At 55.4% G+C, this 135,350-nt stretch overlaps 3 protein-coding genes and 2 long non-coding RNA genes across 8 annotated transcripts; 3 read left to right on the top strand and 2 right to left on the bottom strand.

Annotated features, from left to right (window-relative positions):
• The first annotated feature begins 15,141 nt into the window (after positions 1–15,141).
• LOC138986400 (uncharacterized) lies at positions 15,142–20,865 on the top strand. Its single transcript, XR_011463249.1, has 3 exons — positions 15,142–15,555; positions 16,549–16,785; positions 20,728–20,865. It is a non-coding gene; the product is annotated as an uncharacterized lncRNA (long non-coding RNA).
• Positions 20,866–20,892: 27 nt separating this feature from the next.
• Positions 20,893–29,816, top strand: PLCXD1 (phosphatidylinositol specific phospholipase C X domain containing 1). The gene is made up of 7 exons (XM_070366043.1): positions 20,893–21,026; positions 23,321–23,457; positions 26,041–26,169; positions 27,395–27,550; positions 28,259–28,442; positions 29,347–29,586; positions 29,683–29,816. Exons 1-6 carry the CDS (start codon positions 20,897–20,899, stop codon positions 29,583–29,585), a joined length of 975 nt encoding a protein of 324 aa, XP_070222144.1. The 5' UTR covers positions 20,893–20,896; the 3' UTR covers position 29,586; positions 29,683–29,816.
• Positions 22,596–42,029, bottom strand: GTPBP6 (GTP binding protein 6 (putative)). 3 transcript variants are annotated; one of them, XR_011463246.1, is made up of 11 exons: positions 41,639–42,029; positions 39,997–40,134; positions 39,521–39,591; positions 39,304–39,434; positions 38,728–38,798; positions 37,819–37,977; positions 36,796–37,004; positions 35,292–35,440; positions 34,898–35,050; positions 34,047–34,235; positions 22,596–23,058 (listed from the first exon to the last, which is right to left on the bottom strand). XR_011463246.1 is itself a non-coding variant. In XM_070366042.1 (10 exons), the coding sequence occupies exons 1-10, from the start codon at positions 42,000–42,002 to the stop codon at positions 34,112–34,114; spliced, it is 1,569 nt and encodes a 522-aa protein (XP_070222143.1). In that variant the 5' UTR covers positions 42,003–42,029; the 3' UTR covers positions 33,682–34,111. The 3 variants fall into 3 exon arrangements, 1 of the variants encoding a protein (XP_070222143.1); XR_011463247.1 differs by lacking the exon at positions 22,596–23,058 and adding an exon at positions 26,064–26,203; XM_070366042.1 differs by lacking the exon at positions 22,596–23,058 and having other exon boundaries at positions 33,682–34,235.
• Positions 42,030–46,643: 4,614 nt separating this feature from the next.
• Positions 46,644–87,638, bottom strand: PPP2R3B (protein phosphatase 2 regulatory subunit B''beta). Of its 2 annotated transcripts, none has more exons than XM_070366040.1 (13): positions 86,608–87,638; positions 72,187–72,372; positions 57,292–57,395; positions 56,920–57,022; positions 55,900–55,974; positions 54,530–54,616; positions 53,951–54,107; positions 50,250–50,298; positions 49,550–49,639; positions 49,045–49,220; positions 48,186–48,304; positions 47,977–48,083; positions 46,644–47,305 (listed from the first exon to the last, which is right to left on the bottom strand). In XM_070366040.1, exons 1-13 carry the CDS (start codon positions 86,944–86,946, stop codon positions 47,155–47,157), a joined length of 1,743 nt encoding a protein of 580 aa, XP_070222141.1. In that variant the 5' UTR covers positions 86,947–87,638; the 3' UTR covers positions 46,644–47,154. The 2 variants fall into 2 exon arrangements, with proteins under 2 accessions (XP_070222141.1, XP_070222142.1); XM_070366041.1 differs by lacking the exon at positions 86,608–87,638 and adding an exon at positions 78,003–78,616.
• LOC138986399 (uncharacterized) lies at positions 87,342–89,862 on the top strand. The gene is made up of 3 exons (XR_011463248.1): positions 87,342–87,465; positions 87,568–87,985; positions 88,499–89,862. It is a non-coding gene; the product is annotated as an uncharacterized lncRNA (long non-coding RNA).
• Positions 89,863–135,350: the final 45,488 nt, after the last annotated feature.

Below are 135,350 nucleotides of genomic sequence, written 5' to 3'. Positions count from 1 at the left end.
TTGAGAGGATAAATAAAATTTACAAGCCATTAGCCAGACTCATCAAGAAACTAAGAGATAAAAATCAAATCAACAAAATTAGAAATTAAAATGGAGAGATCACAACAGATAACACAGAAATAATAAGGATCATAAGAGACTACTATCAGGAATTATATGCCAATAAAATGGACAAAGTGGAAGAAATGGACAAATTCTTGGAAAAGTACAACTTTCTGAAACTGAACCAGGAAGAAATGGAAAATCTTAACAGACCCATCACAAGCACGGATATTGAAACTGTAATCAGACATCTTCTGGCAAACAAATGCCCAGGCCCAGACGGCTTCACAGCTGAATTCTACCAAAAATTTATAGAAGAGCTAACACCTATCCCACTCAAACTCTTCCAGAAAATTGCAGAGGAAGGTAATCTTCCAAACTCATTCCATGAGGCCACCATCACCCTAATACCAAAACCATACAAAGATGCCACAAAAAAAGAAAAATACAGGCCAATATCACTGATGAACATAGATGCAAAAATCCTTAACAATATTCTTGCAAACAGAATCCAACAACACATTAAAAAGATCATACACCATGACCAAGTGGGCTTTATCCCAGGGATGCAAGGATTCTTCAATATCCACAAATCAATCAATGTAATACACCATATTAACAAATTGAAAAATAAAAGCCATATAATTATCTCAATACATGCAGAGAAAGCCTTTGACAAGATTAAACATCCATTTATGATAAAAACTCTCCAGAAAGCAGGAATAGAAGGAACATACCTCAACATAATAAAAGCTATATATGACAAACCCACAGCAAACATTATCCTCAATGGTGAAAAATTGAAAACATTTCCCATAAAGTCAGTAACAAGACAAGGGTGCCCACTTTCACCACTACTATTCAACATAGTTTTGGAAGTTTTGGCCACAGCAATCACAGCAGAAAAACAAATAAAAGGAATCCAGACTGGGACAGAAAAAGTAAAACTCTCACTGTTTGCAGATGACATGATCCTCTACATAGAAAACCCTAAAGACTCCACCAGAAAATTACTAGAGCTAATCAATGAATATAGTAAAGTTGCAAGATATAAAATCAACACACGGAAGTCTCTTGCATTTCTATACACTAACAATGAAAAAACAAAGAGAGAAATTAAGGAAACAATTCCATTCACCATAGCAACGAAAAGAATAAAATACTTAGGAATATATCTACCTAAGGAAACAAAAGACCCATATATAGAAAACTATAAAACACTGGTGAAAGAAATCAAAGCGGACACAAATAGATGGAGAAATATACCATGTTCATGGATTGGAAGAATCAATATAGTGAAAATGAGTATATTACACAAAGCAATCTATAGATTTAATGCAATCCCTATCAAGCTACCAATGGTATTTTTCAAAGAACTAGAACAAATATTTTCACAATTTCTATGGAAATACAAAAAAACCTCGAGTAGCCAAAGCAATCTTGAGAAAGAAGAATGGAACTGGAGGAATCAACCTGCCTGACTTTAGGCTCTACTACAAAGCCACAGTCATCAAGACAGTATGGTACTGGCACAAAGACAGAAATATAGATCAATGGAACAAAATAGAAAGCCCAGAGATAAATCCATGCGCCTATGGACACCTTATCTTCAACAAAGGAGGCAAGAATATAGAATGGAGAAAAGACAATGTCTTTAACAAGTGGTCCTGGGAAAACTGGTCAACCACTTGTAAAAGAATGAAAGTAGAACACTTTCTTACACCATACCCAAAAATAAACTCAAAATGGATTAAAGATCTAAACATAAGACCAGAAACTATAAAACTCCTGGAGGAAAACATAGGCAAAACACTCTCTGACATAAATCATACCAGGATCCTCTATGACCCACCTCCAAGGGTAATGGAAATAAAAGCAAAAATGAACAAATGGGACCTAATTAAACTTAAAATCTTTTGCACAACAAAGGAAACTGTAAGCAAGGTGAAAAGACAGCCTTCAGAATGGGAGAAAATAATAGCAAATGAAGCAACGGACAAAGAATTAATCTCAAAAATATACAAACAACTCCTGCAGCTCAATTTCAGAAAAATAAACGACCCAATCAAAAAATGGGCCGAAGAACTAAACAGACATTTCTCCAAAGAAGACATACAGATGGCTAACAAACACATGAAAAGATGCTCAACATCACTCATTATCAGAGAAATGCAAATCAAAACCACAATGATGTACCATTTCACGCCAGTCAGAAAGGCTGCTATCCAGAAGTCCACAAGCAATAAATGCTGGAGAGGGTGTGGAGAAAAGGGAACCCTCTTACACTGTTGGTGGGAATGCAAACTAGTACAGCCACTATGGAGAACAGTGTGGAGATTCCTTAAAAAACTGGAAATAGAACTGCCATATGACCCAGCAATCCCACTGCTGGGCATACACACCGAGGAAGCCAGTATTGAAAGAGACACGTGTACCCCAATGTTGATCACAGCACTGTTTATAATAGCCATGACATGGAAGCAACCTAGATGTCCATCAGCAGACGAATGGAAAAGAAAGCTGTGGTACATATACACAATGGAGTATTACTCAGCCATTAAAAAGAATACATTTGAATCAGTTCTAATGAGGTGGATGAAACTGGAGCATATTATACACAGTGAAGTAAGCCAGAAAGGAAAAAATCAATACAGTATACTAACACATATATATGGAATTTAGAAATACAGTAACGATAACCCTGTATGTGAGACAGCAAGAGACACAGATGTATAGAACAGTGTTTTGGACTCTGTGGGAGAGGGCGAGGGTGGGATGATTTGGGAGAATGGAATTGAAACTTGTATATTATCATATGTTAAATGAATCACCAGTCCAGGTTCGATGCATGAGACAGGGTGCTCAGGGCTGGTGCACTGGGATGACCCTGAGGGATGGGATGGGGAGGGAGGTGGGATGGGGGTTCAGGATGGGGAACACATGTACATCCGTGGCAGATTCATGTCAATGTATGGCAAAACCAATACAATATTGTGCAGTAATTAGCCTCCGATTACATAACTTTATATTTTTAAAAAAGAAAGAAAACAGGACTGAATTAATCTTACAAGTGTTTGCACAGCAAAGGAACCCTAAATGAAAGAGAAAAACAGTCTTCAGAATGGGGAAAAAAATTGCAAACAAAGAAATCACAAGGAATAAAGAAGATGGGGTACACAGACACGAGGAACCATCACTCAGCCATAACAAGCAGGAAAGAATGCCATGGGTGGCCTCAGGGAAGAAACTAGACATGATCATAGCAAGTGAGGTGAGGGGGACAGGAAGGGATATTAGCATAAGATAGCATTTGTATCTGGGATCTAAAAATGGATACAGATGATACAGACTTTCATCTTTACCACAGAGAAAGTCTCACAGACTCAGAAGAGAATCAATGGTCCCCAGAAAGAAAAAACAAAACTGTGGGACAGTTCAGTTCAGTCACTCAGTCGTGTGTGACCCTTTGCAACCCCATGAATCTCAGCATGCCAGGCCTCCCTGTCCATCACCAACTCCCAGAATCCACCCAAACTCAGGTACATTGAGTCAGTGATGCCATCCAACCAGCTCATCCTCTGTCGTCCCCTTCTCCTCCTGGCCTCAATCTTTCCCAGCATCAAGGTCTTTTCAAATGAGTCAGCTCTTCGAATCAGATGGCCAAAGTGTTGGAGTTTCAGCTTCAGCATCCGTCCTTCCAATGAACACTCAGGACTGATTTCCTTTAGGATGGACTGGTTGGATCTCCTTGCAGTCCAAGGGACTCTCAAGAGTCTTCTCCAACACCACAGTTCAATTCTTTGGCACTCAGCTTTCTTTATAGTCCAACTCTCACATCCATATATGACCACTGGAAAAACCATAGCCTTGACTAGAAGGACCTTTGTTGACAAAGTAATGTCTCTGCTTATCAATATGCTGTCTAGGTTGGTCATAACTTTCCTTCCAAGGAGTAAGCATCTTTTAAATTCATGGCTTCAGTCACCATCTGCAGAGATTTTGGAGCCCAGAAAAATAAAGTCAGCCACTGTTTCCACTGTTTCCCCATCTATTTGCCATGAAGTCATGGGACCGGATACAGGACAGGGAGTAATGAACTGACTCAGTCTAACATAGGGAGGCTAATATTATTTTTTTTTTAAGTATCCACCAGGAACCACTGTGTAAACAGGAATGCTATTGGACACTGTAACATCCTAGATCAGAAAAGAAACTGGAAGAGAAGATATACACATCTAAGTACAAGTGAATCAAGTTGCTGTCAATCCAAAAGGAAAAAAAAAAAACCACAACCTTGTCATTCAACTACATATGCCAAATCAAAATAGCGAATAAAGGTATAAAAAAGGAATCAGAAAGGCTGACTCTACTGCCCTCAGGACATGGTGACCCGGATGGTGTCACATCCCTGGAGCCTGAGGTGGTTTTGGTCCCAAGACTGGAGGGTCTCAGTGCAGACGGAGCTGGGAGCCTGTGGCAGGAAGTGTTACCCCACGATGGACCTGGGGTGCCTCCTGCCCTCTGCATGAGCTACCAATCTGCAGATGCTGGCGGAACCTCCTGCAGAGAAACCAAGCCTACATCACCCAAGAATTGGTGGAGCCTCCAGGCTGAAACAGGTTTGCAAGGTCCCCTGGCCACTCTATGTCCCCTAGGCTGGGGTTCCTACCTCCAGCTTCCATCCTTAGCGTCACCCCACCTACAGATGACAGCACCCTCTGCAGAGTGGTGTCCACAAACTGGGGTGTGTCCTGGAGACCCTGGGTAAGGGGGAAGGAGAAATGAGGCTCAAGTCTTGGGTGTTTCTTCCGGCACATTCCACTGTAGCTGACAAGCCATAAACAGAGTTTTCCATGGGACGCAATGTCTGAGGACCAGAGTGGGGCAGGAAACAATGCTGTTTCCTTAGGGCCGTCTTCCAGAAAAACAGCTTAAACCTAATGCTGCTTGGCTCTTCATATTCACGAGGCCTGCGGACTGTAAACTACCCCTCCCTTCCAGTCATGTCCCGGGGTAAATCATCAGACAGGAATTCAAACAGGGCCACCTTTCAAGAAGACAATGTCAAGAGGTAAACTGTAGTCACTCTGTACAGTATCGCAAAGTACCAGGAGAATTCCTCCGGCTCACCAAGTGTTCAGTTCCGTTGCTCAGTCGTGTCCTGCTCTTTGCAATCCCATGGACTGCAGCATGCCACTATGTATTATATCCACACTAACCAAAACTCCCATGAAAAATCCCCTCCCACAGGTCAGAGAGGCCACCGTCTAAAAACCTACAGAGAATACGTGCTGCAGAGGGTAGAGGCAAAAGGGAACTCTCCTACACTCTCAGTGGGGGTATAAATGGGTGCGGGAACTATCAAAACCAGCAACGAGGTTCCTTATCAGATAAACACCGAGAAACCACATGGCCCGACAATCCCGTGTCTGGGCTCAGACCCAGAGAAAATCAGAATTCACAGTGACCCGTGACCCTTGTTTTCAGGGCAGCTCGACTGACAATGGCCAAGAACTAGAATTGCTGCTGGCCAAAATCTTGGCCTTCTCTGCCCAGTGAAGCCAAATAAAAAATACAGAGACAGAGTTTGAAGGAGATGCGAAGATGGCTTTTATTCTCAAGCCAGCAGAGAGGGGAACACAGTAGGGTCATGCCTCAAGGACTGTGCCCCCCTTCCCCTGCCCATGAGGAGTCTAGGGGCTTATATAAGGCAAGGGCTCACAGTCAGGAGTCAGTGATGAGGAACAAAGGGGATAGTATCTCGGTTTCTTCCTCATGAATTTTTTCAATGACAGTCATAGGCTTAAGTCAGTAGCCCAGGAACTGACTCCGGCAGTTCGGTGTCTCTGCGGCCTTCTTCCTGATATGTAAGAACAAGGGGAAGGGTGTGGTAAGGGTAAACACCAGAGGATGTATTTAGCACACAGTCCAAGGAAAAAGTGTTTATTGTAGCTCCAGCAGTTAGGGGGCAGAAAAGCAAATTTAGTACAGACATTTCGAGTTATGAGCAGTTAAAGGTAAAAAAAAAAAAAAATTAGGAATGTTCACACCTGCTCACTGCTTTATCTCCTTTCTTCTCAAAAAAGGGAAAGAATAAAAAACTCACTCCTCTTTTTTTCCTTTGCATGCACTCAGTCACTTCAGTCGTGTCCAGCACTTCGTGACCCCATGGACTGCAGCCCACCAGAATCCATGGGATTCTCCAGGCAAGAACACTGGAGTGGGTTGCCATGCCCTCCTCCAGGGGATCTTCCCCAATCAGGGATTGAGTCCATGTCTCCTGCATTGGCAGGCAGATTCTCTACCAGCTAACCCACCAGGGAAGCCCCTTTTTTCCTTCCCCCTGCAACAAATTCAACCAGGATATTCATTGACAGGAAAATGAAGACAGAGTGGTGCACCTCTGCACTGGAATGCTACCCAGCCCTGAATCAGAACGGAATAATGCCAGTGACAGCTGCGTGGATGGATAGAGTGATTACCATACTAAGTAACGGAAAGCAGAGAGAGACAGACAAATATCAGAAGGTATCACTGACAGGTATCTTCTTAAAATTAATGCAAATGTAGGCTATTACACAGTAGAAACAGACTCACAAACTTAGAAAACCAACTTATGATTATTAAAAAAATCAAGTTAGGGATGCAGGACAAATGAAGAGTTTGCAAGGAACAAACAGACATCAATATACATCAAACAGAGAACCAGGAAACAATGGTTGAATAGCAAAGGGCAGCCTACTGGAGACACTGTAATCCTCTATCTGGGGAAAACGAACCCAAAAAAGAATTGATAAATGTCCGTGTATCACTGAATCAAGCTCCTGTACACGTGAAACAAACACACTACTGGAAATCAACCCTACTCCAAAATAAAACAAGAATGCACAGAAAAAGAAATTTACAAGTGGAGTTTGAAGCAAAAGCAATGCTGCCGCCTTGTGGCCATTTGTTGTAACAGCAACTCTAAAAGCTGTGTGCAGTTCAGTTCAGTCCTCAGTCGTGTCCAACTCTTCGCAACCCCATGGACTGCAGCACGCCAGGCTTCCCTGTCCATCACTGACTGCCGGAGTTCACTCAAACTCATGTGCATCAAGTCGGTGATGCCATCCAACCATCTCATCCTCTGTCGTCCCCTTCTTCTCCCGCCTTCAATCTTTCCAGGCACTCAGTATTCACAACGTCCGTGGGGTTGTAAGTAAACAACTGCCCTCCGGAAGTCTCCCAGGGAGGGTCAACAAACAAGAATTCAAAACTTAGCAGACGGTCACAGAGCCAAGCTCAACAGGTACCTTTAACTCACATCCTTTAGGAAAAAACTCACACAAAATGACGTCAACATCGCTAAATATCAGGGAAGTGCCTGTCAACCCTGCAATGAGCTGTCACCTCAAGCCGGTCAGAATGGCCACTGTCAAGCCCTTTACAAACATTAAGTGCTGTAGACGCTGTGGATAAAAGGGAACCCTCCTCCTCTGATGCTGGGAATATAAGCTGGAGACAGCCCCTCTGAAGAACAGTGTGTGGGATCTTTCAACAATTAAAACGAGAATGGAATTAGAATATTCCCCAACACCATACACAAAAATACAAGATCTAAATGGAAAGATGGAGACTATGACATTCTTGAGGAAAATATACACAGGACACACGTTGACATTCATCACGGGAAGTTCTTTTGGGCTCCAGATCTTAGAATAATGAAACATAAATCAAAAGTAACCAAACAGGACCTAATTAACCTCAAAGCATCTGCACAGAAGAGGAAACCCTAAACAAAAGAAAAAGAGAACTCTCAGAATGCGAAAATATATTTGCAATCAAACATACCCACAAGGAATTCATGTCCAAAACATAGAGTTTGTGCAGCTCAATGTCAAAAAAACAAAGCAAGCAACCCAAGAAATAAAAGGGCCCGAGATGGAAACAGATCTCTTCCAAGAAGGCACAGGGACTCCCATGAGGCACAAGACAAGATGCTCGTCACCTCTGTTAGTGACAGGCCCATCAGAAGGCCCTGGGACGGGAGGATCCCTGGAGAAGGAAATGGCAACCCGCTCCAGGATTCCTGCCTGGAGAATCCCATGGACATAGGAGCCTGGGGGGCCGCAGTCCATGGGGTCACAAAGAGTCAGACACGGCTGAAGCAACTCAGCACACACTTAGCGATCAGAAGCGCAGTTTGGTATAATGCCACCAACAGCATCATGGATGGACAGACTGATCAAGCGCAGGTCAGAGACAGACAAACGCCGTGAGATATCACTGAGAATTACACTCCAGTGAGTGCAGTGAAGTCGCTCAGTCGTGTCCGAATCTTTGCAGCCCCACTGACTGCAGCCCCCCAGGCTCCTTCATCCATGGGATTCTCCAGGCAAGAATATTGGAGTGGGTTGCCATGTCCTTCTCCAGGGAATCTTCCAACCCAGGGACTGAACCCGGGTCTCCCACATTGCAGGCAGGCAGATGCTTTACAATCTGATCCACCTAAAGGAAATGAAGTATCTCACCCAGTTAGAAACACTCACAAACTTAGAAAACCAACTTACAATTATCAAAAAGATGTTAAGGATGAGGGATAAATTAAGAGTTTGCTAATAACATATACATATTGGAGTGTTCTTAGTCGCTCAGTCGTGTCCAACTCTGAGACACCAAGCTCCTCTGTCCAGGGGGGTTTTCCAGGCAAGAAAACTGGAGTGGGTTGTCATTCCCTCCTCCAGGGGATCTTCCTGACCCAGGGATCGAAACGGCGTCTCTTGCATCTTCTTCATTGGCAGGCAGGCTGTTTACTGCTAGCGGCACCTGGGAATTATGAATACACATTATGAATATACACATTACTATGTATCAAAGAGATGATCAAGAGGGACTTAGTGAAGAGCACGGGAATACACAGTCGTCACCTATGTAGAACAAGAACCCAGAGAAAGAAGAGATAAACGTCTGAGTATCACTGAATCAAGTTCCTGCACATCTGAACAAACACAGTTTCAGAAATCAACTCTACTCCAATAGAAAATAACAACGAATGCACAGAAAGAGTGGAAAAAAAGAAAAAACCTGGGCCCTGAAGAAATGCTGCTGCCTTGCGGCCACTTTGTGTAACAGCAACTCCAAAAGCTCTGTTGCCTGCGTCCACACCGACTCTGCAACTGCATGGACCGTAGCCCGCCAGGCTCCTCTGTCCATAGGCTTCTCCAGGCAAGAGTACTAGAGTGGGTTGCCATGCCCTCCTCCAGGGGATCTTCCCGACCCAGGAATGGAACCCGCATCTCCTGCATTGGAGGCAGATTCTTTACAGTCTGAGCCACAAGAGAAGCCCCACTGCCTGGAAGGGGTTGTTTATAAAGACCTCAATCCCGGCACACCTGGGAAGGGCTGGCCGGCCGGGTCAGCCAATCCTCACCCCTCAGGGGCTCATAGCGGCAGAAAATAGGCCTTGTTGTGCCGGCCAAGTGCAAGGAACAGCAGTGCAGTCCTGAGGGTCAGGATGGACGTGGGCTGCAGCTCTGGCTGGTTTTCTAATCATTTTATCTGGCCCTCAAGTAGGAGGCAGTTTCGAGCAGACCTTCTCCTAGTGAGAGGAACCCAGGAGTCCAGCAAAGGGGGGTGGTGGGTGGAGACAGTGCCCGGCGCAGCAGAAGCCTCTGCAAGTCCTGGTGTTCGGAGTATGCACAGAGCGAAGCCCAGAGTCACTGACCTTCCAGGAGCGGCTGTCTGTCCGTCCAGGTCCTGCTCTGAGCGGCTCAGGGTCAGCTCTGGCCAGGAAACGGGCTGGGGGTGTGCGGTGGTGACCCCTGCGTGCTGAGCTGCGCCCAGAAGGGCCCCTCCCCTGGGCGGGATCAGCCCCCGTGAGCTCATGCCCTGGGAGGGGTGTGTTAACAAGCTCCCTCTCTTTGCAGCTGGCGCACTGGCAATTAGGGTGCAGATTAAGATCAGCTGAGGGCAGAGGGTCATGGCCCATTCGGTTGTGGCCCCGCAGGAATCCAAGCTCGCTGTGCTCGCTACAGGACAGGAGGTGTTGAGACCAGTAACAAAGCTGTATTCTTAGAGCCAGATGAACAACAAGATGGCCAGTGAATGTCTCCAAATAAACATCTTGTTGGACTCTGGATGTCAGGTTCTTTCAGGAATCAGACATGGGGGACGTGAGGAAACCAACTAAAAAGACCCTCATTAATCTTGCAAATACCCTGGAATGGCGAGCCTCAGGCAGGCCGACGTGTTAATTTCTTCCTTCCTGCAGTCCCCAGGGGAACAGGGTTCTGAACAAAGGCGCTGTAGCTCATCTGTCCGCAGAGGGGCAGGATTCTCAGAGCGGGGCCATTAGGTGTGATTATAATAACAAAAGCAAGTCAGTCAGCGAGGCACCAGAAACAGTTCCAACCCGGAAGAACTGTCTTACCTGCCCTGTGGGAAGGTGCAGGCTTTACAGGGTCCTGCCTGGGAAGAGTGGCTTCCCGTTGCCCTTCCCTCCCCAGCGCCTGGCACCACTTCCTGTCCCTGGGTTTGCCTGCTCGTTTCCTCTAAGTTGAATCATACAGTCTGTGGGTGTTCTGGGCTGGATGTTTGTGCCCCCTGAAATTCACATGTTGAAATCATAACGCCTAGGTGATGGTGTGACCAGCGGTGGGGGTAAGTGATGAGGTCATGAGTGGAGACCCCATGAACAGGATCCCAGTTCTTATGACAGAGACCCCCAAGGAGCCCCCTCAGCCCTTCCTCCACCTGAGGACACCGTGAAGACCCCACCCCCCACCAGGAACGTAGTTTCACCAGAACCTGCCCATCCTGACACCCTTATCTCAGACTTCTGGCCTCCACAACTGTAGAAGATGCATTTGCATTGCCGACGCTCCCATCCTTCTATTTTGCTATGGCAGCCCAAGCATACTCAGACAGTGAGTCCTTCTGGGTCTGCTTCTCTCTCTGAGCATCGTGTGTGCAAGATCCATCCACATTGTATCCCGTGTCAGAGCTTCCCTCCTTTTCATGGCTCTGTCCTATTCTACTGTGTGTGTGGACCCCATGCTGTTTATCCACCCATCCATCCATCCACCATCCCACCATCCATCCACCATCCATCCACCCATGCGTGGGACACAATCCATGGGGTTGCAAGCAGTCGGACACGACCGAGTGACTCAGCACATGAACAACATTCAGGGCGTCTGCCATCCGCCTCCACGGAGCTTGAACCTGTGCTGCTGCAGCTGCTGACTTTCAACACCCCCGAGGGGAATTCAGGCTGCAGAGTGAGGCTCTCTGTGCTCCAGGGAAACTGGTGGAACAGGTCTTTGGATAGTTAAGATATTTTCAGGAACTGATTTCATGATCCCAATCTTTGCATTTCCTCATATCTAGAAATTAAAAGACACTGCTCCTTGGAAGAAAATCTATGAAAAACCTAAACAACGTATTAAAAAGCTGAGATATCACTCTGCTGACAAAGGTCTCTATTGTTAACGCTATGCTTTTCCCAGTGGTCACGTATGGATGTGAGAGTTGGACTATAAAGAAAGCTGAGCACCAAAGGATTGATGCTTTTTTTCTTTCTTTTTTTTAATTTTATTTTATTTTTTAACTTTACAATATTGTATTGGTTTTGCAATACATTAAAATGAGTCAGCCACAGGTAAACATGTGTTCCCCATCCTGATGCTTTTGAACTGTGGTACTGTAGAAGACTCTTGAGAGTTCCTTGGACTGCAAGGAGATCAAACCTGTCAATCCTAAAGGAAATCAACCCTGAATATCCATAGGAAGCACTGATGCTGAAGCTGAAGCTCCAATGCTTTGACGAGGTGAGATGTTACAAGGTTCGGCACCACTGTCTGGGGACCACACACCCTCCCCCGACAGGCTGGAAAAGGAGGAGGGGGTGCCAGGGGGGCCTGTGGGAGGGACCTGGAAGGAGGAGGGGACTGCCAGGGGGGGCATGTGGGAGGGACCTGGAAGGAGGAGGGGACTGCCAGGGGGGCCTGTGGGAGGGACCTGGAAGGAGGAGGGGGTGCCAGGGGGGCATGTGGGAGGGACCTGGAAGGAGGAGGGGGTGCCAGGGGGGCCTGTGGGAGGGACCTGGAAGGAGGAGGGGGTGCCAGGGGGGCCTGTGGGAGGGACCTGGAAGGAGGAGGGGGTGCCAGGGGGGCCTGTGGGAGGGACCTGGAAGGAGGAGGGGGTGCCAGGGCGGCATGTGGGAGGGACCTGCAGCCCGGGCTGGGGCTGGGTGAGAGCGTCCACTGTTTGCTCATCCTCCCTGGGGTTGCTCCGTCAAAACAGAATTCACAGGCCATCACTTTTATCTGAACCTATAAATGGCTCTCCCATTCCCTGAAGGAACATCAGTCAGAAAGATAAAGCCCTGGCACCTGGTCCCACGTGCATGGACCCTGAGGACATGGGAGCAGACACCAGGGTCACGCGTCCTTGATTTCATTCATGTGAATCATCAGAGCAGCCAACCTATGGAGACAGAAGCACCTGCCGTTTCCAGAGGAAGCGTAGGGGGCACCGGGTGACTGGACTTCACTGGTGGCTCAGTGGTAAAAAGTCTGCCTGCAATGCAGGAGATCCCTCTGCCGGGAAGATTCCCCTAGGGGAGGAAATGGCAGCCCACTCCAATATCCTTGCCTGGGAAATCTCACAGAGGAGCCTGGAGGACTGGTCCCTTGGGTTGCAAGGAGATCCAACCAGTCAATCCTAAAGGAAATCAGTCCTGAATATTCACTGGAAGGACTGATGCTGAAGCTGAAGCTCCAATACTTTGGCCACCTGAAGCAATGAACTGACTGATTGGAAAAGATCGTGATGCTGGGAAAGATTGAAGGCGGGAGGAGAAGGGGATGACAGAGGATGAGCTGGCTGGATGGCATCACCGACTTGATGGACATGAGTTTGAGCAAACTCCAGGATTTGGTGATGGACAGGGAGGCCTGGCGTGCTTCGGTCCATGGGGTCACAGAGTCAGACACGACTGAGCGACTGAGCACAGCTCTCACTGCGTGGCTGTGAGAGGCAGCCGGAGGGCTGCGAGGAGGCGGCGGCCTCTGAGCTGTGCCTGGAGGAAGAAGGTGGGGGTGGGGTCAGGCAGGGGAGCAGCAGCAGCTGGAGCAGTGTCCAGAAAAAGCCTGGCTGTAAAAAGGCACAAGCTCATTGTCACGTCCACAGGCCACTGGCTGCACGGGTGGCTGCGACCAGGACGGTCCCCAACGGGGTCTCCAGCCGAGGTCGGTGCCCTGCCCACCCAGCTCCAGTGGAGGTCGGCACCCTGCCTGTCCAGCCCCTGAAGCCCCAGCATCCTTGGGGGGCCCTCTGCATGCAGAGCCAGCGATGCCAGGGGGATGCCTTCATTAGGGTCTCTGGTCCCTTCTACTGTCTCTGACCCCCCACCGCCCACCAGGGTGAGGAGGGACATCCCCCTGCTTCACGCTCAGCCGTCCAGAGGGCAATGTCCCTCTATCTGGAACCTGAGGGAACTGTGCAGTCCTGCCGCAAGGCCACAGAAGCAGAGCCAAGAACCAAGGTAACCTCAGAAGCTGACTTGAGCCCCTTTGTCCTGTCCTGTTAAGTCCGACTCTTTGCGACCCCATGGACCGCAGTCCGCCAGGCTCCTCTGTCCATGGGATTCTCCAGGCAAGAATTCTGGAGTGGGTTGCCATGCCCTTCTCCTGGGGATCTTTCCAACTCAGGAATTGAACCCAGGGATCCTGCATTGCAGGCAGATTCTTTACCATCTGAGTCACCAGGGAAGCCCTCAGGACAGAAAATTCCTGCTAGACAGCTGGCTTTAGGTGACTGGTTGGGGCACTATAGGGGTCTACTAGAGTGGGCATCTTTGTGTAATTTTGGGGTCTGGAAGCTTGTTAGCAAAGATCAGGAGGCTTTAAGCAACCAGTAGAAAGGGACTGGGGCTTCCCAGGTGGCGCTAGTGGTAAAAACCCACCTGCCAATGCAGGAGATTTAAGAGACCCAGGTTCAATCCCTGGGTCAGGAAGATCCCCTGGAGGAGGGCATGGCAAACAATCGGACACGCCTGAGCGACTGAGCACGCAGAGGGTATAAACACTGGCTCCTGACCCGTGCAAACTGTCGGGTCCCCTGCTGCACCAGGTAGTCTGCCTGCTTCGCTCACGGTGCTCACAGGATCTCTGCTCTTGGTTCTTAATCAGCTCACTCCCTTCTGAAATCCCTTCTGTGTCTGGAAATTCTTTTCCAGCAGAAAGCAGGACTTCTGGAGACTTGGAGAAATCCAGGTGCTGTGACTGAGGAGGGTAACAGTGAGGCTGGGAGGGGATCTGGCTTGGAGGGAGAGGGGTCCGGGCGGCAGGAAGCCCTGCCCGGAGGGAGGGACAGGGGCAGGAGGGAGCTCAGATGAACACGGGAGGGGAGCCCCCAGAGGGAACAAGCAGCTCCTGAAACAGGAACTCAGGGGCGAGGGGACCACCTGCAGCTGTTTCTCTTAGCCAACCTGTGCTGTCTCTTCCAGCCCCCAGGGACTGTGGCTCCCAGGCTCCTCTGCCATGGGGCTCTCCAGGCATGAACACTGGACTGGGTTGACGCTTCCTCCTCTGGGGTACCTTCCCCACCCAGGGCTTGAACCCGCTCTCTGGCATTGCAGGCAGATTCTTTACCTGCAAAGCCTGGCCACCAGGAGGGTTCCCGGCAATAAGCTGGAATTCATGGTCCGGCTCTGATCCCTTGACCTCCAGCCATGATGGGGGGAAGGGAGCAGGGGGGACTAGCCGCTTCACTGCGAGGAGCAGAGGGGCTCACGGAGGGCGAGGGACTGACCCGCCTGGGCTCTGTCACCTCGGGCCAGCAGGTCTGCAGGAGAGGACTCGCCCTGGGGATCCACCTTCACCCGCAGAGACCACACACGGCAGTCAGGGCTGGGACAAGGGCCACTCGGGGCACAAGGGCCGGACACTTCAGTGGAGGACTTGGCCACCTGCCACCCAGCGTGACCCGGCGGGATCAAAGGCTTGGAGGCCTGGATGATGCAACGGAGCCCTGGGCTGACAGTCCTGTTTGCCCCGGTCCTGGGCAGCAGCAACCACATGCTGGACAGCGGCCAGCGCTCAGCCAGGTGGTCAGGTTGCCCTAGCCCAGCTCACGGCCCTCAGGGTCCCTGTGGTCACACCCGGGTCACGCTGGCATCCCACCGTCTGGGCACTGGGCCCACGACGGCCCCCGGGCAGGGCCGGGCCCTGCAGACTATCTGTCGGGGGCACCCGGGTCCCCCCACCCGGCCAGGCAGCGCTGTCCTCACAGGAGTCCGCCGCCTAGAGCCGGGCGATGCAGGGGTCGGGGCGGGGCAGGTCTGGGAGGCGGTCCCTCTACCTCGGGGAGTGGGTGTTCCCGGCATCCAGTCGGACCTTTGAGGAAATGCCTGAGGCTCCCGCGGGCAGAACGAGCTCAGCGAGCAAGCCGGAGTCCCGGCTGGACTCCGCGGTCAGAGAGTGCGGTGCGCACGCGGCGTCTCCCGGCAAGACACAAGGGCAGACTTCCTAGGTAAGGCGGGGGTCTCGGGAGGTCTGCGCGCTCGGGCCCCGGCCCTGGGCGGCTGGACTGGGCGGCGGGAGGGGCTGGAGGGCTAGGACCTCCCGGGGGAAGGGAGGCAGCCACCTGGCGTCTCCACGTGGAAGGAGAATCCCTCCGGGTGGTAGCGCAGAGCCCGACAGAGCCCCTGGACTGCGGCTCGCGGGGAGCAGTGACAAGCCCATCACGAGTCCTGAGCCGGTGCTGACCCTGTGCTGGCTGTTGCCACTGGGGGAGGTCTCCATCTTGTCCTGACGCTGAGCGGGTAGGGCCACGGGCTGGTCGGAGTGGATGGGCACTTTGGGAGCCCGGGAAGTGCTTGGGGGACCCAGGGAGCGTTTCAGGGGGCTGGCAGAGTTTGCGGGACAGTGAGCCTTTAAGGGGGCTGGTGAGTTTGGGGATCCAGTGAGTGTTTCACGGGGCGGCGAGTATCTTGGGGACCCAGTGAGTGTTTCAGGGGGGCTGGTGAGTTTGGAGGACCCGGTGAGACTTTCAGGGGGCTGGAGAGTATCTGGGGGGCCCAGTGAGCTTTTCAGGGGGCCAGAGAGAATCTGGGGGACCCAGTGAGTGTTTCAGGGGGCTGGTGAGTTTGGGAATCCAGTGAGTGTTTCAGGGGGCTGGTGAGTTTGGGGGACCCAGTGAGTGTTTCACAGGGCTGGCGTGTATCTGGGGGGCCCAGTGAGCTTTTCAGGGGGCTGTTGAGTATCTGGGGGACCCAGTGAGCCTTTCAGGGGGCTGGTGAGTTTGGGGACCTGAGCAAAGGTCTAGGAGCCTAGTGCTTGTGAAGCCTGCTGACCACTCGGGGCAGGGTGAGCTGGACGACAGGAAAGGCTTTGTGCTGGGTTCGTCGGCCCTGCGTTGCTCCATCCATTCATTCACCTGAGAACTATGTCCTGGGCGCCTCTGTGCCCATCCCACCCGCAGATGTGCGTGCGGTCACACGGGGCCTCCCCCGTCTCCCCCCAGGGCCCGCGGGGGCGGAACCTGCCCTCACCGGCACGCGCCCCGCACGCTCACCTGAGTGGCCGGAAGACACAGAGGGCGCGGCAGGCACATGAGGAAGTGCCCCGAGGAGCGAAGCCATGGGGGCGTGCTCCCTGGGGTGCTGTCCGAGGCCTCGAGGCTGGGTGGCCCTACTGCCGAGCACTCCTGAATCTGCACTTGGAAACCAGACAGCTGGGGCTCACAGCCAAGGGAGAGAGGGTAGGTGACCGACACATATGTACTTGGGAGACGGGAGAGTGCCCTGCAATAACGGGATGGGTGTCCACGGGGGATGGAACATTTTCCCTCCCTTCACAGTGAAGCCACCACAGTCTCAGGCCAGTGCAAACAGGAGGGTGAAGGGCTTGTGACACAGTGACCTGGATTCTGATGGAACAGGCCCAGGGGAGGGGACACAGGAGGGCTCAGGACTGGGCAGGCCTGTGTTACGGGCAGACGTGGGCGGGACACCCAGCGGCCAGGAGGCCTGTGTTACGGGCAGACGTGGGCGGGACACCCAGCGGCCAGGAGGCCTGTGTTACGGGGAGGGGACACAGGAGGGCTCAGGACTGGGCAGGCCTGTGTTATGGGCAGACGTGGACGGGACTGGGCAGGCCTGTGTTACGGGCAGACGTGGGCGGGACACCCAGCGGCCAGGAGGCCTGCGCTATGGGGAGGTCTCCTCTTCGAGGGGAAGAGACAGACAGACACACACACAGGCGTCCGCAGGATGCTGACGCAGACGCACCAAAGGAACCCTTCGAGATGGGCGCACACACCCACAGGCGCCCCCCACGGTGCTGTGCTCGGGCTTCCGACATCCTGTTTTGCTGTGTGTTCTACTTGCATCTCGCTGAAGCTGATGAAAATCATATTCGGATTAGGCGAGACTTATTCTGAAGGGTTATTGTGAGGAGCAAAGGGGACTTACATGAGGATAAGAGTCCTCCAGGGAGAAGGACTGCTACTCTAGAGAGCCGATTACATAGGGGTAGGGCTTTATTTGTACAAGGGGCACTACTACTGTGGAGAGGTGCCTAATATGATAGAGGGGAGGTACAACAATCAATGGGGCCATGACCATGTAGGGGGATATTCCTGTGGAGAAAGTGAAAGTCGCTCACTCTGACTTTATACAGGCCACGGAATTCTCCAGGCCACAATACTGAGGTGGGTAGCCTTTCCCTTCTCAAGGGGGTCTTCCCAACCCAGGGAGTGAACCCAGGTCTCCCGCAATGCAGGCGGGTTCTTTACCAGCTGAGCCACCAGGGAAGCCCTACTGTGGAGAGGGGACTCTTAATAAAGGAGGACCCTTACTGTAGTGGGGGACTCTTACTGTGGAGGGGGAACAGTGATAATAGGGTCACTCTGATACCTTGGGGGCTGTTACAGTAGAAGGACAACGACAATGGGGGAACTATTGTAATAAAGGGAACTATTACAATAGAGGGGGCCATTCTGCAGAGGGGGACTATTACAGAAGAGGCAGAACTCTATCTGTGGAGGGAGGACTCTTAGCATAGAGGGGCTGTTACGAGAGGAGGGCTCTCACCGTTGAGAGGGAACTATTACAGTAGAGGTGAGACTGTTGTAGTAGAGGGTGGTCTACCACTGTAGAGGGGGGACTACTACTGTACAGAGGGGACTACCACAAAGGGAGAGTGACTATTAAAATAGAAGAGGAGTATTACCTTAGGGGGACTATTGTAAGGAATGGGGGTCTATTACTGCAGACAGGGACTATTACAATAGAAAGGGGACTGCTGAAATTGAGGAGGACTATTACTATAGACCAGAGAAGGCAATGGCACCCCACTCCAGTACTCTTGTCTGGAAAATCCCATGGACGGAGGAGCCTGGTGGGCTGCAGTCCATGGGGTCACTAAGAGTTGGACACGACTGAGCGACTTCACTTTCACTTTTCACTTTCATGCATTGGAGAAGGAATTGGCAACCCACTCGTGCTCTTGCCTGGAGAATCCCAGGGATGGCGGAGCCTGGTGGGCTGCCGTCTATGGGGTCGCACAGAGTCGGACACAACTGAAGCGACTTAGCAGTAAGTACTATAGAGGGGGGACTATTATGATAGGGGAGAGACTATTAATATAGAGTAGCGACAACAGAAGAGGACTATTAGTGTAGAGGGGAAACTATGAGAATAGAAGCAGGACTGTTATAGTAGAAGGGGGACTTTGTGGAGGGGGAACACTGACAATAGAGGGAGATTATTAGAGAGACTTTTACATAGAGACAGAATTATTACAACAGGGGGTGGACTATGCCAGTAGAGGGGGACGTTTACCATAGAGGGAGATTATAGTAACAGAGGACTTTTACTCTAGAGGGGGGATATCAGAAGCAGACGATTATAATTATGGGGACTACTGCAATCAAGGAGAACTATTATTGCAGAGAGGGGACTATGAGAGTATAGGATTATTACTCCAGGGGAGACTACTACTGTAGAGGGGGAACTTTGACAACAGTGGGGGAGCCATCACTATATAGTAGGACTATGACATTAAAGGAGGCTTATTTTTAGAGGAGAGACTTTTACCACAGAGGGGGTACTATTACAAGAGAAGTATGACAACCGAGACAGGACTATTAGTGTATAGGGTGGAGGGCTATGACACTAAAGAACTATTACTCTATGGGGAAACTGTTACTGTAGAGGGAGACTATGACAATAGAGGGGAGCTCATACTGTAGAAGAGAAACTATTACTGTAGAGGGGGGACTATGACAACAGAAGGGGACTATTACTGTAGAAGGGGGACTATGACAACAGAAGGAGAGTATTACAAGTAAGGAGGACTATTATTACAGAGGAGGGGCTCTGACAGTACAGCAGCACAGTTACTGTAGAAGCGGAATTTTGAAATAGAGGGCTGTTACTCTAAACACTATGACATTAGTGTTAGTCGCTCAGTTGTGTCCAACTCTGTGACCTCATGGATTGTAGCCCATCAGGCTCCTGTGTTCATGGGATTCTCCAGGCAAGAATACTGGAGTGGATTGCCATGCCCTCCTCCACTATGAAATTAGAGGGGGCTATTACTACAGAAGGGGAACTATTACTGTAGAGGACTATGACAACAGAAGGGGACTATTACTATAGAGAGAGGACCTTAAGAATAGGGACAACCCCTGTCTGTGGAGAGCAGTAAACCCAAGAATAAAGGCCCAGGCATGTGTTTGCCATGAAAGGAGTCCTGATGGGACGTGGACCACAGGCCCTGACTCGGGAAGAGCCGTGAGGGGAGGCTTCTGCCCAAGCAGGGACAGTGGCTGCAGTTGGGGATGGGCAGGTGGAACCAGCGGGTCACAGGCCCATGTTCTGACCGGTCCTGGGAATGACCGGGTCGGCCGAGACGGACGATCCTAGGGAGGGACTGGTCTGTGTGGCCGGGTCAGAGAAGTGAGGATCTCAGTCTCTACAGGGAGGGATCTTTGCAGAAACTGTTTGCAGGACATGGTGGGTGAGGGCGGGGCTTCCTGGACCCCCGGGTCACCTTCAACACCACGCAGAGGGCTCTGTCCCCTTTCCCCGGTGGGAAGACGAGGCACAGAAGCTCGGGGGCGATGTCAGGGGCCAGGCAGGTGGCCGAGTCTGCAGCCAGCACTCAAGTCCGGGTCCGTGTCTCCAGGTGATGGTTTTAAACCGTCTCCTTGCATCATGGGATGGCCGCGCTTGGCCCCACGGGGGTAAAGCCCAGTGTTTTCACTCCCCTGTCCCCGCCCTGTCACACCCACCCAAAACAGGAGAGGGGACACTCAGACCCTGACTGGAGGCGCTCCCAGCTTCTTAGCTGCTCAGCTGAGCTGGACAGAGCGCCTCGGGGGCGTGAAGGGAGTGTGGCCTAGCGCCTGTGCTCCATCCCCCTCGGATGGAAGCCCCCATTCCTGGAGACCCGCCGGGTCAACCGGGGCCCCTTAGAGGAGGGGGCTGGTGCAGAGCGCGAGGGTGGGGGGCCCTCTGGAGGGGTCGCCAGCTGCAGCCGCAGGGAGAACAACTTGAGCTGCTGGGGTCTGTCTGTTGGTCCCTGTCCCTCCTCCTGGTCCCTGTCCCTCCTCCCTTGCTCCCCCTCAAACCCTCACTTCACCTCCCGTGTCTCTCTTTACGTCTCGGTCCATTTCTCTGTCTCATTCTGTCTCTAGAGCTCATCTGCCCTCTGCAGCACCCCATCCTTTCTCTTGGAGAGAAGCCCGCAGGTTCCCGTTTCTCAGAGCCAGGCCTCCGCGCCGCCAGCACCGTGCCTTCTGCACGTCCTGTTTTAACTCCTGCAGAGCCCCGTTTCCTCCCCAAGATCTCCCAGCTCGGCCTCCGATGGGCGGGCAGGTGAGCTCGCCCGGCTCCTTCAGCGGCCTGCCCTACGCCTCCAAGGCGAACGCGGACTGGATGTCGGCGCTGAACTCTCGGCTCTGGGACGTGCCGCTGCACCAGCTCTCCATCCCAGGTGAGGCCCCGCGGGCTCGGCTCAGCGGGAAGGCGGCCGCCAGACGGTCCGTGTGTGCGAAGCCTCAGTGCCAAACATGCACACATGCAGGCACACACACGTGCATGCACACACACACACACACACACACACACACACACGCATGCACATACACACCGAACACACATGCACACAGGGATACATGCACACACAGTGCACACACACACACACACACACACACACACACCAGCGCCTTCCCTTCTGAGTCCACTTTATCCCCATTCAACCTGGAAGGTACATGAACCCCGGAGAGGCTGCCTTCAGGACACATGGCACCCTGGGCGGGAGGCGGGCGGGGCGGGGCGGGGCGGGGCGGGGGGGAACGTCGTGCTTTCTCAGCCTCTGACCTACTCCCGGGGACCCCTGGGAACTTCAGCTCCCTCACCTTCGCGCCCACGTTTTCCATCAGAGCTCGTGCGGCACGTTCTGCACTTGAGCCTGGAGGGCCCAAAGTTTAAGATGTCCACCGGCCCCCAGATGACTCGGTAAGTGGTACCGGAACTATCTAATTAAAATGAGGAACTTCTGACTCCAGTCAGTTTGGTCGCAAAGTGCTGCAAAGCTCAGCCGTGGGCAGTCATCTCGACTTGGAAATGCCCAGCGGTGCCCAGGCAGGTGGGCACTTCCAAGGCAACACTGCTGTGCTCAGGCCATCGGAGGGGCAGCCACCAGGGCCTGGGCAGGGGGGGTCCCCACCGGCCAGCACCAGCCTGCTCACCTCCCAAGGTGCAAACGCTGTTCTCCACCCGCACTCCTCTGGCCGCGACCCTGGGCACTGCCCGCTGGGCACGCACACGAACAGCGGGAGAAACAGGAAGTGCTGTTTCCTACGGAAAGCAGCTTCAGACCCCTCCTCGCCCTCTCAACGGCTCTGGGGTTTGATGCCCGCCACCCCACCCTCCCCGGGAGGAGGCCCACACGGCCGTTCCCTGCGGGTGTGGAGCAGGCAGGGAACCGCGGACCCCGTCTCCGCCCTTCTGCTGCTTCCCCACGAGCAAGGCCGTGGGGGCCCTGCAAGGAAGGGGCGTCCGGGTCTTCAGGCCACCTCCACCCACGAGGGGCCCGCTCTCCTTAAATAGAACTCCTGAGGCCCTCCAGCAGGCCCGGGCACCACTCACCTGCTTCGGTCTTTGCAAATGCACCTGTTCTGGACATTTCTTATGAATGGGCATGGAAAATGTGTCTTTCTGTGTCTGCTTCTCTCGCTGACCATCGTGTGTTCAAGGTCCATCCACGATGCAGCCTGTGTCACAGCTTCACTCCTTTTCACGGTGAGTCACACACCATGGTATGCATGGACCACATGCCGAGAACCCACCCATCCGGCCACTCGTCCACTCATCCATCCGTCCATCCACCCACTCACTATCCATCCACTCATCCATACAACCACCCCCCACCCATCCACCCATCCGTCCCTCCATCAACCCAGCTATGCACCCACCATCCATCCATCCATCCATCCATCTACTTATCTATCCACCCTCCCATCCACTCTGCCATAACAGCATCAAATCAAATTATACTGTGAACTTGTAAATCCTCCTTGACCCTGAGAATAAATTTAAAAAAAAAAAAAAGGGAGAAAGAAATACAGCTCATCCAAACCTATGTTCAGAGATGGAAGGGAAGGGTTTCTGGCTTGTCCCCAGGTGACTGCCAAGGTGTGGATCTGTCCACACTGTCTCTGCAACACAGCACACAGATTTAAAAGGAAAAAGAACAGATGAAACCGGCATCATCAAGAGCCTGAAAATCCTATGAATAACTTCAAGGAACTTGTGACTAGAGAGGGTCTGTCTGTGCTCACTCATGTCGCACTCCCTGTGGCCCCACAGACTGCACCCGCCAGGCTCCTCTGTCCGTGGGACGCTCAGGCAAGAATCCTGGACTGGGTTGCCGTGCCCTCCTCCAGGGGATCTTCCCCCGGGATCAGACCTGCGTCTTTTATGTCTCCTGCACTTGCAGGCGGGCTCTTTGCCACGAGCACCTCCTAGGAAACAACAAACCATAAAATCAAAAGCCATCTTAAGCCTTTGCTGTCCCAAAACGGGGCTCCCTGAAGAAACTGCTCTTCACTGTCTCACACTGCAGAGACCCCATTGCAAAATAGGGTTCAGTTCCCTGGTCTCGGTGGATGTGACTTTCAGGATTCCCCGTGCCCTACAGCGCTATAGCTGTGCGTCCCGAGGGCAGCTCGGGGGCACAGAGGACAGGCTCGGGGGTGACGTGTCCCCTGCCTGGTCTGCCCACAGGGAGCCATGACACGATGACCTACTGCCTGAATAAGAAGTCACCCATCTCCAGCAAGGAGCCGAGGCTGCTGCAGCTTCTGTGCAAAGTGCTGCCGTGTGTCACCCTGCCCGTGGTGCTCAAGTGGTCCACCACCCAGGTGAGGGTCTGCGGGCACGCCCGGGCCAGGCCCAGCTCCAGCCGCTGGTGTCCCCCGCGGGGCTGTGCCCTTATCCCTGTTGGGGAAACGGAATTGAGAACAAACTCCCTGTAAAGCACAATTGTCCTTCAGTCGCTCAGTCACGTCTGCGTCTCTGCAACCCCATGGACTGAAGTCCACCAGGCTCCTCAATCCATGGGATTCTCCAGGCGAGAACACTGGAGTGGGTTGCCATGCCCTCCTGCAGGGGATCTTCCCGACCCAGAGAGCCTCCCAGAAAGGCAGCAAAGGACAGAGCTTTACTGTGGACCAGCCTGAAGCCAGAGGGGGACCTGCGGACTATGAGCATCACAGGCTGAAGTCAGAGAGGCTGTGGGAGGGGGAGGGAAGGGGCAGGGTCCCGCCCGTTGTGCAACTGAGGACAGCTCCTTCCTGCTCCCAGATAAGCAGTAGCTGAGTTCTGGCGTCCTCTGAGGTGGGTTTGTGTTTGCGACACCCCCTCCAGGGAGGCTTCCTTGGTGGCTCAGGTGGTAAAGAATCCGCCTGCAATGCAGGAAACTCAGGTTTGATCCCTGGGTGGGGAAGATCCCCTGAAGGAGGAAATGGCCACCCACTCCAGTGTGCTGGCCTGGAGAATCCCATTGACAGAGAGCCTGGTGGGCTGCAGCCCGTGGGGTCCCAGAGAATGAGACACAGGCACTCCCTCCCTTCCCCTGCAGTGCTCCTCCCAGGCGGCTCCGGGTTTAGGGGGTGGGGAGAAGCCGCGTGGGCAGCAGTCACTGTGCAGGATGGAGAGGGGTCCATGGCGGGGCCTGTCTGTGGGGAAGGGGCACCGACTGGCAGCGGCCCTGTCGCTGGCACACACGCCAGCCGGGGGTGGATGCTGAAGCATAGAGAACCTTCCCCAGGCCCAGGGGCCCACCTGGGGGGCAGGCTGCCCCACCTTCCTGTACCCTGCCAGCGGGGGCACTCACATTCCTGGTTTTTCAGCTCCCAGGCTGGTCCTCCCAGGAGACCAGAGGCTGTCAAGCACACCTCTTGCCTCGTGTAATTGTTACGTCTTGCCTTGTGTAATTACTTCCTCCTGGGAGGTCCCCAGTTGCTGAAATCCTGCTGGGGGACCTGAGGGGCAGAGAGCAAGGGCTGGAATGTGGGCAAGCCTCATTCCTGCTCGGGTCAGGCGCCTGTAGCTCGCACCCAGAGGGACGGGTGCACCAGAGCCCGGGAGGCCTGCAGGGCTGGGGGCCCTCGGCTCTGAGGGTCCCTTGGCGCCAGGGTCCCTCCGTCCTGGGGGGCCTGGGTGCCAGGGTCTCAAGTGGTACGGCTGCCAGGGAGGCCCAGGGTGTGCGCGGTGGCTGGGGGGGTGGTCTTGGGGGGTGTTGAAGGTCGGCAGCTGCAGCAGCCCTTGACTTAATCCTTTTAGAGGTGGATGGCAAGTCGTAGCTGACAATATTCATATTAGTCTTTGCTTTTTCTTTTACTTTGGATGGGATGGGGGGGCTGTGACTTTCTTTCCCATTTTTTATCCTTTTATTTTTTTCTTTTTCCATTACGACTCCATGCAGAGAACACAGCACCGTTTTCTGCTACTAGTTGATGTTAATATTCGTTTTTACTTTTTCTTTTATTTTGCATAGAGGAAGACTATCGCTTTCTTTCCTTTTTTAAATCCTTAGATATTTTTCTTTTTCCATAATGACTCTGTGTAGCGAACACAGTACCATTTTCTGCTACTAATTTATGTTAATATTAGTCTTTGCTTCTTTTATTTTGGATAGAGCACATCTGTTATTTTCTTCCCAATTTTCTATCCTTATTTTTTTCTTTTTCCATTATGACTCCTTGTAGAGGACACAGTACATTTTCTGCTACTAATTTATATTAGGGCTTCCCTGGTGGCTCAGCTGGTAAAGAACCTGCCTGCAATGTGGGAGGCCTGGGTTTGATCCCTGGGTTAGGCATATCCCCTGGAGAAGGGAAAGGCTCCCCACTCCAGTGACCTTGCCTGTAGAGTCCCATGGACAGAGGGGGTCTGTGGGCTGCAGTCCACGGGACTGCCGAGAGGTGGACACGACTGAGCAACTCTCACTTTTCGTTTATGTTGCTGTGATTCTTTGCTTTTTCCTCTTATTCACACGCCGGGCAGAGGTTTCTTCCTTTCCTTCTCCCCTTGGTTCCTCCTTGCCTTCCCCAGTGCCTTTGTGGGGGTGGCGGCAGACCTCTGTGGCTCTCGTGTGTCCTCACATCCGAGGGTCCAGCTGGGCTGTCCTGGAGCCTGCGCTGGTGAACCCACTGGGGGCTTCCGCCCAGGGACTGCCAGGGAGGAGGCTGAGGCTGGACCCTGCAGGGGCCCCAAGACCACGGTCTGGGCCCGGGCTCTGTGGCTGCACATGACCAGTGACCCTGCAGACCCCGCTGCCAGAAGCAGGGCCTGAGCCTGGCGGCGCCAACACTGCTGACTTGACAGTGGACGACGCGGCCCTCAACTGGGCGTCCTCAGCGCGGGCCCAGCCCCCGAGGGCGGCGACGAGCTGAGGCGGGGCCGCCCTGTGCCCGGCACCGGTGACCAACCCCTGTGTGCAGGTGCTGAGCGTCACGGAGCAGCTGGATGCTGGCGTGAGGTACCTGGACCTGCGGATCGCACACGTGGAGGACGGCTCGGAGAGGAACCTGCACTTCGTCCACATGGTGTACACGACGGCTCTCGTGGAGGTGGGCACGCGCGGGCCAGGCGGGACAAGCTGACCTGTAAGGAGCAGCACAGGTCCACCCTGGTTAGAAGACGCTGACCCCTAAGGGGACAGACACACGTCCACTGAGACAGACACACGTCCACCTCAGACAGACACACGTCCACCTCAGAAGATGCTGACCCCTAAGGGGACACACGTCCACTCAGACACACACACGTCCACCCCAGTTAGAAGATGCTGACCCCTAAGGGGATAGACACACGTCCACTCAGACAGACACACGTCCACCTCAGAAGACGCTGACCCCTAAGGGGACAGACACACGTCCACTCAGACAGACACACGTCCACCCCAGTTAGAAGACGCTGACCCCTAAGGGGACAGACACACGTCCACTCAGACAGACACACGTCCACCCCAGTTAGAAGACGCTGACCCCTAAGGGGACAGACACACGTCCACTCAGATGGACCCACGTCCCCTCTCGTCAAGAGAGGCTGACCCCTAACAGGATGGACACATGTCCACCCCAGTTAGAAGACACTGACTCCTAAGAGAATGGACACATGTCCACTCAGACAGACACATGTCCACTCCAGTTAGAAGACGGTGACCCCTAATGGGACGGACACACGTCCACTCCAGGCAGGAGAGGGCTGGCCTCTGGCATCAGTCACTCAGAATCCCTGACCAGCGTGCATTTCTGAACTCACACCTGTAGCCCTGGCCTCTGGGGCGTCTCCCACAGTTTAGCTAAACCGGGTCCCTGGCGCATCTTCCTGCGTCCAGTCCATCCTCTCGGCTGCCAAGTCACTTCATGGCTCCCTCTGGCCGTGGCCCCTGTGCCCCCACCACAGACGCCAGCAACCCTCGGGGTCTAGGGGCACCGTCCCTGGGTCTCACTGTGCACGCACCCTGGCCTCGCACACTCCCTGCCGTGCATACCTTACACGATTCTATGAGCACTGCTCCCTGCTGCTGCGCACGCACACACACGCATATCTGTGCACACACAGGTCACGACCACATAAACACACGCGTATGCACCCGTACGTACAGGAGCGTGTACACACACACACCCACACCCGTGGCTCCCCGCTGCCACTCAGGAGAGGCTGGGTCCCTTGGGAGCAGCGCCTTGCTTGTGTCTTTGTGTGTCAGGACCCCCTGACCTGTCTGTGGAGTGGTCGTGCTGGGGTCGTGCTTGTCTCTCACACAAGGCCCTTCTCGCCACCCCCGCTCAGGACACGCTCACGGAGATCTCCGAGTGGCTGCAGAGCCACCCCCGGGAGGTGGTTATCCTGGCGTGCAGGAACTTCGAGGGCATGACGGAGGACCTGCACGAGTACCTGGTGGGCTGCATCAAGAACATCTTTGGGGACATGCTGTGTCCCCGCGGGGTGAGCAGGCGCCGCGGGCTCCCCATGCTCTTGGCAGCAGGGGTGGTGGGAGTGCCAGGCTTCACTGGAATCACGGACCATCCGCTCGCTGCGTGAGGCTGATTCAGGCACCAGGTGATGCTGCTCAGGAAGCCCAGGAATCCACCCACCACTGTCTCCACTCAAACACGCCAGTAACCAGCCCATCACTGGTCACAGGCACCCCCAATAATCCGCCCTGCCCGGTCTCCACTCAGACACCCCCAAAATCCAACAATCACTCCTCAAGATGCCCCAGTAACCCACCTGCCATTTCCTATTAGAAACCCCAATAATCCACCCACCTCTGTTTCCACTCAGGAACCCCAATAATCCACCCATCACTGCTCAAGACACCCAAGTAATCTACCCACTAGTGTCTCCACTCAAACACCCCCAAAATCTACCAATCACTGCTCAAGACACCCCAATAACCCACCCATCACCATCTCCACTCAGACACCCTAGTGATGTACCCACCAGTGCCTCTACTCAGACACACCAGTAATCCACCATGACTGTCTCTTCTCACGGAGAACCCAATAACCAGCCCATCACTGCTCACAGACGCCCCAATAATCCATACACCACTGTGGCTTCTCGCACACCCCCAATAACTGACACATCGTCACAAGGCACCCCAATAACCCCTGTGCACGCGTCTCACGGGCACCCGGATGATCCCCCCAGGAGGTGCCAACTCTGCGCCAGCTGTGGTCACGGGGCCAGCAGGTCATCCTGTCGTACGAGGACGAGGCATCCGTGAGCCGTCACACGGAACTGTGGCCCGGGATCCCCTACTGGTGGGGGAACAAGGTGAAGCCCCAGGACCTCGTAAACTACCTGGAGCTCATGAAGAGCCACGGCCGGCCGGGTGAGTGCCACCTCGCACCGAGACACCTAGCCACACGCGTGTCCAAGGGCACGGGGCTGGTTTTGGGTTCAAGTGGAGAAATGGAACGGGACGTGTTAGGGGTATTACTCTGTCCACCACAGGGGGTCAGGACGTGGACATCCGTGCGGACATTATTGTGCCCACCACACGGGGTCAGGATGTGGGCAGGACGTGGACATCCATGCGGACATTACTGTGTCCACCACACGGGGTTGGGATGGGGCCATCTTTGGGGTCACTGTCCAGCCTGCCTGCCCTCTGTAACAGCAGAAATTCATGAGTCAACACCCCTGTGAGCCCCTGCTGTCTGAACTTTGGTCTCTGTCAGACATGTGAAGCTCTGACCACTGCGGACGCCAGAGTCTGGATGGGGTGACAGCGTGGGCAGGTGACCCCATGGGTTAGTGGTTGCATGGGTGGGTGACCCCATGGGTTACTGGTCACATGGGCAGGTGACCACGTGGGTGGGTGGCCGAGTGGGTGGGTGACTGTGTGGGTGAGTGAACAGTTTGAGTTTCTGACCACATGAGTGGATGACAGTGTGAGTGGGTAATCATGTGGACAGGTGACCGCATGACCTCACAGGTTAGGGACTCCGTGGGTGGGTGAACACGTGGCTTGGTGGCCAGGTGGCTTAGTGACCCGCAGGCTGCTGACCCCGTGGGTGGGTGACTATGTGAGTTGCTGACCCCATGGCTGGGTGACCTCCTGGGTGGGTGACCACGTGGGTTGGTGGCCACGTGGAGGGGTCACCACATGGGTTGGTGACCATGTGAGTTGGTGACCACATGGGGTGGTTGGCCACAGGACCCCGTGGGTTAGTGACCGCACACGAGGGCGGCTGGAGCCAGCACCGTGAACAGAAGCCCCTCTCTTGTCCCAGGCGGGCTGTTCGTGGCCGGCATCAACCTCACGGAGAACCTGGAGTTCATCCTCGTTCACCCGGCCTGGTCCCTGAAGAAGCTGACCCTGAGTGGGCTCCCCTACCTGTGCGCCTGGGTGCGGGCCCAGTGCCCGGGGTCGGCCGCCGGCTGCACCAACATCATTGCAGGCGACTTCATCGGGGCCAGCGGGTTTGTTAGCGACGTCATTGGGCTTAACCAGAAGCTGCTTCGGGGCTGACTGACGGCGCGCGGGTGGAGCGGGGCATCCCGGAGGCTGCTCCTCGGGCGCGTCCTGTGACGTCACCGGGCTGAACCGGAAGCTGCCTGGGGCTGACCGACAGCACGTGGGTGGAGCTGGCCATCGCGGAGGCTTCTCCTTGGTTGTGTCCTGTGACATCACCGGCCTTAACCGGAAGCCGCCTGGGGCTGACAGACGGTGCGCCGAGGAGCTGGGCATCGCCGAGGCTGTTGTCAGTCCTGTCCTGCGGGGCTGGTAATCCGTCCGTCCATCCACGGAATGTGGGTGGCTGCAGAGGTGGGGCCAGGTGGCAGGGTCCTCCATGTCTCTCAGTGGATGTAGGGTGTGAGGTGATGATTAAAGGCGATGGTGTGATTTGTACAATCACATCTTCCAGGGAGACATACTGGTTCTCAGGTCTGTGGCTTCCCTGTGGGAGAGGCTGGGGAACGCCCTCCCTCTGGGCGCTGAGAGCAGCAGACACAACCCCCAGCTGGGTCCGGGGGCGGGGGAGGAGGCAGTATGACACAATTCATAGGAGGGGACTGAGCGCATTAAGATCCCACTGAGAAATCCCTTTTATTAGATGAGGGCCTTCCCTGGTGGCTCACCTAAGAAAGCCTTCTTATCTCTCCTTGCTATTCTTTGGAATTCTGCATTCAGGTGGCTATATCTTTCTGTGTCTCCTTTGCCTGTCTCTTCTCAGCTATTTGCAAGACCTCCTCAGACAACCACTTTGCCTTTTTGCATTTATTTTTCCTGTGGATGCTTTTGATCACCACCTCCTGGACAACGTTAGGAACCTCTGGCTATAGGTCTTCTGGTACTCTGTGCGCCAGATCTAGCCCTTGAATCTATTTGTCACTTCCACTGTATGATCACAAGGGATTGGAATACAGCAAAGAAACAGGAAAACAATAGAATGGGAAAGACCAGAGATCTCTTCAGGAAAAATTGGAGATACCAAGGGAATATTTCATACAAAGACAGGCACAATAAAGGACAGAAATGGTATGGGCCTAACTAAAGCAGAAGAGATTAAGAAGAGGTAGCAAGAATACACAGAAGAACTGTAAAAAAAGGTCTTAATAACCTGGATAACCACAATGGTGTGATCACTCACCTAGAGCCAGACATCCCGGAGTGCAAAGTCAAGTGGACCTTAGGAAGCAACAGTACAAACAAAGCTAGTGGAGGTGACGGAATCCCAGCTGAGCTATTTCAAATCCTAACAGATGGTGCTGTTAAAGTGCTTCACTCAATATGTCAGCAACTTTGGAAAACTTGGCAGTGGCCACGGGACAGGAAAAGGTCAGTTTTCATTTCAATCCCAAAGAAGGGCAATGCCAAAGAATGTTCAAACTACTGCACAACTGCATTCATTTCACATGCTAGCAAGGTAATGCTCAAAATCCTTAAAGCTAGGCTTCAATGGTATATGAACCAAGAAATCCAGATGTATAAGCCTGATGTAGAAAAGGCAGAGGAACCAGAGATCAAACTGCCAACATCTGTTGGATCACAGAAAAAGGGAAATCCAGTAAAACATCTGATTCATTGACTACACAAAAGCCTTTGTGTGGATCACAACAGACTGTGGAGAATTCTTCAAGAGATGGGAATACCAGACTACCTTACCTGCCTCCTGAGAAACCTGTATGCAGGTCAAGAAGCAACAGTTAGAACTAGACATGGAACAACAGACTGGTTCAAAATTGGGAAAGGAGTATGTCAAGGCTGTACACTGTCACCCTGCTTATTTAACTTACATGCAGAGTACGTCATAGATGGGCTGGATGAAGCACAAGCTGGAATCAAGATTACTGGGAGAAATAGCAATAATACATGCAGATGATACCACCCTAATGGCAGAAAGTGAAGAGGAACTAAAAAGCCTCTTGATGAGGGTGAAAGAGAGAAGTGAAAAAGCTGGCTTGATACTCAGCATTCAAAAAACTTAAGATCATGGCATCAGGTCCCATCACTTCATGGCAAAAAGATGGAGAAACAATGGAAACAGTGACAGACCATTTTCTTGGGCTCCAAAATCATTGTGGATGGTGACTGCAGCCACAAAATTAAAAGATGCTTGCTCCTTGGAAGAAAAGCTATGACAAACCTAGATAGAATACTAAAACGCAGAGACATCACTTTGCTGACAACAGTCTATAATCAAAGCTATAGTTTTTCTGGTACTCATGTACAGATGTGAGAATGGAATCATAAAGAAGGCTGAGTGCCGAAGAATTGATGGTTTTGAACTGTGATGCTGGAAAACACTCTTGAGAGTCCCATGAACAGCAAGGAGACCAAACCTGTAATCCAAGAGGACATCAACCCTGAATTTTCATTGGAAAGACTGATGCTGAAGCTCCAATATTGTGGCCTCCTGATGGAAAGAGCCAACTCACTGGAAAAGACCCCAGTGCTGGGAAAGACTGAGGGCAGGAGGAGAAGGGGGCAGCAGAGGATGAGACGGTTGGATGGCATCACCAACCCGTGCATTGGAAGCACAGAATGGTAACCGCTGGGCCACCAGGGAAGTCCCAGTTTGTGGCTTTTTGTGACCAGACAACCAAGAGGTTGCTAGCGACTTGCATGATAATCCTTGAAGTATCCTTGAAAGTCCAAGGTCGATGGAGCAAAGTGCACGGCTGCTGGGTCAGAAAATTAACCAGGGCTTCCCTGACAGCTCAGTGAATCCGTCTACCAATGCAGGAGACATGAGTTCTGTCCTTGATCCAGGAAGATTCCCACATGCTGTGCAGCAACTAAGCCCACGCGCCCCAACTACTGAGCCCTATACTGTAGCACCTGGGAGCCTCAACTGTTGACGCCTGTATGCCTCGAGTCCATGCTCTGCAACAAGAGAAGCCACGCAACGAGAACCCCGCACACCACAGCTAGAGCAGCCCCACTGCAATTAGAAAGAAGCCCACACAGCAGCAAACAGCCAACACAGAATACAAAACCCGACACAAAAATTCAAAACAGAAACCACTAGCCCACACAGTGAAGGATCTAGGCTCTAAAATTCATCTTGGTACCCACCCGCGTCATACAGGTGTTGGGGGCGCCCCTGGGGGCTGCCCCCCCACTCCCCCTTCCTGTGACCATGGCCTTCCATTCACCTAGCCAGGCCTGTTCTCGAAGCCTTGGGCCCCAATGGGGGCGGGGTTGGGGGGAGGGGGGAGCCTGTCTGCAGGAGGGTCTCAGGACAGTCTGGGTACTTGGGTGGTCTTATACCTGTTCTCACCATATGCCAGCCCGAAGCCTCTCTCTGGGACCCCCTGAGATCCTGGGACCCTGAGACCCCCCACCCCCTCCTTGTCCCATGAAACCCCTGCCCTCTGCCCCGTGAGACCCAACCTCCTCCTCCCTGGGATCCCCTCTCAGCTCCCTGGGGGGTGTCAGGCCCAGCAGTCGCTGGCCTGTGTCTGTGGCAGCTCTGAGGTGAGTTCTGCTCCCCTGAGTTCTTGGGGTACAGCTTCTAAGACTTGGGGGGACCCCGGGGAGCAGGTGGGGGGATACTGGGAGGAGAGGGGACCAGAGGCCAGAAGTGACCTGCACTGTCCTTCCTGTGTCCGACAGACTGGGAGGAATTGGGAATGGAGCTGGGAGGAATTGGGTGGCCAAGCTCTGGGGATCCTGGAAGACAGCATGACTGACCGGGCCCTGGGACCACGTGGGACCACCAGGGCAGCCCTGGCCCGCTGAGGGGGGCTGGACCCTGGGAGCCTGGGGGTTCATCCCAAGTCACATGCTCACCACCCACCGGGGTTAGGGTTAGTGCCCGTCCACCCCACCTAGCAGACCCAGGAGGATGGAGACCAGCAGGGGCTGAGCTGAATGAAGGGGAGCGGCCAGAGGCTCAGGTGCCCTGAGGCCCTGGCTGGCTGGCTGGCTGCCCGGTCTGCTCATCCCTCTGAGAGGGTGCTCTGCTCCCAGACCCTCCACAGCCCCACTTCTCCACCCCGTGCAGGGCCTGGCTGTCAACAAGAAACCAGAACTTGTATTTTCCTTTAGGTGAAAACACCTAACGCCTGTGCGGTGGGTTCTGTGTGCTGGGCCCTATTAATGAGCAGATCCTTCCCGCTTGCTGGGTTCTTGTTTTAATCACTCCCTGGACACTGCTGTGTGCAAGGGCAGGCTGTCGGATGGGACCCGTGTGAGATACACAGCAGACACACAAACTGGACCTGCCTCCCTAGAGGGCAGCGTTCACAGGGTGTCTGCTGGGCGGCTGGTGCACAAAAACCACAGAGGCTAGTTCACACACACACACACACACACACACACACACCGCACTAAGCTTTACTGGTGTGTGGTCAACCACTCTGGACAGACATCTGCTCCCCAGACACCCCGACGGTCGCCCAGAACCACTCAAGAGTCCCACCGGGTCCCGTCCCCAGCTGGCTGGCGGGGGTGGGGACGGTGGGGTTGGGGGCGAACACCCACCGCACGTGCTTGTCTCTGAGACTGAACTGTGCAGCGCCCTCATCTGTGGGGAGGGGGGAATCCTTTCACCCCGGAAACAGCTTCCGGAACCTTCCGTAAGCAGAGTCACTGATGATGACTTTCACGTCGGCAGCCCCGGCCTCGGGGATCACGTCCACCGCCTGCACCGTAGCCTCCTGGTGAAGCCAGCTGCGAGGGAGACGCAATTGGCGGGGGGCGGGGTGCAGGTCACAAGATTGGTGGGCGGGACACGCAATTGGTGCCGGGACACGTGATTGGTGGGCGGGAGACTATTAGTGGGCAGCGACACAATTGATAGGCGGGAGACGTAATTGGTGGGAGACGCAACTGGTGGGAGGGACACATGATTGGTGGGAGGGAGACGTGATTTGTAGGAGGGACATGCGATTGGTGCGAGACACAACTAGTGGGAGGGACACACGACTGGTGGGAACCAAGATCCCAACAGTGTCTGAACCCCTACCCAGCCTTCCCGGGATTGGGAGGCCAGTATCTCCCACAGTCCTGGCGAGTGGACACAGGGCCATACGCCTGCTCGTGCCGGGAGGGAGCCGCAATTGATGGGAATGGAGACCCTGACCGAACCTGAACCCCGACCCAGCCTTCCCAGGGTAGCGGGAGGTAACTGGGGGTGGGGGTGGGGGGCAGTACTGTCCGCGTTTCGAGGCATGGACACGCGGCCGGACCCCTGCTCATACGTGGAGAGCGTGGGGACGTGGGGGTGACAAAGCCGCCCAGCACCGTGGCCTTGCCCTCTAACAGGAATGACACCCCACCCAGTACAGCGATCATCGGCGCTACCACCCATCCAACCAGCCCACCCCACGCACCTCAGCTGCGGCCCCGCCAGCCGCACGCGGAGGGTGAGGGTCCGTCTCCCCGTGGCTCGCAGGACGGCGTCCTCCACCCTGGCCATCAGCTCATCCAGCCCGAGCCCCAGAAGGGCAGACACGGCCAGGACGTCGGGCTCCGCAGGTGTGTACCTGTCCGGGCGGCCAGCACAGCACACTCAGCAATGACGAGCTCACCTGGGCACCAGGTCACCTCGTTGTGGACTCGTATCATACACTCCAGGGGTGGGGGGCTCACCCGGGCACCAGGTCCACCTTGTTGTGGATTCCATTGTACACTTCAGGGGTACGGGGCAGGGTGGCTAACCTGGGTACCAGGTCGCCTCCTTGTGGACTCCACCTTACACTGCAGGGGCCAGGGGAGGGGGCTCACCCGGGCACCAGGTCCACCTTGTTGTGGACTTCCACCATGCTCTCCAGGAGGGCGTCTGGCAGACCCAGGCCCCGCAGGGCTGACAGGACACTGGCCTTCTGCAGCTCCGTCTCGGGGTGGCTCACATCTCTGACATGGACGATCAGATCCTGAGGACCAGACGGGCCAGGTGGTCAGATCTTGGGGCCAGGGGCTCCCACCCCCAGCCCCGGAGGACCCGCCAGCCCCAGGACACTGCTCCTCCCGGTGAGGGCAGAGCTCCCCACCATGGGGGCCTATACCTCGAGGGGTGGGTGCGACCTGAGACCACAGGGTGGCTCTGTGGTGCACACAGCCCCCCAGCCCCCTCATTAGGGTTTCTGTAGAAGCTGCCACTCCCTGTGTGCCTGGACCCGAGAGACTGCTCAGCACCCCCAAACCTGCCGCCCCCGTCTCCCACGCCACAGTGCTGACGCTGCCCCTGGGTGCGGCCACTGACCCCACCATCAGCAGCCCAGCCAAGTGCCATATTCAAAGCTCTGGGCCGGCCCACTTTCCTGTGAAACCTTCAAGCTCGCATTTTAAAGAAGTTCTTTCCCCTGTTTCATGTTTTACACACAGGTTCCTCATGCACTGGGAAAATATGGATAAAAGGAAAGTAACAACGGAGGGTAATTATGTCACGGAAAGGAGGTGCTCTGTCTGGTTTTACAGAATTCACTTCTAGGTTCTCTTTTTGATGAAATAAATTTTCTTTTACTTCAGGTTTCATTTCAGAAATTTTACATTTTAAGGAACCTTGGAGGATGAAGCTGACAGCTGCACGGTGCCCTCAGCCTCAGCTGCTGTAACCTAGAAGGTCCCAGGGTGCCTGTCCCTGGGCCCTGCCACCCCCCTGCTGAGTAAACGCCAGGCTCTGTTGGGGTTCACTGTTTCTGGGCCCCGGATACGGCCAACACAGAAAGGGAAACCCCTCTTCATTAGCATTTCCTTCAGAAAAATTACAGTTGTAGGGCTTCCCTGGTCAACTTCCTGGCAAGTGGTAAGAAATCCACCTGCCAATGCCCAACATGTGGGTTCAATGCCTGGGCCGGGAAGATCCCAAATACCGCGGAGCAGCTAAGCCGGTGCATCACAACTAATGAGCCAGCACGCTGCAAATGCTGACCGCCGCGGGCTACAGCCCCTGCTCGGCAACGAGAGAAGCCGCCACGAGAAAAGCGGGCGCCACAACCAGGGAGAGGCGCCCACCGCCACGACCAGAAGCCCCACAAGCCGCAACTAGAGAAAGCCCAAACAGCAGTGAAGACCCAACACAGCCAAAAATAAGTGTTAATAAATAAAAACCAAAACTTACAATTGTACAGTCAGGCCTAGCTCCCTGAGTGGAGGGGCTTGAGAGGATCTGGTCCCTGTGATATCCCGTGTAAGGGGACACAGCCCTGTGCTGTCGTAAGGAGCGAACCACCTCCCCTCCCCATCTGTTGGTAGCTGAGGGGGAACCGGCCTGGCCCTCCCCACTCACCGAATGGGCCACGTCCTGCAGGGTGGCCGAGAAGGACTCGACCAGGCTGTGGGGCAGCTGGGAGAGAAAGCCGATGGTGTCCATGTAGAGGACCGTCAGCGCGGAGGGCAGCCGCCCCGCGTGGGCCGTGATGTCCAGAGTCGCGAACAGCTGGTTCCGGGGCTGTATGGCGGCGTCCCCGGTCAGGGCCTTGATCAGCGTGGTTTTCCCTGCAAGTCGGGGACACGGGGACATGCGTCTCAGGCCATCTTGGGTCCCCTAGCATCTACTTCTGAGCTTGGGCTGCTGGACGGTGGGATGGGAGCGGGGAGGGTGTCTGAGCCCGGAGTTCTCTGCAGGGCCCTGGTGTCAGGTACGGGTCATTAAAGAACACAGCTGCTGTTGTCCAGGATTCGGGGTAAGATAGATCAGGCCTGGGTGGGAGGGTTAATGTAGACAGACGAGGGGCATGGTGTAGACAGTGGTCACATGTGTGTGAGATGGGGAGGCGTCCCTGGTGACAGAGGGAGGTGTCCTGGACCATGAGTTGAGATATGGGTGTCCTCATACAGAAGCGTGATGGTGCAGTTGGGCAGATGCTATGTGCCTGCCATGGGATGGCAATGTAGACACAGGCCCACCCAGCTCTGCCTAGGGAGGCCCCGCCTACCAGTGCAGCCGGAGGGAGATCCCACCCACCACCCTGGCCCCAAGGCGGGTCCACCCACCAGCCCCACCCCAATGAGGCCCCGCCCACCAACACAGGGAGGCCCCACACCAGCACAGCCCCGCCCCAGGGAGGCCCCGCCCACCGGCACAGGCCCGCCCCCAGGAGGTCCGCCCATCAGCCCCATACAGCCCTGCACAGTCCAGGGGGGGCCTGCCCACCAATGCAGCCTGAGGGAGATCCCACCCACAACCCTGGCCCCAGGGCGGGTCCATCCACAAGCCCCGCCCCAGGGAGGCCCCGCCCACCAGCTGCTCCTTGGGGAGGGCCCCTGCCCCTTGCCCCGCCCAGGCCCCAATCCCTGACCCGCCCCTCACCACAGTTTGTGTATCCCACTACAGAGACCACGGGGAACTCCTTCCGCCTACGCTGCTGCCCCAGAAGGCGCCTCTTGCAGCGGAGTCTCTCCAGGGCCTTCTGGATCTTGGCTTCCCTGTCCCTCAGGAGACGCTGCTGCAACTGCAGGAAGGACTCCCCTAAAAACACCCAAGACGGCGAGTCAGCGAGCAGGCCCGGGGTAGAAAGGGGGCAAGAACTGGGAGGTGGGGGGTGGGGCGGGTGGAGGGGAGGAGGGGCGGCCTGTGGGGCTCTGACAGGTGTCAGGACCCCGGGGACAAAACCGCTAGCCTGCGTCCCCGGCACAGCCTTGGCACCTCCTGTTGGGAGACGGCTCTGTCCGGAGGAAGGCGGCCTTGCCCCGGCCCTACTGCCCTTTGGGGTCACCTGGTCTCCCCCTTATCCCTGAGAAGGAAAGGCCGAGGGGAGAGTCCTCATGATGGCCACAGTGGGCTGAGCAGTGCCCTAGAGATGCATCCACGTCCTCACGCCTAGGACCTACAAAAGGGGTCTTATTTGGAAATGGGGTCTCTGCAGAGGGGATGAAGTGAAGGACCTGAATTAGGGTGGCCATAAACCCAAGGACAGAGTCCGTATAAGACACGGACACAGAGGAGAAGCCACGTGAAGATGGAGGCAGAGACAGGAGGGAGGTAGCCACCAGCCCAGGGATGGACACCTGGAGGCCCCAGAAGCTGGAAGAGGCGGGAAGGACGCTCCCCTGGCCTCTGGATGGAGCTCAGCCCTGGGGCCCCTTGATACCCACCCTTTTTGAATGCAACCGCAGAGAGGCCCTCTCAGGACTTGTGGGGGACACTGTCCCCTCTGTAGGGGTGGTGGCCATGATAACCCCCTTCTGCACACCTAGTGAGGAGACCTCAGACACGTACCTGACCCCATGGTGTAGCGAGAGCTCCGTCCGCGTCCGCCCAGGTGGGCAACATTGCTTTTCACGTGGGACCTAGCTGGAAACGGGTTGGCTCAGCAGACGGGCGGACATGTGCGTCCACCACAGGACGTGGGGTGAGGACAGAGCAGGGGGCTGGGGTGGGGGTGGGGTTCCTGGAGGAGGGATCGCTGGGGACCCCCTCCGACATGGGCCATCACGGGCGAGGACAGAGGGCCCCTCCCTGGGTGACATGTCTCTGCTCACGTACAGATGGGACCTGCGGCCACAAGCTTGAAGCCCTATCCACCAAATCCCACCCTCAGCATGCCTGGCAACATGTCTAGATACATGAAAACTACAGAAAGTCCTGGGAGGGCTCCCTAGAGAGGGTCCCGGTTGGGGGGATCCCTAGAGAGGGTCTCGGTGGAGGGGGTCCCTAGAGAAGGTCCCGGTTGGGGTCCCTAGAGAGGGTCTCGGTGGAGGGGGTCTCCCTAGAGAAGGTCCCGGTTGGGGGTCCCTAGAGAGGGTCTCGGTGGTGGTGGGGGTCCGTCTGCACTGGCCCGGGTCCTGCTCGCACCTGAGCAGAGGGAGCTCGGCCAGCGCCACCTGCAGTCGCGCCTCCTTGGTGCGGGCGTTGCAGCGGAATATGTGAAGAACCACGGTGAACCGGTCAAACACCGGCACGCGCCAGGCAGCTTCCAGGTCTTTCTAGAAAAAACAGACAGCAAGGGAGGGAGGGGATGAGCCGTGAGCCCAGGCCCCTGGAGACCTGCTGACCCGCTGCTTCGCCGTACCTTGGTGGGCGTGGCCAGCCTCTCCACGTTCAGGAAGACAGAGGTGATTTCCGGGGACCCTCTGATCCTCTCTAGGAAAAGAGAACCCCCGGTCAGAGGCTGGTGCACCCACAACGTAAGTCTGGGGAGCGGCCCTGCGCTTTGATCGGCTGTGTCCCCCAGACATCCCCTGGGTCTCAGAGCACAGTATTCAGGGAGCATGGAGCATGGGTCAGGGAGGACCAGGCTACGGTCCATTTCCAGGAAAATAGGTCTCATACCTGCTGAAGCTGAAGCTCCACTACTCTAGCCACCTGATGCCAAGAACCAACTTACTGGAAAAGACCCTGATGCTGAGAAAGATCGAGGGCGGGAGGAGAAGGGGACAACAGAGGATGAGATGGTTGGATGGCATCAACCACGTGCCATGAGGCCCAGAGGGACGGTTGAGCTCGCGCCACTCTAGGAGGGGGCTGTGACACATGCGATGGACTCACCCGTCAGCTGCTCCAAGGTCCCTCTGCCGAAGATGAGCTTCTTGTCTGGCGTCTTGGTGGGTACCACCATCGTGTCCACCACCGACCAGCCGTCCAGCGTGCACACCAGCGCTCGGGCCTCCGCCACCTGCCACTCGGCTTAGGGGAGAGATGGGCCGGTGTGAGGGCCACTTCCGGGAGGGTCAGCACTGCCCAGGGTCCTGGCCCACATGCCCCCAGGCTGGGATGGCTTCCTGCTTCCTGGCCACACAGAGATTCCCAGAAAGCACCCAAAAAGGCATTTCCTTGAAGTGGAGATCTGTTCTGGGTGGATGGTCAGGAGTGGGACGGAGGATCGGGGAAGGAACAGGAGGGGAGGGGAGGGGAGGGTTACAGGCGAGGGGAGCCAGAGCTGAGCAGGGGACGCAGGGACAGCGCCCCACCCCACCCCCGCCATGTTGGAATTGGGCAGGTCTGCCCCGTGGGGACTCAGGGTCCTTTATGACCCACTAGACAGCATGTCCCATGAAGCTCCCAGGGCCCGCAGAGCCTGCCGTCCTGTATGTGGGGTGGGCTGAGTCCCGTCCAGGGAGGGTGTCACGTCCTGGGTGACCAGAGCCTAGTTCCAGCCTCCCTCAGTGGCCGCCCTTGCCAAGCCCATCATGAGCAAGGAGGCGCCCACCCAGGGTCTGTGGCCCGGAGGAGTCAGAATAATGGGGCTGGCGGGAGGCAGGACCCACCCAGGACAAGAGTCCGGAGGAGTGGGGACACAGGCCGTGGATCAAAGGCGATCAGGACCTGCCCTGTCCTAGTCCCTCCTCCGGCCGGTCCCTCGCAGGGCAGCTGATGGACAACAGACACGTGGGCAGCACTGCCACCACGTGGCTCTGAGCCCTGACGGGGTGGACAGGGCTGGCGCAGGTCTGGAGGGGCTGGGAGCCTGGGGGCGATGGCCCGGAGCACAGTTGTGCCCTGGCTGTTCTCCGGTGAGACGTGAAGCTCAGTGGCCAAAGCTTCACGGGAGGTCAGCCTCCCTCCGGAGCCCGTCCCCTCCACCCTGCGACCACAAGCGCCCCCGCCCAGCCGCTCAGCTGGTTCCCGTTTCTGCTACAGAAGCTTGTGCACCATCTCCGGGCTTAGTACTCAGCGGCACAGAGAGAAAGCGGGTCCATAAAAGGCTTAAAGCCGAGGGGCACCCTGCGTGCACCCCGCGTGAGTTGCTGGGATCGTTTGCATTATGGATGGGGAGGCCCCGGGGGAGTAGGGCAGAGCGACACCCAGGAGTGGCTCAAAGGGAAAGGGGCTCGCTGCGCGCAAAGCAGGAGGGAGCCTGTGCCCAGAATGAGGGTTTCCAGGCCCATGGTAGGGAAGGGGACGCGGCTCCCGGAGCCAGCGAGGGAGTAGGCGGTTCAGCCTCCGAGTCCGCCTCAGAGGCCCCACCTAATGGGCTGCAGCGTCGTAGGCAGGCCGCAGAAACCCGCCTCCGGCGCCCCGCCCCCAGAAGCCCCGACCTATGAGCTCCGGCCATCGAGGTCCAACCCCAGAATCCCCGCCCCCAGAAGCCCCGCCTCCGAAGCGCCGACTTCCCCGCCCCTTAAGCTCGAGCCTTCTCGCTCCGCCCGATCCCGCCCCCGTCCCCGCCTGGCCCCGCGCTCTCGGTCACCTCGGGTCCCCTGCGTCTTCCCGGGCCCCCACTTGACCTCAGGGTGAACCAGGCACACGCGCTGTGTCCCCGCGGGCAGCAGCGGGTCCCTCCTCAGAAGCTCCTCCTCGTCTTCCTCCTCCTCCGCATCTTTGGGCTCCTCCTCCCCGTCAGCCCGGCTTCTCTGGCCATCCGCACGTGAGCCGCCCCCTCCACCCTCCCGCCCCTCTGAGCACCCCAGGCCCCCGCGGACAGCGGCGAGGGCGCGCTCGGGGTGGGGCGGCGGCGGCAGCAGTGCGGCCCTCGGGGGCCGGCAGCCGCGAACCGCGCGAGACAGCCAGGCGCCCCCGCGGCCCGCGGCCCGCAAGGCCCACAAGGCCCACATCCCGCGCACCTCTGCGCAACAGGGCGGGACCTCCGGGGCGGAGCCAGCTCCCTAGCCAGCTGCCCGTCGGTTACGCGGGTCAACAGGGCGGGGCCTCCTCCCTTGCCGGCTGCCCATTGGTCACCCGTTTAAACAGAGCGGGGCTTTGGGGCGGACCCAGGTCTTACAGGCTGCCCATTGGTCGCCGGGCACTCGCCGCCGCCACCTGATTGCTGTGTGCGAATCTCGGCCCGGAGGCGGGTCCGGGCGGTGCCGCCGGGCACGAGCCTTTCTCTGTTGGGGGTGCTCGCGGCCACCTCCCGTGGCGTGTAGCGCCGGAACCGAGCCGCGCTGCGCACCCAAGCCGGGGCCCACGACAGCCTCCGCGCGGGGCCGGCGGTCTGGGCTTGCGGGTCCAGTTCTACCCTCGGGAGCCGGGAGCTCTGCCTTGCGCGTCCGAGTGCGCCCCCTAACCCGGAGGTCCCAGCTCCTGCCTTGGGGCCTGGAATCTGACCCGAGGGTTACCCTGAACCGTGTTTCGGGCTCCGCACCCGCTCCACGGCTCTGAAGTGTACGCTGGTGGCTCGACTGTGTTCCTGGGGGGTCCACATAGGTCGCCCCCGGACCCTGAACTCTGCCCTGGGGATGTGTGGGGCTCAGTTCAATTCAGTTCAATCGTGTCCGACTCTGCGACCCCACGAACCGCAGCACGCCAGGCCTCCCTGTCCATCACCAACTCCCGGAGTCCACCCAAACCCATGTCCATTGAGTCGGTGATGCCATCCAACCATCTCATCCTCTGTCGTCCCCCTTCTCCTCCTGCCTTCAATCCTTCCCAGCATCAGGGTCTTTTCAAATGAGTCAGCTCTTCGCATCAGGTGGCCAAAATATTGGAGTTTCAGCTTCAGCATCAGTCCTTCCAATGAATAGTAAGGACTGATTTCCTTTAGGATGGACTGGTTGGATCTCCCTGCAGTCCAAGGGACTCTCAAGAGTCTTCTCCAACACCACAATCCAAAAGCATCAATTCTTCGGCGCTCAGCTTTCTTTATAGTCTAACTCTCACATCCATACATGACCACTGGGAAAACCATAGCCTTGACTAGACGGACCTTTGTTGACAAAGTAATGTCTCTGCTTTTTAATATGCTGTCTAGGTTGGTCATAACTTTCCTTCCAAGGAGTAAGCGTCTTTTAATTTCATGGCTGCAATCACCATCTGCAGTGACTTTGGAGCTCGGAAAAATAGTCAGCCACTGTTTTCCCATCTATTTGCCATGAAGCGATGGGACCGGATGCCATGATCTTAGTTTTCTGAATGTTGAGCTTTAAGCCAACTTTTTCACTCTCCTCTTTCACCTTCATCAAGAGGCTCTTTAGTTCTTCACTGTCTGCCATAAGGGTGGTGTCATCTGCATATCTGAGGTCATTGATATTTCTCCTGGCAATCTTGATTCCAGCCTGTGCTTCCTCCGGCCCAGCGTTTCTCATGATGTACTCTGCATATAAGTTAAATAAGCAGGGTGACAATATACAGCCTTGACGTACTCCTTTTCCTATTTGGAACCAGTCTGTTGTTCCATGTCCAGTTCTAACTGTTGCTTCCTGACCTGCATACAGGTTTCTCAAGAGGCAGGTCAGGTGCCCTGGTATTCCCATCTCTTTCAGAGTTTTCCACAGTTTATGGTGATCCACACAGTCAAAGGCTTTGGGATAGTCAATAAAGCAAAATGAGATGTTTTTTCTGGAACTCTCTTACTTTTTCAATGATCCAGCGGATGTTGGCAGTTTGATCTCTGGTTCCTCTGCCTTTTCTAAAACCAGCTTGAACATCTGGAAGTTCACAGTTCACATATTGCTGAAGCCTGGCTTGGAGAATTTTGAGCATTACTTTACCAGCATGTGAGATGAGTGCAATTGTGCGGTAGTTTGAGCATTCTTTGGCACTGCCTTTGGGATTGGAATGAAAACTGACATTTTCCAGTCCTGTGGCCACTGCTGAGCTTTCCAAATTTGCTAGCATATTGAGTGTAGCACTTTCACAGTATCATCTTTCAGGACTTGAAAGAGCTCAACTGGGATTCCATCACCTCTACTAGCTTTGTTCGTAGTGATGCTTCCTAAGGCCCACTTGACTTCACACTCCAGGATATCTGGCTCTGGGTGAGTGATCACACCAAATCGTGATTATCTGGGTTGTGAAGATCTTTTTTTTTACAGTTCTGTGTATTCTTGCCACCTCTTCTTAATATCTTCTGCTTCTGTTAGGTCCATACCATTTCTGTCCTTTATTGAGCCCATCTTTGCATGAAATGTTCCCTTGGAATCTCTAATTTTCTTGAACAGATCTCTAGTCTTTCCCATTCTATTGTTTTCCTCTATTTCTTTGCATTGTTCGCTGAAGAAGGCTTTCTTATCTCTCCTTGCTCTTCTTTGGAACTCTGCATTCAAATGAGTATATCTTTCCTTTTCTCCTTTGCTTTTCGCTTCCCTTCTTTTCACAGCTATTTGTAAGGCCTCCTCAGACAGCCATTTTTCATTTCTTTTTCTTGGGAATGGTCTTGATTCCTATCTCCTGTACAATGTCACGAACCTCCGTCCACAGTTCATCAGGCACTCTATCAGATCTAGTCCCTTAAATCTATTTCTCACTTCCACTGTATAGTCATAAGGGATTTGATTTAGGTCATACTTAAATGGTTTAGTGGTTTTCCCCACTTACTTCAATTTCAGTCTGAATTTGGCAATAAGGAGTTCATGATTTGAGCCACAGTCAGCTCCTGGTCTTGTTTTTGCTGACTATACAGAGCTTCTCCATCTTAGGCTGCAAAGAATATAATCAATCTGATTTCGGTGTTGACCATCTGGTGATGTCCAAGTGTGGCTCACAGGCCCCAAATTTGGCCTTGAAGTGTCCTGACTCGGGGGAGTATGATGTCTGCCTGGGTAGCCCGAGTCTAGGACTGCACCCCCAGAGCCCAAGACTGCCTTGTGTGGGAAGTGTTACTGGGGTTCCCAGACGTCCTGAACCCTGCTTTGGGGTCCCATTCTACCCCTGGAGTGCCTCAAACCCTGCAGCCACGGCTGCATTCTCTTCTTGGGGACCCAAGAGCCTGCCTTGGTGGGGGGGCTCTGAGTGCAGCCCTGGGGTTCCCAAACCCGGCCTGGCCCCGAACTTTGCCATGGGTGTCTGATGCTGAACCCCCCACCTACCCTCGGAGGTCCCAGATGCCGCGTGGGCCTTCCCAATAGGGCCCCAGGGGTTCTGATGGATGCAGGGGATGGAGAAACGGATAAACTGCAGGCTGGGTGGGATGGACAGCTACATGGAGGCGTGGGCCACTGTACAAGTAAATGGACAGAAAGGTACACACAGGAATGGGTGCACAGGTGGGCAGACAGAAGAAAGGATGGATGGATGGACACAGGTAGAAGGGGAGGCATGGACGGGCGGATGGATAGATACGGATGGCTGACCGCACAGATGTACGGATGGACGCACGGACCAATGGGTGGCCGGTGGCGGCAGGCGTCTGGATGAGCAGACGGGAGGGTGGAAGGAGGGAAGGAGGGGAGAAGGAAGGCTGGATGTGCAGGTCGAAGGCGGGCGGGGGACTCTGCTGGTCACTGTCACCCGCCCCCCCCCCAGAAAAGGAAGAAGCCTGGTCAGGAGACCGCTACGCGCACCTCCTGACACGATGGAAACTCTGCTGTCCTTGGTCACAGGCGTTTTCCCCGATGGCCTTTTCAGTCTTACTTTTGCAATGGGTGGACGGGTTCTCATCTCTTCAATCTCTAACCCCCGGGGTCCACACGTTCTCACCAGGTTTTCTTTCTCCACGTTCTCTGAGCCTCCTCTCCTCTCCGCTGACCTCCCACGTCCGCCTCTCGGCGGGATGAGTCCGGAGACAAGTGGGTCCCTCTGGGGACTCGGCGGCCAAGGGGAACGCCCGGCCTGTCTGAGCTCTGAGGAGATGGTGGCCACGCCCGTCTCCCAGGGACGCCCAGAGCCTTTCCCAGGAAGACATGGCTGTGGAGTCCGCCCTCTGGACGGCGGGACGGCCAGGACGACAGGCCCGCGTGGCCCCGTGGGGTCCGGCGTGAGGGACCCCTGCTCCAGCTCTCACCGCCCCACCCACTCTTGGAGCGCCTGTGTCCGGCAGGGGGGCTCAGCTGCGGGAGGGAGGGACCCTCCGCGAGGTCTGCTCGGTGCCAGGACCTGAGACGACCTGCGCAAGGCCTAGTGGGGGGATGCTCCTCGGCCACCTCCACTGGACACATGGGAGCCCACCCTCCCCTGGAATCTCGGGCTGATGCCGAAGCACGGAGCGGTGCTGGACCCGGGGTGGGCGGAGTGGAGCCCGGGCGTCTGGTCTCACGGTGTGGTGTCTGCAGGGCAGGCTCGCACCCTGTCGTGCACAGAAGTGACCGCGGGAGAGGTGGCCGCCCGGGGCCGTGCAGGGACCGCCGTGGCCAGAGTGCAGGCTGCACGGGCCTGGGGCCCCAGCCTGCGACCCGCGCCCGGCGGCTCCGCGTCCAGGGGGCCTGCATGCCCTGCGGTCTCCCTGCGGGGACCCCCACGTCCGTGTGGAGTCCATCTGTGACCCACGTTCAGGATCCCCAGCTACTGTGCCTCGTTTTGTCTCAAGGTTAGCCTCGGGCTGAAAATCCTTAAATTCTTTATTTCAAAATACAAACGTGATCTCATAAAACTCTTTAAACCGCTCTGCACAGCAAATAGAAGGTAACTTTACACATTTTGTACACATACACAGAAACGCGGGGCCGCACTGACCTGGGTGCTCCTTGGCCATGGCCAGGGCGGCCTCCCCACAGGGGCCCCGCGGGACAGCGGGCGCTAGGGCTCCTGGAATGTTCCTGCCGACACAGCCGGCCCAGGGTCAGCGCAGGGACGGCCCAGGCAGACTCGCCACAGCGCCGCCGGGTTCCCACCGGGGTGAACCGTCCGCGGACGAGGGCCTCCACGCGCCTGGGACGGGCAGCAGGCCTAGGCCGCCTGCCCGCTGGGGAGGCACTGCGGGGCCGTCTGCAGCCGCTTCTGTGCTGAACAAAGACGCACGCACCACAGACAAACGCACTGCACTTGGTGAGGCCGAAGGCAGCTCGGCCGTGTTTCCCACCCACAGGCCGCGGGGACCCGAGGGGCCGCGGGTCACGAGGGCGGAAGGTCGTCGTCCCCACACTCGTACTCATACAGCTCGACAGCACCCAGGCTGCCCGGCGCCTCCAGGAAGGGCCTCTGGGCCAGCGGTGACCTCAGGGCGCTCAGCTTCTGCTCCATCGGGCTGAGCTCGGCCTCGTACCTGCGGGGAGGGGCCCATGAGGACAGCGCCCGCCCTCCGCGCCCACTGAACAGCTGTGTGCACCCCAACACCCTGACAAGTCAGGGCAGGACAGCGAGCCCACTGAGTAGCTTTCCCCCCAAACCCCCAATACCCCAACACGTGGGGGAGGACAGGCGGGCCCACTGAGCAGCTGTGCCCCCCGAGCAGCTGTGGCCCCCCCACCGACACCCCGACAGGTGGGGGGAGGACAGACAGGCCCACTGAGCAGCTGTGCACTCAGCAGCTTAGCTGCCCAGCTGGCTCCCCACCCCGTCCCCCTACGTGGGGTCTGCGCCCCTTGGTGGCCTGTGGGTGCCACCCCCGGAGGGTAGATGGAACCCTGGTAGGTGCCCCACAGGGGCCCTGGCAGGACCCTCCGCAGGCTGGGGGAGGGCCTGACTCAGCAGGAAGAGCTCCCAGAGTCAGAGCGCTGAGGCTGGGCACCTGGGGCAGGACCAGGAGCGGTTCAGAGTCAGAGCGTGCCTGCCCTCGGCGGTAGGGCCGCAGTCCCTTGGAAACCCTCCCCAAGAAGTGGCAGCCAGTGGTGGCGTCCTCACTGCTCCCGCTGGCAGCCTGTTTCCCTGCCCCCGTCCCTGGCCTTCCCTCGGCTGGGACCCGGTTCTCCCCCCTCCCATTCCTCCCGCACTCACCCGTCCTCCCAGGGGTCCCCTGCAGCCTCCTCAGCCACCAGGATGTCGTACTCCTCGGCAGCGAAGCGCTCCCAGTCGGACAGCTCGGGGCCCTCACTGTCACTCTCCTGTGGACGACAGGCGGAGCACGGTGCGGTGTCGCCCAGGAGCGGCTCGGTGCCCCCACCCCCGCACATCCTCCACCGGCCTCCCCCGTCACCTCCCCTCACCCTGAGCAGGGATGCCTGCTCTTTCTGCTCGTGGTCCAGGTACTTCTCGATGTTGAAGAAGGTGTCGAAAAACACGTTGGCCAGCTTGCAGCGCTTCAGGTCTTGCAGCGTGATCCTCCCTGCAGGAGGGGCACAGCCGTGAGCACACGGGTGGGGGTGCACGGAGGGGACTTCAGGGGACAGCTGGGAGCGCGGGTGGGCAGCGTGGGGCGTGAGCGCTCAGGACAGCTGCGGGGTAAGCGCGGAGGAGTCTCATGGGCCTGTGAGGTGGCTCATTGGCACGCGGTGGGGAGCTCCTGGGTGCAGGGCGGCTCACGGATGCACGGGCACGTCGTGAGCACACGCGGGTGGCTCTGAGCACACGCGGCTCCCAGGCACCCCGAGGAACCCAGGCCCCTCGCGTGTGCAAAGCCACACACCTTACAGCACAGCACCGTGCGCTCTGCCGCCAGCCCGGCCACGGGAGTGCTCCCGGTGTGGAGGAAGCCTGGCGGGTGGCTGGGGGACCAGAGCCCTGTGTGTCCCTAAGGGTTTGTCGGGGTATACAGGGGGTCCGCACCGGGGCTCCCTACCCCCTGGGGTGTCCCCCTCCCCAGGAGCACCCCAGTTCCCAAGGGCATCCCCCTGGGCTGTCCCCCTCCCCTGAGGTGTCTCCCACCGCCGGGTGCCCCACTTCCCTGGGGCACCACACCCCCCCAGGCTGAGCCCCTTCTCCCCCGAACTCCCCACCCCGGGGGCAACCCTATTCCCCAGGGCATCTCCACCCCCTGGGTGTCCCCCTACCCTCTGGGGCCCCACTTCCCTGGGCGCCCCCCCCCCCAGGCCATCCCCCTTCCAGGGCCCCGCCCCCACACAGCACCTTCAGTCTGGGGCTTCACCAGGTCCAGCATTTGGCACAGGCAGTCCTCGAAGGGCAAGGCCTCGATGGCCATGCTGTCCAGCCGCCGGCACTGCTCCTCGTAGAAGTACTCCAGCTCGAACATGGACAGCGCCCCGTCCCCGTCCAAGTCCATGCAGCGGAACCAGTACTCGATGCTGCAGCCGGGAGGGTTAGACGTATGCTGGGACAGCCGTCCACCCAGACCCGCTCTGACCAGGGTGACCCCACCCCCCAGGTCCAGTACTTGATGCTGCTGCCAGGAGGGTCACACGTCCGCCAGGACAGCCGTCCACCCAGACCCGCTCTGACCAGGGTGACCTGCACGTGGACAGACCCCACTCCCAGGACCACACCCTTGTGTGACCCCCTCCGAGACGACCTCACGGGGATGGGCCGCGGGGAGTGCCCTCACCGATGGGTGACCACTGGGCTCCTCTTGAGAGGGCCCTAACAGCCTGAACAGAGCGCGGGCCCCAACACCCACCTGGTGGGGGTCTTCTTGTCCTCCTCGGAGATCAGAAACCAGACAAAGTCCGCGTAGCTGATTTTTCCTTCCTTCTGGACCTTTTTCCCTCTGGATTCAAGAGATAAGGGCGGTGTCAGGGAGAAGCAGCCTGAGGCGGGGGTCCCTGCCCACGCCCAGGGATGACGGGAGCCCTGCAAGGACCCAGTCCCAGACTTGTTCCCACCCAGAGGTGCCTGACAGGCTGTGCGGCTGCAGGGGAGGGTCTCTCAGGGCTGGAGGGGGCAGGGGGACGAGGATTGGGGCAGAAGAACCTGCCCAGCTCAGAGCCCCCTCACAGCCTTGCATGCCCAGGGCCTGTGTCCCCCTCATGCATGGCATCATATGCCAAGAGCGTGCTTTGTGTGCCCGTAACTTATGATGTCACAAGTGTGATCATGCGTGTCCTTTATATATGCCTGCACATGGCAAAGGCGTGTGTGTCCTTTACATATGACCTTACGTGAATGGCACATGTGTCTCTCTTACTCATGACTTCCTGTGACAATGGCGTGTATCCCCGTTGCCTGTGGCCTCATATGCCAAAACCCTATACACACGCTCCCACGGCACGACTTCAGGTGCCTCAGAATATGCCCCCACCCCGGTCAGGAGTGACAGGCAGGGCCGGATGCTTCCGGGAAAGCCAGCCCAGCCCTGCTGGGAGCCTGCTGGCACGCACCGCGTCACAGCTCCGGAGAAGATCCGGTCAATCATCTTGGTGGAAATAGCTGCAAAAGAGGAGTCAGGCTGTGAGTCCCGCTCGGGGGTCCTGGTGCCCTACGCGGCGGCTGTGGACGTGGCCAGGCGGGCTCCAGGCCGAACCTGGAGACCCAGGTCTGGCTGGGCGGGACCCTGGGGGCCTGAATTTCCTGCACACGCCTCCTCGGACACTGCCCACCGCTTCCCAGTCCTGGGTGTGTGTGTGTCAGTGTGTGTGTATATGTGTGCTGTAAGGGCTGCAAGGAGATCCAACCAGCCCATCCTCAAGGAAATCAACCCAGAATATTCACTGGAGGGACTGATGCTGAAGCTGAAACTCCAATACTTTGGCCACCTGAGGCGAAGAGCTGACTCACTTTCCCTGATGCTGGGAAAGATTGAAGGCAGGAGGAGAAGGGGGCGACAGAGGATGAGATGGCTGGAGCCATCACCGAGTCAATGGACATGAGTTTGGATAAACTCCAGGAAATGGTGATGGACAGGAAGGCCTGGCGTGCTGCAGTCCATGGGGTCGCAAAGAGTCAGACACGACCGAGCAGCTGAACAAAGGTGTGTCCCAAGTTGTGTCAGTCGTGTCCGACTCTCTGCGACCCCGTGGACTGTAGCCCACCAGGCTCCTCTGTCCATGAGATTCTCCAGGCAAGAATACTGCAGTGAGTCGCCATTCCCTTCTCCAGGGGATGTTCCTAACCCAGGAATTGAAACTGAGTCTCTTGCATCTCCTGCATTGGCAGACAGGTTCTTAAATCAGCTGAGCCTCTGGGGAAACCCTCCCAGTCCAGGGACCTGAGCCAGAGTCCAAGTTTCAGAGAGAGGCACTGGCCCCAGAGCTCCAAGAACGAGTGGAATGTGGACGGCAGGACGCACGTTCACTCCTGCACAGGCTCTGCCTCCAAACACACAACGCGCTTGTGGTCAGAACCCAGATGCATGTCAACCACGTTCACGGAAGAAAGAGTGGAAGGCCGGGGCTGTCAGATGGATCACCACACCGGGGTGGCTTAAACAGCACATGGTGACCCTCCCCTCGTCCTGGAGGCTGGAGTCGGAGCCCCAGGTGTGGGCAGGGTTGGTCCCTCCTGTGTGTGTGGACGGCGTCTCCTCCCCAAGTCCTCACATGCTCGCCCCTGTGTGCGTCTGTGTCCCAACCTCCCCTTCTCATCACGACCCCAGTCCTGTGGGATCAGAACCAGCCTAGTGACCTCATTTCACCTTCAGCCCCTGTTTAAAGACCATGTCCAAACACAGCACCTCCTGAAATCTCAGGGATCACAACTCAAGTATATTAATCTTGGGGACACTTTTCAGCCCCTACTTAGGCAAGTAACCACAAAAAAATGGGGAAATACAGACAAAACGTCCTTTCCTCCCCATTCATCCTGGCTCAATAAAAGTCTCCTCTGAGAGGAACGACTGGATGGTGTCAGCTGCTGAACGGGGTTTTCCAAAGAGATACATCCACATCCTGCCTCCTGGCGTGGGAACTGGATCTTATGTGAAAACAGGGTCTCTGCAGAGGTGATAGTGAAGGTCTGAGATGAGGCCCTCCTGGATGGGGATGGCCCTAAACCCAGGGACAGGGTCCTTATAAGACACAGAAGGGAGACACGGACACAGGAGAAGGCACGTGGAGACGGAGGCAGAGACGGGAGGGAGGCGGCCACCAGCCCAGGGACGGACGCCTGGAGCCCCCAGAAGCCGGAAGAGACGGGAAGGACCCTCCTCTGGAGCCTCTGCAGGGAGCCCAGCCCTGGGAACCCCTGACCTCAGATGTGTGGTCCCCAGGGCTGGGGGAGGACGGGTGTTGAGCCCCCATCTGTGGTCATCTGTTACAGTTGCCTCAGGTAACCCTCAAGGCCCTCGTGGGTCTCGGGCCTTCATAAACAAGTTCATTTAGAATCTCCGGTGTCACAACTGGGAGGATAACTTCCTGTTTGAGGGCCCCCCCACCGCACATGAGAACAGCCCCAGGGAACCAGGACAGCTGACTCAGATGCACTCCCACACCTGGCAAGATGACGGCAGAAAAACCACTTGGGACGGTCAGCTCCACCCCGGCCCGCTCCTCTCCACACAGGAGGGCGAGCCCATGCAAAACCCGCGCTGATACAGCCTATGGGCACGCCGGGGACTGTACTTGAAACCACCCCGTGTCCTGTCCCAGCCAGCAAGACCCCCGTGTCCCAGGGTCACTAGTGTCCCCAGGACAAACGAGGCCACGAAGACCCCAGCAAGCGGCCCTGTTTGGTGACAGACCCCCAAAAGCGGCTGACGAGAGCCGCCGGACGTGAGAACCACACAGGTGGACAGAAGGCCTTGGGGACGTGGCAACCAGCCCTGGACCACAAGGTGGGTGCCTCAGGGCCTGATGAGTGCATCCTGGCCACCAAGGCCTGTGCTGATCTCACAGCGGGGGTCAGAGTCGAGACCAAGAGTGGAACTGAGAGGAACCCACGCACACTCAGGCGTCCATGCACCAGGATCGCGGGGCCCTTGGGGGACCAGCCTGAGGGATTCAGGGAGCAGACGGCTGGCCTGGGGAACTGACCTCGGAGGCCACACTGACCACAAACAAATGAATGCCCAGAGAATTCAGAAACACGCTCACGGCTGCAATTACCTGACAACCCATCACATCAAAACCTACAGTTTTAAAGAAATAGTTGACAAAACTAAAAATCCACCACACAGGTAAATTTTAGCCCATTTTGCGTACCCTGAAGATTTGGTTTCTTGTAAAGGGAGGTGCAGGGAACTCAAACCAGGGTTCTGTGAGAACCTAGAGGGGTGGGAGGGGACATGTGTGTACCTATGGCTGACTCACCTTGAGGTTTGGGAGAAACCAACACAATTTTGTAAAGCAATTATCCTTCAATTAAAAAAGTAATAAATTTTTAAAAAGCATTTATACAGGCTTCCTCACTGCTGCTCCTAAAACTCAGGGAGACTGGGTTTTAGCTTTTCCAGCCTCTATGTCATGAGGACAGACAAAGGCTCTGGGGTCAAACCCAGAGGCTGGAGTCGAAACCTCCCCAGGAAACGTGTCTCTGCTGTTCTCAACAGGCCGAATCCAGGCCTGACGCCGCCAGCCCACCCGTCGCGGCCACAGGGCCCTGGGCTGGGACTTGGTGTCCAGATGGCACCGTGCCCCCACAGGCAGGCTCTAGAGGGCCCGGCAGCAGGCAGCACCAGCAACACGGCAGGAAGGGCGACACAGAGCCCTGTGGGAACAGGCGTCTGCCCCTGCGGGGACAGGTGCTGTGAGCCCAGTGCTGACCCGTGGACTGGCCCCCACCGAGCCCATCAGGGGACCCAGCCTGAGATGGTGGCAGGCGTGACCCCCCCTTCTAAGGGACACAGAGGAGACCGGGGGTGGGAAGAGTTGGGGAATGAAAAGGGCTCCGAGGGGGAGCCACCAAGTGCTGGACATCTCCCCGTCCACGCCAGCCTGAGGGCGCCCCCAACGCCATGCCGTGAGTGTATACCTGTCTCCTGTGTCCCGCAGCAGGTCTGGCGGGAGTCCAGGTCAGGCCCCGAGGGTGAGGGGTCGGGTGGCATGGGGGCAGCCGCGGCCTCTCTCCGGAGACCAGGAGCCCCCACATAGCGCCCGCTCCGGCGGAGTCCCGGCCCTGCCCCACCCCCGGCGGGGGGAGCGCTCACCATGATCGTTGTGTCGGGCCAGGTCCTGCGCATCAATGAGCAGGTCGTGGTCCGTGTCCAGCTCCCAGAACTTGCAGTAGATGACGTAGAAGTGCTCGTAGGAGAAGAACTCCGTCAGCTGGTTGATGTCTGCCTCCTCCTCCAGGAGAGCCACGTTCTGCAGGACACAACACAGAACTGCCAGTGGGGACTCCAGGGCGCGGAGTGCAAACAGGCCGTCCAGTGAGGATGGGCCCAGATCCCGTGTCGGGGAGGCAGGGTCAGAGCAGGGCAAGGCCGTGTGAGGGCCGGGAGGGGCAACCGGGTCAGGGGTGCACCGGGGTCAGGCCAGGGTCACAGACACGGAGGGGAGAAGGTGGGGGATGGGGGAGGAGAGGAGGATGGAGGGTCGGTTCCGTGCGGATAGACTACAGGGTGGGAGGTAACTGATGAACAGAGGGATGGACGGGTGGGCGGGTGGGGGGACGGGTGGGAGGGGGGACAGATGGACGGGGAGGGGCGGGGGCATGCCTGGGCGGGGGGGACGACGGGCGGGTGGAGGAGGGGTCACTGTCCCCATCCTGAGACCATAGTGCGCACCTGCAGGAACGTGCTCCTCCGCAGCTCGGCGCACGTGATCCTGCCCGACCAGGACCGGTTGACGGTGTAGAAGATCCTCTGGATAACCTGCAGGGCACGGACGGGGCACGTCAGCCCTGCACAGTGATGTGGGCGCTGCAGGGCTCCACGGGAGGCCCACGTGTGAGCGCGCCAGGCTGCCTGGTGACCCCCTGGGTGGCCTCCCCAGGGACTTGGGACGGTGTGCTGCAGGACCACGAGCCGCCAGCAGAGGGCGGCCGCCCCGCACACGGCGGAGGGTCGGGAAGGAGGCCCGCTGGATCCCAGGGGGACCCAGTACAGCGGGAGCTGCCCTCGGCCGCCCTCGAGCTGGATGGGGCGGGGACAGCAGCACAGGGGCCGGCAGCCCACACAGCGCGGCCTAAAGCTCGGCTCCGGCCCTTCCGCGAGCACCTGACCAACCGCCGGGAAAAGAGCATGAGCTCGAAGCCAAGAGAGCGCCCCCCGCCCCTGCAAAAGGAGGCCCGGCAGGGCACAGGGCCCCCTGGTCCGGACGGCAGTGCCTTGGGACAGGACGCCCCCTCCCCTGTCCCCCTCCCCCTCCCGTCCCCACCCAGGGCGCCCTCTCTCTGTCCCCATCCACGATGTCCCCTCCCCTGCTCCTGTGAGACGGCCCCTACCCACCCCGCTGTAGGCTGTCCCGTCCCCTAGGACAGCCGCCACCCCGTCCTGTGTGTTTAGGAGCCCTCGGCATGCAGCAGTGTCTCCGGCCCGCGGTCAGTGTGGCTGGAAGCAGCCTCAGCTTAGACGGTCACTGCTAGTCAGGGAGCAGAGTGGCACGGTGTATGCGTGAGGCGGGCCTGGGAACCACGGGCACAGGAGCTGCGCAGGTGCCCACACCCCCACCCCGCCCCGCCCGCGTCCCCTCCCCCTGCGTGTCCGCCCCACCCACACGTGTGCACTCTGTGCTGCAGGACAAGAGTGCTCCCAGCCCATGTTTCCAGGGGCTGCCCACCACACACCTGCACCCAGAGCCAGGCCATGTGTGTGGGCAAGAGCCCCTCCCCCCAGGTGACCCCGGCCCAGGGCAGGGGCGGGGCCTGGGCTGCAGGTCCGTGTCCCCAGGCAGGGCCCACGCCCCACGCAGAGCACCCGCGCCTGATGCTCAGAACCTGAAACCCTGCTGCCCGGGAGGCAGAGGGTAGGGTCTCTGGACATGCCCTCACCTGCCGGGACCTGCGCCCCGTCCGACCCTGGGGCTCGGCGACATGCCCTGCGTGGGGCCCGTGTGGGCCACACCGCTCACCTCTCCCGAGCCCCAGAGAAAAGGACCACAGACACCTGAGCCTGGTGACAGAGTGGGGAGTGAGGGCCACGGACACTGCACTCACCGTGGTGATGTAGCGGGAATGGAACTCGGCCGCCTCCTTCAGGAACGCCAGGCCGGGATGCGTGTTCACCACGTCCTGCAGGGGGACAGCACCCAGCCCTGGGACACGCCACGGGACCGCCCACAGTCCCCAGGGCTGAGAACCCATGTGTCCACCAGAACCCCAGGGTCGCACAGGCAGGCCCGGAGCCGCCCCCGTGGAGTCCCCTCGAACACACAGGTATATGAAATCACGTCAGAGCAAGACTGTACTGTCGGGCCGTGTCTGAGGAAGGACGGAGCTCTGAGCGGAGGTGGCTGTCACGGCCTCTCACGACCAAGGGTGACCTGACACATATGAACACGCACACACCAGCGTGTAAGGGCACCCCACGCTCTGAGAAGGAGCATGTGACACATCCTCGTGTGATGAAGGACTAGAGTCCCGGGAGCCCTTTAAACGGCTCTCACTCACGCCCTCTGCCTAACTTTGCCTGTTCCATGTTTTAAGTGGAACGTACAGGTAGCCAACCATCACTTTAAATTCTCCTCCAGAAAATGGAGCATGAAGTCCTGAACAAACTGTGCTAAAGGAAGCAGAAAGGCATTTGGAATGAGCATCCTGCAAACCCAGACCCGGTCTGTGACAGCCTGGCACTGAACGGCCGGGTGCCCGTCTGAGTCCAGGCGCCCAGGCTCAGGGGTGGAGCTGTCCACTCCGTCCCACTGCTCATACGGCCCCTGAGGGGCTACACGGGGCCAGCCCGTGGAGGCGGCCCCCCGAGGGCACAGAGCCAGGCTCCCACACAGCAGAGGCGGCCCCCAGGGGCAGAGAGCCAGGCTCCCACACGCAGGTGTAGAATAGGGATGCGCCTGTGAAGAGGCGGGGGGGGGTGTGTGCAGCAGAGACAGGACATGCGTGTGGTGGGCAGGTGCAGATGGGGGTGTGCACTGCGCAAGGCAGTGACACATGGACGGCGGCATGTGCAGTGCACAGCAGGACACACGGGAGAGGGGCACGGAGTGGGCGGAGGGCACGCACCTGCAGGAAGGGCACGAAGTCCTCCTGCACCAGGTAGCTGCAGCCAGGGCTCATGAGCAGGTGCACGAATTTGGCGGCGTCATCATGACAGTTCTGCAGGACCCTGGGCGACAGAGCACACCCCCACTGACCCCCTGCGCGTCCACAGGCCCCCGCCCAGACTCAGGCCCCAGGAGGTACATGGCAGCTGTGCCGGGAGCCCCAGGCACGGTCTCCCCTAGACGTGACCGTCCCGGCCGCCGGGAACCCCCAGATGTGACTGTCCTAGCTGCCGGGACCCGCAGGCAGGTCTCCCCCAGAGTGACGGTCCCGGCCACAGGAGTACCAGCCAGGGTGGGGGACAGCTGGGGACACCCCCCTCTCGGGACTCACTTTCTCCACATGGCGACAAACTTGTGGACAGACACGGAGCCGGTGCGCTCACCGCCAGCGCTGCAGAAGAGCGGTCCTTTCCAGTAGAGCGGGCAGCCACAGGCCTGTGGGAGGAGCGGGGACATGGGTGAGCTCGTCCTGGCCCCCACGGCGGCCCGACCCCAACGAGGCAGGGAGAGCCGCTGTGTGCAGACGGCGCGCCCCACACAGCCCAGCGTGTCTCTAAGGACACGACAGCCCCTCGCCCTCAGTCACACGGGTGATGGGGACACAGACACTGCTCCTGAGGATGCGCTGTGCACCTCGTCCCCCGACCAGAGCCTGACAGTCAGCAACCGGGACAGGGGAGGTGAACACACCCCTAACGCCAGAGTCTCAGCATCTCATGACCCATGAGGAGAGCATAAATGACAGAGGAGACCGTGAAATACTCGGGACACAAGGACGCTCCTGCAACACCGCACATCTCAGGGGTCACAGTGACCACATCACTCACAGTCACAGCTTTCAAGACCCTGATGCTGGCAAAGACTGAAGGCGGGAGGAGAAGGGGACGACAGAGGATGAGATGGTTGGATGGCATCACCGACTCGATGGACGTGGGTTTGAGCAAACTCTGGGGTTGGGGATGGACAGGGAAGACATACTGCAGTCCATGGGGTCACAAACAGTCGGACGTGACTGAGCGACTGAACAACAACAGACGGCATTGAAGAGGAATGGAAACAACGGAGACGCTCTGACTGCTTTATTTCCTGGTGGCAAGACTGCAGATGGGCTTAAGTTCCTCAACACTTTGGTCAAATCCTGGGACAGACACCAGCAGACGTGAACACCTTTACCAACAGTTCTGCAGACACCCAACTCATGCGGGCAAAACCAGCAGAGTCCAAAATAGATGGGAACACTCCCCCCAGACCCGGGTTCGACTCCTGGAGTAAGATCCCGTGGAGAGAGAAACGGGAATCCACTCTACCATCCTTGCCTGGAGAATCCCACGGACAGAGGAACCTGGCGGGCTATATTCCATGGGGTTGCAAAGTCAGACAGCCCTGAGCGACTGAACAAGAACAACAGAAAAAAGGCAAACAGCTCAGTGAACGGCTCAGGGTGACCCCCCTCAGACCCACGAGCTGTGCACTGATGGGCCCCGCAAGCAAAGAGCATGAACGGGGTCAGGACTGCAGAGGGAGACGTGGAGGAAACACGTAAGCAGATCCCAGCAGACACGACCACGTGACGGTCTTGAGAGCAGACCCAGACACTGGCCACAAGAGGACTTGTGGCTCCCACCGGCGACCAGGGAGGGGGTGCCCTGCACCAAGGCTGTTCCCGCAGCACCAGTGTGCATCCCAGCCAGCATCTCACAAACCCAATCAGCACACGAGGCAGGGCACCCCGACACTGTTCCCGCAGCCCCAGTCTGCATCCACAGAGACCCGGCCACAGCCACAGGGAGAGTGCGAGAGCAGGGAAGACATGCAGTGAGGACAGGAAGGGTCAGCACTGAGGAGGGAGCACCACAGTGAGGACGGAGAGGGTCAGCACTGAGGAGGGAGCACCACAGTGAGGACGGGGAGGGTCAGCACTGAGGAGGGAGCACCACAGTGAGCATGGGGAGGGGTCAGCGCTGAGGAGGGAGCACCACAGTGAGCATGGGGAGGGGTCAGCGCTGAGGAGAGGACCACAGTGAGGACGGGGAGGGTCAGCACTGAGGAGAGGACCACAGTAAGGACGGGGAGGGTCAGCACTGAGGAGGGAGCACCACAGTGAGGACGAGGAGGGGTCAGCGCTGAGGAGGGAGCACCACAGTGAGCATGGGGAGGGGTCAGCGCTGAGGAGGGAGCACCACAGTGAGGACGAGGAGGGGTCAGTGCTGAGGAGGGAGCACCACAGTAAGCATGGAGAGGGGTCAGCACTGAGGAGGGAGCACCACAGTGAAGATGGGGAGAGTAAGCACTGAGGACGGAGCACCACAGTGAGGACGGAGAGGGGTCAGCACTGAGCAGGGAGCACCACAGTGAAGATGGGGAGAGTAAGCACTGAGGACGGAGCACCACAGTGAGGACGAGGAGGGGTCAGCACTGAGCAAGGAGCACCACAGTGAGCATGGGGAGGGGTCAGCACTGAACAGGGAGCACCACAGTGAGCACGGGAGGGGTCAGCACAGATGAGGGGAGAGCACCACAGTGAGGACGGGGAGGGTCAGCGTTGAGTAGGGAGCACCACAGTGAGCATGGGGAGGGGTCAGCGCTGAGGAGGGAGCACCACAGTGAGCACAGGGAGGGGTCAGCACTGAGGAGCGAGCACCATAGTGAGCACGGGGAGGGGTCAGCACTGAGGAGAGGACAGAGCACCACAGTGAGGATGGTGGTGGGGTAGGCAGGGGCCAGGAGTGTCCGGATCCTGGGGTAGGATCGCCCTGCCCGGCTCTAGAGATGACCCGTTGCCCACATGCAAGAGCGTCCAGGGCGTGACTCCTACACGGCTGCAGAAGGTGCCAAGGCAAGTGGGTGTTGGAGGAGGGGGCTGCTGAACGGGTGAGAAGCCGCTCGGCACCATGCGCAGAAGAAGTGCCCCTTCTTCCTGCCCCATGCAGGCAATCACCCCGCTACGAGCACAGTTCGTACCTGAACAGAAGAGTTTACCACCCCAACTTACAGAGGAAAACACAAGAGAAAATGCTCATGGCCTACACTTTCTATCAAGGACAGAAATACGTAAAGCACAAAATAAAGAATCTGAGGACCAGGCAGGATGTAAATTTAAACCATCTGTAATTCAGAGGCTGACAGAAGAGTGGAAAGGCAAGGGAAGACTGGAAAACCGCTGGGACAAGGACCTCTGACCAGTGCTCGTATCTGGAGAACACACGAGACACGTGGACCTCCACACTAAGGAACACTGGGTGCTCGACGGGCAAACGATCTGAACACACATGGCGTCAAACAAGGTATAAATGACACAAATGGTACGCACACAGATGCTCAGTGCTGTGCGTCATTAGAACTGTGCAGCCAGAACAAGTGCCCGCTGTGATTCTACACAGGTGAGGTGCTACTGAACTAACCAATCCAGTGACAGAAAGTGCCCGGGGGGCCTGGCTGGACTGGGCTGGACCGATAGTGAGTTGAGGGTTTGCCAGAAACGCTTCTGATCTGACGGGTGGACAGTTTCACGGAGACATGCACACCCCCAAAGGGGATGAAGCTGTCCACAGTAAATACCTACTGCTCAGCTCACGTCATTGTCCCCAAGACAGCACCCAAAAAAGGGAAAGATGCCGACAAGAAACACATACACCATCAGAGACTGAACCTAGCCGTTACAGAAACAAGACGAGAAGCTAGAGTAAGCGACCTCAGCACCCAGACACACACACACAGACACGCCAGTGTGACCTCGGCACACAGACACACACACACAGACACACACACACATCCCAGTGTGACCTCAGCGTGCACACACACATCCCCCCAGTGTGACCTCAGCGTGCACACACACCCCCCCAATGTGACCTCAGGATGCGCACACACACACCCCAGTGTGATCTCAGCGTGCACACACACACACCCCAGTCTGACCTCAGCACACAGACACATACACACAGACACGCCAGTGTGACCTCAGCACACACACACACACACACAGCACTCACACATCCCAGTGTGACCTCAGCATACAAAGACACACACACACACCCCAGTGTGACCTCAGCACACGAAGACACACACCCCAGTGTGACCTCAGCACACAAAGACACACACACACACACACCAGTGTGACCTCAGCACACAGACACACACACACAGACACGCCAGTGTGACCTCAGCACACACACAAACAGACACCCACACATCCCAGTGTGACCTCATCATGCACACACGCACACACACACACCCCAGTGAGGCTGAAAACCGCAGACACCAAGAGCCGGCATCTCATTGCTCGCTATACGTGCCCAAGACAGGCACACCGGAAGATGGCCTTGTACTTCATGTTAAATTAAACATACTGCCAGCAGATGACCCAGCAATTCAACAGGCATTCCTTACCTCAGGCAGATGCAGAGCCGGCGCTGGAATCCTGGGAACACAAACGTAAACAGCGGCTCTATGCACGAGACGGCACTGGGAAGGCCCAAACATTCACGCACCGGTAAACACACACCGAAGGACGCGCGCGCACAGGAGGCCACTCGGCAGTAAACGCTGGGGACAAATACCACAGGTGTGCCCAGAAACCAGAGACAGCCCCCACGGGTCCCCCGTGACATTCTTGACCAAGCGAAACAACGGCAGCAGAAGGCCCGGGAGTAGGGTGCGTGGGGCCCGGGACAAATGCCGTCTGGAGGAGCAGACACAGAGAGACCATACGGGGCTACAAAGAACTGCACGCAGCAGAGGGGCGGAGCACTGCTGCCAAGACACAAAGGCCAGCCCAGCGGCCCTTCTGGGGAGCTGGGAGCAGAGGCCCATCCTGCCCCACTGACCCCTGCACACAGCCCTGCCAAGGTGGGGGCACACGCCCCAGCCAGGCCCTCGGGCCCGACCACCGATCAAGGAGTCCAGGAAGCCTGGTCAGCAACACGGGGAGGGGACCTGGAGCAAGAGGGGGCACGTGAGACATCCTGGTGTCCCCTCTGTTACTCAGTCACTAACTCATGTCTGACTCTGCGCAACCCCATGGACTGTAGCCTGCTGGACTCCTCTGTCCATGGAAGCCTCCGGGCAAGAATACTGCAGAGAGCTGCCGTTGCCTGCTTCAGGGCATCCTGCCAACCCAGGGATCTAACCCACGTCTCCTGCACTGGCAGGTGGGTTCTTTACCACCGAGCCACCTGGGAAGCCTATAGCGCTCCCTATATAAATCTAAAAATTAAATCACCGTGTTATCCAACAGCCCCACTCCTGACCATGTTATCTGGAAAAGATGAAAACTGAAATTCAAAGATTCACGCCCCCAGCGTTCACAGCAGCACTATCTATAACAGTGAAGAGATGGATCCCAGGGGCGGACACTGACACTGTGGAAAACTGTGTACTTACGGTGGGGAAATTTTACTCTGTGCCCATTATATCTCAATAAATCTGACTGAAAAACAAAATTAATTGTTTGATTCAAGAATCTAAGAAAAACTGACAATAGACAAATGTGTAAGAAAACAATAAAGATGTGAGCAGAGACTGATGAAACAGGTAAGCAAAAAACTGAAGTACTCTACGAAGCTGACGGACGCTTATCTGAAAAAAGAGAAGTGAATCTCTAGACTAGTCAAAATGAATCAGAAACAAATAACCCTACAAATAAAAATGGCCACACGTACAGATCTGACATTCCTGTATTACAAGAATATTGTCAAAATGACTATACAGCCCAAGGTAATCTACAGATTCGGTGCAACTGCTATCAAATTAACTGGTGACATTTTTCACAGAACTAGAACAAAAACTTTAAAAATCTGTATGGAGACATAAAAGACCCCAAATAGCCAAAGCAATCTTGAGAAAAAACTGAGCTGGAGGAGTCATGGCTTTAGACTAGAAAGCTACAGTACTCAAAATTGTATTTGTTGTTGTTCAGTCGCTCAGTCCTGTCCGACTCTTTGCGACCTTGTGGCCTGCAGCACGCCAGGCCGCCCTGTCCTTCACCATCCCCCGGAGCTTACGCAAACTCATGTCCACTGAGTCAGTGATGTCAAAAAGTGCAGTACTATGACGTGAGAACAGTGTGGGACTGGCATAAAACAGACGAAGACACAATGGAGCAAGACAGAGAGCCCAGAGAGAGACCCACGCACCTAGGATCAATAATCTATGACACGGGGGCAAGAACGCAGGATGCAGAAGGCAGCCTTTTCAATACGTGGTGCCGGGAAAACTGGAGAGTTACAGGCCAAAGAAGGAAAGCAGAACACACCCTAACAGCATACACAAAAGAAAACTCCAAATGGATGAAAGAGCTAAACGTGAGACCGGACACTACAAAACTCCTAGAGGAAAACACAGGCAGAACACTCTCTGACATTAATCACAAAATACCTTTCTGGACCTAACTCTCAGAGTAATAGAAACAAAACAAAAAATAAACAAATGGGATCTGATGAAACATACAAGCGTTTGCACAGCAAAGGAAACCATAAACAAAATGAAAAGACAGAATGGGAGAAAATATTTGCAAACGATGCAACCAACAAGCAATTGATCTACAAAATATACTAATAGCTCGTGCTTGTACAAATAGCTCCTGTTTGTATACACAAACAGTTCAATATGAAAAAACAACCCAAGGGACTTCCCCGCTGAGCCAGTGGCTAAGACTCCATGTTCCCAAAGGCGGCCTGGGATTACTCCCTGATCAGGAAACTGGATCCCACGTGCTGAAACTAGAGCACCTCACTCCATCAGTATCAAAGATCCTGGATGCTTCAACCAAGACCCAGTATGACCAAAGAAATAACAAACGTGTGCTCAGTCACTTCAGTCGTGTACAGCCAAATAAATAAACACGTTGCTTCAGTTGTGTCCAACTCTTTGCGACCCCATGGACCACAGCCCACCAGACTCCTCTGTCCGTGGGATTTCCCAGGCAAGAATACTGGAGTGGGCTGCCAAACCCTACTCCATGGGATCTTCCCGACTCGCTGATCAAACCCAGTCTCCTGCATTGAAGGCGGATTCTTTACCACTAGCGCCATCCTGGAAGCCCCAAATAAATAAATACATATATTTTTTAAATCCAATCAAAATATGGTCAGAAGAGCTCTGGAGAATGAAATGGAAACCCACTGCAGTATTCTTGCCTGGAAACTTCCATGGACAGAGGAGCCTGGCTGGCTACAGTCCATGGGATTGCGTGGGGCTGGACACGAATGAACGACTGGCTTTACTACCACCAGAGAGCTTCACCCACATGGCACAACATGGCCCAGTCAAATAAAGAAGAAACATGAAATAAGATGGTCAGCAGAGCTGAACAGGCATTTCTCCAAAGAAGACAGTACAGATGGCCAAAAGCACGTGAAAAGACATTCAACATAACTGACTGCTGCTGCGGCTGCTGCTAAATCGCTTCAGTCGTGTCCGACTCTGTGCGACCCCATAGGCGGCAGCCCACCAGGCTCCGCCGTCCCTGGGATTCTTCAGGCAAGAACACTAGAGTGGGCTGCCCTTTCCTCCTCCATACACACACTGCTGATATATACAATAGAGAATCAACAAGGACCCAAAGGGGAAGGGATAAAACAGGGGCTTGGGAGTAACACATACACACTGCTGATATATAAAACAGACAATCGACAAGGACCTACTGTACGTAGCACAGGGACTCTACTCAGTACTGTGTGATAATCAAATGGGAAAAGAATCTGAAAAAGAGTGGATGTCTGTCTAAGGATGCCTGACTCCCTCTGCTCACACACACTGTAAATCAACTCTTTGTTGTTCAGTTGCCCAGTCACGTCCAACTCTGCGATCCCATGAACTGCAGGCTTTCCTGTCCTTCACTATCTCCCAGAGTTTGCCCAAGTTCATGTCCAGTGAGTCTGTGATGCCATCCAACCATCTCATCCTCTGTCGTCCCCTTCTCCTCGCGCCCTCAATCACTCCCAGCATCAAGATCTTTTCTAATGAGTCGGCTATTCGCATCAGGTAGCCAAAGGATTGGAGTTTCACCTTCAGCATCAGTCCTTCCAGTGAGTATTCAGGACTGATTTCCTTTAGTATTCACTGCTTTGATCCCCTTGCTGTTCAAGGGACTCTCAAGAGTCTTCTCCAACACCACAGTTCAAAAGCATCAATTCTTCGGTGTTCAGCCTTCTTTATGGTCCAGCTCACATCCATGCAGGACTACCAGGAAAACCAAAGCTTTGTCTAGACGGACTTTTGTCGGCAAAGTAGCGTGTCTGTGTTTTAATTCGCTGTCTAGGTTTGTCTTTGTTTTTCTTCCAAGGAGCAGGCGTCTTTTAATTTCAAGGCTGCACTCACTGTCCACAGTGATTTTGGAGTCCAAGAAAATAAAATCTGTTACTATTACCATTGACAGAAAATAAATAAATAAGATAGAGATAAAAAAAATACAATAGACCAAGAACTGATTCTCTGAAAGAGTACACAAAATTGACCAACCTTTGACCAGGCTCACCAAGAAGAGAGAGCAAATCCAAAGAAAATAAGAAATGAAAAAGGAAAAATATCAACAAATATCACAGAAATACAAGAAATCTGTAAGAGAACAGTGTGAAGACTTATGTGCCAAGCAATCCAACAACCGAGAAAAGGACAGCTTTCCAGGAACACACAGCCCCCAAAACGGAATCTCAAAGAAACAGTAACTCGAACAAAGAGACCATTGGAAGTGAAATAGAATCTGCCATCAGAAAGCTCTGTACAAACAAAAACCCACTACCAGATGGTTTCACCAGCTAAATCTAGAAACACACAAAGAAGAACTCTTACTGATCCTTCTCAAACTGCTTCAAAGATTGAAGAGGAGGGAATACTCTCAAAGACAAGCAAACATCACCCAAATACCAAAACCAACACTACCGAAAAAGAAAATTACAGGCCAACATCTTTGATAAATACAGATGCAAAAATTCTCAACAAAATACTGGCAAACCGAATCCAACAACACATAAAAAAGATCATACACCATGACCAAGCGGGATTCACCCCAAGTTCACAAGGATGGTTCGACATACGCAAATCAATCAATGAGATACACCATGTCAACCAAGTCCAAAAGTGCGTGTTCAACATCCATTCATGACAAAAACTCTCACCAAAGTGAGTGTAGAGTAAACATATCTCAACATAACAAAAGCTATCTATGACCAGGCCACAGCCAGTACTGTCCTCAACGTGAAAAGTCGAAAGCCTTCCCTTTTGGGAACAAGACAAGGATGTCCAATCTCACCATTTCTATTCAGGACTGCAAGTCCCAGCCAGAGCAATCAGACAAGGAAAAGATATAAAAGGTGTTCAAACTGGACCCGGAGCGGTGGGATGGGGTGGGAGATGAGACAGAGGCTCAAGCACATATGTATACCTATGGCTGATCCACGTTGATGGATGGCAAAAACCAACACAATACTGCCATTATCCTTCAATTAAAAATACATAAATTAGAAAATAAATGGTATCCAAATTGGAAGGCAAGTGGTAAACTATCACTATAGGCAGATGATATGATACCATAAATAGGAAACCCTAGAGACTCCACACACAACAACTCTGGAACTGATAAATGAACTCAGCAAGACAGCAAGATATAGGACTAACATATAGAAATCAGTTGCATTTCTTCACACTAATAATGAAATAGCAGAAAGGGAAAGTAAAAAAGAAATTCTTTTTAAAACTGTATCCAAAAACATAAAGCCAATCAAGGAGGTGAGAGAGTTACATGCTGAGAAACTAAAAAAATCATTAATCAATAAATTAGAGATGATTCAAAGAAACAGAGAAATATTCCATGCTCCTGGATTGGAAAAATTAATATGCTTAAAACGACCATACTATCCAAGCAATCTACAGATTTAATGTGATCCCTATCAAATTAGCCATGGCATTTTTCACAGAACTGGAACAAGCAATCCTAAACTTGATATGGAATCACAAAAGACCCAGAATTGCCACAGCCATCCTAAAGAGAAAGAACAAGGCAGGAGGCGTAATGGCCCCAGGCCTCAGACAGTGCTGCAGAGCTAGAGGCAGCAAAGCAGTGTGTGTCGCTGTTATCGCTGCTCAGCAGCTCAGTCGTGTCCGACTCTGCGGCCTCACGGACCGCAGCACGCCACGGTTCCCTGTCGTCCACCATCTCCCAGAGTTTGCTCAGATTCATGTTCATGGAGTCGGTGATGCCATGTAGCCATCTCATCCTCTGTCAGCCCCTTCTCCTCCCGCCTTGAAAACACTGTGGTGCTGACACAGGAACAGACACCCAGATCAGGGGCTGCAACAGAGACTCCAGAAATAAACCCACAACTATCGTCAGTCATGCTCTGACCAGGAGGCAGGAATATACAATGGAGAAAAGAAGACAAACGCTTCAGCAAGTGGTGCTGGGAGAGGTGGAGAGATGCATACAAATCCGTGAAGTTAGAACACACCCTCACGCCATACACAAAAAAACTCAAAGTGGCTTAAGGACATAAACGTAAGACACGCGGCCACACAACCCCTAGGAGAGAACACAGCACAACACGTTTTCTTAGGTCTGTCTCCCAAGGCAACGGGAATAAAAGCAAAAATAAACAAACAGGACCTAATCAAGCTTACAAGCTTTTGCTCAGCAAAGGAACAAAAGACAACCCACAGAACAGGACAAAATATTTGCAAACGACGTGACTCACAAAGGATTGATTTGCAAAATGTACGCATAGCTCATACAACTCAACAACACAACAATCGAAAAACGGGCCAAACGTCTAAACAGACATTTCTCCAAAGAAGACACACAGATGGCCAACGGACACAGAAAAATATGCTCAACACCGGTAATTATTAGAGAAATGCAAATCAAAACTACGATGAGGTACCACCTCACACTGCTCAGAATGGACATCACTGAAAAGGTCTACAAATAAATGCTGGAGAGGGTGTGCAGAGACAGGAACCCTCCTACAGTGTTGGGAAGAACGTAAATCGGTGCAGTCACTGTGAAAAAGTTTGGAGTTTCCTCAAAAAACTAAGAACAGAACTGCCATATAATCCAGCAATCCCACTCCTGGGCATATACCCAGAAAAAATTCTAATTCAAAAAGATACACGCACCCGTGTTCAGGGCAGCATTATTTACAACAGCCAAGACACGGAAGCAACCTAAATGTTCATCCACAGATGAACAGATAAAGAAGTGGTACAGATACGATGGAACACTACTAGGCCACAAAAAGAGTAACACGATGCCATTTGCAGCAACATGGATGGACCTAGAGGTGATCGTACTGAGTGAAGTCTGTCAGACAGAGAAAGACAACACCTAATGATATCATTTGTATAAGGGTGTGAAATACGGCACAAACGAACTTATCTGAGAAACAGAAAGACTCACAGCACAGAGATCAGACTTGGGGCTGCTGGGACGGGGCAGGGGGTGTGGCTGGAGAGGGATGGACAGGGAGTTTGTGATCAACAGATGCAAACTGTTATATATACATGATGGATACACAACAACGTCCTACTACACAGCAGAGGGAAGTGCGTCCGATATCCTGTGATAAACCATAGTGGGAAAGGATGTGCGTATCTGTACAGCGCACGTTGTTGTGCAGCAGAGTTACCACAACATTGTGCTGCTGCTGCTAAGTCGCTTCAGTCGTGTCCGACTCTGTGCGACCCCACAGACGGCAGCCCACCAGGCTCCCCCGTCCCTGGGACTCTCCAGGCAAGAACACTGGAGTAGGTTGCCATTTCCTTCTCCAATGCGTGAAAGTGAAAAGTGAAAGTGAAGTCGCTTAGTCGTGTCCGACCCTCAGCGACCCCATGGACTGCAGCCTACCAGGCTCCTCCATCCATGGGATTTTCCAGGCAGGAGTACTGGCGTGGGGTGCCATTGCCTTCTCCAACAACATTGTAAATCAACTCTAATTCAATTTTTAAAAAGGTGAAAAAAACCACCCAGAAAGTGGGACAAAATATTTACATAGCATATATATCCGATAAGGGATTGTATCTGGACTACAAAGAATGCTTATGAGTCAACAATAAAATGACAAACACCTCAACTGAAAAACAGTCAAAGGATCTGAAGACACACTGTCGGAAAGAATACATAGAAACGGCTCACAAGCACACGAACAGTCTCAACATCAGGCAGAGAGGAAAGCGGTAATCGCTTCAGCCGTATCTGAGTCTTTGTGATCGCAGGGACTGTAGCCCGCCAGGCTCCTCTGTCCAGGGGATTCTCCAAGCCAGAATACTGGAATGGGTTGCCTTTCCTTTCTGCAGGGGATCTGCCTGACCCAGGTCTTCTGGGCTCTTTACCATCTGAGCTACCGGGGAAGCCTGTAGTCAGGAAGGAAATGCAGTTCAAAACCACAGGGAGGCAGCGCTGCCCTCACACCGGGAGGGCCGGTCCTCAACCAGAGAGACAGGGAGTGCTGGAAGAAACGTGAACACGCTGGAGCCCTCGCACGGCGCAGGTGGGAACTGTGGCAAAGAGTCCTGAGGTTCCTCAGAAAGGCAAACAGCGCCACTGTCTGAGGCCGCCATTCCACTCCCTGGGCCTCGACCCAAGAGAAATGCAAACGCATCCACCTGCACAGACCTGCAGCACAGGAGAGCCCACAGCACCATCGCTCACAAGAGCCAGAGGCCAGAGCCGCCCGAGTGCTCCTGAAGGGCACAGCCGCCCAAGTGTTCCTGAAGGGCACAGCAGCCCGAGTGCCCGTGAAGGGCAGAGCCACCCGTGTGTTCCTGAAGGGGAAGCATGGAAAGGAACAGTAAAAGGAGGGCAGCTCTGACACAGGCCACAGTGTGGATGGACCCTGAACACACGACGTTCAGTGAGAAGTGCAAGCACAGAAGGACACACAGAGTGTGATTTCATTGATAGGAAACGTCCAAAACAGGCAAATCCATGGAGACAGGAAGTGGATTCATGGTTGCCAGGGACTGGGGGAGGGGAGTGGGTGGGTACATGGATGGATGGGCAGGGGGGTGGATGGATGGACAGATGGATAAATGGACAAGTGTGTGTGTGGGTGCGTGGATGCATGGATGACTGAATAGATGCGTGGTTGGGTAATGAATGGATGGATGATGCAGAGATGGTTGGATGGACAGATGGATGGATAAGTGGGTGTATGGATGGATGGATGATGGATGCATGGTTGGGTGGGTAGACAGGTGGGTGGATGGACTGACAGGTGGATAGATGGGTGGATGGATAGGTAGATTGATAGATGGATGGATGATGGATGGATGGATGGGTGAGTGGGTGGATGGATGGATGGGTGGAAGGATGGATGGATAGATGATGGATGGATGAATGGATGGATGCATGGATGGATGGGTGGATGGATGGATCATGGATAGATGGGTGGATGGATGGGTGGGTGGACGGATGGATGGATAGATGACGGATGGATAAATGGATGGATGGACAGATGGATGGGTGGGTGGGTGGGTGGGTGGATGGATGGATGGATGATGGATGGATGGATGGATGATGGATGGATGGATGGATGATGAATGGATGGGTAGGTGGGTGGGTGGATGGATGGATGGATAGACAATGGGTGGATGGATGGATGGATGGATGGGTGATGGATAGATAATGGATGGATGGACGGATGGATGGGTGATGGATGGATGGACGGATGAATGGATAAACAGCATGTGGCCCGTGCACACACTGGAAGACAACTCAGTGACTGAAGAGAGGGGAAGCTCTGACACAGGCTACAGTGTGGATGGACCCTGAACACAGGGTGCTCAGTGAGAGAAGCAGGCACAGAAGGACAGACAGTGGGTGCTTCCGTTTATACAAAGAGTCAGAAAGAGGCAAATCCACAGACACTGGAGGCAGACTCGTGGTTTCCTAGGGATGCAGGGGAAGAGGAGGCGCGATGGCAACCACGGGGTACAAGGTTTCTTTCTCGGGTGGTAAGAGCTCACTGTAGAGAAGGCTGCACAACCCTGTGAATACACTGACGGCTGAGCTGTACACTTTAAATGGTGAATTGTGGTGCACATGGATTCCATCTCAAGAAAGGTTTTAGAAAAAGAGAAAAAGGCAACCCCTAAAAGCTGAAGGCAGAAAGGAGCACGTGGAGTCACTCAGCACACAGTCCAGCAGAGCTTTTCAGGACGTGCACAGCAGACAGAGAGTTAGCAGCCGGGGCCAAGAGGAAGAGATCTTACAGGAGCGGCAGGGGTGATGGGGGAGAGAAGGGAGGCAGAGAGGAGGGGAGGGGGAGAGGAGAAGAGGGGAGGAGGGCAGGCGGAGGGCCAGGGGAGAGGAGGGGACACAGAGAAAAGAGAAGGCGCCCGCAGCACTGGAGACAAAGGAGAGAGGCTGGGCACTGCCCTGAAGAACCAACGTGTAACTCACAAGCAGCCTGCGCGGCAGGCAGCGTGACCCCCGGGAGATCAAACACGTGGGAAGTGCCTGCCCACAGCTGTCGATGACACCTAGAGTTGGGGTGCTGGGAGCATGCGGACCCCACATGTGGGCACAACACCGCAGGCAACCTGGGGCCTCTGACTGACGTGAAGCGGGGGCCTGTCCTCTGTCCAGCAAGCCTCCCAATGCAGGAGACACGGGTTCGATCCCTGACACAGGGTGATGCCCTGGAGAAGAAAATGGCAACCAGCTCCAGTATTCTTGCCTGGAGAATCCCACGGACGGAGGAGCCTGGAGGGCTGCGGTCCACGGGGTCATAAACAGTCGGACACGACTGAGTGACGGACACACACACAGAGTGAGACAGCAAGGGACCACAGGGAGCCCGGGCCCCTTACAACAGCCACCCAGCACTAGGGACGGCCAAGGACACCGTGTCGCGTTCCTGTAGGAGATGGTGCAGACACCAAAACGACTGGGCGTCCACACGGAGGAGCCAGAGCCGCACTCTCTGCGATGAGCACTTTGGTCACACTCAGGGTCAGTCTATAGTCACACACGCGGTGTGTGGACTGTGGACACGCATCCCCTGGACGGGAGACACATGGGAAGGCCTGAGCTGAGCCCGTGGGGACGGTCACTCCAAGATCACGAGGCCCTGGGGAACAGCACGCAGGCCGTCCGTGTCCTGCAACAGCGAGGACAGAGCTCGGCACGTCCTCTGTGCCTCAGGCTCCAAGCACGGCAGACAGCGGGCGCAGAAGCCGAGCCCTGGGCCCGCCCATGCCTGAAGAAGGACCCCCCACGTGCCCGCGGGGAACCCACCTTGGCCACGCGGCCCATGTCCTCTATGGTGGCCCTTTCATGCGGGAACTGGGCGAAGGTCCTCTCGATCTTGGTGATGACGGCGTCTATGTTCACCGTGTCCTGCGGGCGGCCGCGGGGGAAGTAGAAGGTGGGGATGCTCCGGCTCGCGGCGGGCGGCAGGGGCTCCTCCTTCCTCGTCTGGACCTGAGGAAGACAAGAGTGAGGGCCTGGGCACGTGGGCACCTCCTGGGGATGCAACTCAGTGAGGGCCTGGGCGCGTGGGCACCTCCTCGGGACCCACATTCAGTGAGGGCCTGGGCACGTGGGCACCTCCTGGGCACGTGGGCACCTCCTCCCTCTATTTTCATCATCGGAGGCAGGTCTGATTCATGTCTCCCCCCACCGCCCCAAGCCCAGTTCACCCACTGTGGACGGGGCACCCAGACCATCACTACGGGCTGACTGCAGACACAGGAGGGCACGCAGCCCACAGGCAACGGCACATGTGACCACTGGCCTGGTCCACACTGCCAAGCCTCCCTCATCCTGCTTCAGCTGTGAGCCCCTGGAGAGGCCAGCTTACCGCCCAGGCTACTGAGAGAACCTGCCCTGTGTCCTGCGGGAGGTCAAGGGAGGCGTGGCGGGCTGTCCCCTTGGTGGCAGGTTGCACCTGTGACCGCTTGTGCCCACACCTGCCCTGCCCCGTGGAGGTTTCAGCCCCAGCCAGCACAGCCCTCAGGAAACACACGGCCCCAGGGCTCTGCCTCCCAGGACGGGCAGCAGCGAGCACCACACAGGAGCCAACAGCACGCTTTCAGCCACAGCTGACGTCAGCCAGGCATCTCCCAACACACCTACCACTTGGTGGTGTAGGGTGTCCACCCGGTGCCTCATCAGGTGGCCTGTGGGTGGGCGCAGTGGCCCACCAGCCCTTCCAGGGCCGGGGGGCTGGGAGGGGTTGCATCCAGGGAGGGACACAGCAACAGGGCCTCTGTCACCCCAGGACAGCCTCCCATCAGACCCCACTCCCTTCAGAAGCCCTGTCACCCCAAGTCATGGGATCATCAGGACCCAGGACAGCCTCCCCTCAGACCCCACCCCCTTCAGAGGCCCTGTCACCCCAGGTCACGGGGTCATCAGGACTCATGACACACCCTTCTGTCAGAGAGCTTTGGAGCCCGTGAGCCCCCAACAGGATCACAGAAAGAAACCCACACCTGGACACAGGAGGACAAAACCCGAAGACCCAAAGGCAGCCAGCAGGTGCTTAAACACAGCCCAGGCATGGGAAGCAAGACAGATGAGGGGAAATCTTCAAAGAAGCAAACAACCGGGCTCCATCCAACTGTCAACAGAAACAACAGATTCTAGAAGCCAGAGGAAGACAGTGCCCACCTTGTCCCCTTCTACCTGTGAGGAGGTGGCTGTCACATGACGTGAACACTGAGATGTTTTAACGACCCAAAGAGAACAGAAAGCCAAAGTGAGCGTGCAACAGACAGCTGGCCCAGGCGACGCTGAGGCGTGCACGTCAGTGGGGAGCAAAGCGCCCCCAGATGGAAAATCTGAACTACAAGACAGGGTGCGGGGGGAGAGCAGTGCCTACCTGGCTAACTCCACACGCATCCACCAGAGAAATCAGTCATAAGAACACCATTTTACTTCTTTCTGAAAACTCCCAAGAAGATGACAGCATACAACGCAAGGGAGATAGAATGGAAGTGTGTGAGAGTTTTGAGTTGGATGATAAAGATATGGATTAACTCAGTTCCTACAAAAATGACACTGTCAGATGAGCAGTGACCTGGTGGGAAGCACTCCAAAGGGAAACAGGCAAAGGAGAGCACGCAGAGAAATACAAAACAAACCAGAATAGACTCAAAGTCATGTAAGTGAACTAAACGTTCCAGTTAAAAATACAAAGGTCGGAGGCCCTGCCTGGTGGCTCAGTGGTCAAGAACCCACCTGCCAACGCAGGAGAGGTGGGTTCAATGCCTGGCCGGGGAAGATCGCACATGCTGAAGAACAACTGAGCCCGTGCGCCACCACTACTGAGCCTGCGCTCCAGAGCCCGGGAGCCACAGCTACTGAGCCCGACTCCCCAGCTGCCCCGAGAGCCCATGCCCTGCAACAGGAGAATCCACCGCCACGAGAAGGCTGCACATCTCAGGCAGAGAGCAGCCCCTGGTCACCAAAACTAGAGAAAAGTTCGCGCAGCAACCCAGCACAGCCAAAAGTAAACTCAAATCAAGTTAACTTTAAAAAACAGGAAGATCAAACAACAACAACAAAACAGGTTTATTTATAAGACATACGCATAAGGTCTCAGGACACAACAGCTGAAACTTAAGTGGAAAGAGATACAGCGGCCAACAGCGATGGGAAGAAGGCAGGCACCGCTGTGTTCACGCCCAGAGTGGGCTGGGGGCCTGGACTTCCAGAGAGAGGTCGGGACACCGCGCTGGGGTCCACCACGGGCGGCGCCGCCGACCCCGAGCTGACCGCTGCCCCGGCGTGGCCTCAGCGCCCACCAAGCCCCGGAGCAGGGAAGTGCGGCGCAGGCAGGCAGGGCCAGGCGACGGGAAAACAGAAGCGCCGGGTGCGGACACGGGAGATTTACAGAGTTATCTCTGGGCCATAAATAGCGCGGCCGGCACAGCTGCGGGACAGGCGCCCTTCGCCAGCACACAGGGCGCCGCAGGGGCCGCGTCCGGCCGAGCGGGGCTCCCCAGGGCCGGAGAGAAGCGGCGGAGGACGGCGCCCTGAGCTCGGTGCGGCCGGCTGGACGTCCGCGATGAAGGCGGAAGGGGCACAGCCGTGCATCTGTGTGGGTGAGAGAGAGACACGCACACACACAGAGGACTCCCAAGTGGGGCTGGGCCCCCTAAGCAGCCCGCAGAGCAGGGGCGCCGGCCTCGCCCCGCCCCCGCCCCAGGCCTCCCTGTCGGCCGTCAGCACGGCACCTGCTGCCGGCGGCAACTTCTGTCGCGATGCGGACACCCGCGCTCCCTGATGGCGACTGCGGAGACCAGAGACGCCAGCGGCCCTAGGGACACGCGCAGCCGCGAACAGGACAAGACACGGCCTCGTGGAGAGCGAGGCGCCCCTGTGCGGCGGGAGCGGCCACACCGGGGACAGTGCCCGCCTTCGGGAGCAGCCCAGCGCCCCCTCCCGGCACGGCTTCTAGCGCGTCCTCAGCCGGTCGGCGTCTCCGCGGACAGAGGGCGCGCGCTGGGCCGGCGGGGATGACCATGGGTCTAAGCACCCAGGAGGGGCGCGGGGCGAGCGGAGCAGGGCCGGGGGCGGGTCAGCACGCGGGGCGCAGCCGGCAAGGGCCCCATTGGAGCAGAGACCCGGGTGTGGGGACACAGGCGGCAGAGGCACCCAGCAGAGGGCAGCACCAGGCTGGGAGGCCCTGCAGGCCGGAGCCTCTCCTCCTCCAAGCCTGGGAACCCTCCGCACAGGCTGGAGAGGCTGGGGAGGGCCAACTAGGACTTCAAAGGGCCCACTGATGGACACACAAACAGATGAGAACATGTGCGCCCCTGGGCAGAGGACTGTGCGGCCCACGGAGCCAGGAAGCAGGGCTGGGGTGTGGAGCTGGGGAGCAGCCCGAGGGCCCAAGTCCATGGGCCAGGACCGTGGGGACCACGTCTGACCCCCGGGTCCCAGGAGTGCAGACCAAGGGGGCACACTCAGGGGCACCCTGCACAGTGATGTGACCCCCCGGGGCCTGACACGGGCAGAGTCTGCAGGTTAGGCTGTCAGCACAGGGAGGGGAAGGGAGCCTGGACTGTCACGGCACCAGGGTCTCCCCTCCGTGGGGCCCCTGCGTCCACCTGAAGGGCCCACAGGGAAGCTGGATGGGTGAGAGCGGGACCAGGACCAGAACCAGGGATGGAGGAGGGGGGCGGGGGAGCCCATCCCAGGGCCTGCTGCGCCCCAGATTCAGTCCCGGGGATGGAGGCCAGCACCCAGCTTGGACGGGGCGGCAGCACAGCCGGGCGGGGTTCTCGTGGGCTTGGGACACGCGCTGAGGGCCGCCACGGAGGACAAGCTGGGGGCCTGAGGGCTGCTCAGCGTGCGCTTGGCCCGGACGTCCACAAGTAGGGGCTGGATAGGAAGAGGGCTCTGCAGGAAGAGGAGAGCCTCACCCACAAAACACAACAGCCACACTGCATACGTTCCTGTGGCCCTGAACCCAGCACGGCTGCACCAAGCTGCAAGTGCACGTGTGTGAAGCACCGAGTCCATCTCCACATGCCCTCCAGGCCCACACACCCTCACCACCCCCGCCACAGCCCTCATACCCCCAACCATCACGTCTCTCCTCACCCCATCCCCTCCTCACCCCATCCCCTCCTCACCCATCTCCACACACACCCCACCATCCCCCTCCAGACCCCATCTCCACATGCACGGCCCCCACCATCCCCTCCTCACCCCATCTCCGCACACCCTGAGGTTTGCAGCTCCCCCAAGGATATGTCTGGAGTCCACACTCAAACACCGAGAGGTGAAACCAGAAGCCAGCCAGGGGAGCTCCCCTCCCCAACACTGTCCCCAGGACACTCCCCTCTCAAGAGCTGAATTCTGCACCTGAAGAGCACTCACTGCCCAGGGCAGGCGCCCTCATTCCCAGGAAAGATCGCCGGGATGTGTTTTCTGTAACCTGAAACTGCTTCCTCTGAAAGGCCTGAGTGACTGGATAAGACGCACAGCTGTCCTGGGAAAATCAGGCTTTCCTGCAGCTCCTGCCTGTAGCCAGGGCTCCCCTCCCCTCCCCCTTGACGAACATCAAGGCCTGGCCACCACCGGCGGAGGGCTCCCCGATCCGGGGACACCCCAGCACTACTGTGTACCACATAAACAGCAACCAGCAGACGTGCCCCTCCGTCTGTAAAACGAGATCAGCCTCATCTGATCGCACACTCCGAGTCTGAACAGACTTTCCTGCCCAAACGGGGCACCGATTTACAAGCGTCACCCACTCGCAGACCAAAGCTCACACGTTAGAAAGACAGCTGTCAGACAGAAAAAAGAAGGCCCAATAGCTCTCTAAAAGTTCAGACATGGTCCCAGGATGGGGAAAAACTCGATTTAAAGTACCAACAGGAAGCAAGCTTTTCCCACCCCAGACAGGCCGGTATGTAATTCGGCGACTTTTTGCTTTCTTAAGGCCACCAGATGACCTTAACTCATCGCCTGGGAGAAAATACAAGCGATTCCCAGTGCCAAACATCCCTGACAGCAGAACCTGCCGTTACCAGAAGACCCCAGGGTGGCCGCGGGTTCTACATGCCCCGGTCCCTTTACTCGACTTTATAAACCACAGACGAGGCCCAGGCAGAGAGAGACCGGCTTTGCTCTTGTGCCCGCGGGGGAGAAGCACCGAGAAGTTTAAAAGCCGAGTGCCTGCTGAAACCAACGAGCGATGCGCTTCCTCTAAAGCGCTCAAACTCCACACGCGCTCGCAGCGAACCGCGCTCGGTCCTGAGAGCACTGCGTTACTGCGACGGGCGCTGTGCTCCGACCACGCGGGGAGGCTGCCTGTGCGCCTGCGGAGCCAGGGCTAAAGCCTCCCCAGCCCGTTCAGTCCGCTCCGCAGGCGTTTTCCAGGCACCGCGGTCCTTGCGGCTGAATCTCCCAGAAAGGAGCTGTGGGCGCCTCGCTTCAGAGCGGCTGTCCCAACAAACTTCACGGGCCACACACCTGCTCTCCGCGCGCAGGGCCGCTGTTCCCGGGCAGAGGTGAAGCCCCCACCCCCCAGCACGGGCAGCCCCCCGCCCCGACCTCTCCGGGGCTGAGCGGACGCAGCAGCCCCGCGCCCGCACCTGCTGGAAGGCCTTGAGCCGCTTCTTGAAGCGCGAGGGCAGCACGAAGTCGCAGCCGCGGGCCAGCGAGGCCAGCTCCTGCCGCAGGTCGGGGTCCTGGCGCAGGGAGAGGTCACGGAGCCGCATGTCGGCTCGCGTGGGCCGCCGCGGCCCGGGCCGGGTGCGCTCGCGGGGCTGCGGCTGGCCGGGGCCGGCGGGGTCGGGGCGGTCCAGGCGGCCGGGCTCAGCGCGCTCCATGCGTCGCCGGCCGGCGCTCTGGGGGCCGGACCCCGGGCGCGCGCATTCCTCCGGCGGGGCGGGCGCGCACAGCGCGGGCAGGGGAGGCGCGGCTAGCAGGCGGCGGGCGGCCCCTCCCCGGGCCCCGCTGCGCTCCGCGGGGCAGGCCAGAGGCAGGGCGCCCGCCCCGGGCCGGACCGAGCGTTGGACGAAGCGCAGGACGCCCGCCCCGGGCCAGCCCGCTGCGCGTGGAGGGAGGCGGCCGCCCCCCGTCCCCCACCCCCGACCCTTGCTCTGCTCAGCCCGCAGACAGGCCGCCGAGGCCCGCCGCCCGCGGGCTCCCCGGGAGGGACCCGGCCTTCTTTCCGGACGCCGTCAGCCAGCCCAGGGCTAAGCTGGAACCTACGACAGAGCAAGCGGCCCAGACGCACGGGCCCACAGCCCGCCTGCGGCCCAAGAGCTGTTCCCTGGGAAACTGGCGGCAAAAGAAGGGCTTTGGAGGTCACCACCCACGCGCACTTAGGAGTGTAGGGGAAAAAAAAACAAAACAGTGAAAGTGTTTGTTGCTCAGTCCTGTCTGAGCGGCCCCATGGACTGTAGCCCGCCAGGCTCCTCGATCCGTGGGATTCTCCAGGCAAGAATACCGGGGTGAGCGGCCAATTCGTTCTCCGAGGACATCTTCCCCATCCAGGGATCAAACCCAGGCCTCCTACACTGGCGGCGCGTTCTCTACCGTCTGAACCACCAGTTGGGAAGATGTTCACTCAACCTGTACACTATCTCCTGTGAAAACTCGGGGTGCGGGTGCAAGCGAGGGTTCTACCGCATTCCGGTGTGTACACAGGTGCACAGCGTGATGAGAACCAGAACACGGGGAGGAACAGAATCCGACTCAGACCGTCATGTACTGGGAACCCTGAAAAGGGAACCCGGGCCCTGACGTGGGGGTGGACTCCCCGCAGAGCCAGGCCCGCTCTGGGCGGGTCTCCCCGCCCGCGCCCCCCGGACACGGACACACATGCAGTCTACCCCTGGCCTGAGGGTCCCACCCCTGACATCGCAGGACCCCAGGGACGCATGTCCCTTCACCCTTCCCTGCCCCGGGACAGAGCTGTCTGGGGAAATGGCCTTGGGGGTCAGGAGCCTCTTCACTCACCCACCCTCTTCCTGTCTCTCTAACGGACTTCGGGTTTGGGGCTCGTTTTTTTCCAGCCGTGTTTGTCTCACAGAAACAGAGGGCAGAAGTCCAGAACTGCCTGCAGGGCCCAGGTTCCCCTGTCAGGAACAGCCTGAGCGGGGCACTGCGTCTGTTAGAAATAGGAGCCCACATCACTGCGGTGAGGAACCCACGCAGATAAGGCTGCCCTGAAGACGCGCAGTCTCCCCAGGGTGCGTCTGGTCCTGCACACCCTGAGGGTCCGTTCAAGACAAAGGCACAGCGCTGTGTTGCCACCACTGCGGTGTCACTCAGCAGGCTTGCTGCCCTGGGGGCTGTACGTTTTTTAAGATTTTAAAATAGTATTTTTTATGTGGCCCACTTTTTAAAGTTTTCAATGAATTTGTTACAACATTCCTTCTGCTTCGTGTTTTCAGTTTTTGGCCCCGGGGCATGTGGGACCTTAGCTCGTAGATCAGCAATCGAACCCGCAGATCAGCAATCGAACCTGTACTCGCTGCCTTGGAGACGAAGGTGTCAGCACGGGACAGCCAGGGAGGTCCCTCCCCCAGCCCCTGCCCTGGAGTCCGTGGGCTCAGCCGGTTCACGCCCCCTCCCCAGCACCATCCATCCACCCTGTATCCGTGCTCCGCCCGTCCTGAGTGCCCCCAGCGGGAATCACAGGGATGCAGCCTCTTCCGGCTGCAGCGTCACCTGCCCCAAACTCCTGCTCAGGACCCCTGTCGTGTGCCTGTCCTCTGCCTCTGCCCCTCTCTCGGCCCTGCTCCGTCCTCCTGTTCCCAGAACATCCTCAGGGGCTCGGGGCTCGGCGGCCGACCCCCACATCCCCCATTCTGCAGACACGGGGACAGTCTGGGGCAGAGTGTGTACCACTCAGTGGCCACGGCGCCATCACATGTGGTGTGAGGTCACGGTGCCCGAGGCCTGCCCTGTCAGACCCGCTCACAACACGCAGGAAGGCCCCCAACAGCATGCTGGGGGGGCCCGTGCTCGGGACAGACTTCTCATTTCAGGATGTCAGCAGGGGCACCGGGGGCTCGGAGACTGCCGATGCAGGCACGGCCCTGCCAGTCTGCCTTGGGGGCCAAAAACCAAAACATAAAACAGAAGGAATATTGTGACAAACTCATTAAAACTTTAAAAGGCGGTCCACATCAAGATAAAAAAAAAAAGCTTAAAAATATAGTGTCAGGAACATGGTCACTTATTACAGTCATGTCTTTGTACAGTGAGGAATCACAGACTTGTTGAAATGTACAGAAATATCAAATCACTGTGTTCTGTGCTAGGCTTCCCAGATGGTTCAGTGGCAAAGAATCCACCTGCCAATGTAGGAAACTCAGGTTCGATCCCTGGGTTGGGAAGATCCCCTGGAAAAGGAAATGGCACCCTACTCCAGTATTCTTGCCTGGAGAATCCAACGGACAGGAGCCTGGCGGGCTACAGTCCATGGGGTCACAGAGAGTCAGACACGACTGAAGCAACTTAGCACGCATGTGAAGCTGGTGGAAGAGATGCAACCTACGACAAGTCACTTGCTACAGAGACGGCTGGCAAATCCCATGGTGAGAAATAGAGCAGTCGTGCCCAGAACACAGAGCCTGCCAACTGAATGAGAAAAAGCAACCAACCCACGTGTAAACCAGAAGCGCATCCGAAAACACACCCCAGCAGAGAAGATGCTTGAGGACAAGAAGGTCACCTGGGAAATGGTGACGAAGCCCCAGAGGTGCCGCCAGAGAGCCGTGTTATGGACACGGGCCGGTCAGGTGCCCGCCAGGGATGGGTCGCTGGAACCCTGGGCTGCTTTCGGGCAGGGAACACCCACGGTGCAGACCCTCTGGAACACCACTTGACGGGGTCTTGAAAAGAGAAATGGGTCTGTGACAACCTAGAGGGGTGGAATGGGGAGGGAGGTGGAAGGGAGGTTCAAGAGGGAGGGGACACGTGTATGCCTATGGCTGATTCACGGTGATGTACGGCAGAAACCAACACAATATTGTAAAGCAATTGTCCTCCAATTAAAAATAAACAAATTTTCAAAGCAGTCAGAGATGCTGCTGAGCCTTAAAACGCAGCCGTTACTCCACAGGCGTCTCCTGGGACCGCAGTGGCCTCCCAGGTGGCTCAGGGTAAAGAACCCGCCTGCTAAGGCGGGAGACCTGGGTTCGATCCCTGGGTCAGGAAGATGCCCTGGAGGAGGAAACAGGAAAGCACTCCAGTATTCCTGCCTGGAATTCCATGCACAGAGGAGCCTGGAGGGCTGCAGTCCGTGGGGTCGCACAGAGTCGGACACGAGTAAGAGACTGACCCTTTGCTGAGATGAGAAGAGACGAGGTGCTCGTGAGGACTGAGCTTGGACGTCCTCGGCGCACGGATCCGAGCTGGGGGCCAGAGCCAGGGCCAGGGTCCACCTGACACAGCACGAGGCCCCACGGTCCGGGAGCAGCGCTCAGCGAGGACCCGGGAGGAGGGCCGGGCGCTTGACCATGCGGAGCGTCCTGGGAGAGCTGGCGGGTGCTTGGACCCCTGCAGCTGTAGAAGAGACCTCAGATGGTGTGCCCTGGCCCAGAGCCCTGGATGCCTCGGGGCCCAGGGTAAGACGAGACGAGTTGTGTGAACAGCTTTCCTAGTCCTGTGAAAGCTGACGGGAAAGCGCCTCATCTTCCTAAACTAAGCCAGCTCCTCTCCACCAGCAGGGACGCCGCGGAAGTGCCCTGCACGGCCCTGGCGCGCTCTGCCCGTGCCCCGACTGGGAGGACTCGGGCCACCTGACGCTATCGACCAGGGCACCGCTTCAAAGCTCGCCACAGTGCACACACAGGAACGGGGATCCCAGCCACAGGGTGGGGGTGCAGACGGCCCAGGTCTCGGTCAGACAGGGCCTCCGCCCAGGGGAGCACTGGGGCCCGGCAGCCGCAGGGAACCCCTCAGCCACAGGCACCCCCACATCTAGGGAGCAGCAGCGGCCACCACCTCCTGATGGACACCAGCCGCTGCCACATCCTCGAGCAGACTCTGAAAGCCTTCTTCAGAGATCCCACACACGAGACCCGGCATCACCCTCCTAGGGGGCCCCATGCCCCCGTTCCACACAGGGACCCCGCTTCCCCTCTTCAGAGACCCCACACCAAGCTCCTAGGGGACCCCGTGCCCCCATCCTCTTCACGGGGACCCCACTTCCCCTCTTCTCTTCAGAGACCCCACACCAAGCTCCTAGGGAACCCCGTGTGCCTCCTCCTCCTCACAGGACTCTGCACCCCTCCTCCTCACGGGGACCCTGCTTCCCCTCTTCTCTTCAGAGACCCCACACCTAGCTCCTAGGGGACCCCGTGCGCCTCCTCCTCCTCACGGGACTCTGCACCCCTCCTCCTCCTCACGGGGACCCTGCATCCCCTCTTCTCTTCAGAGACCCCACACCAAGCTCCTAGGGGACCCCGTGCGCCTCCTCCTCCTCACAGGACTCTGCATCCCTCCTCCTCACGGGGACCCTGCATGCCCTGTTCTCATGAGACCCTGCATCACCCTATGGGACCCTGTGCCCCTCCTCCGTCTCATGGGGACCCCGCACCTTCCCCCAGGGCAGAAGGCAGTCCCAGGAGGTGAGGAAGCTTAATCTGGACTGAACGTGGACTGAACATGGACTGGACCTGGACTGAACCAGAGCCCTAAACCAGGGCTAAACCATGACCCTACACCAGGACTAAACCAGTACTGAGTCAGGTCAAGTCAAATCACCAGGTAACTAGACACCCCATATCTACAAACAGAAGCAAAGCACTAAATGTCTAAACAAGTAGATAACAAATTTCACCAAGGGGCAAAGCACTGGAACGCATGCACCGTCGCTGACGGAAAATGACGAGATGCAAGAAGACAGAAAGATATCCGGAGCCGTGGGCTGGGAAACTGGACATTTTTAAGGTATTAGTGGTGCCAGATTGATCTAAAGACTCAACGCAGCCCCAGTCAAAACTCCAACAGGCTTTCCTGTGGAGGCTGACAAGCTGATTCTCAGGGTTACACGCAGATGAGAACATTAGGACAGCCTGAGGTCAGAGAACATCTGAGAATCTCAGACCGTTTTAAAAGAACTGGGTTGGCCGTACACCACTTGCTTTCCACAGGTTCACCCCCAAAGAGCTGCAGAGTGAGACTTCAAACACAGATCACGGGATCAGAGATCGGGAAACAGACCCATATGCACAAGGCTGACTGATTTTCAACAATGTGACTCACAGTGCAGCTCTGCAAGAAAAGAGAGACTTCAAAGACGGCTGGTTACCTGGATATCTTACACCACACACAGAAACTGAAGAGAAATGGATCAGAACTCTAAACGCAAAAGGGAAAACCAGGAATGTTTTAGGAGGAAAACAAAAGGCAACCATGACAGCCTGGGAGACTCACACGTTTCATAGATTGGATGCAATACATAAGAACCATGAAAGAATGAAATTGATATAATTTTTAAAAAAACAGCTTTTTGTGTTCAAAAGACATGTTAAACCAACAACAAAATGGGACAAAGACTGAAGAGAAATATGTGAAAATATAAGTCTCACAAAAGAGCTGCATGCAGATTCTACACAGAGCCCTTATGTTGCTGTTGACTGGCTCAGTCGTGTCCGACTCTTTGTGACCCCATGGACTGCAGCCCACCAGACTCCTCTGTCCATGGGATTCTCCAGGCAGGAATACTGGAGTGGGTTGCCGTGCCCTCCTCCAGAGGATCTTCCCAACTCGGGGATCGAACCTGTGTCTCCTGCATCGGCAGGTGGATTCTTTACCACTGAGCCACCAGGAAAGCTCCACATGAGGTTTCTTCACTTCCTACTAGCTCTTAGAGAACACAAACTCAGAACTTTTCTTATAGCATTATATGTAGGAACATTTTCCTAACACTAATTATCCATTTCTTGGGGTCAAAGAAGTCTTATCATTTTATCCCAATGACAACAGTCCTTTTTGGGTTACTGGCCTCTCAAAATTCAACTGAAGCCAAAAACTCCACATTCACCGAGACATGTTTAAAGCCACCTTCAGGCCCCAGACAAGGTCCATCAACAGTTCTTTTTGGCCGCAGCAGAATGTTGGCTGTTAGCTCCCTGACCACGGGTGGAGCCTGTGCCCTCTGCACTGGCAGTGTGGAGCCAACCACTGGACCACCAGGCAGGTCCCTGTCATTCCTTTTTGAAACCTCTTGGGACAGTTAGGAGAGAGTCATTCTGCTTTCCCTCAAAACCGGGTCCTCAGGGGACTTCCTTGGTAGCCCAGTGGCTAAGACTCTGGGCCCCCAAATCAGGGGGCCTGGGTTCGATCACCGGTCAGGGAACTAGATTTCACAGGCCACAAGTAAGACCCTGGTGCAGTCAAATAAATAAATAAAAATAAGCAAATATTTAAAACAAAAAACCAATATCCGGGTCCTCATGGTGACTTACTCTATCTGGTCATGGAAACTGCAGACCAGAGAAGAGGTCTTCAGTCTTACCCGCCCCGTCAGCACTTCTTTCATTCAACAGACGCCCCCCCACCCCCCGACTATTCCAGCCCCACCGCCGAGCCCCGTCGCATCCTTCCAGGCAGAAGCTGGTGTCTCCACGGCCCCAGGCAGCACAGTGCATGAACCTGTTCTTGGGGAAACACCACTCTGGCCTGAGGATTCACGCCCACACTCTGTGGCTTTCTGCCTGCCATGCATAAATGAGGTCTTTCTCAGGCGTCAAAGCCGCCCCCTCAAGTTTTCTGTAAACAGTTCCAGTTCCAGGGGGACTCACACAATTTATGGGGTCACGAAACACAGGAATTCATCTTCCAGTGATGTCTGTTGGGCTGTGTCACAAAACACACCTAGTGACAACGTGGACGGCTCACCACGGGAGGTTCCGGGGATCCCAGTAAGAGTACCAGGCAGTTGGCGGGAGGACGGGGGACTGTCACTACTGCAGGCAGCTCTCCAAGCCCTGGCTCTCCTCACACAGCCACCTCCTCATTTTAGCGGGGGGGGGGCTGAGGCAAGACGTCAAGAGCAGGGGTCCCCAACACCTGAGCCGTGGACTGGTACCAGTCTGCAGCCAAGCTGCACAGCAGGAGGTGAGCAACACAGCTTCCTGTCTATTTACAGCCACCCTCAGTGCATCTGGGCTTCCCAGGCAGCACTAACGGTAAAGAACCCGCCTGCTAATGCAGGAGAGGAAGGAGACTAGGGTTCAATCCCTGGATCAGGAAGCTCCCCTGCAGAAGGGCATGGTAACCCACTCCAGTATTCTTACCTGGAAAATCCCATGGACAGAGTCTGGCGGGCTACAGTCCCCCGGGTCTTGAAGAGTGCGACACGACTAAACACCAAAACGACAACAAGGGGAGCGATATGCACCCACCACTCTTTTTCTTCTTCTTTTGATTCCCCCTATGTGTTTTCCATAAACACCTGGAGACGCTTTATTATATTTAACCAGCACAGAAGCACTTTACTCGTATAGGCACTGCTGTCCAACTGTCCTTATTGTAGAAAAACTGTTAGTCCCTCAGTTATGTCAGATTCTCTGTGACCCCTTGGACTGTAGCCTACCAGGCTCCTCTGTCCATGCGATTCTCCAGACAAAAATACTGGAATGGGTAACAATTTCCTTTTCCAGGGATCTTCCCCACCCAGGGAATGAACCTAGGTCTCCTGCACTGTGGGCAGATCTTTACCATCTGAGCCACCAGGGAAGCCCTGTTGTCAAAACTCAGGGACAAAAGCAGACGAATCTGGGATAAAATGTAAACGTTCACAAACTAAGCAGAGCAGGAAAAAAAGCAGCCATGCATGCATAACTAAAACCAACTGTAAACAAACTCCAAAAACATGATCAATGTGGAAGATGTCAAAGACAGTACTTTTCAGTGGGCAGGACTTTTTGGGGGGCGAAGGGAGGAGATGAGATGGTTGGATGGCATCACCGACTGGATGGACATGAGTTTGAGCAAGCTCCCGGAGTTGGTGATGGACAGGGAAACCTGGCGTGCAGAAGTCCATGGGGTTGCAAAGAGTCGGTCACGACTGGGCGACTGAACTGGTCACTGGTCACTGAAGGAGACAGCCTACACACTCAAGCGGTTAGCACGCTTGACATTCCTCCACCTGCCTCGGCCACCCCCAGCCATATGTCGGTGGGAACCCCCCAGTTACCTTCGCAGGCGTCAGCAGAAGCAAGAGGAACTTACTACTCTCGTCCCTCCGGATCGTCGAGGCCCTCGAACCGGCGGCCCACTCCTGGCACTGGAAGCGGCTCCCACTGGAAGCGCGGTGGACGCTGGGGTCGGGCTGGGCGCCCCGGGACCTTCGCACTCGCGCGGCCTCCAGGCGGGGTCGGGGGCAGCGGCTGCGAGCCGGGGCCCCGGCTGCTCCGCGTCTCCCGCACCCCTCTCGGCCCTCGCGGGCATCTGGATCCTCCGCAAGCAGTCCCGGAGCATCGCCTGCGTGCTGGACTCGCTGAGCCAGCACAGGAAGAGCTCGTCCACCTTCATCTTCAGGACCGGCTGCAGGACCTTGCCGGGCGGCATCTCCGGGGCTCGGGCCCTCCTTCCCGAGGGACGCCCCCACCCCTCTTTCCTCGCGCACAGGTGCCTGAAGCCGGGACCCACGTCCGGCCTGAATGGACCACACACGGGGCCGGCGACCAGCCCCTGAGGGCACGAGCCAGTGGGGGTCAAGGGCCCCGGGGCAAAAGACGGGAACCTGGCCGGGGGGCTCCTGGGGTTTGGTGAGGAGGCAGCGACCTGGCGGGGGGCCCGGGCCCGGGGTTCGGGAAAGAGGAGGCCCGGCCCGGTGGGGGTCGCGGGCCTGGGGTCCTGGGGTCCGGGGTGAGGCGGCGCCCGGCCCGGAGGGGGTCCCGGGGTCTGATGAGGAGACAGCCTGGCCCGGCGAGTGTCGCGAGCCCAAGGTTCGGGGAAGAGGAGGTCCGGCCCGGTGGGGGTCCTGGGGTCTGGTGAGGAGGCAGGGACCCGGCGGGGACCGCGAGCCCCGGGTTCGGGGAGGAACTGGTCCGGCCCGGTGGGTTTCGCAGGCCCGGGGTTCAGGAGGTCAGGGGTGAGGCGGCGCCCGGCCCGGTGAGGGTCGAGGGCCTAGGGTTCGCGGAATACGACGCCCGGCCTGGTGGGGGTCGCGGACCCGGAGTTCAGGAGGTCAGGGGTGAGGCGAAGCCCCGCCGCGGGGTGCTGCGCGGACTCGAGGTCCCGGCTGAGGCGGACGGTCCGACCGCGGGGGAACCCGCCCAACTCAGGGCAGCTTCAAAACGGGCGCGCCGGGACGAGCGCCCAAAGAAGGTCTCCTCAGCCGTGCGTCAACGCGACGCGTGGCGTCATCACACGGCGCCGCCCGTCAACGCCCCGAGGCAGTGCGGGGCGCCTTGGTGAGCCGGACGCTGTGCAGGGCGCGTGGGCGCACCGGAGGGCACTCAGGAGCTGGACTGTGGACGGGGGCGAGGGGTGGCGGGCACCGGACTCGAGGCCTTTTACTTCTTAGGCTTTTGGTGGGTGTGGCCCCGCGCCAGCTAGACGCCCTGGCTTCCCCCAACCGCTCGCAGAACTGCGCGCATGCGCGGTGAGAGCTCGTCGGGAGGGGCACGCGCGGGTAGTTGGGTGGCGGGGTGGGGGGGGGGGTGGTCGAGCAGGCGCAGTGCGTGTCTGTAGTGGCGGCGTTCGGGAGGCCTGTCGGTCGAGCATGCGCAGTGCGTGCCCGCTGGGAGCGACCCGGAGGCAGGGCGATGTGCCTGGAGGCGAAGGGCTACAGGGGGAGCATGCTCTGCGTGCCCGCCGAGCGCGGGAGCGGGCACGCGCGCCGCGGGAGCGAGCGCAAGGCGGGGTCGGAGGCCAGTGCAATTTCTTTTAGATAAACGGGCCCCTTCGAACCGCAAGGGTCGCGATTACGTTAAGTGTGTTAAATCTTAATGATGCATTGGAGGCGTGTAACTGCTTTCAAGCTGGCCTTTCAGGGGTGGTTTACTTCTGAGCCATCGGCTAAATAACTCTTGTTAAATTGTGATTTTGTTTGTAATGATCGCATACTTTGTGTTTGTCTACTGAAAAAAATAATTCTTTTTCTTTTGTCACTCAGTCGTGTCCGACTCTTTGCGACCCCATGGACTGTAGCCTACCAAGCTCCTCTGTCCATGGGATTTTCCAGGCAATAGTACTGGAGTGGATTGCCATTTTCTTCTCCAACGGATCTTCCCGACCCAGGGATCAAAAAAATAATAATAATAATACACCATCTCAAAGCTGAGAATTGTGTTTTAATTTGAGGACTTGCTGAAGACTTAAGCTCAGGAGGTATCCTCTCAGATCTTTCTGAGGGACTTTTCAGAAGACATAAAGGAAGGGCCGTGATATATAGGGTTTTTTGCAACAAAAAAGATTAGAACATCAAAAGATGACAGTAATTTAAAGAAAACCAGACATTACAAGTTAATGAATTTAGCGCTTTTCTATGTGTGGGAAAATCTAAAAGTCTGAGTTCTATCCCTGGGTCGGGAAGATTGCCTGGAGGAGGAAATGGCAACCCACTCCAGAATTCTTGCCTGGAGAATTCCATGGACAGAGGAGGCTGGAGGGCTACGGTCCATGGGGTCATAAAGACTCAGACACGACTGAGGAAATACCATTCCATTGCATTCTGTAGGAATTAATGACAGGATGAGCCTGTGTGTCCTGAGAAAGGGAAAATATTTATATCCAAGTTGATGCTGTTGTAGACCCACAGCCCTCGTCCTTGACGAAGCCCACCTTGGGCTCTCAGTGTTCCCCCCCGTGGCTGGAACCTCACACTTGCTGGGGACGCTGTTTAGAATATGTGAGACACAACAGAACGCACTGTCCGGTGTACAGAATTCTGTTTTTCTTCATCCTAAAACCCTCAGGGTGCACCGTTGGGGTGTCTGCAGCGGCCAAGGGCTTGGCGGCCTCGACATCCTTTGGTTACCGATACGGCAGACGATGTTCTGTTCACATTGTGTGGCCGATACCGCAGACGGTGTTCTGTCCACATTGTGTGGCTAAAGATAAAAACGGGAGTATCCTGGGTCACGAGAGGGCCACCACACGGGAATCCTGTGCAGTTGGGAAGCTGATGCTTGTGTGTGCACGTTGTCAGTTCTGTGAAAGTGTTAGTCACTCAGTCATCTCTGACTCTTTGCAATTCCATGAACTTTAGTCCCCCAGGCTCCTCTGTCCATGGGATTCTCCAGGCAAGAATACTGGAGTGGGTTGCCATTCCTTCTTCAGGGGATCTTCCTGACCCAGGGATCGAACCCGGGTCTCCTGCCTTACAGGCAGATTCTTTACCATCTGAGCCACCAGGGAAGCCCATGTCAGTTCTGGAGGGAAGCAAATATTAATACGTGTTTCTGTTTGCATTTATCACACATAGACATCTTCTCAGAGCACAAACAGGCTTTTCACTCTGGGTCTGTAAATGAGCTGCCACTCATCCGTGTGGTTTGGTGTGGGGGGGGGGGGTTTGGGGGGGGATGGGATTTTTCAGTCCCTGCACAAGACGGCTTTATACCCTGGGGTCTGCAAGGCCTGTGCGTCTGCCAGCAGAACATTAACAAACTCCAGGAGGGAAACAGAACCTCCTTCAGTCTGTGCAGTGGGGCGGGAGCCTGCCCCAGGGGACAGAGAGGTGCTGTGAGCTGGAGGCTGCTGGGGTCTGGGATGGGCACAGCCACAGCTAAGCGGGGGCAGGACCCTGCTGATAATAGAAGTGTAAGCTCTGCTGGCTGCATCTGCCTCCCAGGGGTGGCCAGCGGTCTCAGGGCAGAGGGTGGGGGTGAAGAGAAAGATTCTAGAAGCCAAGGACAAATTGGCACTTGCCATCTCATCTGAAAAAGCAGAGACATCACTTTGCCGACAAAGGTCCATCTAGTCAAAGCTATGGTTTTCCCAGTAGTCTAGTACGGATGTGAGACTTGGACCGTAAAGAAGGCTGAGCTCTGAAGAACTGATGCTTTTGAACCATGATGTTGGAGAAGACTCTTGAGTGTCCTTTGGACTACAAGGAGATCAAACCAGTCAATCCCAAAGGAAATCAGTCCTGAATATTCATTGGAAGTAGTGACTAATGCTGAAGCTGAAACTCAGATACTTTGGCCACCTGTTGTGTGAAAACACGCTGATGCTGGGAAAGATTGAAGGCAGGAGAAGGGGATGGCAGATGATGAGATGGTTGGATGGCATCACTGACTCAATGGATATAAGTTTGAACAATCCCTGGGAGATTGTGAAGCACAGGGAACCCTGGCGTTCTGCAGTTCATGGGGTGAAAAAGAGTTGGACACGACTTTAGTGACTGAACAACAGCAACTGGCAGTAAGGACTTGGTGCCTTCACCCCTGTGGTTTCAGTCCCCAGTTGGGGCACTAAGATTCCACAAGCAGTATGGTGTGGAAATTAAAAAAATTAAAAAAACTAATCTTTTTTGGTTAGTGTGCATTTTGATAAGCATCCAAAGAATAAGAATGTTGAATGAAATAGAAAAAATGACATGAACTCACCCCTGTTCCAGCCAAATTTTAGCATAAAATTTGAAAAATCCCAAATTTTAGCATAAAATTAAAAATAAAAAACAATTTCTAAAATAAAATTTGAAAATTGCAAAATTTTAGTATAAGATAAAAATTCTAAAAAAAGATTGGGGAGCGTGCAAATAACCTGCCCTTTTATCCACATGAACGAGTTTTACAGAAGTTACGTGTGTTCCTGGTTTTGTAGTGTTTCTAATGAAACTGTCCTCACAGCCAATGATGGTCTCCATTCAGTATACCCATTGTAAGTGTGGACCCAGGACCCTGACCTATTAAGGGACTTTGACCCTGCCCTGTTCTGTTCTTTTTGTTTGTCCAGGGGCGGTCACGGTTGTGATCAGTTGTAACTTCTCACCCTCAGCTTACCGACTCTCTCGGTCCCTCGTCTTTTAATTTACTGACAGTTTGTTATGCTGGGACGTGGCATAACTAAATGGGCTAACATTGGGTCATCTGAGTGTGTGCTACATGCCCAAGAATGTGGATAAATAACACGGTCCATGATCTCGGAGATCTGGTAGTGTAATGGCATGGGAGAGGGGAATCATTTACTTAGATACTTCAGCGTTCAATTACATGGTATGATGCAGAAAGACGACAGAGAAACATAGGGAGAGAGGACAGGCTTGGGAATGGGGCAGTGCTGTTGAAGCAGAGTCTTTAAGGATGACTAATAGCCTTAAGGGGTTTCCCGCGAGGTGCTGGTGGTCAGGAATCCGCCTGCCAGTGCAGCAGACATGAGACCCGGGTTCCATCCCTGGGGCGGGAAGATCCCCTGGAGCGGGGCGTGGCAACCCGCTCCAGTATTCTTGCCTAGAGAATCCCATGGACACAGGAGCCTGGTGGGCTACAGTCCGTGGAGTCGCAGAGTCAGACACGACTGAGTGAGCAGGCACTCCAGAGGACAGGAAGAGGACAGGCCTGCAGGCAGCGGCCTCAGACGGCGCCGGGCTCCTTCCATCACTGCTCACCTGGGTCACACGTCGAAGGGGACCCCAGACAGATGCCCCTCTGTGCTGGTTCCCCCACCCTCACTGCCACCTGTTTGTCAACAAAAAGTCCGTCAGTAAATGCTCTTGTTAGGGTTTCATGTGTGCTCTGAATTACCTCCCTGACAAGCCCCGCCGGTTCACCCTCCCCTCCATGCCCCCAGCTCCATTTCAAGGTTTTTTGATGATACAGAAAAGACTTTGGTATTTGGATAATAAAATTTTCTGACTTGCCTTCCGCCACCTTCAACTCAATTTCCTGTCCCAAGAGACTGTCCGTCTCTGTCTGTGTGTGTGTGATAGAATCGAATCCAATTCCTTATTCATGGGGAAACAGCTGCGGTTTAATCTGAATATTCAGCACTGTGAACAGGTCAGGGTAATGGATGGAGTATGGAAATGTGTCCGGGGCAGGTAATGAAACCGCAGGACGCGTGGCTGGAGTGCAGGAAATAATGAAGTGGATTGCACGTCCCCACAAAGTGCGGAATTGCGCATTACAGCGCATGGCCCCGCGTCCTCCTGTCATCGGACCCATGAGAGCTCCGTCTTGGGGTGGGGAAAACGGTTGGTCACAGATTACAACTTGATATACAAGAGGGTGTGGAAATGCAGGGGCCGCCTGCCCCAGCATCCACGGACAAGACGGATGTCCCCGTGGGAAATGAGTGTGAGCTGTGGGTCACGTAAGCTCAGACAGTAAAGAGTCCGCCTGCAGTGCAGGAGGTCCAGGTTCCATCCCTGGGTGGGGACAGTCCCCTGGAGGAGGGCGTAACAACCCACTCCAGTATTCTTGCCTGGAGAATCCCGTGGACACAGGAGCCTGGCAGGTACAGTCCATGGGGTCCCAGAGAGTTGGACGTGACTGAGCGAATTTCACTGTGGGTCGTGCAAGATATCGACGCATCTCCTAAGGACTCCAAGGGCCCTGGAGGAGACACAGAACTGCAGACACATTAGAGTGTGTGCATAGCTGCTCAGTCATGTATCCCACTATTTGCGAACCCATGGACTGCAGCCTGCCTGGCTCCTCTATCTGTGGGATTTCCCAGGCCAGAATACCAGAGTAGGTTGCCATTTCTTCCTGCAGGGGATCTTCCCAACCCAGGGATTGAACCAGTGTCTCCCACACTGCAGGTGGATTATTTACCATCTGAGCCACTTGGGAAGCCCCACTTTATACAGACAAGGGTGGACTTTCACAGGATGGACAGCCTGAACCATCAGACGCTGGCCCATCCCAACACGGGAGGCAGGACAGGGATTCCTGGGCACAGGAGAGTGTTGGGGTAGACAATTTGTGCTAAAAATGAAGAGATTCGCAGCCTGCGAGGGACCTGGGCTGTGCGCTATGGTTACCTGTCCTAGGAAAGCACACGCGTTGGGACTGTCTTATTTATGCTGCAAAAGCCGGTGTTTAGTGTGTTTCTTCCTTGGTCACCATGCCGGACACACTGCTGGGAGAGATTTGGGGTGCACAGAGGGGGGACTGGAGGGGCTTCGGGAGGGGACGTGCCTTCCTGGGAGGCGTTTAGAGCAGTAAGACTTAACTTTTCCCCAAAGTCTCGCTGAGACACGTGTGATGCCCACAGGGCCCCTGATACAAAAGGGGGTCAGCACCGTCCTTGTGCAGACCGATGGGGAAGCAAGGTCTTCAGAGAAGTCCAGGAACTGGGCTGGACCCACAGGGCCCAGGGGCCCAGACGCACTCAGTGGTGCCCTTTCCTCCCCTTCCTTCCTCATCAGCCTCTCAGAACCTCAGCACAGGGCCTTATGAAGAAGCAGGGTCTCTGCAGCTGTGATGGAGTGAAGGGTCTGAGATGAGGTCCTCCTGGATGGGGGTGGCCCTAAACCCAGGGACAGGGTCCTTATAAGACACAGAAGAGGAGAGACAGGGACACAGAGGAGAAGCCACGTGGAGACAGAGGCAGAGACGGGAGGGAGGCGGCCACCAGCCCAGGAATGGAAGCCTGGAGCCCCCAGAAGCCGAAAGAGGCGGGAAGGACCCTCCCCTGGAGCCTCTGGACAGGGCTCAGCCCTGGGACCCCTTGAGCTCAGATGTCTGGTCTCCAGGGCTGGGGGAGGATGGATACCTTGCTGTTAAGGTGTCCACTTAGCAGGTGTCTGCTGGCCCCGGGGAGCCCACACAGTAGGGGACAGCGGGGATTGAACACAGCTCGTCAGCCTGGAGCCTGGCTGCGAGCAGACATCACAACGACTGTACTCAACAGCACACTCGGTGTCTCGTGACAGACGGTTCAGGCGAGTCTGCCCGGACACCGTGGTCCTTCTCTGGCCACCACCCCCAAGGCTGAGGAGGTGGCTGTCTGGGCTACCATGTCCCCCACCCACCAGGAGCCTTGGGGAGGGGACAGCTGGCAACAGGCTGGTGTTTGGCAGCACATAAGTTGCGCTATTTTAAGGGCTCGCGTGCGTGCCCCAGAGGTTACATCCCAGCACATTTCAGGAAGTGACAACCACAAGTGAACTGCAGCTGCCGCGCTGAGCGGCTGTGGCAGTGAGGCTCTCAGAGGACAGAGGCGCCCCGGGCGCTGGGTGGGCTTTTGCCAGGAGCAGGGGGATGCGGAGCCCGCGTGGGTTCCGCTGACAATGTGGAGTTTGGTGTTGGGTGTGCGGGGCCATGCTCGGGAGGAGACTAGATAGTTCCGTGGTGTCGGCAAGTGTCTTCCTCCGTCTCCCCAAGGGCTGTCCTGGCAGCATGGGAAGCAAACTCTTCCTTGCAGGAGCTCAAAGAGCCAGTGGCGCCACTGATGGTCACACAGAGCGGACGCCGTCAGTGGGAGCTGAAGACCAGCCCCTCCACTGCCTGTCCCATCACCATCGTCAGGGTGACCAGGGGTCAACACGGGTCTTGTTTTTGGCTGTCTCAACTTCTCTGCCGAACTGTCCTGCCACCAGGACTAGGGCAGAATTAGATCTGTGCGTCAGGAGAAGTGTTCGTTGCTTGGTCGTGTCCAACTCTTTGTGACCCCATGGATTACAGCCCACCAGGCTCCTCCGTCCATGGGATTCTCCAGACAAGAATGCTGGAGTAGGTTGCCATTCCCTTCTCCAAGGGATCTTCCTGACCCAGGGATGGAATCCACATTTCCTGCATTGCAGGTGGATTCTTTACTGTCTGAGCCAACAGGGAAGCCTGGGTTTCAGAGAGGAATTGGTTTACTCACTGGGGCTGTGTTTTTGACTCTCTGTAAACCCAAGCCAGACCACGTTGCCCAAATCAGTCAAATGCTTTCTATGCGGACGCACTGGCGTGGTGGATGTTGGAATCCTTGAAAACTAACTCACGTATTGAGCTTGAGTTTCCTTCCAGACACCAGATGAAAGGGAAATAGGTGGTAGACAGACAGACGATAGACAGATAAGCAGATAGATAGATCATAGACACACACATGCAGTGGGTGAATGTATAGACTAGAGATACACGGATAAATGATGCAGATAGATAGATCATAGACACACACATGCAGTGGGTGGATATATAGACTAGAGATACACGGATAAATGATAGATTAGGTGGAAATGTAGGTGATACATAGATGATAGATTTACGACACATACATACATAGATGCTGTGTGCTCTGTCACTCAGCTGTGTCCAGTTTTATGTGACCCCATGGACTGTAGCTGACCAGACTCCTCTGTCCAGGGGATGCTCCAGGCAAGAATACTGAAGTGGGCTGCCCTTTCCTCCTCCAGAGGATCTTCCTGACCCAGGGATGGACCTCGAGTCTTTTGCATCTCCTGCATCGGCAGCTGGGTTCTTTACTGCTGAGCCATCTGGGAAGCCCTGATTAGCAATTAGGTTTTCTCATTAAAAACTAGAGTCCGCCCATCACAGGCAGGGGGTCTTCATCACTGCATGTGTTCAGCAGGCTGCACCCACCAGCCCTTGAAGGTCCCCCACCTGGAGGGTCTGAGTCCACAGGGAAGACTGTGTCCCACCCGTGCTCTCGAGGGGGAAGCGGAGCCCTGGCCCCTTGAACGTGATAACCGCCCCCAAGGAGGCCTCAACCAAGTGCCTTCTGCAGCTCCGAGCTGCTTGTCTGGCAAGGGCTGCAGGTCAGTAGCATATGCTTATGGTGCCAATGAGGGTGCAGTCAGGTGGACTGTGCTGTCAGAGTTCAGAGGACGGAGCCCCACGTGGACGCTGAGTGCCAGGAGAATGGCTGGGCTGGTCCTTCGGCTCATGAAAAAGAGTGCGCTGGAGGCCTTCCGGGGGCCTCCCAGGTGGCTGGAGTGGTCAAGAACCCACCTGTCAAGGCAGGAGATCTGAGAGACATGAGTTCAAGTCCTGGGTTGGGAAGATCCCCTGGAGGAGGGCATGGCAACCCACTCCAGTATTCTTGCCTGGAGAAGCCCATGGATGGAGGAGCCTGGTGGGCCACAGCCCATGGGGTCGCAGAGAGTCAGACACGACTGAGCTACTAAGCATAGCACAACTAGAGAAAGCCCATGCCCGGCGATGAAGACCCAGCACTGTCCGAAATGAATGAAGGCATTTTTAATAAGTATGGTAGACACACACAGGAAAAGACCACGATGCTTGGAAAGAGTCAGGGCAGGAGGAGAAGAGGGTGACACAGGACGAGATGACTGGATGGCACCACTGTGTCAATGCACGTGACTCTGAGTTAACACCGGGAGATGGTGATGGACAGGGAGGCCTGGCGCACTGCAGTCCACGGGATCGCCAAGAGTCGGACACGACCGAGCGACTGAAGAACAGGACAACCGCAAGCACTTCAGTTCATTTAAGGAAGTGTTGTGTATTTTTATAATTTCCCTCCAGCTGAATGCCATTCATTTCACGACGATGATGTTAACTTGAAGCAAGCTGGACACGACTTGACGACCGAGCAGCAAAAACAGACGCGCAGACACACGACGCCAGTGAGGGCCTGCGGAGGGCGGCCAGTGAGGGTCCAGGCGTGGACAGGGTGCCGTGCAGGGCTGTGTCCAGCGTCTCTACAGCGCGGGGGGCGGGGGGACCACATGTCGCCTGGCCCACGTCTCCCGGACGCCTCGCCCGTCTGAGTGGGAGAGTTTATTTCTGGCCGCAGGACAAGTGGACCAGATTCCGACGGTCTAAAAACATCCCCCGGGAGCGTGCAGGGGACATGTGTCCACACGCCTCCCTGCCCGACACCTGATATTGGGTGGCCTGGGCAGGGCTATTTCGGGACGGCAGCTGGAGGAAGGCTGGAGCCGGGCGGTTCTGCTGTTCGAGCGGCAGACGGCCGAGGGATTCCTAGCCTGGCTGACATGTTCACTCTCCAGGCTTCCTGCATTGAGCTGATGAAAGACGGGCTGACGTGTCCACATCCAGGGCTTGGGAGCCCCGAGGGGATGATAACCTCAAAAGGGTCCCCCTGGGACTTCCCTGGTGGCGCAGTGTCTAAGAACACGCCTGGCAATGCAGGGTGGTACTCCGGTTCCCTCCCTGGTCTGGGAAGATCCAACATGCCGTGGGCACAACCAAGCCCGAGTGCCACGACTACTGTGCTTGCATACCTGGGGCCCGCACTCCGCAACAGGAGACACCACCGCTCTCTCCCGCTGGACAAAGCTTGCTCGAAGCAGCAAACACCCAACACAGTCAAAAAATACAATTGTTGATCAGTTGTTCAGTCGTGTCCGACTCTTTGTGACCCAATGGACTGCAGGATGCCAGGCCTCCCTGTCCATCAGCAACTCCCGGAGTTTACTCAAACTCATGCCCATCAAGTTAGAGATGCCATCCAACCACCTCATCCTCTGCCGTCCCCTTCTCCTCCTGCCCTCAATCTTTCCCAGCATCAGGGTCTTTTCCAATGAGTTAGCTCTTCGCATCAGGTGGCCAAAGCATTGGAGTTTTAGCTTCAACATCAGTCCTTCCAATGAACACCCAGGATTGAGTTCCTTTAGGATGAACTGCTTGGATCTCCTTGCAGTCCAAGGGACTCTCAAGAGTCTTCTCCAACACCACAGTTCAAAAAGTATCAATTCTTCAGCACTCAGCTTTCTTTACAATCCAACTCTCACATCCATACATGACTACTGGAAAAACCATAGCCTTGACTAGACAGACCTTTGTTGGCAAAATAATGTCTCTGTTTTTAATATGCTGTGTAGGTTGGCCATAGCTTTTCTTCTGAGAAGCAAGCGTCTTTTAATTTCATGGCTGCAGTCACTGTCTGCAGTGATGGTGGAGCCCAAGAGAATAAAAAATAAAGTGATTAATTTTATAAAAAAGCAAGGTAAGCATCCTGTGGTCGGACCACTTGGCCCCAAGGCTCCCGGCTCAGTTATGGAATCCCTGTTACTGAAGTTCGTTTTTATTTTCCTCTGGATCAGAGACAGAGAAACTGCCCTGTATCAGAACCGTGGAGCCTCATCCCAGCAAGGACGCACAATTCCGATTTCTGACCCCTGCACTGACGTCAGAAACCCATTTCCCCTCCCCTTGCCCTTCAAGCAGAGCAAACGCTGATGGGTTTAAGTCCAGTCTGCCATAACCCTGAGGCGGCAGTTTAAAGAGGCAGGCAGGACCGCAGTGCAGAGCGCTGACCGATCCCCGGAGGGAAACGGGTCCTAGATCCTCGGCAGCTGCTTCATTGCTTCCTAAAAGGGTGAGGGCTTATTTAATACACAAAGAATTTTTCAATCAGCTACTATGATGGGATGCATCAACTCTGTTACTGATGACGGGCTTGCAGGGCCAGACTGGCACCCTTCCCTCAGATTTCTATGGGGAAATTGACCCTAAACTCTTACTTTGTGCTGTGTTTTTTTTTTTTTTCCTTTTTAGCACTTCACAGGCCTGCATATGGTAAGAACCACAAATTGCATAGCGTAATTGTTTTGTCTTCCAGAGACAAAAAAAAGCAGGGGGGGGTTGGCTTTTTGTTCAAGCAGGTAATAAACCTGGATAAAACATAACCGTTATTTTTTAATGCATATGTATGGAATCTAGAGCTTCCCTGGTGGCTCAGTGGTAAAGAATCTACCTGCCAATGCAGGAGACACAGGAGACTTGGGTTCCATCCCTGGGCCAGAAAGATCTCCTGGAGGAGGAAATGGCAACCCATGCCAGTATTCTTGCCTGGAGAATCCCATGGACAGAGGAGCCTGGCGGGCTACAGTCCATGGGGTCGCACAGAGTCAGGCTTGGCTGAGAACACTCCCATGGGTATGGACTCTAGAAGGATGGTACTGAGGAGGCTGTTTGCAGAGCAGCACAGAGAACAGACTCACGGACAAGGGTGGGAACAAGAGGGAGAGGGGAGATGAATGGAGAGCAGCGTGGATGCACGTGCACCAGCATTTGTAAACAGACAGCAGTGGGAATTTGCTGTGTGACTCAGGGAACTCAAACTGGGGCTCTGTAACAACCTAGAGGGGTGGGAGGCAGATTCAAGAGGGAGGGGACATATTGCACCCATGGTTAATTCATGTTGATGTATGACAGAAATTAAACCAATATTGTAGTCATCAATCAACTAAAAATAAATATTAAAAACATATATATTGTTGTGTTAAAGTGAAAAAGTTCTACCAAAAAATAAGAAGGATGTCCCTGGGGACTCAGTGGCTAGCGTTCTGTGCTTCACTGCACCGGGCAGAGGTTTTGATCCCTGGTTAGGGAACTAAGATCCCACACGTTGCGTGGAACAGCCAAAAGAGGCAGAAAAAAAGAAGAAAAAACCCAAACGGTTCACTGACGTTTACGCATTCCCATGTACCTTTGATCTCCAATGACGAGGCTGTGTTTCTGTGATCTGTTTTCCAAAGGAACAAAAGACTACTTGTCTGTTGGTGCATCTGCTTTGATATCTATTTGAAATAAAACCTGAATTTGTGTTGGAGATCCAACAAGTCACTCCTAAAGGAAATCAGCCCTGAATATTCATTGGAAGGACTGATGCTAAGGCTGAAACTGCAATCCTTTGGCCACCTGATGCGAAGAACCGACTCATTGACAAAGACCCTGATGCTGGGAAAGACTGAAGGCGGGAGGAGAAGGGGGCAACAGAGGATGAGGTGGTCGGATGGCATCACCCACTCAATGGACGTGAGTTGGAGCAAGCTCCAGGAGACAGGGAAGGACAGGGAAGCCTATGTGCTGCAGTCCGTGGGGTCGCAGAGTGGGACATGACTGAGCGACTGAACAACAGCAGCGGCAGGTCTGTGTCGATGCCCATGGGGTTCCTCTGTGCACTGTGCTGTGTCCAGGGGTGAAGGATGCTCCCAAGGCTGGGTGCCCCGGGACCCTCAAGGACCCCACAGTTCCCTCATTCCTCTGGGCCGTGCCAGGCTGGGGACAGGGCCAGTTCAGGGTCCACTGAGCGGCCAGCGGCTCTTTCGCCTTGCGGTAGCCACTGCTCACGCCCTCCCCTTTCTGTAGTGTTTGTTTAAACTCAGACATTCAAAGTCTGTGCTTCCTTTAGCCACGACAGGTGGGCAGGAGGGTGACCACTTAGCTTTTATTTTTTTTCTAATTGAGTTGTTTCCCTTCAAATTCACGTAAGTATTCAGGATGATGGTAACTGTGGGTTTTTTGTAGACGCCGTTCGTCAGGTTGATGGAGAGCCCTCTGTTCTTTGTGTATTGATTTTTTATCATCAAAGGTGTTGGCCTTTTTTTCCAAATGCTTTTTCTGTGTAAATCACAATAATCATGTTTTTTTTTTCTTTATGCTATTCGTAAGGTGGGTGAAACAGATTGATCTTGTTTAAAAACAGGGCTTTACTGAGATATGAAAGCTTCCCTGATGGTTCAAGCAGTAACCTTGTCTCTCCACCTACAATGCAGGAGACATGGGTTTGATCCCTGGGTCAGGAAGATCCCATAAAGAAGGGAATGGCTACCTACTCCAGTGTTCTTGCCTGGGAAATCCCACGGACAGAGGAGCCTGGTGGTCTATAGTACATGGGGTCGCAGAGAGTTGGACACGCCTGAAGCCACTGAGCACACAGCAGGCTGAGATATAGCTCACATGAGACAATTTACCCATAGAAGGGCCTGATTCACCGGAGAACTCTGCTCAGTGTCACGTGGCAGCCTGCATGGGAGGGGGTTTGGGGGGAGAACGCATCCATGTATTTGAGTAGCTGAGTCCCTTCACACTCCACCTGAAACCACCACAGTGTTGTTATTTCACGATCAGATCAGATCAGATCAGTCGCTCAGTCGTGTCTGACTCCTCGCGACCCCATGAATCGCAGCACGCCAGGCCTCCCTGTCCATCACCAACTCCCGGGTTTGGGGGGAGAACGCATCCATGTATTTGAGTAGCTGAGTCCCTTCACGCTCCACCTGAAACTACCACAGCGTTGTTAATTCACTAACCAATACAAATACTAACCAATACTAACTAAACCAATACAAAATAGAAAGTTAACTAATCGAGCGTTCAGTTCATGGATGTTTTAACGTGTTCACCGCGGAACAGCCATCAGCTCGGTCACTTTCAGACCATGTTCATCAGCTTAGAACGAAAGTCCACGTCCCTTTGCCATGACCCTGAAGCCCTCCAAGCAGCTTCTGGCACCATGGATTCATTTTCTGTATCCATGGATTTTCATGTTTGGGACATTTCCTGTAAGTGGAATCCTTTTCCATAGACGGGTATCCCTCCGTGTCTGCTTCCCTCACTGAGAATTGTGTGTTCAAGGCCCATCCACGCCGTAGCCTGTGTCAGAGCTTCACTCCTTTTCATGGCCACATAATATTCCACCATGCTGACAGACCACATGCTGTTTATCCATCCATCCATCCACCTGTCATCTATCCATTCACCCATCCAACCACCCATCCATCCACACACTCATCCATCCACCCATCCATAAACCCTCCACCCATCCATCAATCCATCCTGCACCCCCTCATCCATCCGTGCACACTGTATCGCTTCTCAGATGCGCCTCTGAATAATGCCACTGTGGGCATGGTTGTGCAAGAATGTCCTTCAGACCTTCCTTCCAATTCTTCAGGGTAAACACCCAGAACGGAGGCTGCTGGGTCACATATGCAGTTCAGTTCAGTTCGGGCGCTCAGTCGTGTCCGACTCTTTGCGACCCCATGAATCGCAGCATGCCAGGCCTCCCTGTCCATCACCAACTCCCAGAATTCACTCAAACTCACATCCATCGAGTCGGTGATGCCATCCAGCCATCTCATCCTCTGTCGTCCCCTTTTCCTCCTGCCCCCAATCCCTCCCAGCATCAGAGTCTTTTCCAATGAGTCAAATCTTCACATGAGGTGGCCAAAGTATTGGAGTTTCAGCTTTAGCATCATTCCTTCCAAAGAACACCCAGAACGGAGGCTGCTGGGTCACATATTACATCTATGTAATTTTTTTTCCCCACAGCAGCTGCACAATTTTGCCACCGACATGGATAAACCTTCCCTGTAAAAAGTCCTGTTAACAACTGTGGTCCTGTGAGCTTCTCTTTCTGTTGTTGTCAAGTGCTTAGGGATGTTGGATATGCCGGGTTGAAAATATGGCCCCAACCTATACCTGTGCTGGGTTCTTGTTCAGTTGCTAAGGCATGTCTGACTCTGCGACCCTATGGACTGTAGCCCACCAGGCTTCTCTGTCTATCCTCCGTCCATGGGATTCTCCAGGCCAGAACACTGGAGTGGGTTGCCATTTCCTCCTCCAGGGGATCTTCCCAAGCCAGGGATCGAACCCGTGTCTACTGCATTGAAAGCGGATTCTCTACCACCGAGCCACTGGGGAAATCTCCCTCCTGTAGGGAATTAATGCCTTTAGGGGCTCACAGCGGGCTGCGGCTGGTGGCAGTTGGCGACACCTGGTGGACAAGACGGAAATGACCATCGCAGGCGAATCCTTCCAACCAGCCCGCTCTCCCAGCAGCTTCAAGGGTTCTCAGCCGGAACCCAGAAACCTGGCTGAGCACAGGCGCCCAGACTTCACCTGACCGCACAGATCTGCTGGTCTCCGTGACCGGACAGCTCTGCAAACCCTGTGAGCACGGCAGTTAACCCAGCTCATGGCCCGGGACGTGGCCACGCTCCGGAGGTGTGTCTGTCTCACCGGTCACCCAGACCTTCTTCCTGACGGCGGGCGTGGGGTAGCAGCTGCCACCATGGCCGGGGTTGTGGGGGGGACAGCTGGGCTTGACCTCTCCACCGGCGAGGTGGCTTCCTTCCGCCCTTCCTTCCGGGCAGGCTGGGTCTGTTTACAGGTCTCTGTGGGCGTCGCCACAGCCATTTCCCATCTTGTCCCCAGGAGGGTGACCCTTCCATCCTGACACCCACCCCTTCTCTCCCAGCAGACCTGCCCACTCTGGACCTGCTAGAAGAACGGCATTCCAGGGGCTCCGATGCGGCTTAAGAGGCTTGGTGACGGTCCTTGGGGTGAAAGCCAAGGCAGTATACAGTCCAGGAGGAGGGGGACAGACCGGCGGGGTCAGCAAGGTCGCACGGGCCTGGATCTACACGCGCATGTGCCTGGCACAGCATTTTAAAAAATTTATAACTTAATGTGTAGTTTATTTTGATTCTCTTTTTAAAACTGATGTACGCTTGATTTACAAGAGTATACTAGTTCCTTGGAAGAAAAGCTATGACCAATCTAGACAGCACATTAAAAAGCAGAGACATCACTTTACCAACAAGGGTCTGTCTACTCAGAGCTACAGTTTTTCCAGTAGTCACGTATGGATGTGAGAGTTGAACCATAGAGACAGCTGAGCTCAGAAGAATTGATGCTTTTGAACTGTGGTGTTGGACAAGACTCTTGACAGTCCCTCGGACAGCAAGGACATCAAACCTGTCACTCCTAGAGGAAGTCAGTCCTGAATGTTCATTGGAAGGACTGATGCTGAACATGAAACTCCAATCCTTTGGCCACCTGATGCAAAGAACCGACTCTTTGGAAAAGACCCTGATGCTGGGCAAGATTGAAAGCAGGAGAAGGGGATGACAGAGGATGAGATGGTTGGATGGCATCACCGACTCGATGGACATGAGTTTGAGTAAACTCCAGGAGTTGGTGATGGACAGGGAGGCCTGGCGTGCTGCAGTCCATGGGGTTGCAATGAGTCAGACATGACTGAGCGACTGAAGTGACTGCTTCCAGGTGTACAATGTAGGGGTTGACCACTTTTAAGCGGGGGCAGGGGAGACACCAACCTAACCCTCCCAGGCTGTGGGCTGTTGGGTCCAGACTTCTACCCACCTGTCAGTAATCTCTCTCAATAGTTCTGTCTTTTATCTCTCCATCCGCCCATCATCCACCCATCCACCCATCCATCCACCAGCCACCCATCTATCCATCCACCATCCATCATCCATCCATCCATTCATCCACCCATCTATCTATCCATCCATGTATCCACGCACCCATCAATCCATCATCCACCCATCCATCATCCACTCATCCATCCATGGACAACTTGGATGGTTTCCCCCACTTGGCTCTCACCCTCAAGGAGAGTTCTGAAGCTGCATTGGCTGGACCTGCCTCTGGCTCCAGCTGAGAACTGACCATCTTGGAGAGTGTGGGGCCAGAGAACCCAAAGCCTGGGCCCAGACCAGAGACCGTGGCGGCTCACACCGTGGGGTACGGGAGGCAAGACCCGGCTGGAGATGGAGCCCCAGGAACCTGCCAGCTGCCTGGAGGTGGGAGTGCAGAGGAGGACGAGCCCAGGGCTGGCCCAGCCAGCGGGGCCCTGGGGGTCTGCCATTTACCATCTGAGAAGGAGCCGGGAGCTCACTCATTCGTGTTGACTATTGTTTAGTCACTCAGTCCTGGCCGCTGTCTGTGACCCTATGGACTGTAGCCCCGCCAGGCTCCTCTGTCCATGGGATTCTCCAGGCAAGAACACTGGAGGGGGTTGCCATGCCCTCCTCCAGGGGATTTTCCCAGCCTGGGAATCGAACTTGCATCTCTTGCATTGCAGGCGGATTCTCTGCCACGGAGCCTCCAGGGAAGCCCCGAGCTCAGCATTAGCTGCCGCTGTCCCTGAGATGTGAACAGGCTTTGTTTGTGTGGAAAGAAGCGGAAAAGGCTTATGAAGAACACACAGGTTCAGGGTCTCTAGGTGTCCAGCCAGTGCGGTTGAAGTCGAGATGGAAAACGCAGCGGCCGGGAACAGCTGTGGCTGCCGGCTCACATCCCAGGCCAGCCCCGGGCCCCGCCCGGAATTCCAAAGTGCTTGCTTTCATGAGGCCAGGGCACATGCTGAAAGCCACTGGCTATTAATAGGGGCCAAGCAGTGAGCCGAGATACCCACCTGGTGAAAACCTCCCGCCCGGCGTTGCCAAGAGCCAGGACAGTAGCGGGAGGATGGGGCCAGAGTGACTGAGCCTGGACGTCCAGCAGGACTGAGAATTCCCGCTTTCCATGCCTCTGTGGGTGGCAGGGCACACTGCATTTTAAAAAATTGATTAATTTGTGTATATTTTGATTCTTTTTTATTGAAGTACGGTTGATTTGGGCTTCCCAGTTGGCACCAGAGGTAAAGAACCCGCCTGTTAGTGCAGGAAGACGTAAGAGATGCTTGTTCGATCCCTGGGTTGGGAAGATCCCCTGGAGGAGGGCATGGCAACCCACTCCAGTATTCTTGGGCTTCCCTGGTGGATCAGTTGGTGAAGAATCCACCTGCAATATGGGAGACCTGGGTTCGATCCCTGGGTTGGGAAGATCCCCTGGAGGAAGGATAGGCTATCGACTCCAGTATTCTTGCCTGGAGAATCCTATGGACAGAGGAGCCTGGTGGGCTACAGTCCATGGGGTCACAAAGAGTCGGACACGACTGAAGCAACTGGCCACGGCACATGGCACATGGTTGAGTTACAAGATTATACTGGGTTCAGGTGTACAACTAGGGATTCACCTTTTTACAGACTGTACCCCATGTACTGGAGAAGGGATAGGCTACTCACTCCAGTCTTCTTGGGCTTCCCTGGTATCTTAGTTGGTAAAGAATCCGCCTGCAATATGGGATACCTGGGTCCAGTCCCTGGGTTGGGAAGATTCCCTGGAGAAGGGGACAGCTACCCACTCCAGGACTCTGGCCTGGAGAATTCCCTGGACTGTGTAGTCCACAGGATCGCAAAGAGTTGGACACGACCGAGTGACTTCCACGTTTTCACCCCTCGTGTAAAACGCTGCCTCTATTCTCTGTGCTGTTCCGTCTACCTCTATTGCTGATTTGCTTTATACACAGTCGTTGTATCTGTTGGCCCCTGTTCCCTAAACTGACCCCTGTCCAGTCTCCTCTCCCCACTGGGAACCACCAGTGTGTCCCTTATATCCGTGAGTCTCCTGTTTTGTTGTATTTGTTTGTTGCCTCTCCTTCTGCTTTGCTATATTTGTTCCTTTCTTTAATTTTCTCAATTCCACACCTAAGTGGTAACGCACAGGAAGTGTCTGACTTATTTCACTTGGCGTCGCGGCCCATCCATGTGGTCACTCGCCTTTTAAAGGGACGCACAGCGGCTGAGCGCGGCCTCGTAAACCGCCGTGACCCCGCACACCGCACACCCTCCGGCCCCGAGCCTGGGGGGCGGCCGGCCAGCGCTGACCTCACCCTCGGGGATCGCGGAGCCCTCCGCGGGTCGGAGGAAATGACCCACACCCGGGGAAGCGGGGGCGGGTAACACAGCCTCCCTCGTCCTCCGGGCCTGGCTCACTCGGAACATCCAGACACCCCTGGGCCGGGCACGGGGCAGGGGCCGAGCTTGACCCCGGAGCGGGCACCGCGGGCGCCCTGGGCCCGGCTCTCTTTCCAAGTGCATGTAAGGAAACAGGATCTCTGCATCTGAGACCTCGGGGCCGCGCCCCCGGCCCGCAGCTGTCGCGGGAGCTGTGTTTGTGCGGTTGCTGGGAGACACGGGCTAGAAATAGGTCAGCAGGGGCTGGAGCTGGGCGTGGAGCGGCCAGGGCCGGCGCTGTAAACAGTGACAGCCGGGGCTGGCATCTCGGTGGGCACGGGCGGTTATGGCCGAGACGCGCCTCAAAATAGCCTTCCCGGGGATTTGCGATGTGCCCACAGGCAGTGCAGGCAACCCTGAAGACCCCAGAGGAGGAGGGGCCAAGTCAGAAAACGAAAAGGGCTCTCCGGAGAAGGGTTAACTGTCTGGGCACTTTTGTAACTGCTTAGGGGTTTCCCACAGCTTCTTAAAGCTTCCGTTAGCAGATGTTAGGTAATTAACCGCAGCTGCACGAGGGTATCAATCGACACATCATTCAAACAGAAAACTATTTTTTGCTGGTCTTATGTTCTGTTTTCCCCATATGTGTTGTGAGATGTGATCAGATATGATTCTTTTGTAACATGTGTGCCTAATTTTGTACAAGGGTGCCAGTTTTGAGGTTTTGTTTACTCTTTTGATGCAGAAGACCAGGGGTTCGATCCATGGGCGGGGAAGATTCCCTGGAGAAGGAAACGGCAACCCACTCCAGTATTCTTGCTTGGAGAATCCCATGGACAGAGAAGCCTGGTGGGCTACAGTCCATGGGGCTGCAGAGTCGGACAGGACTGAACCACTAATATTTACTTATCGACACTTACTTTTTAGAGCTTATTACAGGTAGAAATAGCATTGGACTTCCCTGGTGGCTCAGATGGTAAAGATTCTGCCTGCAATGCAGGAGACCCAGGTTTGATCCCTGGGTCAGGAAGATCCCCGGAGGAGGGAATGGCAACCCACTCCAGTATTCTTGCCGGGAGAATCCCATGCACAGAGGAGGCTTTCGGGCTACAGTCCATGGGGTCGCAAAGAGTCAGACACGACTGAGTGACTAAGCAACAACAAGAAATAACATTGGTACTTATTTTCCTATAACCTTGCCCATTAGTGAAAAAGATGAACTTTTAAAAGCCTCTAATTGAAAGAAATTAAACTTCCCTTACTAAAGTAAAAAAAAAAAAAACCAATGTCACAAAGCAACCCACCTGCTTTATTTACTGAGCCTTGACAGCCTTAGCGAACAGCCGAGCATCTTTGAATTTGACCCAGAGTCCGTGGATGTGAACTTTGAGCCTGAGAGCGACAGGCCTTTCACTAAGCTGAGACAGACGGGAGGGGAGTTTGGGGGAGAATGGATACGTGTATATGTCTGGCTGAGCCCCTTTGCTGTCCACCAGAAACTATCACAGCAGTGTTAATCAGCTATACCCCAATATGAAAAAAAGGTGGGGGGAGGAAGATGAGATAGAGATTAAAAGAAGACAGCAATTATCTCTTAATTACTTCGCAGTTCAGGACCTGGGCACCCCAGGTAGCTCTGCTTAGTCACTCAGTCGTGTCTGACTCTTTGCGACCCCGTGGACTGTAGCCCTCCAGGCCCCTCTGTCCATGGCATTATCCAGGCAAGAACACTAAAGTGGGTTGCCATGCCCTCCTGCAGGGGATCTTCCCGACCCAGGGATCAAACCCAGGTCTCCTGCACTGCGGGCGGATTCTTTACCATCTGAGCCCCCAGGGAAGCCCCCAGGTAGCACTAACTCATGCAAATTGAACACCAAGCACTTAGTTTTTGCGGCCTCGGAAGCATTTGACGGGAATGCTTACACAAAGGAACTGAGGTCTGCGACGCGGGCCAGGTCTTGACACGTGGCTGCTTAACCAGCGCTGTTTATCCTGTTGGTAACGGAACATAACACTTTCTGTTTTCACTGTTTTAAGCGCACAGCCCAGCAGCATCGATATTGTTCACACTGATGTACGACCCTCCCCACCATCGTCTCCGGGACTTCCTCACCTTCCCAGACCCAACGGGCTCACCATCTACCCTCTGTCTCTGTGAATCTGATGACTCCAGGGACCTCCACGAGTGGGATCTCGGTGTCGATTGCTTGCGGTCTTTTTTTTCACTTAGTGGAGAATCCCATGGACAGAGGAGCGTGGCAGGCTATAGCCCATGGGGTCGCAAAGAGTCAGACACGAGTGAGGAAATCCACCCACTGCAAGAAGTACTTGGTCAGACGTGGAGAAGAACCTTCCTCCCCACAACCCAGAGTGGGTTCAGTGAGGTTTGAATACACTCTGTTTCCAGGGGAACATTCGTGAATCTGATCCCAGAGCCCAGTGCCTGCTTTAATTGGGAAAGCCGTGAGGCCTTGTGGTTGTTGAGTCGCTGAGTCGCGTCGGACTCTCTGCGACCCCATGGGCTGCAGCGCGGCAGGCCTCCCTGTCCTTCACCATCTCCTGGGGCTTGCTCAGATTTATGTCCATGGGTGAGTTCCAAGACTGAATTCAAAACCACTTCCTGCCACATCTGAGCATCCTATGGCTGGCAGGGAGGAGACGCACAGGATGAAGACGCAGAAGGCCCCCGAACACCCACCCAGCAGGGGATCCAGGGCTCCTCGTGGCCCCCGTGGCTGACGGGCCCCCCAGGGACACCCCCCCACCCCCGCTCTGAGACCAGAGACACCCCATGGCCTAGGACCAGGCAGAGGTGGGGCCCGCAGCTGGTTCCCGTGACGCCCGCGCCCAGAGTGGAGCTGAGCAAACACGAGCAATGCTGCTCGTGGCCGCGTTCCCGACGGCCGGATTCCGTGGTCTCTCTTTAGTGGCCTCGGAGCGCCGGGCGGACGGGGCGCTCTCGCTGGTAGACAAACATCGCCGCCACCCGGCACAGAGGCCGTGTTTACAGACCCCGCCGTCTGCCCCGCCGGGTCCGGCGCCCTGGGCGCGCATCCGCCCGCGTCTGCCGGCGCTAATCCCACGGCCGCCTCCCGGCTACCTCCACACCCAGGAGGGGCGCCCAGGGCTTCCCAGAAGCCAGGAAGGCGTCTGCGGCCGCTGGGCTGGGCTAGGGCCCTGCCCGGGGGAGACAAAGTGCAGGGGGGCGGGGGGGCCCCGCCTGGGACTCACGTGTGCGGAACCGGGGGCGGGCAGGTGGGCGGCCTGGGGTTCCGACGTCGGACCCAAACCCTTGCTGGGTCTGCTGTGTGGGCAGCAGAATACAGGTCCTTGGGTCTTCTGAGCGCTCTCAGGCTGGGCCCATAGTCTCCCTGACCCGGGGCGGGGGGGGCACTCGGTGCTTATGGAAGACAAGCAGCAGGGGTGGGGGGGGTCCCTTCTTCCTTCAGAGGCTCGGGATGGGGTGCGAGCCCTACCATACTCCAGACCAAGATGGAAGGAAGGTTTCTCTTGGCTTTTGCACGCCACGAGATGCTTTTCCCTGATGACAAGAGCAGTCCGCACAGGCTCCCGGCAGAAAATTCCAGAGAATAATAAGAAGAGAATTGAGAAAGTGAAAAAGAAAGGGCTTCCCTGGTGGCTCAAACGGTAGAGTCTGCCTACAGTATAGGAGACCTGGGCTCAGTCGCAGGGCCAGGAAGATCCCCTGGAGAAGGGAATAGCAACTCACTCCAGTATATATAGGGCTTCCCTGGTGGCTCAGCTAGTAGAGAATCTGCCTCTAATGTGGGAGACCTGGGTTCGATTCCTGGGTGGGGAAGATCCCCTGGAGAAGGGAATGGCTACCCACTCCAGTATTCTTGCCTACAGAATCCCATGGACAGAGGAGCCTGGAGGGTTACAGTCCATGGGTTGCAAAAGAGTCTGACATGACTGAACAACAACAGCAGCAGCTCGTCTTATAAAGCTGGGATCTCACCAGGATAACAGCTGCTGCTGCTGCTGCTAAGTCGCTTCAGTCGTGTCTGACTCTGTGCGGCTCCAGAGAGGGCAGCCCACCAGGCTCCTCCATCCCTGGGATTCTCCAGGCAAGAACACTGGAGTGGGTTGCCATTTCCTTCTCCAAGGCATGAAAGTGAAAAGTGAAAGTGAAGTCGGTCAGTCGTGTCCGACTCCTAGCGACCCCATGGACTGCAGCCCACCAGGCTCCTCCGTCCATGGGATTCGCCAGGCAAGAGTACTGAAGTGGGTTGCCATTGCCTTCTCCAGGGTAACAGCAGATGCTTTTATATCCAGAATTTATTTTTCCAGTTAAATTGTGTGATGAGCAGTCTCTGTACCACACACACACACACACACACACAACCCTCAGAGAACGTTTTTTTCTTCTTCCAAGTGACGAAGCTGTTTCGCGGTGCGGCTCCTCCGCGGTTGATTCAGCCGTTTCCTTGCTGTGCAGGCGTTTCGCTTGTTTCCAGATTCAACAGGAGGAGCTGCTCGGTGAGGACCGCGCCCACGCACGGACCCTCGGGCGCGGCTCTGATTTATGGCTCTGGAGCGGAGCCCGGAAGGCAGGGAGGCAGGAGCTCCTTCCAGTCTTCGACACCGAGACGCTGAAGGCTGCACTGTCGGCTTTATTACAGCGTAGGCCTCCGCCGGGTTATCATCCCCTCGACGCCGTCCAGCCCCACTGAGGAAAACGGCTTTGTAGGGGTTTCCAGCGGCTGCTGTCACGAAGGACCAGACTAGGGATTTCAAACCACACACATCCGTCCTCCCCAAGCCCTGGACCAGACGTCTGAGGTCAAGGGGTCCCAGGGCTGAGCTCCCTGCAAAGGCTCCAGCGGAGGGTCCTCCCTGCCTCTTCCAGCTTCTGGGGGCTCCGGGCATCAGTCCCTGGGCTGGTGGCCGCCTCCCTCCCGTCTCTGCCTCCGTCTCCACGTGGCTTCTCCGCTGTGTCCCTGTCTCCCCTCTTCTGTGTCTTATAAAGACCCTGTTCCTGGGTTTAGGGCCACCCCTATCCAGGAGGATCTCATCTCAGACTCTTCACTCCGTCAGCTTTGCAGAGACCCTGTTTCTAAACAAACCCCATTTGTAGCTCTTGGGGTGTCAGCATGTGGAAGTGTCTTATGTTAAGGGCACAATTCAGTCTATAAGGGCTTCCCTGGTGGCTCAGTGTCTTATGTTAAGGGCACAATTCAGTCTATAAGGGCTTCCCTGGTGGCTCAGTGTCTTATGTTAAGGGCACAATTCAGTCTATAAGGGCTTCCCTGGTGGCTCAGAGATAAAGAACCTGTTTGCAATGCAGGAGATATAACAGATACATGTTTGACCCCGGATTGGGAAGATCCCCTGGAGGAGGGCATGGCAACCCACTCCAGTATTCCTGCCTGGGAAATCCCATGGACAGAGGAGCCTGGTGGGCTATAGTCCAGGGGGTCACAAAGGGTCGGACGCAACTGAGCGACTAATGCTTTCATTTTCCACAGAAGAAGCTCGGAGTTTGGAGGCACCTGAGATGGCGCTGGGGCCACAGGATGTAGATGGCTGCTGGCTCCGCAGGCCACGGCAACGACGGGATATTTATCCCGTGTGTGGCTTGGGAGCCACGGAAGCAAAGAGGCTGCAAGTGGCTCTGGCCCTGGAGCAGGCCCAGAGAATTCTTTTCTCCTCCGCACTACACCTCTCGGCCCCGCCCTGCGGAGTTTAGCTTAGGAGACGCCCGTTGACCATCCGCTGTGGCGACTGAAAGTGCACGCGTGCATGCTGAATCGCTTCATGCATGTCTGTTTGTGACCCCATGGCCTGTAGCCCGCCAGGCTCCTCTGTCCATGGGATTATCCAGGCCGGAATACTGGAGTGGGTTGCCATTTCCTCCTCCAGGGGGTCTTCCCGACCCAGGGATCAAAGCTGGGTCTCCTGAATTGGCAGGTGGGTTCTTTACTGCCTGAGCCACCAGGGAGGCCCTGGAAGTGCATAGACAAACAAAATAATATATAACTGCTGCTCGTGGGCGTTCCTGGGAGGAAGTGACCTTGTAGCCTGCAGAGAAGGGCAGAGTAGGGGTTTGTCCTTGGGCTGGTGGTGGAGCTGTCCACGAAGAGGGGAGGACATGCAGATGGACACCGAGAGCACCCAGGAGGAGCCAGCCGTGGACGAGGAACAGCAATCCAGGGGTCAGCCTGTGCAAAGACTCTGAGCTGCTGGGAAGGAGCTCGGCAAGTTCTCAGAGCTGAAGGCAGTCAGGGTGGGCCAGAGTCCAGGCAGAGTATCCCTGGGGGGTAGAAGGTGTTTAGAGGCTAAACCCGGGAAGACTCTTGAGAGTCCCTTGGACAACAAGGAGAGCCAACCAGTCCATGCTAAAGGAAATCAACCCTGAATGTTCAGTGGAAGGACTGATGCTGAAGCTCCAATACTTTGGCCAACTGATGCATAGAACTGACTCCTTGGAAAAGCCCCTGATGCTGGGAAAGACTGAAGGTGGGAGGGCAAGGGGACGACAGATGAGATGGTTGGATGGCAACACCGACTCAATGGACATGAAAGTGAAAGTCGCTCAGTCGAGTCCGACTCTGCAACCCCATGGACTATAAAGGCTGTTGAATTCTCCAGGCCAGAATACTGGAGTGGGTAAGCCTTTCCCTTCTCCAGGGGATCTTCCCAACCCAGCGACGGAATCCGGGTCTCCTGCAAGTGTGAGTAAGCTCCAGGAGTTGGTGATGGACAGGTAGGCCTGGCGTGCTGCACTCCATGGGGTCGCAGAGAGTCAGACCCAGCGACTGAACAAGAAAATCCGGGATCTGGGCGCCCATTCCCCATGTAGCCACACGATGGCGGTGTCACCCACAGAAAAGCGGAGACGTCCCTAAGGGTCTGCACAGTTTTGGAACGCATACTTCTTTACCAAAGTACTTAAATTTTTTTCTCTGCTGGCCAAATGGAGCCTTCCCCACCTTTCTGTGCTTAACGTGGCTGGCATTTCTTTCTTTCTTTCTTTTTTTTAAGTTCATTGTAAACTAGGCTTCCCTGATGGCTCAATGGTAAAGAATCCGCCTATCAATGCAAGAGACATGGGTTCAATCCCTGGGTCAGGAAGATCCCCTGGAGAAGGAAATGGCAACCCACTCCAGTATTCTTCCCAGGAGAATTGCGTGGACAGAGGAGCCTGGCGGGCTACAGTCCATGGGGTTGCAAACAGTTGGAAGGGGACTTATCGACAAGCATTCATAAATTAGCATGAACCCTCTTCCGGCCTGACCCAGGACCCTAACTTGGTCCAGGTTACATCACAAATCAACTAAGCCAGGAGGGATGCTGGCAAGCTTGCAGGGTGCTCCTAGCAAACCACACCCCCTCAGCCGTCTCTCTGACTTCTGCCTGACTCTGTGGATTCAAGGGTCACCACGCAGACCCGATGTAATCTGATTCAGGAGACAGCTTCCAGTAATATCCCATGTCCACCCCGGCCGGCCAGTGAGCCCAACAGAGCAAACACCAAAAGCCTGGGTGTGGAGCCGTCCAGAAGGCATTTAGTCGGTTTCAGCTGCTTTCAGGGCGTGCAGGGCGGCCGGCGTGATCCTCACGTCCACTCGGCCACGCGCAGGCGTCAGATGGGGTTGGGTAGGTGTGCGGGGGTCCTAGCGCCTCCCCGCACAAAGACGGTCCAGCTCAGCGTTGGCTGGAAAGACCGCTTTCCCTGCAGGTTCACCGGGAACTGCACGGTCAGCCTTTCAAGGTTTCCATGAAGATTTTCTCTCCGCAGAAATCTTTAAGGAGCCAACAAGTGAGTGAAGTGCCCTGCTGTCATCCTCTGTGGAGACTCACGTTCTGAGGGGCATGGGGGGTCTCCTGACGTCCAGGTGAATGGTTACCGGAGGGAAGCCTGGATACAGGCTGCAACGTGCATGGACCCTGAACACACAGTTCTCAGGGAGAAGCAGACACACAAGGGCACACAGCGTGTGACTCCATTGACAGGAACCGTCCTGAATAGGGAAATCCACAGAGACAGAAAAAGGGGATTTGTGGTCCCAGGGGCTAGGGGAGGGGAGTGGGTGGATGGAAGATGGATAGAAGGATGAATAAATGATTGATGGGTGGATGATGAATGGATGATTGGGTTGATGGATGGATGAGTGGGTGGAAGGATGATGGATGGATAGATGGATGGATGGATGATTGATGGATGGGTGATGGATGGAAGGATGGATGGATGGATGATGGATAGGTGGTTGGATGGATAGATGCATGGATGGATGGGTGGATGATTGATGGATGGATGATGGATGGAAGGATAGATGGCTGGCTGGCTGGGAGGATGATGGATAGGTGGTTGGATGGATAGATGCATGGATGGATGATGGATGGATGGATGATGGATGGGTGGTTGGATGGATGGATGGATGATTGATGGATGGATGATGGATGGGTGATGGATGGATGCATGGAAAGATGATGGATAGGTGGTTGGATGGATGGGTGCATGGATGGATGGATGGATGGATGATGGATGGAAGGATAGATGGCTGGCTGGCTGGAAGGATGATGGATAGGTGGTTGGATGGATGGATGCGTGGATGGATGGATGAATAAACAGCATGTAGCCCAGCCACACAGTGGAATATGACGCAGCCATGAACAGCGGGGCAGCTCTGACACAGGCTGGACCCTGAACGCAGGATGCTCAGTGAGAGAGGCAGACGCAGAAGGAGCCACAGTGGGTGATTCCACGTGTAGGACCTGGACGCCGGCAGATGTGTCAGGGTTAAAGCTTAGGCTTCCCTGGTGGCTCAGTGGTGAAGAATCTGCCACGGGGTAGCAAAGAGACGCAGCTGAGAGACTAAGCAAGGAGCTGCCAGTTTATCCCTTCCCCCGCCTTATCCCCCGGTAACCGTAGCTTTGCTTTTTGTGCCTGTGATTCGATTTCCATCTTCTAAATAGGGTCACTTCTATGTCATTTTGAAGGTAAGCAATTTGGGGGCATTTATGCACTCACAGTGCTGTGAGACCACCGCTTCTATCGTCCAGAGCATTCCCGCTCCCCCAAGGGGACCCTGTCCCCATTAAAAGTCACTCTCCATCCTCCTCCTCCCATTCTCGGCTCCACTCACTCACTTCCCGTCTCTGTGGATTTGCGTGTTCTGGACGTTTCCTATAAATGGACAGACACACTGCGTGTCCTTCTGCGTCTGCCCCTCTCCCTGGGCTTCGTGTGTTCAAGGTCCATCCACGTCGCCGCCGTGTGTCAGGGCCTCTCTCCTTTTCATGGCTGCGTCATATTCCACTGTGGGCAGGGACCCCTCCCCCACTCTGCGCATCCTTTTGCGGTCTTCTTTATTCCTACTGAGAACAATTCTTCTGAAAGTACCTTGATGATTATCCTTACAACGAGCATCCTTTTGTGTCGGTTTGACGTGCGGAACAGCGGAAACGAGGGCAGGGGTCCACTGGAAGCAGAAACCCGTGCTGGAACGTGGTGTGGGGCAGGGAGCGGTTAGCTGCCCACATGAATCCTTGCTCCCTCCTCCCGTGGTGCTGGCCGCGTTTTTGGACTTGCGTGTCAAAACCTAGGCTTTATTTTCCTACAGTCTTGCAGCTGGGAGGGTCTGCGCCCCAGTGGGTGGGCTTGAGCAGCTACCGTGTCACGGGCTTCCAAGGCAGGTCTGAACCTGGTCTGGCCTGTTCCCTGTTCCAGCTCAAAGGGACTCAACCAGGGAGGGCAGCTCAGCTCGGGCAGTTGCCATATCCAGATCACAACCCCACCGTCCACTAAGCTGGGCCGCAGCCTCCGGCTCCTGTGGGTTCCCGCGCATCTCTTCAGCATCGGAAGTGTAGGGGGAATCTTTGTGACGATGGCGGAGCAGACCCCAAGCAACACGAGAGAGAAAGTGTGGGTGCCATTGCAGGGGATACCGGCGTGACCCCCCTTTTCCATCTCCTGTGTGGAAACATAGAGAATGTTCTCCAGGGGGGTGCATCCCACCTTCACGCCCGATCAAACTGAGGGTGGAGAGGCTGGACTGTCTGAGACGCAAGAAGACAGGTGGACAGAGAGACTGAGCGCGTGTCCAGCAGTCGTCTTGGGGTCCTGGGGACACTGCGTGGGAACTGGCTGGCCCGCCGTGTTTGGGGGCATTTGCTTCATCAGACAGAAGAAGGTGTGACTCTGAAAACGGAGGGAGACAGCGCGCGTGTGCTTGCTCAGTGGCTCAGTTGTGTCTGAGTCTGCAACCCCGTGGAGTGCAGCCCGCCAGGCTCTGCTGTCCATGGGATTCTCCAGGCAGGAATACTGGAGTGGGTTGCCATTCGCTCCTCCAGGGGATCTTCCCGACCCAGGGATCAAACCCAGGTCTCCTGCGTTGCAAGCGGGCTCCCGCCCCCCCTCCTCTGACCCCCCTAGCACCCGGCTGATGGTCTGAGGTCAAAGTGCCTTGCTGGAAATCCGAGGTCGGGCTTCATCATGCTGTTTTCTGAAATAAGCCGGACGCCTCCATGATGAGGGGTGGGATTTTTTTTTTTTTAAGGAAAACAAAGCGTGAGGCTGAGAGAGCAAAGGTGATCCTGGAAATCTTTGATAGAGTTTCTGAGCGGGACTCCCCCTGGGGCCGCAGGAAGCACTTTCTCAGGACCCGAGGTGAAGGGAAGGTTGAGGGTCTGCTACGTGGATACAAAAGGTCAGGCTGATGTTAGATTTATCTCGTTTTGGGTGGAGAGGGAAACGGCGAGATGTGAGAAGACCTTTGTCTGGGTGTAGTGTTTCCAAAGGCATTCGAGACTTCTTTGTTGGCAGAAAGCATTGCTTCCACTGCTTTCAAATCTTTGTATCAGTTGCTGAGTCCAGCTCTGCGGCCCCCGTGGACTGTAGCCCAGCAGGCTCCTCTGTCCATGGGATTCTCCAGACAAGAACACTGTAGTGGCTTGTCATTCCCTTCTCTGGGGGATCTTTCCGACCCAGGGGTCAAAGCCCCGTCTCTTGCACCTCCTGCACTGCAGGTGGATTCTTTACTAGGAGCATCTGGGAAGCCTGGCTGGGATCAGAGAAATGTTTCATTGTCGGGGTGGGGGTGCTAGTGATAGCAAATGTGAAGAGCATTTTACGGTTTAGAAAGCAATTTTAGAGCCCTTTAAAATGTTTGGAGCTGATGTAGCTTTCAGAAAAATGCAGTAGCAGGAATTCCCTGGTGGTCCGTGCTTAGGGGGCTCCCCAGGTGGTGCTAGTAGTAAAGAACGTACCTGCCAACGCAGGAGATGTAAGAGACACGGGTTCGATCCCTGGGTCGGGAAGATCCCCTGGAGAAGGCAATGGAAGCCCAATCCAGTGTTCTTGCCTGGAGAATCCCATGGACAGAGGAGCCTGGCGGGCTACAGTCCACGGGGTCGCAGAGTCAGACAAGACTGAGTGACTAACATTTACATGGAATAGGGTCTCTGCAGAGGTGATGGAGTGAAGGTCTGAGATGAGGTCCTCCTGGATGGGGGTGGCCCTAAACCCAGGGACAGGGTCCTTATAAGACACCGAAGAGGGGAGACAGGGACACAGCGGAGAAGCCCTGTGGAGATGGAGGCAGAGACGGGAGGGAGGCGGCCACCAGCCCAGGGAAGGATGCCTGGAGCCCGCAGAAGCTGGAAGAGGCGGGGAGGACCCTCCCCTGGAGCCTCTGCAGGGAGCTCAGCCCTGGGACCCCTCGACCTCAGACATCTGGTGCCCGGGACTCGGGGTGTCTGGTGCCCGGGACTCGGGGTGTCTGGTGCCCGGGACTTGGGGTGCAGGGGGGATGTCTGTGGTTTGAGGCCCCAGGTTTCGTCTGTTACTACAGACGCTGGAAGCTCACGCAGGTTGCAACAGCCCCATGTCCTCCTGGATGATGGGAATGACTCTTCATTCTCAGGTAGGAGAACCGCGCATGAAATGAAAGTTCTCCTCGCCGACCTTAGCAGCAGGGCGAGCCGGAGCGGGGCGTCTCACCACCCCCAGGACCCTTGCTGGTGGGAATCCGGCATGCTGGGGTTAACCCGCCCCCACGTCCTGGTGTGACCGGCCCTTCCCTGAGCCCCTCGAGGGCCCAGACCCCAGCCCAGCCGGGCCTCACGCTGCCCCAGCGAGTGGGCCCCCCTGCCCAGCCCCGCCTGCCAGTCAGCATTACCTGCGGAGTTGCAGCAACAGGCCTTTGATGTAGTGCCTGACACGCGGAGACGGCAAGGAGGAAAATAACTTTAAAAATGTTAAGAAGCCTTAATTGGAGTTAACATAAAAGGAGACGCGGGGTGTTAATTGGTCTGTCTCGGGCGCGAGGCAGGGGCCCCGGAGACCCGTGTCCCTTACCCCCTGCCCAAGTGTCAGGGCTGGCATCTTTAATTCAACACGCTTTGTGTTAATTACCTCTGGATAAGGTGGGCTTTGATTGGGAGCCCTTTGTGGTGGAATCACGGCGTATCGCCTGGCCTTAAGATAAATACATTAGGGCCGAAGGAGGAGAAGGGGAGAAGCGCTCTGTCCAGCTGTGAGTGGGGCGGGGTTTGGTGATCGAATGCCCGGTGGGAGAAATATTTCCTCGAGGCCTTTGTTGGGGGGTGGGGGGGTGCTTCCTGACACCCCTCCCCCCGCCCACCTCCATCGTGCTGGACAGCGGGAGCCGTCTGCTCATGGCTGGGCGCTGTCTGCTCATGGCCGGGCGCTGGGGCCTGTCCGCGATGAGGTGGGAGTCCGGGCTGTTCGGAGGGAGCCGGCCCCCTGGGCGGGGGGCCAGAGGGTCCCCACGGCTCTGTGCCGTCTGCCAGGGGTGCAAACGAGGGAGCCAGACGGCTGACGCTGGGAGGGGGTGGACGGGTGGGTGAGCGGGGTGTGGATTTGGGGACTACGTGCGTTCCAGGTCGCTCAGTTGTGTCTGAGTCTGCGACCCCGTGGACTGCAGCCCGCCAGGCTCCTCTCTCCATGGGGATTCTGCTGGCAAGAACACTGGAGTGGGTTGCCGTGCCCTCCTCCAGGGGCTCTTCCTGACCTGCGGATCGCACCCACGTGGGCAGGTGGGTTCTTTACCGCTAGCAGCACCTGAGAAGCCCAGAGAGGTGACAGCTGACTGGAGAGCGTGGAGCTGAAACTGTCTGGGGGTAGGGATGACCGGGGCCGAGGGAAGTGCAAGTGGCGACCCCCAGTTAGACCTGGTAAACGTGTGTCTGACTGTCCCAGGGCTGACGGGAGGAGTCACCCCGCCCAGTAGCAGCCCACATCCTTCTCACAACAGCGAGACTGCTGGTAACAGCAGTGGGTGCAACCATTTCCCCAGAAAGATACGTGCACCCGGAACCTGGAAGGGGACTGTGGAAAAGAGCTGTGTTCATCTTATAACACCTGGAACCTCAGAAAGGCTCCTGATGAGGAAAGACAGTCTCTGCAGAGGTGATGAGTGAAGGTCTGAGATGAGGTCCTCCTGGGTGGGGGTGGCCCTAAACCCAGGGACAGGGTCCTTATAAGACACCGAAGAGGAGAGACACGGACACAGAGGAGAAGCCCCATGGAGACGGAGGCAGAGACGGGAGGGAGGCGGCCACCAGCCCAGGGGCGGACGCTGGAGCCCCCAGAAGCTGGAAGAGGCGGGAGGACCCTCCCCTGGAGCCTCTGCAGGGAGCTCAGCCCTTGGACCCCTTGACCTCAGGCGTCTGGTCTCCAGGACTTGGGGAGAGTGGATGTCTGTGGTTTTAAGCCTCCTGGTTTGGGTCATTTTGTCACGGCTGCCCGAGGAAACCCATACATTGAGCTTGGTTCTTGTTGAATAGACATATTCAGAGAGGGCAGGGCAGGTCAGGGCCGACGCGTTCCCACGTGTCTACACACACTCCCAGACACAACGCGTGTGCATCTGCCTACCACTCACTGCTTTTCACAAATGAAAACATTGGCAGAAAATAGAACACCAATGGTCAACTTTTCCTTTTCACTAAACATTTTTTTAGGACATGTGGGTTCAATCCCTGGGTTGGGAAGATCCCTTGGAGGAGGGAATGTCAACCTGCTCCAGTATTCTTGCCTGGAAAATCCCATGGACAGAGGCGCCTGGTGGGCAAGTTGCAAAGAGTCAGACATGCCTGAGCACACACACACACACACACGCACACACACACACACACACACACACACACAGACTTCTCTTTCTACAGACTTGGGGCAGAGTGAACGGCCTTTCCCATGATGGGTCACCACACAGGATATACCTCCTCCTCAGCTGAGCCTTCCTGGGGCTTCTGATTCCCTGCGGCGTTGAGGGGGGTCTCTACCTTTCTCAAATGCAACATGTCCCTCTCCTGGGCTGGCAAATCAAATCTTGACACGCGGGCACTTGACACATGGGTGATTCAAAAGGCGTTTTCAGTGCGAGGACCACTGATGCACAAATACCAAAGCAGCTTCAATACCAAAGCTTGAAGAATATTTCTCCACCACACCTGACGTTGAACCAACATGGCTGGTCACAGTAAGTGGGTGTGTTAGGTCTGAAGGTCAAGGGTTCATACTTTTTCGGGATTCAATTGATCAATTTGTTGTGGTCATTTATTGACGTATATGAACACCCCACATGGACCTCCCTGGCGGTCCGGTGGTTAAGGATCCGCCTGCCAGTGCAGGGGACACAGGTCCGATCCCTGGTCCTTGAGGATCCACATGCCGTGGGGCAGCTAAGCCCGTGAGCCGCAGCCACAGAAGCCCATGCACTCTAGAGCCCATGCTCCACAGCAAGAGCAGTGACTGTCGTGAGAAGCCTGAACATCGCACGGAAGAGCAGCCTCCACTCGCTGCAACCAGAGAAAGCCCACACGTGACGCTGAAGACCCAAAAATAAATAAACAAAAATTAAACAGGGACTTCCCTGGTAGCTCAGATGGTAAAGAATCTCCTTGCAATTCAGGAGACCTGGGTTCCATCCCTGGGTCGGGAAGACCCCTGGAGAAGGAAACAGCAACTCACTCCAGTATTCTTGCCTGGAGAATCCCACAGACAGAGGAGCCTGGTGGGCTACAGTCCATGGGGTCGCAAAGAGTCGGACACGACTGAGCGATGAACACAAGGACCAGGAAAACAAAAACAGTGAGCGTTGCACGTGAGTATTTTTACATTTGTGCCGAAGCAACGTGACAGGAAAAATAAATTGCTAGCTTTAAGGGGTCATGAAAAGCCCTGTCTTTAAAAGGGTTTTTGCATCAATCAGTAGAAGGAACAGTTGATTGTGTTGAAAATCTCGCTGAGGAAAAGTTTAAGACAGACACCACCACCACCACGGCCTGGGCTGCCGTCTTGGGCAGCTGGCATTTTGGGGGGCGGGGGCCTCACTGCCTCATCCCTGCCCCTCACCTCATTTGTAGACCCCAGATCCACCATTCTATGCCCATGTGATGAATACAAGATCATTCCTCCCATGCCTGCGTGTTCTCAGAGTTTGAAGGGCCCTCTGCAGCACATGCATTGGGTCTGAATGAACCAGACCCAGCTCTGCCTGTTGGGTGTGCCGTCTTGCTTTGAACTTAGGTCAGTACAAACATATGCTGTGTGGGAATCCAAATTCCAATTTCCCTTGATTTGCCAAAGTTAGAGGCTAGTGGTAAAGAACCTGCCTGCTAGAGCAGGAGAGAGAAGAAATGCAGGTTCGATCCCTGGGTCGGAAAAAGCCCCTGGAGGAGGAAATGACAACCCACTCCAGTGTTCTTGCCTGGAGAATCCCAGGGACAGAGGAGCCTGGCGGGCTACAGTCCATGGGGTCACAAAGAGCCGGACACGACTGAACGATGAACGCTTAACACTTTCAGCCTGCAGCAGGGCCATAGAGTCTTCACGCCCTGTCTCAGGACCTGAGAGTTAAAATGAAAGTGTCAGCCTCTCGGGGGGAGAGCATGGGCCCCGTTTCAGTACGAGGGGGTCTCAGCCGTGGTCCAACCCGGCTGCAGGAGCCACGGGATCCAACTGGCCGGCAGGGCGTGGCCTAGGTGACCGTGGGTGTCGGGGGAGCCTGGAGACGGTAGCCCCCGCCCCGCTTGAGCTGTGAGGAATGGAGGGAGGTGGTCAGCGCATCCTGGGGAGACAGGGGGGCAGATTACCTGTTGGAGGGAGCCTCCAGGGCCCAGCCCCTCCTGGAGCCGGGCAGAGTGGCCCTCCGGGCGTGCACACTGTGTGTTCATAACGGTCGGGACTGGGGGTCCCAAGGCTGCCCGATTGCTGCCTGGACCAGCGTGGGCTGGCCGTGGCGGTGTGGAGTCTGGTGTCTGGTTGAGGGGGGCCGGCTCGGTGCCTCAGAGCTTGGGCAGCTCCAGAGGGTCCCCGAGTGGCCGCCAGCATGGGGCCCATTAGCACCCGGGCCCGGCTTGCTGCTGCTAATTACCGCTGATTAGTATTCCCCAGGGAGAGCGGTCCGATCTGGGCTCCGGGCGAGCAGGCCAGGCTGCGGCCGCTTGATAAGGGGAGACGTGGAGAGCGGGGTGCAGCTAATTAGGCCTGGATGTCAGCCTTGATCGCGGGCGCCGGGCTGGCTGGCTTCACACGCACGCGGCCAGCGCCCCTGAGCAGAGGGTGGCCTGGTTGCCCAGCACCTCCGCGGTGCCCCAGGTCCCAGCCCCACCATGCAGGCCGCAGACCGGCTGAGCGCCCATGGCCCCCAAGGGCAGGTCCAGGGTCTGCAGAGATGTCAGCTGGGACCTTGGCCTGGGATCCGGGACTTGGTTGTCATCGCCCCTGGAGAGACATACGGGTGGAGGCAGAGATGATGTTCAGGGAAGAACCCGCAGACCCTGGAGATGGGAGGCCTGCGTGCAGGGTCCTGGGGGGAGGAGGCATGGCAGTGGGGACGTGGGAGGATCCGGGAGGCAGGTGATGGAGCTGAGTGGGGTGGGGCTGGCTCGACGGGCTACTTCTGCAGGCCGTGGGGTACAGGGCACGCCTGAGTTGTCTGCACCTGTCCCTGGGCTGAGGAGGGCTGCAGGGTGCAGGACCCAGAGACGGGTCCGCGGGATTTGTGCACTGGGTGGGTTGTTTGTAATCAGGATTCCCTGGTGACTCAGAGATTAAAGAATGTGCCTGCCAATGCAAGAGATGGGGGTTCAATCCCCGGCCTGGGAAGATCTGCTGGAGAAGGGAATGGCCACCCACTCCAGTATGCTAGCCTGGAGAATCCCATGGGCAGAGGAACCTGGTGGGCTACAGTCTACAGGATCACAAAGAGTCAGACACCACTGAGTGGCTAACACTTCACTTCCTGTAACAAAGGTCCACAAAGCATGAGACTTGAAACCACAGACGTCCATCCTCCCCCAGCCCTGGGCGCCACACGTCTGAGTCAAGGTGACTCAGGGCTGAGCTCCCTGCAGAGGCTGCTGGGGAGGGTCCTTCCCACCTCTTCCGGCTTCTGGGGGCTCCAGGCGTCCGTCCCTGGGCTGGTGGCCGCCTCCCTCCCGTCTCTGCCTCCGTCTCCACGTGGCTTCTCCTCTGTGTCCGTGTCTCTATTCTGCGATGGAGAGAAACATGGGGTAGAGTCCAGGAATGTACTCTTGGCACATTTGTGATTCAGCTGCTCGAAATTTCATTTCTTGTTCTTCATCCAGGAAGCCTGGCCTAAGCACAGACGATGGCTTAGGGCCAGTAGTATCCCATTGCTCTGGGTTTGATCCCTGTGTTGGAAAGATCCCTTGGAGGAGGGGAATGGCAACCCAGTCGTGTTCCTGCTTGGGGAACCCCGTGGACAGAGGAACCTGGTGGGCTACAGTGCATGGGGCCACAAAGAGTTAGACACTGCCGAGCGACTGAGCACAGAGGTGCAGAAATCCCAACGCACAACCCAGCGGTTTTTACACACAACCTCTCGTTATGTTGCTCGTGTTGAGGCAGGCACTGGTTCCAACAGCCGGGAGGTTCCCACCTGCCGCTTCTGGGTCCCTGTCTCCTGAACTAATCTCACCAGGGCTCTGGTTTCTACGAGATTGTGAGACCTTTCTCATTTCACTTTTTCACTGTGTATGTCCACTCTAAGTGTATCTACAGATGTACACACACACATGTCACACGTATGTGATGGAATACATTATACACTGCGTTCTGTTACTGGTGGTGGTTTAATCTCTAAGTCATGTCTGACTCTTGCGACCCCATGAACCGTAGCCCTCCAGGCTCCCCTGTCCATGGGATTCTCCAGGCAGGAATACTGGAGTGGGTTGCCATGCCCTCCTCCAGGGGATCTTCCTGACCCAGGGTCTCCTGCATTGCAGGCAGATTGTTTGCTGAGTGAGCAACCACAGACCTTATGTAATAGCGCAAGCTGGTCTTATCTCTATTCCACTCTTGTGGGAAAGCATAGAGGGGTGGGTATTGGACAAGACCACCCTTCCCCGATTTTCAGACGATGACAGTCTACTGTTGACACTTAGTCACTCCGGTGTGACCAACTCATGATGACCCATGGACTGTAACCCACCAGGCTCCTCCTCTCTCCATGGGATTACCCAGGCAAGAATACTGGAGTGGGCAAACATTGGGCAGAAGGCCTATCTAGACATGTCTCCAAAGAAGACACGTAGATGGCTGAGAGGCAGAGGAAAAGATATTCAACGTCACTTGTTAGAGACAGGCAAACCAAGACTACAATGAGCTATCAGCTCACACCAGTCAGAATGGCCACATCATCAAAAAATATCCATAAACAGTAAACGCTGGAGAGGGTGTGGAGAGAAGGGGCCCCTCCCACAGTGTTGGTGGGAATGTAGATTGGTGCGGCCACTGCGGAGAGCAGTATGGAGATGCCTTAAGAAACTAAGCATGGAGCTATTGTGTGACTGCCACAGAGCCAGCCCTGCGCATTCTGTGAAGAAAAACGTGATCCGAAAGCATATGTGCTCCCCAGTGTCCGCTGCAGGGCTGTTTGCAACAGCCGAGGTGTGGGAGCAACCTCAGTGTCCATGGACAGAGGAATGGTGAGTCAGATGCAGCACACACATGCACACGCACACACGTGCGCACGCACACGCACGCACACACATGCGCGCGCACACACACACACACACACACACCCCGGAATATTACTCAGCCAAGAAAAAGAATGAGGCAATCCCATTTGCCACAACGTGGGTGGACCTGGAGAGTGTCATACTGAATAAAGTAAGTCAGACAGAGAAGGAGAAATATCCTGTGACATCCCTGACACGTGGAATCTAAAAAGATAGGATACAAATGAACTTACAAAATGGAAACAGACTCATGGACTTAGAAAATGATGGTTCCAGGAGGGAAGGATAGGGGAGGGATAGTCAGGGAGTCTGGGATGGACATGGACACACGGCTGTATTTAACACAGAGAACCAGCAAGGACCTGCTGAACAGCACAGGGACCTCTGCTCAATACTCTGTAATAACCTTATGTTCACCAGGGGGAAGGATGGGGGAAGGGATAGTCAGGGAGTCTGGGATGGACATGGACACACGGCTGTATTTAACATGGAGAACCAGCAAGGACCTGCTGGACAGCACAGGGAACTCTGCTCAATGTCATGTGGCAGCCGGGATGGGAGGGGAGCTGGGGGAGAATGAATACACGTGTATGTGTGGCTGAGTCCCTGTGCTGTCCACCTGAAACCATCACCACGTTGTTACCTAGACTCCAATACAAAGCATACGGAAGTGGGTAACCATTCCCTTCTCCAGGTGATCTTCCCCCCCACCCCAGGTATCAACCCCCCGTATCCTGCATCAGCAGGCCCGTTGTTTACCGCTGAGTCACCAGGGAAGTCCTGAGGTCAGTCTAAAGCATCACTAAAGTGTTTGGGTCCATTCTCAAACCCTGTGTTCTGCACGGATTGGAGTTAATGCACCTTCTTTTGTGGACTTGCCTAGTGGGGGGCGGGGACAAGAGACCGAGGCTCCCCGAGGGGCACCTCACTGCCCACTGCAGCACAGGGGGCCCTCTTCCTTATAACAGGAGGCCCTCGGGGACCCAAAGTGGAGACCCTGAGAGCCGGACGCGAAACCCATGGGATTCCATCTATGCAGGCAGTACCATCACCCACAGGCTCTGGATGAGGCAGCATCGGGCCTCCCCAGGAAGGTCTCGCATTTGTTTTCTTAATGTTCATGTTATTTACATGGTGGTGCAGGTCCCAGCTGCAGCACACGGGCTTTTAGCTGCGGCACGCAAACTTTGGTTGTGGCCGGTGGGATCTCGGTCCCTGGCCAGGGATCGAACCTGAGCCTCCTGCACTGGGCACGCGGAGTGTGAACCACTGGGCCACCAGGGAAATCCTTGGTCTCGCTTCTCCCAAAGCTCACGTCCCAAGAACAGGTGCAGCGAGGTGGACCAAGGCGTACGGGTGCCTTCATTCCCCCAGCACGTGGGAATCGTTGCAACGGAGGTGGCCGTTGCAGAACGTTGCAGAAGGGAGTCCTCGGCCGGCTGGCTAGAGGGGTGCCCGTGGGGGTGCCCTACCTCCAGGCACGCAAGCTCAGTGCCTACGACACACCCTCTTGTCGGCTCCGCCTGCCTTGGAAGGCATCTCCAGGAGGCAGGAGGACTTGTCTCCAGCAGACGAGCCCGGGAACTAATGCGAATGCTTGTTGACAAACGCTCGTCAAGAAAAAATTCCAGGTGGGGTTGGGGACAGAGAAGAAAACCTACGGACCCTCTCCTGCCCTCCTCCGGGGCCCCTGCCTGAACTCTCCCTGATTCATTCACTGCGAGGCTGAACCCGGCTCTCAGAACCATGCAAGTTTTTACAAAAAAGTTTACAGTCAGTCTTTTCAAGTGTTGTCTGTTTTTTTTTTTTTAAGGAAAAGGAAAAAAAAAAAAACCAGAAAACCCACATCCCTCCCCGTCTTCCTTATTCTGACACCGTTTTCCTTCAGAAGATCTCACACTACAAGCGGGTACATGACATCCGCGGCGCTCCCCAGCGAACAGACTTTGCGTTTGATTTATGACATGGCTCCATAGGTGCGGCTGACAGCTCTCAGATTGAAGCTGGGGCGAGTGGGGCTTTCAAGAGAGGCGGGCGATCGGGGGAAGCTCTGACGGTGCGTCCCGGGAGCCGGGCAGGCAGCCTTTGTAGAGCCCCCGCCGCGGAGGCCCCACGCTGGGCGCGCCTCCCCGCTCACTGACAGGCAGCCCGCACTTCACCCTAATCACGAATAAAAGCCAGCTCCCTGTAGGTTACAGATCTTCTCTGTTTTGACATTGACCTTAATACATAATTTAACCACAAAGCCTGAGCAATGTGGAACAAGATAAGAAAAGACCACAGAACTGGCAAATAAAGTGATGTTCAATCAGAAATCATATTTGTTCCTGATGGCAGAGACGGGGGCGTTGAGGGGAGAGAGAGAGCCAGCTGGGGAGTGCGTGGGGAGGGGAGGTGGGCAGGGGAAAGGGGGGGTGCCCGCCTGGCCCGCTGGTGCGCATGAGTGGTCCGGGGCGGAATGCTGTCATTATGAAAAAGTTGGTCCTGGATCCAGGATGCAGGGCAGCTGTCAATTAGCATCAGGATCCCAGAGATACAACAGGTTTGGAGAGGTGCCTGGGTGCTGGTGTGCCTGTTTGTTTTCATTGAGAAGTGGGAGTCCTGCAGAGCATGGAGAACAAATGTTGACTGTCTTGGGGGAGCCAGGAATTGGCCATGGAAAGGAAGGGGGCAGGGGGTGCCTGGACCAGTTGGGTGCTGCCTGTGCCTGGTGGGTGACGCCTGTATCCAATTGGTGTTGCCTATATCCAGTGGGTATGACTATACCCAGTGGGTGATGACTGTATCTGGTGAATGGTGCCTGTATCCAGTGGGTGATGCCTGTATCCAATTGGTGATGCATGTACCCAGTGGGTGACGCCTGTATCTAGTGAGTGGTGCCTGTATCCAGTGGGTGATGACTGTATACAGTGTGTGATGACTGTACCTGGTGGGTGATGCTTGTATCCAATTGGTGATGTCTGTATCCGGTGGGTGATGGACTATACCTGGTGGGTGATGTCCGAATCCCATGGGTGATGACTGTATCTGGTGAGTGGTGCCTGTATCCGGTGGGTGATGCCTGTATCCAATTGGTGATGCCTGTACCCAGTGGGTGATGCCTGCATCCAGTGGGTGATGACTGTAAATGGTGGGAGACATTTGTACCTGGTGGATGATGTCTGTATCTGGTGGGTGACCTCTGTACCTGGTGGGTGATGTCTGTATCTGGGCATCTGTATCTGGTGGATGATGTCTGTATCTGGTGGGTGATGTCTGTATCTGGTGGTGACATATGTATCTGGTGGTGATGTCTGTATCTGGGCATCTGTATCTGGTGAGTGATGGCTGTATCTGGTGGTGACCTCTGTATCTGGTGGGTGGTATCTGTACCTGGTGGTGACATCTGTGTCTAGTGAGTGATGTCTGTATCTGGTGGTGACATCTGTGTCTGGAGGTGACGTCTGTATCTGGTGGTGACATATGTATCTGGTGGTGACCTCTGTATCTGGTGGGTGATGTCTGTATCTGGTGGTGACATATGTATCTGGTGGTGATGTCTGTATCTGGGCATCTGTATCTGGTGAGTGATGGCTGTATCTGGTGGTGACCTCTGTATCTGGTGGGTGGTGTCTGTACCTGGTGGTGACATCTGTGTCTAGTGAGTGATGTCTATATCTGGTAATGACATCTGTGTCTGTAGGTGACATCTGTGTCTGGAGGTGACGTCTGTATCTGGTGGATGATGTCTGTATCTGGTGGTGACATATGTATCTAGTGGTGATGTCTGTATCTAGATGTCTGTGTCTGGTGGTGACGTCTGTGTCTGGAGGTGACATGGGTGTCTGGAGGTGACGTCTGTGTCTGGTAGGTGATGTCTGTATCTGGTGGTGACGTCTGTCTGTATCTAGATGTCTGTGTCTCGTGGGTGATGTCTGTACCTGGTGGGTGACATCTGTATCTGGACATCTGTACCCGGTGGGTGATGTCTGTACCTGGTGGTGACATCTGTGTCTAGTGTTGACATATGTATCTGGTGGTGACGTCTGTGTCTGGAGGTGACATCTGTGTCTGGAGGTGACATCTGTATCTGGACGTCTGTACCTGGTGGTGACGTTCATGTCTGGAGGTGACGTCTGTGTCTGTATCTAGATGTCTGTGTCTGGTGGTGACGTCTGTGTCTGGCAGGTGATGTCTGTACCTGGTGGGTGATGTCTGTACCTGGTGGTGACGTTCGTGTCTGGAGGTGACATCTATATCTAGTGGTGACGTCTGTGTCTGGCAGGTGATGTCTGTATCTGGTGGGTGACCTCTGTATCTGGTGGTGACGTTCGTGTCTGGAGGTGACATCTATATCTAGTGGTGACGTCTGTGTCTGGCAGGTGACGTCTGTATCTGGTGGATGATGTCTGTGACCACAGGTGATATCTCTACCTTGTGATGCCCGTACCTGATCAGGGTACCAGTGCCTGGCAGGGTGTTCTGGTGTGAAGGTAGGGATGTGTAGGCAGGTGCCCCTGCCTGTGCCCCAAACCCTCTGAAGCTTCAGTAGCTTCAGCATCACTGCCCGGCTCACTCCATCCTCCAGATCTCTCCAGTGTGCCTGCTGAGTCCCGTGGTTACACCGCACTGTGTGTGGGGGGGCTTCTGTTTTTACTGAGCTCCATGAAATTTTCAGATCTTGAATCAGAGGCCCCTAGGAGGCAGGTGGGTCTGGCGGGGAATTCAGAGCTCGAGTGTCAGGGCCCCTTGGAGTACAGGTCCAAGCCTGCCTGGCTGGGAAGATCACCTCCTGTGGGAAGGGTGGTGGGAACCAGGGCTGTGCCAAATGCACGTGGGGTGTTCACAGGTGAGGGTGGAGCTTTGGTCCTGGACCTCTGGTGGTTGAGGAGGTGGGTCGGCTGGTGAGGGGTGTCCAGCGCCTCCAGGCCTGGCCTCTCAGCACTGAGTGTCATGGGGAGCAGGACACTCTGTCCAGGGAGCAGGACACACACATCTATCAGAGGAAAGTGCCAGTTTCTTGCGTTATGAGCTTGTGTAGCTTGTACACGGACAAAGAAGTGTGAAGGGGAACGTGTGGGGTGACATACACAGCCACACAAACACACACACACATCTGTACACATGTTCAGATTCACTCTGTCCAGGGAGCAGGACACACACATCTGTCAGAGGAAAGTGCCAGTTTCTTGCGTTATGAGCTTGTGTAGCTTGTACACGGACAAAGAAGTGTGAAGGGGAACGTGTGGGGTGACATACACAGCCACACAAACACACACACACATCTGTACACATGTTCAGATTCACACAGACACACTCACACAAACACACACACACGCCTGTACACATGTGCAGACTCATACAGATGTACTGACCCAAATCTGCACACACACACACACGCCTGTACACATGTGCAGATTCACAGACACACTGACCCACATCTGCACAAACACACAGACACACACAAATACACACACACATGCCTGTACACATGTGCAGATTCACCCAGACATACTGACCCACATCTGCACACACACACAGACACACTCACACAAATACACACACACACCTGTACACCATGTGCAGATTCACACAGACATACTGACCGACATCTGCACACACACACAGACACACACAAATACACATACACACATGCCTGTACACATGTGCACACTCACCCAGATGTACCGACCCACATCTCCACATGCACACACACATATACACACACTGACACCTGTACACATGTGCACACTTACCCAAATTTACCAACCCAAATCTGCACAAACACACAGCTACACAAACATGCACACACACCTATACAGATGTGCACATCATTCACCCATACAGACCCACATCTGCGTACAGACACATGGATTCACATATGCACACCACCTCTATGTCCATACATGCAACTCACCCACACACAAACCCACTGTACACAGCTCACACCTGCTCACACCCATATGTACAACACCAGTGCCTACACTCACCTCTGCACATATACACACCCACAGTTCTATGTACACGTAGACAGCCCTGCACCTACACTCACCCCCACCCACACACAAATCCATATCTAGACACACAAGCACACATGGCCATAGCTTACACCTACTCACATACAAACGTCTGCACACCCACACACAGGCCACACACAGGCCACACACATGTACACACACTTCTGCACCCTGCACACCCGCACACCCCCATACACCCCCATTCCCACACACTCTCCACAGTGCCTGTCCAGTCTGCCAGGTTCCTGAAGTGGAGCTGACGGCAGGGGCCAGGAGGGGGATGGCCCTGCTCCCCGGGACAGCCCCTCCTCCTCAGAATGCCCCCTGCTCCCCGGAACACTCTTTCCTCCCTGGGAGGCTCCCTGCTCCCCGGAACACTCTTTCCTCCCCGGAACGCCCCCTGCTCCCCAGAATACTCTGTTCTCCCTGGGAGGCTCCCTCCTCCCCAGAACACTCCCTCCTCCCCAGAATGCCCCGCCTCCCTGGGACACCCCCTCCTCCCCGGAACGCCCCTCCTCCCCGGAACACTCTGCCCTCCCCGGGATGCCCCCTCCTACCCAGGATGCCCCCTGCTCCCCAGAACACCCTGTCCACCTCGGAACGCCCCCTCCTCCCGTGGACGCAGAGAAAGGAGTCACCAGCTGCCCTCTCCTGTGGCCAGGAGGGTCTGCAGCAGCTGGAATCACTGAATCCCCACCTGCCCTCACCTCAGGCCGGCGGTGACCACAGAGCAGCCTGCTCACTCACGAGGTGGCCCTGTCCACAGCGGGTCCCCCATTTCCACAGCCCTACTTGTGGAGCAATGGGAGTCGCGGGCTTCAGACAGGCTTGGAGAAGCAGGTGGCTGGTGTGTGTCCGTGGGCAGCTGTGTGTCACGTGCGAACCACACATATGTCTCCAACAAAGCGATTACTCCTGTGGATAAAGAGATAAATGCTCCGGGGCGTCTTCCCTTTGGTCTTCCCCGTTGTAGCTCAGAGTGCTAATTTTGGCATCTTCCTGTGTGTAAAAGGTTCTGATGCTGTTAGACTTCCATGCTTTATACTGGAGACGAGTGTGGAGTTTTTGTAACATCTTGTCTTTGCATAGCTTACTGTAGCACAGCCCATGAGGCAAAAACTACTAATTAATTTTTCATGAAAAAATAAAAAATATATAAAGGAAAGAATTGAAAAGAGAGGAAATCATAACACAAATACTTTTGTGCATTTTGCTGGAATTTTTTTTCACGGTCTTCGCTTTTTTTTAAAAAAATGGCAGGGTTGTTTCTGACAACCTAGACTGGGTGAGCAACTTACTCAACGTTGCACATGTGGGTTCTGACTCAGGCTTCACTGGTCCCAAAGAGGGTGAGCTTGGCTGGTGCAAATGGCTCTGGAAACAGCACAGAACACACACATGCACACTTCTAGGCAATAGAAACACATGCCTGGTGAGCTTCATTCTTTTCTGTTCTGGTGTTTTGTTATCTGTCCATGCGTCCATCCATCCACCCATCCATCAGCGTTCATTCCTGTCCTCCCTGCCTCGTATCATCTACCACTGATGCATCCATCCATCACATGTAGTATCTACCCACCCACCTCTCTGTTCATCACCAGTCTAGGTCTATTATCTATCTATCTACCTAACTAGGAAGGTGGTTCTAATTCTTTACTAAGTGCTAAAGAATCCGCCTGCAATGGAGGAGACCCAGGTTTGATCCCTGGGTCAAGATCCGCTGGAAAGGCAGAGAAGGGAATGGCAACCCACCCCAGTGTTCTTGCCTGGAGAAGTCCATGGACAGAGGAACCTGGCAGGCTACAGCCCATGTGGTCGCAACAAGTCGGACACAATGCAGCGACTAACACTTTCACTTTTTTTTCATGTACCTACTTATCTATTGTCTTTCATCTATCTATTCTATTATCTGTCACCTCTATATCTAATATCAATCCATCCATCCACTATCTACCTATCCATCTATTATCTATCATCTATAACTGGAGAAGGGCATGGCAACCCACTCCGGTGTTCTTGCCTGGAGAATCCCATGGACAGAGGAGTCTGGCAGAGTCCACGGGGTCGCAAGAGTCGGACCCGACTTAGTGACTAAACCACCACCACCATCTGTATCTATCTGTGTCTCTTCATGTATTAAGGACTATATTTCTGTTTTTGTTTTCCTAGTTTGTCCGTTTGTGCATTATGCACATTTTCTGTAGGATGTCTGGTCTTTGCCCTTATTAAAAAAAGGTATTACAGTAGGAATGTCAGCCATTTATTTGTGATATATGATGCAAACATTTTTCTCAATGTGTCTTTGCTTTTGACTTTGATTATAGTTTTGTTTTTTTTTTTTTTTTGAGAGGGGCATCAGTTGGGCCAAAAATATTCTTTTGCTGTTAAATCTGCCACTCTTTCTTTTTATCGTATCTAGATAGCTTTTCCTTATACACAGATCATGGGGGAATTCAACCAGTTTTTTTTTTTTCTATTATTGATATAATTCCATTAAACAAAAGATACCAGGTAGGCAGTGAGTTCTGTGGCACATAATGTCCATAGCTGTTATATCTTGATTGCGTGCTGTGCCTTTAGCCTTAGGTAATGTCCTTCTTTGTCTAATTTGAGGGTCTTTTTGGTCTACCTTGTAGTTTGTCTTTGATTAGCACTTTAATCCCTGCGGTCAGATGGTTTTTGTTTGCCAGGCATTTGTCTTTCTTTTTGAAACTTTGAAATGTCTTTGTTTTAGGTGTGTTTCCCATGTAACACCTGCAGCCTTTCTGTTTTAATAGGCAAATGAAGCCTTTCACGCTTACTGAAATAATGATACTTTTGCTTTCGATTCATTTTACTTTATAACCACTGTTTACTTTATAACCACAATATTATGCTGTTACTTTCTGTTTCTTTCAGTATTTGAGCAGTTCACATGGTATGTGGGTCAAGAAGCAACAGTTAAAACCAAACATGGAACAACGGACTGATTCGGAATTGGGAAAACATGGAACAACGGACTGATTCGGAGTTGGGAAAGCATGGAACAACGGACTGATTCGGAGTTGGGAAAGCAGTACAACAAGGCTGTGCATTGTCACCCTGCTTACGTAGCCTCTATGCAGAGTACATCATGCGAAAGGCAGGACTGGGTGAAGCACAAGCTGGATTCAAGATTGCCGGGAGAAATATCAACAACCTCAGATATGCAGATGACACCACCCTTACGGCAGAAGGTGAAGAGGAACTAAAGAGCTTCTTGATGAAAGTGAAACAGGAGAGTGAAAAAGTTGGCTTAAAACTCAACATTCAGAAAACGAAGATCATGGCATCCGGTCCCATCGCTTCATGGCAAATAGATGGGGAAACAAAGGAAAGTTTCTCTCACTAAAGTGAGAGACTTTATTTCCTTGGGCTCCAAAATCCCTGCAGACGGTGACTGAAGCCATGAAATTAAAAGATGCTTGCTCCTTGGAAAAAAAGCTATGACCAACCTAGACAGCATATTAAGAAGCAGAGACATTACTTTGCCGACAAAGGTCTGTCTAGTCAAAGCTGTGGTTTTTCCAGTAGTCACGTATGAATGTGAGAGTTGGTTCATAAATGAGGTGACAGAGGATGAGATGGTTAGATGGCATCACCGACTGGATGGACATGAGTTTGAGCAGGGTCCGGGAGTTGGTGATGGACAGGGAAGCCTGGCGTGCTGCAGTCCATGGGATCGCAAAGAGTTGGACACGACTGAGCCACTGAACAACAGCAAAACAACACCACTCTTGTTAATTCTTTTCCTCTATCATTTAGGAAGGTGTGTCTTT

This window comes from Bos mutus, chromosome X, assembly GCF_027580195.1.
Source record: "Bos mutus isolate GX-2022 chromosome X, NWIPB_WYAK_1.1, whole genome shotgun sequence".
Lineage (NCBI taxonomy): Eukaryota > Metazoa > Chordata > Mammalia > Artiodactyla > Bovidae > Bos > Bos mutus.
Note: the sequence above shows the minus strand (reverse complement) of the source record. Positions and strands in the feature narration are given on the sequence as shown.

What these genes read in the sequence shown, in the direction of transcription:
- PLCXD1 (XM_070366043.1), top strand. Translation starts at nt 20,897, where the DNA reads ATGGGCGGGCAGGTGAGCTCGCCCGGCTCCTTCAGCGGCCTGCCCTAC. An exon ending in GCACCAGCTCTCCATCCCAG is followed by an intron (nt 21,027 to 23,320) that starts GTGAGGCCCCGC and finishes GTCTGCCCACAG; the next exon opens with GGAGCCATGACACGATGACC. An exon ending in ACATGCTGTGTCCCCGCGGG is followed by an intron (nt 27,551 to 28,258) that starts GTGAGCAGGCGC and finishes TGATCCCCCCAG; the next exon opens with GAGGTGCCAACTCTGCGCCA.
- GTPBP6 (XM_070366042.1), bottom strand. Translation starts at nt 42,002, where the DNA reads ATGTGGGCCTTGTGGGCCTTGCGGGCCGCGGGCCGCGGGGGCGCCTGG. An exon ending in GAAGACGCAGGGGACCCGAG is followed by an intron (nt 40,135 to 41,638) that starts GTGACCGAGAGC and finishes CTCTCCCCTAAG; the next exon opens with CCGAGTGGCAGGTGGCGGAG. An exon ending in TGCAGGACGTGGCCCATTCG is followed by an intron (nt 35,441 to 36,795) that starts GTGAGTGGGGAG and finishes TCTGGTCCTCAG; the next exon opens with GATCTGATCGTCCATGTCAG.
- PPP2R3B (XM_070366040.1), bottom strand. Translation starts at nt 86,946, where the DNA reads ATGCCGCCCGGCAAGGTCCTGCAGCCGGTCCTGAAGATGAAGGTGGAC. An exon ending in ACTTCGTGCCCTTCCTGCAG is followed by an intron (nt 55,975 to 56,919) that starts GTGCGTGCCCTC and finishes GTCCCCCTGCAG; the next exon opens with GACGTGGTGAACACGCATCC. An exon ending in GGAGGAGCACGTTCCTGCAG is followed by an intron (nt 54,108 to 54,529) that starts GTGCGCACTATG and finishes TGTGTCCTGCAG; the next exon opens with AACGTGGCTCTCCTGGAGGA.